Here is a 144179-nt window from a genome sequence, read left to right as displayed (position 1 = left end):
AAGGTGTGTAAACACACAAAGAAAAGCTGTGGAACCAGTTACTTAATAGTATTTAGTTGAAACAACAATTATTATTATTTTTTTTACAGAATATAGACAACCATATATTTGCATTGAGTTTTAGGTTTGGAAGAACTTACATCAACCATTCATCTGTACAAAATGGTGGTTTACAGCTAACTTAATTGGGGACAGTTAGAAATGTACTGGGGGTGGGGGTCTGGTCCAACTTGAGGTGTCATAGAAAGAAAAGAATCGCCCACCTCCGCAACATCTGAAATATTTTCACACAAACCTCCCCTTGTACTGTAAAATAAAATGCACACCCCCGGCACAGAATTAACAAAAAATGATGTTTACGACCAAAATCACAATATCTGTGATTATAAACGTGGATATCGACTTTGCCACTTCTGCATGCTTTTGTGGCACAGTCGGTGCCACGTAGGGCTAAGGGCCAGAATGTTGAGGGTTTGACGACCACCTTGGACAGCTAACTCTCCCTGCCTGTTCCATTAGACCTACACTACGATCAGAACCGGCTGCAGACAATGATCAGCTAGGGGGAAATCCGATTTTCAAGATTTTGATGCTATATGTATAATTCTATATATATATACATAAACATGTTTTTCACAAACAGGTTTTTGTACCAATGCACCACAACCAATAAGCAAAGTAGACCAACTTCTTGGTTTGCAATTTTAACACCACAATCTGCAGTTTGGATGCTGGAATTATATTTTGGCCGAAAGTAGCCTAAAGGAGGCTTTTTGAAGTAGCCTAACCGGATTAAAACATTGTGACTGGTTGTGTTTACGCCACACATAAAAGGTCATACATTTTAACAGCGAAATGACAAATACTTCGGCTATATTGAAGCGTTAGGTTCTAGGTGCGCGAGGAATAGTCGCTCAGATCGGAGAGAAGGCAGAGCCCTGTTAAAGAGACACATTGGGATTTTGGCAATGAGGCCCTTTATTTACTTCCCCAGAGTCAGAGGAACCATTTGTATGTCTCTGTGTCCAGTTTGAAGGAAGTTAAAGGTAGTTTTGCGAGCCAAAGCTAACTAGCGTTAGCACAATGACTGGAAGTCTATCCCGAATTATCCTTTTCAGCTTTCCTGAATAACTGGGCCTGCTGGGAGGATATGTGGCCCCAATATTATAAGATAACTTGGGAGAATGATGATATGCAACAGACAGCGCATCGAGAGTAAACCCACAAATGATCCAAATGGAATTAATGGAATGAAATGTTCAGATAACAAGGCTTTTTCAAGTTACATTTTCATTGCAGTTTAAAGCCTAGAGCATGGATTTTGTACTCACTTGAAATGGTGGTGTTGTAGGCTAGTTTAGGTAGGATAATTGTATTGTCCCTAAAAAAGATAAATGCGGGAGCTTTTAGAGTTGCGTGTCTCATGTCTTCACTGTTCTTTCATGCACTTGGCATCTCCGCTTATATTGAAAATTGGTGCCGATTTGAATGATTTTATGTGTGGTATGATTGCGACTTAGCATGTATCAGATCTGGATAAATGATCCGCAGGTTAACATTTTCTGTCATGAATCTTGTTCTGGACTTAGCTCTGCACTAGCAGAGCCTAACCTAAACCTAAACTTAACCCTAACCTTAACTACACTGCTAACCCTAATACCTAACTCTAACCTAAAATGAAGACCAAAAAGGATTTTCTTTTCATACATTTTTACAATATAGCCAATTTTGACTTTGCCAGCTGGCCAATCTAAGGGGACATCACTCACTTCTGCCTTCAGGACAAGACAATATACGTCAACCTGCAAACGATCCACCTACCACTATTGTCACTATGAATGGTGGATAGATAGCAGTATAGACAGTTAGACTGGTAGACTATATTGACCTGTGGTATAATTAACGTGCGGAAAAGTACAGTGGATCAGGGAAGTACCAAAACACATTGATAGGGGAAGCACAAGCAGATGATGACATTTGGCTAGGATGGAAGAAATCATATATTAATATCTGCAAAATGGCAAATGTAAACCAGGGAATAAACGCACTATACCCACCCCTGTGCCCAATAGAAAAACACCCCTCCCCTATTTTGGACCACCACCACAACCCAGTCAATTTCTAACTGTCCATTGAGTCAAACCTATGAGATAACGGTAGTGCTTTATAACATCGACTACATGTCAACAGTTAGTCGTGTGAAGGCAGGGCTATAGATGACCCGGTTTTGCATAGACCAACCAACGGGCCCAGTCTTTTCATCGTTTCAGCCTTCCAGACATGAATCAGCTCCACCATTTGCCCTCGGGCTGTTTCTCATGTCCGTTCTGTGTACTGTAACTACTCATGTCTCTATCGCTTGATCATCTGATCCTCTGTCTTCCCAACTCCATCCTTGCAAGAGAACACCCGCAACAGTCAACACTCTAGTCCACATTTCCTGTTTTTTTTTGTTGCCAGTATGGACAAATGTAATGTTGTGAGGGACAAGGTAGCCATTTTGCAGAGTGACATCATCAGAATTGCCACATTTTGTAACCTGAAACATTACAAAACATTCGAAATGAGTTGACATGGTTACCTGTCGCTCTGAGTATAGCAAGAGTAGATGTAACATTCTAGAACAATCTCTAGCTTTTCCCCAACTGCTGCTTGTCTTCTTCTTCTTAAATTACCGGGATCCCATGCAGTTGTTTTAGTCTAGAGATAACAAAATCCAACATTTGTCATTTTCAGGAAGCCTTGATTAAATAAATGAGTGCTCAGTTATCAATACCATCCATAGTATCTCACTATCTTTCATCTAATGTATCCTAAAAACACTTCCCGAGATGAAAGGCAGTGCAGATCCAGTCTCGGGAACTGTGGCGATTGGACACATGCTGTGCACACATTGGTTGTGCACCTCTTTGAACTGGCTATATTCCAGTCTTGTTTTCGTGCGATCCATTCTATTAATGGAAATGGCAGTCCATTGCAAAGGGAAGGGGTGTATTGCAGTCTTTCTCTGTTAAAAAAAAAAAAAAAAGGTTGATTATTACATTTCGGCATTTCTTCATTTGCAGACACTGACCCACTCTGTTATTCGACACTCTTCGCAGACCACGTAACAGCACCAGTGGAACTTGCAGTTGCATCGTTCACTGCGGGTCTGCTGTAAAATGTTACGGCCTCGCCCGCAGCAGAGGCTTTCACAGTTGTCCATTTCGTGACTCGTCTTGTTACAGATCCTCCCTTGCGTTCCGGCCGAGTCGGACCGCAGATCCCTCTCGCAGAAGTCCGGGGACTTCTCAAAGTAGACCAGCTCGTTGAGCCGTCTGTGTGTGGGGTGGTGGGCGTGCTCCAGCTGGCCCGTGTTCCTGTTGTGCGCTTTGATGAGGGTGGCTATGTGGAAACGCTCCTTGAGCAGCGAGCCTACCACCCTGAACTCCGGTGTGACTTGCCAGCAGGTCTTCAGCTGGCAGCTTCCTGATGTCCCGTGGCATTTGCATTTCCGTCTCATGTGGTTCATCACCACCTGCACAGAGGGGAACAGGGAACTGCACGTTAACATCCTCCTTCATCCCCATCCCTGCAGCAGGACACATGTTCAGTCAATCAAATTAGGCAAATGAACTAGACTGTGATTAGACTCCTCTTTCACTGTACAACTGGCAACACTTAGGATGTATAATTGTCACTAAAGTAATTGGCTTGACTTTTCTGCAATAATGTTCAACAGAAATAAACTTTATGTACACCATTTCTCACTCTAAGGTGGTGGAACTCCCTTCCACTTGATCCTGGCCCCCTCTCCCAAAATGAGGTGTGTGTGTGTGTTTCACATTGCTGAGTAACCAATTAGGCATCAACAAAAATGACAGGCATCACAAACATGTAGGTACAGTAGCACTAGCCTAATATTGAGCGGTTTTGCGTGGAATAACTGACTCGCCGACGCTGAACTGTAGTAACGTCAAGTTCACATCCCGACTGAGGATGTCCCTCCGACACTCCCAGACCTCCCATTCTCTCAACAACGCACTCATCTGTCAGCCTGAGTTATAAACTTTTAGATCCAATTACCAACAGGAAAAGGGGCCACCCTCAGCACTGACAGATGCTCCTTACACCCACCCCTATCAACAGCACAAGCACAAACACACACACCTTCAGCACTCACACATTCTACTCTCTCCTAGGCCTCTAACCAGCTGCCCTGGGACACACACACACATGAAGACGATTGGAAACAAGTTTAGTCTGCTGAAAGCCAAAGGATTTAGGTTTCTACTAGTACAGTATGTGAGTCACAGATGAAACGAGCTGGGGTGAAACTGTACTATTTAATGTGCTGGCTTCTCTTTCTTTGTTTTGAGATTCCGCTGAAGAGCGAGGAGATCCCGAAACGTGTTTTCCCCTTTGGTTAGAAACGAGTTGAAACCCAACTTTATTATTCAGCTGTGTTCTGATCCATTAAACAGAGCGTTCTGACGGTTTGAGCCGAGGACATGGTCGTAACCACTCTAAGACTAAAGGTCATTTTGAACAGTTGCCAAAAGCAGATTTACTTTGTGGAGAAGCAGGACAATCTTTTTTTGAAGACTTGGGTTTGTGTGCTGTGGGTTTCCATTTCAGGGCCTCTTGTAGGTGTTTCCATTGAATAGAGAGAAAGTGCTATTCTGTGTGAATGAGAGTTGGAGAGTGATAAATTGACCCACTTGAATCCTCCATTAGGAATGATAAGGAAAGAGAAACAACACCTGATCTCACTGGGGCCAAAGTTAACAACTATTAATCACAGCCCATTCAGACGAAATATCACAAACCTGGCTAAATACTTTTATGCTTAGTTTTTACATCAGCGCATTGAACTGCATCCTTCTGGCTTTACATACACCCTGTAATTACACAACAGTTACCCACTTAACCCTTTAGATACACACTGAACGGGCCAGTCTAATTGTATCCCTACTGTAGTTTTTTCCCCCAGGAATTCTCACAATCAATCTAGAAGATTTGTTAACTACAACAAACCAAAAAAACATCTGGATGAAGCGATATCTTGGAACCTGTAAGCGAAGGACGCAAACAAAAAAGGCACACTAAAACGAGAGACGACTGAAACCAAAACGGGTGTAAAACCCTCAGTGCTGTTCACAGTTTAGGGAATGGGACCTGCCAGCTTGTTCCCTTTACTCCACGCCGTGTCCAACCGTGCACCTGGGAGCGTGAGCTGAGTCCACGTGCCTGTGGCACCAGGAGGAAGCGTGTGTGAGGTGTCTGCCGAGCTCTCCGACAGGTGACTGACTGACGAGAGACGCTGACAGTGATTTAAGGAGCCCTTTTGGATTCGGAACTGACTGACTGGGTTTCAGAATCTCACTCATAGGACCAGCGGCTAGACAAGCCTGGAGGGGAGAACATAGATCAGAGTACAGGAACTGTCTGATGCTCATGCCTGTGTCTGCCATCCACTGATTAGCAACTCCTAATCTGAGTCCCAAATGGCGCCCTACTCCCTATATAGTGCGCTACTTTTGACCAAAGCAGTATGGCCTATGGCAGGTATACTAAAGTACAATTTGAAAAAGTGAGGTCACAAATATTTCCTAGACGGCAAAGGTCCGGATGGATATGGTCATTTATCGGCGTAGTAACAAACCCCCTCCTTGCGACCCTGCGATGCATGCGACCCCAAACTGTTCAAACTGTTCCCACACCCTCTTTTTGGCAGAGAGAACATTTTGCAGTTTTAAAGTACATTTTCTGCAATCCTCAACAGGCTCAGAGACAGTTTCTATCTACAAGCCATCGCAGTGCTGAACACTTGAACTGGACTGACCACCTGCACTGACCCACCACACTTTAGTACACATGCACTCACTCACGCACACACCCACACAGATATAGACTCATCCACACACACACACACACACATGCACCAGTAGAGGCTGCTGAAGGGAGGACGGTACAAAATAATGTCTGGAATGGAGCAAATGGAATGGCATCAAACACATGGAAACCATGTGTTTTATGTATTTGATACCACTAATTCTACTCCAGTCATTAACACGAGCCTGTCCTCCCTAATTAAGGTGCCACCAACCTCCTGTGACACACACACACACTCACACACATATATACATTCATGCTACACATCACAACTGTTCTTATCAGACTCCCCCTTCCCCAAAACAAGTGTAAATATTGGACTATAAATTGTGCATTCCTGTGGGGGTACCCGCGGTCCGTATTGAACCCATTCTGGGACCGGATCCGGACCGCGGTCCGTCAGTTGAGTATTGGTGGCCTACAGTGTATAGGGATGCCATTTGGAATGCAACCTAGCCTAACACTGGTCTCATTACTGACGCTCACTGCTAACACTGCCTGTCCTGTACAGGTCTCACTCTATAGCAGGGTTCCCCAAGAGATGGTCCGCAGGTGATTTTATTTAATTAAAACATATTGGACATAAAAGAGAGTAAAATAACGTTTTCCAAATGTTCTTGTGTTAGGCCCTGAATTTAAAATGGATTAAATGGAGATTTTATGGGTCACTGGCCTACCCACAATCCCCAAAAATATCAAAGTGGAATTTTTTGTATTTATTTTTTTGACAAATTAATAAAAAATGAAAAAACAAATTGGTTTAACAAGTCAAATAATAAGTTGCATGGACTCATGGATGTCTTCCAATGCCTCGCAAAGAAGTGCACCTATTGGTAGATGAGTAAAATAAAAAGCAGACATTGAAATTCCATTTAAGTTATTAATTACACTTTGGATGGTGTATCAATACACCCAGTCCCTACAAAGCTACAGGTGTCCATCCTAACTCAGTTGCCAGAGAGGAAGGAAACCGCTCAAGGATTTCATCATGAGCCAATGGTGACTTTAACAGTTACAGAGTTAAATGGCTGTGATGGAAAACTGGGGATGGATCGACAACATTGTAGTTACTCCACAATACTAGTCTAATTGACAGAATAAAAAGAAGGAATGCCTGTAAAGAATACAAATATTCCAAAACATGTTTGCAACAAGACACTCAAGTAGCACTGCAAAACATATGGTAATTTTAAAAACGTTTTTTTTTGTCCTGAATACAAAAAATGATGTTTGGGGCAAATCCAATACAACACATTACCATTCTCCATATTTTCAAGCATGGTGGTGGCTGCATCATGTTATGGGTATGCTTGTAATTATTAAGGACTTTGGAGTTTTTTCAGGCTAAAAACATTTACGGAATGGAGCTACATGTAAGCAGAGGCAAAATCCTAGAGGAAAACCTAGTTCAGTCTGCTTTTCACCAGACACTGGGAGATGAAGTCACCATCCAGCAGGATAATAACCTAAATGGCCAAATCTACACTAGAGTTTCTTGCCAAGATGACAGTGAATGTTCCTGAGTGGCCGGGTTCCAGTTTTGACTTAAATCTGCTTGACAATCAATGACAAGACCTGAAAAGATCTGCCGACAATGATTGACAATCAATTTGACAGAGCTTGAAGAATTTTGAAAATAATCATGTGCAAGTGTTGCACCATCCAGGTGTGGAAAGCTCTTAGCGACTTACCCAGAAAGGCTCACAGCTGTAATCGCTGCCAAAGGTGATTCTAACATGTACAGTATTGACTCGGGAGTTGAATACTTATCTATTCAATATATATTTGTGTTTTATTTTTCATAATTTCTTTTAATAAATGTCTGACGTTTTCTTCATCTTTGACATGATTTTATGAGTATTTTGTGTAGACCGTTGACAAAAGAAAATGACAACGAAATCCATTATAATTCAACTTTGTAACACAACAAAATGTGCAGAAAGTCAAGGGGTAAGAATATTTTGTGAAGGCACTGTATCTGTTTGGGATTCTTGCTGTCAATTTGCGGTGTACAAATGATTTATAACAATGTTCCGCCCCTCCGAACTCCGCTCAAGGAAAAATCGTCCCAAGGCTGAATTTAATTGGGGACCCCTGCTCTAAATTATATTCACACAATAATCCATCATGTTTGCAACACATACTATATTATACATGGTAATCACTGTCAGATGATATAAACAAACAATACATACAGTATTTACAGTAATACCAAAGGCTGCTACCTCTGTATTACAACGGTATCATCTTATCATCTGTATCATCTTATAAAACGATTCTTTGGCTGTCCCCATGGGAGAACCCTTTGAAGAAACCGTTTTGGGTTTAAGGTAGAACCTCTTTTTCGTTTCATGTAGAATCCTTTCCACATTAGGTTCTACCTTGAACCCAAAAGGGTTCTTCAAAGGGTCCTCCCATGGGGACAGCCAAATAAGATTTTTTCCCTTGTGTATTGCCTCGATTTGAATGCCCTCTTATATGAGGAAACATTAATGTCTAACTACACATGGTCATATCCTCCAAAGGCCTCTATCTCAGGCCTTTGACTGTCAGTCTCACTGAAGATTGTGTGTTACATATGTAGGTCTTATAAACTGTAGTTATGCAAAGAATAATAAAAAAAAAAATGTACTTTGAAGTAATTGCCCCCAAATTCATTGGCAGACCACCGTTAGAAACACACATCTGGGCTGTTTTAATTGGGGAAGAGTGCGACAGACTCCTCTATAAACCAGCCTCAGACGGAGATCAAATAAGACATATTGGTAGCAGAGTAGGACCACAGGCAAAACAAGGTATTACATGGTCTACAGAGGACTCAAACGCTTCACTATCTCTCTGTCCCAAATACAGCGCAGGGCCCCGGTCAAAAGTAGTGCACTTTATCGAGAAAAGGGTGCCATTTGTGACGCAAGCCTTGCTCCTTCCTTTATCAAATGCTGTGTCTGTTTAATATTGTCATCATTCTTAATTCCCTTACTCCTGTCATCCTTATTGTGTCATTAAAAATGGGGTTTAATTGTCTATTAAAATGTTATGACCTAAATGACTTCTGTTGACTGTCTTACTTGTGAATTGTTACTGGTATGTTGTCTGTCTCCAACGGTATTAACAGTACGATAACGACTCAATGTTTAGCAAATATGACATTCAATTATGAAGCTCGCTACAACCACTAAGATATTTGTGCTAAATATATCTGTCCTGGAATTGTAAACCGCCATTTTTTACGAACAAAAGTTCGCCCACTGCTTTATGTTGTTCCATTCGAAGACATGTAACAGCGACCATAAAGGGATGTGAAGCCACGATTTCAAAGAATATAAACAAACCCACGCCGCATTAAGCTTCAGCGTCACTGAAGTAAATCAAACACAAGTCATCAAAGGACGGTTAAGATGGAGACACGCAACAATTGACACTAAACGATCATTTCACCTCAAAGCAATAAGGAGACCAAATGAGAACCGTCCACTACACGCCAATCATGTGCAGGATTACTCTCTTGTTAATTGTACACAACATTCACCGATCCAATTTGGCCTTCCTAGTAAAAATGTTATCCGTAACAGTTTCCACCTGCCGTGCTTTAACAGTGGCGCACATTTGTTCTGGAGGCCAATGGAATGCCCCCTCTCCTCAGATGATGCATGCCTCTAATGGAGATCCAACAGGCAACCATAAAGGATTTAAAAAGGCCAGAACAAAAAGTCACAATGCACAGTCAAGGTGTAATAAGCTCTGCTACATAGTAGAGAGAGAGAGAGAAGAAAAAACAGCATCATTAATCTAAATATACAACATAAAAGCAGAAAGATAATTGTCACCCACAGCACCAGCCGCTCAAAGAAGCTATCCCGGAGGTATAAAGAAAAGCTCCGTTTGCGTTGTCATGAAATTACCTGCATTTACATGTAAATGTGTCCGTCTACAATCTTAGCACATTGCTCGGGCTCGTAGCTGTGAATACAGACATGCCATGTGAAATGATGTCAGCATGTGTGGCGGGTGTGCAGTTCCAATTGAGTGATTCCAATGAACATATTGTTGAACGGAATGTACTACCATTGCAAATGTCTCCATGTTGTCGACAGCCACTGTAAACATTTAGTCATGCAGCGGGAACCTCAAAACGATGTTCCGATCAGTCATGACATCATTATACACAAACATACTGCTGTGCAAGGGCGTAACTTTGTGTTGGATATTGGGGGGTAGGGGTCAGGTTCAAGGTCAATGGGTTCCCCCGCTAGGGGTGTCTGGGGGCAATGCACCCCGGGAGATTATTATATATATATATATATATATATATATATATAGTTGTGAAATTATTGTTTGAATTTTGAAAGTAAAATACATCCAAAAATGTCCGGATAATTTGGTCAATATACCCAAATCACAACTGAAATACCAATATGTTTCTGTTTTACGTTCAACTTTGTTGTTACTCTTAACAGTTCAGAAAATCCCTACCACACGCCTTCTTGGTTTAACTACATTTAAATGTCAAAACCCATTATTCTATTTGTGTACCCTTCACCACGGGTCAGATCTTCAGTCTCAATTCACTTAAATGTGCCAAGTACCTGTTTTAGCCTGTCACTGACAGAAATTCAATTCTGGCATATTGTTTTCCTATCTTTGGAATCCAGCTTTTCCTGGTGGATATGATAGACGACAACATGGTTCAGTCTGCTTTGTGTCATTGTTGAGCACAGCCACGTCTTCACAATCAAATGACAACCAAATGAAATCAGAATGCAGGCAACAGCATTTGTTATATCACTTGGGATACAGTCAGAAAAGATGAGGAGTTGAACCGATTGTTCCAATCTGTGTGCAATGTAATTGCTGTGCAATGTGCTTTACCAGACTGTCTTATAACTCAAATTCCAAATTCTCACCTAATGACCTGTTCGTCCTCACCCTGCCTCAACATGGGCAGTGCTCTCCTTCTCTCACTCTCTCTATTGACTGTCTTTGAACCCTGCAATAATCATATGACCAAATACCATTATCATATACACAAATAGCTAGCCTTAACAAGGATGGGGTTAGCTTATTAACATTAATTATATTCTGCTTTTATTAGCTAAATTATGTATTTACTGTCAGGCAATATGTATAGCTAGCTAGCTGACTACATAGTACCAGTCTATTATTAATGGTACAGTAGCTAGCTAGCTATGTAGCTATTCGTTAATTTACTTACAGTCCTCTGCACTGCCCCCCAAAATCGTATGTCCTGCACTTTTCTCTTCTTTGGCATTGGCACCTCCATTAAGGGCACCAACAATTTTTTCACTAGACTGAACATTGACTCACTGAGTGCTGCTAATCTAAAACTATAGTTGAAAAGGGAAAGATCCAGATACTGTGGTGCTAGCTTTGGTACTAGCTTAACTAGCTAGATAACGTTATCCTAGCTAAAATATAGCCAAACTAACATTGCATCACTCGGTATAAAACCATTTTTACACAAAATTATGTAATTACCAATAGTTTGCTAGTTACACAACAACGTAGGACTACATTTATGAAATGTTCATGAACTTTTACTCAATTGAAACTTTCTAAACATTCATACATTGGAGCACAAACACCACAAAGAGAAAGAGTGAGAGGGGAGCGTGCGGTGCTGAGCTGTTACTGCAGACCAAATAAATAAAATGCAGATGGATGAAAAGGGAAATTAAGAGTCTGTTTTTCTTACAAGCAGTACTCAACTCTTTTCCCTTTACCATGAACCGGCCAGCTGCCTATGGGGACCAACCAAATGGTATTTGGCAGTGTGGGGGGGTCCAATCATAAAACGAGGAAATTAGTCACTGTTGTGCCACATAAATCCAATAGCTGCCTGGCGCTTTACAGTAGGGGAGTGTTTTCCAATCAATTAAACTCATCATGGTATATTATCGGGGGGGGGTAAATTGACCTGTTACTAATATTGGTGGGGGTCACGACCCCCCTTACCCCGAAAGTTACACACCTGCAGCTGCGAAGTAAATTGTGCTAAACGTTTGTTTAAAATAAAGAAAAGAGAAATTAGTCCGAATGAGAGGGATGTGCGAGAGGGATTTTTTTTTAAAATAAAAAAACAACAAACTTTTCTCCCCTGATTAACTTCTCTGAAATCTGTATTTGTGGGGAAGGAAGGGCGAATCTCTTTACTTTCCACCCTGTTTGATGTCTAAAATCTTTTGCTGGGTTTAAACATCTGTTTCCAAACAGCCAGCAGCCACTAATTAGAGCTTTTAACAAGACTGAACGTCGTGAGAGCCAGAGGATGGGCATGAGGCGACATGTATACCCCACTTTGTTTTAGGGGAGGTGTTGGGGGAGGTGGTAGAGGGTATGAGGCATTATTTGAGACCTCACCTGTCAGTGTTTTCGTTTTGATTCGGGGGGGGGGGGGGGCTTTCTGCTCTGTTTGAAGTAATCAAGGCACTGCCCTGGTGGCATTCATCTAACGATGCACCACTCCCTGAGTCATACTGTACCTCTGCTGTCTCTGTACACTACTTCAGTATATTACATTGACACCTTCAATTGTTTTCTTCTCCCAGTGTAGAACTCATTAAAGCATTGATACTTTGAGGTGTGCTAAGAGAACTGCACTCCACACGCCCAGAGGATTGTGCAACCTGATCTGAGAGACGACTAGCAGATGCACAGACTCTGCAGCATTGAACGCTGGTCATATCTGTGTCAAAACACAGCTCGGGTACTCTACACTGAGTTCATTGACACTGCACACAATAAACTCAATTCCAAGTAGATGTAACAGAGCCTTACAGAAATACATTTGAAGACACAGCTCCTTTAAATTACACAGTGCAACTGCTGATTGACGTTCTTGTGAATCTACTTGTAATGGAAGTTTTTGTTTCAACTCATGCTATGTTAATAGTGCCGGTTTTCTTGGCTCCCCTCGTGATCCAAGAAGCTGTCTCCAAAAAGCGGTTTTGACAGTTTCAAAGCATTTCCCAGTAGCAGCAGGTAACGTTTCTAACACAATCAGCTACTGTTGCCAAATAGGCTTCTTGGCAAAAACAGAGCTTCAATGTGCCCAAACTATGAAATCTTCCCTGCAACATTTCACCCTGAGTGTCGAATATATCAAACGTTAGTAGCTAGCTATGTCTTTCTATCTTCCCTATATCGATAGATTTTTGTCATAACACTACAGCTTCCTAAAACCAAAGGGTGTAACATTGATCATATATCATTAATCTTGGGATCCAACTAAGAACAGCAGCCTCGTAATACGCAAACATAGAAACTCTGAAAATCTTAAGAAGAGGATTAAATTGACTATTGATTTGGAAATTATTTATTCGTTTTTTTTAATGTATGTCATCTGATTGTACAGTATATCACTGGCCTCTTGAACTTTTCCAAAAAACAAATGGTGTCATGGCCTATTGTGTCTCTGCTATGGACAAACTCATGGGTCACTGTGTAGGGCCGAGCATGGCTTTATCATGCTGCACATGAGAAGCATGACTATGATCTGAGGCTCTCTATCTATCTGTCTCTCACTGCTTCGCTAAGTAACTCCACAATTGTGTTTTGTCTGAATAATCAAGGAAACCAGAAGTAAACTGATGGAAAGATACAAGACCGAATTACTGAGGAGGAAGCGTAGAACAATGAGCAATTTACTACTCCTTTTGTTTATGGCTACAGTGCTGCCTGGGAGCATACAGAACTTATCGCTGTCATTTAAATATCAGTGTCCAGTGCATCAACAGTAACAATAGGTAGTAGAAGTAGCAGTATCACTAGTATTAGTTGTAGTAATAGCAGTAGTAGTACTACTAGTAGCTGCAGTAGTAGTAGTAGTTGTTGTTGTAATAGGGGCGGCAGCGTAGCCTAGTGGTTAGAGCGTTGGACTAGTAACCGGAAGGTTGCAAGTTCAAACCCCCGAGTTCAAACAAATCTGTCGTTCTGCCCCTGAAAAGGCAGTTAACCCACTGTTCCTAGGCCGTCATTGAAAATAAGAATTTGTTCTTAACTGACTTGCCTAGTTAAATAAAGTTCAAGTAGTAGTAGTAGTAGTAGTAGTAGTAGTAGTAAGTAATTGTTGTTGCAATAGTGTAGGAGCAGTAGTAGTAGTAGTGGTAGTAGTAGTTGTTGTTGTAATAGTGTAGACGGAGTAATAGTAGTAGTTGTAATAGTGTAGTCGTAGTAGTTGTTGTTGTAATAGTGTAGAAGGAGTAGTAGTAATAGTAGTTGTTTTTGTTGTAATGGTGTAGAAGGGGTAGTGGTTGGTAGTAGTAGTAGTAGTAGTTGTTGTTGTAATATTGTAGAAGGTAGTAGTAGTAGTGGTAGTTTTAGTTGTAGTAGCAGTCGTAGCTGCTGTTGTAATAGTGTAGTCGGAGGAGTAGGAGTAGTAGTAGTAGTGGTAGTAGTATTAGTATTAATAGTAGTAGTAGCAGTAGTAGTAGTAGTTGTTGTTGTAATGTTGTAGTATGAGTAGTAGTAGTAGTATTAGTAGTTGTTGTTGATGTTGTTACAGTGTAGAACGAGTAGTTGTAGTAGTAGTAGTAGTAGTAGTAGTTATTGTTGTTGTTTTAATAGTGTAGAAGGAGTAGTAGTAGTAGCAGTATCAGTAGTAGTAGTGGTAGTAGTTGTTGTAATAGTGTAGAAGGAGTAGTAGTAGTATCAGAAGTAGTAGTAGTTGTGGTTGTTGTTGTAATAGTGTAGTAGGAGTAGGATGAGTCGTAGTATTAGTAGTATTAGTAGTAGTAGTAGTAGTAGTAGTAGTAGTATTAGTAGTAGTAGTAGTAGCAGTAGTAGTAGTAGTAGTAGTAGTAGTAGTAGTAGTAGTAGTAGTATCAGTAGTTGTAGTAGTAGTTGTAGTAGTAGTTGTTGTTGTAATAGTGTAGTAGGAGGAGTTGGAGTAGTAGTAGAAGTAGTGGTAGTATTATTATTATTAGTAGTAGGCGTAGTATTAGTAGTAGGCGTAGTAGTAGTTGTTGTAATAGAGGAGTGGGAGTAGGGGGAGTAGTAGTGGTAGTATTAGAAGTAGTTGCTGTTGTTGTAATAGTATAGTAGGAGGAGTAGGAGTAGGAGGAGTAGTAGCAGTAGTAGTAGTAGTGGTAGTATCAGTAGTAGTTGTCGTAGGAGTGGTAGTATTAGTAGTAGTCGTAGTAGTAGTAGTGGTAGTATTAGTAGTAGTCGTAGTAGTAGTAGTGGTTGTAATAGTGTAGAAGGAGGAGTAGGAGTAGGAGTGGTAGTAATTGTTGTATATGATAATTTCTATTATAAACTCTGTAATGCATGGGCACTTTCTCTTCTTTGTTTCTTTCATAAAACATACTGAACTAACCCATAACCCAATCCCCTGATACTGCTACTTCCTGTCATCTCTGGAGCAACACAAATCTGACACAAATAATCCACTTAGTCCAACACCAGAACAATAATACCATTGTCAACACCAAGCATCTGTCCATGAAATCAACTACATTGTCTGGGAAAATCCCCATGGAACACCAAAATTATATTATTCGATTGATCACATATGGTATCATAACACCAATCAAAGAAAACTAGCGTTAAGTATAACCAATGTTTTGAAGGAAACTGTTCGCATTCCAGACCAATGCTATATGGCCATCATAACCAAGCTTCGTCATTAGCCACATGCTACACAGGGAAAGCCCATAGTAGAACGTTGATTAAATAGAGCATTCATAAATCACAAGATCCAAGTCACTTGAACAAGAGTTATGGCATAGACATCCACAACAAGAATAAGGGGGCACCTTGCTTTGAAACGTAAGAATGACAGGAAAATGTATGTATGCATGAAGGTGAGGTGTGGTGACGACACTGAATTTGTCAATAAATGTCAGCTATGATATTTATTTCATATCAATCAACCTATATAGATATCTTCAAAACCATACTACGACGATGAGCACTTTCGAACACAATACGCAGCTGCGTCCTTGGGTGTTATTGTAACAGCCAGATTACAAACATTACTAAGAATACAGTGGGATTGGAGGCCTGACTCAAAGAGACCACACTCGCAAGGCGGTTGCATCATGTGGAGAAAATCAGTGAGTCATCTGTATTGATAGGTTAACTACTGACTTCTGGGCCAATAAAATCAGACACTGTGTCTCAAAATGACTTGACCGTTAGGATTCAAGTCATAATCATCTCATTCTTTACCTGCTTTCATTGGTTAATGTGTCTTTGCAGGGCGGCCCAGCCCCTAAAGTGACTCTTATCAACAGTATGCAAGGTTTCCTCTGTGTTGTCTTAGGAAAGCTGCATTATCTCACCAACCCCCACTCTGTCACACCTCTGGGAAGCAGCGGTTCTGTTGTCCTGACATTCTGTAGGTCTGACGTCTGGTTGGACGTTAACTGAACAGTAATGCTATTAGTCCACAACTCAGATTTTGAAGTCAGATGCTTATAAAAGGGTCTTAGCTTTCCTTTCTTTGTTCTTGACCTGCGCCGGTGAGATACACTCTCTCTTTCTCTCTCCACCTCTGGGACTCTTGGGGCATGACCTTTCAGGCTGACTTCTCTCTCTCTCTCCCTCTCTGATCATGCCTAGAATAATGTCTTGTAATGCTTGTTAATGCTTTGTAACTTAAGCTAATGCCATCATTCATTTTTACAATGTAATTACATCTATTTGCCTTTGATAGACAATTCTTATTATTTTCTTGATGCTTTATTCCTGTAACTAAACTATAGTCTCTTGCATATTGCTGAATAGTCTTGATGGAGTCAGATTAACAATGGGCTTTGTTAACATACAAAGTGCATAGTCTTATCACAGGTCGCATGTGAAGTACAGTTGAAGTTGGAAGTTTACATACACTTAGCTTGGAGTCATTAAAACTTGTTTTTCAACCTCTCCAAAAATGTCTTGTTAACGATCTATAGTTTTGGCAAGTCTGTTAGGACATCTACTTTATGCATGACACAAGTCATTTTTCCAACAATTGTTTGCAGACAGATTATTTATCATATAATTCACTGTATCACAATTCCAGTGGGTCAGAAGTTTACATACACTAAGTTGATTGTGGCTTTTAGCAGCTTGGAAAATTCCAGAAAATGACGTCATGGCTTTAGAAGCTTCTGATAGGCTAATTGACATCATTTGAGTCAATTGGAGGTGTACCTGTTGATGTATTTCAAAGCATACCTTCAAACTCTGTGCCTCTTTGCTTGACATCATGGGAAAATCAAAAGAAATCGGCCAAAATTTTAGACCTCCACAAGTCTGGTTCATCCTTGGGAGCAATTTCAAAATGCCTAAATGTACCACGTTCATCTGTACAAACAATAGTACGCAAATATAAACACCACGGGACCACACAGCCATTATACCGCTCAGGAAGGAGACGCGTTCTGTCTCCCAGAGATTAAAGTTATTTGGTGTGAAAAGTGTAAATCAATCCCAGAACAACAGCAAAGAACCTTGTGAAGATGCTGGAGGAAACAGGTACAAAAGTATCTATATCAACATAACTTGAAAGGCCGCTCAGCAAGGAAGAAGCCACTGCTCCAAAACCGCCATAAAGAAAGCCAAACTATGGGTTGCAACTGCACATGGGGACAAAGATCATACTTTTTTGGTCAGATGAAACAAAAATAGAACTGTTTGGCCATAATGACCATCATTATGTTTGGAGGAAAAAGGGGGATGCTTGCAAGCCGAAGAACACTATCCCAACCATGAAGCACGGTGGTGGCAGCATCATGTTGTGGGGGTGCTTTGCTGCAGGAGGGACTGGTGCACTTCACAAAATAGTCTTCATCATGAAGCTGGAAAATTATGTGGATATATTGAAGCAACATATCAAGACATCAGTCAGGAAGTTAAAGCTTGGTCACAAATGGGTTTTCCAAATGGACAATGACCTCAAGCATACTTCCAAAGTTGTGGCAAAATGGCTTAAGGACAACAAAGTCAAGGTATTGGAGTGGCCATCACGATGCCCTGACCTCAACCCTGTACACAATTTGTGGGCAGACCTGAAAAATTGTGTGTAAGCAAGGAGGCCTACATACCTGACTCAGTAACACCAGCTCTGTCAGGAGAAATAGGCAAAAATTCACCCAACTTATTGTGGGAAGCTTGTGGAAGGCTACCCGAAACATTTGACCCAAGTTAAACAATTTACCAGATTCTAATTGAGTGTATGTAAACTTCTGACCAACTGGGAATGTGATGAAAGAAATAAAATCTGACAAATCATTCTCTCTATTATTATTCTGACATTTCACATTGTTAAAATAAAGTGGTGATCCTAACTGACCTAAGACAGGGAATTTTTACGAGGACTAAATGTCAGGAATTGTGAAAAACTGAGTTTAACTGTATTTGGCTGAGGTGTACATGTATGTAAACTTCCACTTCAACTGTATATATAAAATGCATATACCGTAAGTTCTGGACTATTAAGCGCACCTGAATATAAACCGCACCCACTGAATTTAAAAGAAATATGTATTTTGTACATAAATAAGCTGCACGTGTCTACAAGCCGCAGGTGCCTACCGGTACATTGAAACAATTGAACTTTACACAGCCTTTAAAGTCATTGGTCACTATCTTTCTCCTCCTGTGCACTGAAACCACTGAAGTCATCTCCTTCGGTGTCGGAGTTGAATAGCCTCAAAATTGCTTCATCCGATGTTGGAACGCTGCCTTCTTCAACACGCAGCAGTCCAGCCTTTCGAAACCCGTTGATGATAGTGGATTTTTTGATAATGCTCCACGCTGTCAGCAGCTCTAGTTCCTTTTCCAACAGCCAGATCAATCGCCTTCAACTTGAAAGCTGCATCATATGCATTTCTCCGTGTCTTTGCCATGATGAGGGTGACAAAATGACTACCGTAATCAGAATGATGGGAAGTTTGAGCGCGCTCGATTTACGTCACATTATGTGACGGTGCTCAGTTTTTTGGCGGCATGAATCTTGTTAAAGCGGGAAAAATCCATAAGTTTAGCCGCGTCAATGTATAAACCGCGAGGTTCAAAGCGTGGGAAAAAAGTAGCGGCTTATAGCCCGGAAATTACGGTATATCAAATATTACCCCAATACATCTTTTCCATTCAGAACTCCTCAATGATTTAAGAATATGTCCCAAATGACAATCTTTTTCCTATAAAGTGCACTACTTTTTACCATAGCAACCCTACCAACCACCCCCCCCAAACAGCCCTCGTCAGTAGCTGAAACGCCTCCTCTCACCTGCCTGCCAACTCTGTTGTTGTGGAGCCTCATCCTGGCATGGATGTCCTTGTATGTCTCGCGCGAGTCCAGGAAGTCCCTGGAGAACTTCTCCCCAAAGTCCACGTCCGGGCTGCAGCCTCCCCACTCCCAGGAGTCCTGAGGCCCGGGCAGGTCTGCAGGGAAGTGCTCCATGACTCCGTGCACCATGCCCTTCCCCCGGTGGATGGCCTCCAGCTGCAACCGGTTCAGTTTGATGCGGAAAGCCTCCTCATCGCCTCTCCGCTTCTCGTCGCAGCCGCACGCCTTCAGCTTCCCCATGGAGCAGGCATTGGACACGGCGTGGACCACGCCCGCTGCCGCGATGGCGTACGCAAAGGCGCTCTCTCGGAAACCTACAAGAGATGAAGAGAAAGAAAAGATGAACAATAGAGATACTATCCTGTTATAGTCCTTTTTGATTCCTACTGCACATACAAGTACAGCGCAGTAGATGACTATCTGTGGAGCTATACAGAAGTCCAATGAGCCCTGATGGGTTTTTGAGATACACTGCAGTACCAGTATAAATCCCCACCCTACCTCACAGCACAACAGAGGCAGAAACATCTGGGACAACAGCAATTAAACCCAAACACTTGCATGTCTCCAGGCCCAGGGGCTGAGAGTGAACAAACCCCCACCATCCTTTCAACATAAGGATCTGACGGTGATCATTAACAGGGCTGGAAGTGGCCGGTGGTGGTGCAGCAGATGTGAGCTCCGTATTGTTAATCCCCTTTAAAGCTCTCCCTTTATTGAGCTCTCCAGCATGTTTACAATTAACCTGGCTACTGTCGGAAACCCTTTGATCTGCCTGCCAAATCACACACAGCAGCCGCACGGCGTCTCAGCCCTAATCAGGCCAGTATGGGCTGCTCTGTCATGCCATGCATGTTATGGGTGATGCAGCAAGGCGGAACAAAAAGAAATAGCAGAAAGTTACCAGTACTAGGGTTTCAAAATGACGTTTTTTCCCCCAGAAATCCTAGGTTAGAGGATTTCGGATTTCCTGCTTATTGCTTTCTGATTCCGGGAATCTTCCAATGGGGATTTCTGGAAAACCTGGAAAGGTTGGGAAAGTTACCAGAATTTTGCAGCACTTGACAGCACATGCTGTAAGTAGGCCCACATAAATACATATTATTCTACACATCTCTGACAGAAGGTTCACATGCGTAAAGGCGATTTTGAGGACCTTACTCGTGTTGTTCGTGCAGAATCCTAACATTGTTACAGCAACTTAATGCGCCTAGAGTTTCTCTGTCCAGTACTGCCCATTCCAAGGGTTACAGGGTAACATACAGAGCATATTCACCAAAGGTGTCTGTCTATACTGTACTCTCCTTAGTGGTGATCAGAGCTAATAGCCTGTAACCATGACTCCCCGAGTTCCTGTAAAACCAGCCCTTCTCAGAATCACTTACAGAAGAGGGGGAAAAAAGTGTTATAAAATAAACATGTTTAGAACATACTCAAGACTTTAAAGGGGAGATCTGCAGTTGCTACATCCATTTTTAGGCTTATAAATGAATGATAATGTACTAATTGATTCTTGAATATGACTTATCAATGCAGCTTATCTCCAGCTCCAACCCTCAGCTTTCGACTGAAACGGGAGGGGGGTACGATTTGGGATTGATTCAACTGCTTTCAGTTTGAGGGGGAAATGATATTACTACAAACAGTCCAAATTTGTTACTATTGTAGAGATGCTCAGTGTTACTTATCCTGTGTTATTTCAACTTGTGATATTTGTAACAATGATCTTCTTACTTTTTGATGACAAAAAGAAGACATGATCAAGAAAGAATTTGATTGGTCACATTTGTATCATTTAAAAACTCCCAATTGTAACTGTTATTGTTAAATATGTATAGGTATACAGTATCAATTAGAAATGACATTTGGAGTCCAAAAAAAAGTGCAGAAGTTTGAACAAGTCCTAAACTGGCCATGATCCCAGTTCAATGCATATTGGGGCTTGTAAAGAAAGCCTTAAAGAAAAGCATCCCAAGTGTATAGAGGATAGATAAGATATAGTCGATGATGTTCCATTGATCATCCCCTATTCACTCACTCAAACACACGCACGTACACACGCACACACACACACACACAGTCGTTTTTCCGCCTCTCCAACTCCCCATGATTCCATGGGGGACGGAGGACCGCACTTAGATGCAGCCCAGAGACACAGACATGAAAATGCTGTTTTAGATTTCCTCCCTAGCAGACTGAGGCGAGAGACCTGGAACAAATCAATCTAACAAATAATTTAAAGTGAGAGGCACGCCCGGCTGAACTGATGGCTGAGGAAGTGGGAAAATGAATGAAAGATTGAAGAAAACTGTCACTTTGTGTTACAGAAACCAACTAAACAGGTTTATGTATTACCATTGAGAGTTGGGAAAGTGCTGTGAGCCAATTCACAGCACTTGCACTGACAGAGAGTAAAAGCATTAGCCGGGCCCCGAGAAGGCTCACTTTATGTGTCTCACTGGCTTTTTAGCCTAGTTTTAATTTAGACTAACGTAGAAATATGGCCCCATAAAGTATGTCAGAATAAATCAACAAGCAGATACATGTTTGAGGTAAAGCGGATATGTTTCCTGTAGTAGAATTAGATATCCAAACAAACAATTGGATAGGGCATGCATAATATGCTGCATTCGCAAAATCCACTCATAAAAGCTTCTAAACTAAAACTTGCATTATCTTTAATAGCGTCATACCTGTCGTTTCGCTACTGTATTTCCTACTGTATAACTTGCTGACGTAGTACAAGAAAATATATTTCATATAATGCAACCATGGCACGAAATATTCATTCAAAGTATGCATTTCTTAGCGGATGAATCAACTCATTTGAAAACGTTTGTTTTTGCCTCAGGCAAAACATACCCATCCATAACCAAACGCCAGAGATCTAACAACAAACGCTGTGTGTAAAGTGAATGAGTAAAAAGGGACATGTGGGATAGGTCCCAAATGGTATCCTATGCCCTTCATAGGGTAATACGTTTTTCAAGTAAGGGCACTGTAGGGAACAGTGCACTATAGGGAATAGGGTGCCATTTGGGATGCAGGTGTGGGAATCAGAAGCACAATTTTTTTTAAACTCAGGAGGGGTCCCTACCCCGTACTGTCTGTTAGGTGACTCACCTCGTTTGAAAACCACACTATCGTATGGGATCTTGTTCCTGGTCTCCAGGCTGGAGCAGTTCCACCTGTGTCCTCTGAACTGGTGCTGGCACTCATGGATGGCGATCTGTATGCCTTGGATGGCCGAGGCGGTGACGTCGGGGTTTCTCATGCACACCTCCAGTTGTCTGTGGTTCAGTCCAGGCAGGGTCAAGCACACGGTGTTAGCATTGAGAATGGGGTCGATATTGGGGATCTTCAGCCCAAGAATCTTGTTGGAATCTACCCTGGAACACAGAAGGTTTGATGTTAAGGTGTGTCTGTACTGTAGCACATGATTGATACTTCTGTGGCATGTAAATCATTTGTAACAACTGTCATTTACATGACAGGAGTCGGGTGTTTTACAGTATTACACTTCTGAGAGTTTATGGTTGTAAATTGTTTCTGACAGTATTGACTCATGAAGTAGTCGAAGGTCGAAAAGTGGCACGTTGTACATTGAGGAAATGAAAAATTCAGTTTGAATGATTTTATTGTTATGCATTCTAAAATATATTGCCTGTTGCACACACACACACACACACACACACGCACGTGCACACACACGCACACACACATACGCACATGGGGGCGCGAGCACACACACCAGTCAAGCTCAGGAAGTTCATTACATAAATATTCATTTGTGCAACCATTCATATTGCCAGAGTTGTTACTGTAATGCCAGGACTGATCAAAGAAACATGTTTCTGAAATGTCATTGATAAAATAACAGATTGCATTTCTTCAACTCATTGTGCCATGTCTCAAAGCACTCTGTGACATCAAACCTTAAGTCCCGCAGTCTGATATTGAATGAAGGGGCATTGTCACCAGAGAGGATGGACACCATGTTAACAGGAATGGAAAATAGACACTCGGTTCAAACGTGGTGGGATAACTTTTTAGAGTCATTGAAAAACCCTAAGAGCAAATTCACATCACTTTGATTCTGAGTAGAAAAGTACTTGGGAACATTTATGTAAATCATGAAAGAAATGTAGTCTGTCTGTGATACAGCATCCTCATCAGTAAAACAGTTACGCAGAAGTAAACATTTGATATCCCTTTAAATCAACTTTGGGTTATTACAATAGCCTAAGCAGGATACCTACACTGACCCAGTGTGGAACAAAGATCGTTTTTTTGTTGTCGTTGCTGACATCTCCTAAAAATCTCCATGTGCATTACATTATCATGCAAATAGTCTGATCTTTATGACAGTAAAGTTAGTCACCACGTCAATAATATGATACGTATTATTCAGTTGTGACAAACTCATATAATGCTAAATGAACATGATTTGTGAAGTTAAAAGTTATTCGGAGTTATTTATTGTACAGTACTTAATTGCACAATATGATTTGTGAACAAGAGCAATGCCTACAATGAACCTATAGTGATTGTGCCAACATAGACTAGAGTAGAGTGTAAACTGTAGCTAGGTGCTGCAAAATGTAAATACAATCACAGCCGAAAATAATGTAGCAACTGTAGGTTTTGTTGTGGTGCAAACTTTAGATAAACTCGGGAACATTCATTATTTCATTAACTTATATATCGAAGATGAATGACTACACCAGCAAAAGTAAAAGACGACTATTCAAAGAAATCTTCAGGTAAAAAAATATTGAAGTAAGCAAATGAAACTTCTCAACTCACCTTTGATTGAACATAGTGATTGCAATCACAAGACATATTAGGCGGCAGAACGAGAAATCCATTGTGTCGCTTGTTTTTGACAAAAGATAAGAAATGACATAGAGCGGTGTATAACAAGTTATATGTCCCTCTAATATCTGTCCACTCCAGAGTTCCGGGGGACGCGCTTTGAGGATGACAGGTCTTGAGCTCAAGTATGGATCTGATTTGAGAACTGATACAAGACTGACAAAGTGCTGGACGTACCTAACGACTGCAGGACAAGTCATTCAAAGAACGACACTCGTTTGACTGCACTATCTGTCAACTTATTGAATGAAGATAATAAGTTGGAAGAGAGACGACTAAACACTCTTTTATGCTATCGCACATCTGCACAATTGTACGACAGCTCCGCCAAGATATTTGCATTGGAATACATCCGAAAGTCGTGGGTGTACTAACAGCGCGCTATCTGGAGTCTCGTTGACTTGTGATGATTTGATTATACTGATAGCATTTCTAAACTACACCACTTAGCACTTTGCCAGCCCACCTCTACGTCACTCAGAGTAACTAATAGCGGCAGAGGAGGACAACCCACCGACTGGGCACACACTGGTTGAATCAATGTTGTTTCCACATCATTTTAACACAATGATGTTGAACCAACGTGGAATAGATGTTGAATGTATGTCTGTGCCCAGTAGGCACTGGGCATAAACTGGTTGAATCAACGTTGTTTCAACTTAATTTGTTAATGTATTGTGACATGGAAAATACATTGGATTTGCAAAACGTCATGCATTTAAAATGTTGTTTTGAGGGTGAAATTTCAACCACAGGGTTATGTCATCATGGTAACCAATTTTCAACATGTTGTTTTGATGGTAAATTTGAAACAATGTCAGATCTGGAACATTATATCCACTATCAGAAAAAAAACTATAGGCTGGGCAGCACCTCCTACTGGAGAGTTGATCTAAGAATTTATAAGTCCTGTATCAATTATTCTATTTAGGCCTATATTCATGGATTTTCACTGAGAAATGTGCTAGCTAATGACAGACACCATTGCCATTTGTCTGAAGTACATTTGACAACATGATGATAACAGCAAAGTTGTTTCCTGCTAAATATGTGCCTACTTCAGCAACGTCATTGTAGTCCCCGAGGTCCTAAAATGTAATTTAGAGAACACAGTCATTAGCCCACGTTCTACTTTTGAGCATCATATGTGCTTGAGGAATCTGCATGAATATTGATAACATTGGCAACTATGCGACCGAGTGATGGGGGTGCAACCCATGAATAGCATTTGCGAAGTCATCAACCGCTATCGCTTCAATTCAACTCAGGGTTCAACTAAAAATAGACAAAACATATAGGCCAAGGATTTCAAGCTTTGGTTGATTTCAAATGTAATCTTCAAGTTAACAATGAATGTGTTGGATTCACGTCTTCATCACAGCTAAAAAAAAATCTAAGTTAAAGAATAGGACTAAATCAAATCAAACTTTATTAAAAGTGCATTTAAAAGTTTGATTTAATTCGATTTGGTCCAATTCTTTAACTTTTGGCCGAGATGGAGACGTGAATTGAACGTCTCGATTGTTCATTTGTAGACAAACTGGATATTAAATTGTGAATTGTGTCAAAATCGAAAGTTGTTCAAAGCCATTGTGATATTACTCATCTTGGGCTTTTACGAGAGTGGGAAAAAATAATAATATGTATATATTTTTTTCCCACTCTCGTAAAAGCCCAAGATGAGTAATATCAAAATGGCTTTTTTATATAAATAATAACATTTAGCCACCAGTGTATTCTGGCAATTGAAGTCACAACATGAGTTCACATGGTCTGAACTAGGGGGGCTCTATAAGACTGGGGGTAGTTATACTCTATTGCAAAGGTATCCCACTATCTTCTTCATACTGCTGCAGTCAACCACCACTGTGAGCCATTACAACTGAGTCACTATTCTGCTATATTACTCATATATTGCTTTCCTCAGGTCAGATTCATTACAGTGGACACATTTCCTCTCTGAGAATGAATAGCAAGATGTTGCAAGCTCAAGAAAAACAAAAAAATACTGCTTCCATCTGGTGAGCTGGGGGTTTTCTGCCAAGCAGAACTGCTGTCAGGATTCTAACACACGGAGCCTAATTGTTTCCCATTGTTCACTGGGTAATACATTTCCTGTTCAATTAAATGTATCATAAGTGACATGGGGGGGAAAAATGGTTTTGTCCTAATTCAGCCAAGTGTACTTCTAACTTACAAAATGAGTTGCTTTACTCAAATGACTCGAGGCAACCGGTTTCCTGAAATCGTCAGTGTCCTGTCCTGACACACTGTATTCATATTGCAGGATAGGCCCTATATATTCACTCATTTGAATACTCCCCAATATTGTTTATTGCCAGTTCTAAAGACATGTCCCACCTCTTCTGTCCACCTATCAGTGTCTTGATGTTACAGTGACTTCAGAAAGTATTCACACCCCTTGACTTTCTCCACATTTTGTCGCGTTAAAGCCTGAATTTGAAATTGATTCAATTGAGATTCTGTGTCACTGATCAACACACAGTACCCCGTAATGTCAAAGTGGAATTTAGTTTTTTTTTTCTCTAATTTTTTACAGATGAATTGGGAATGAAAAGCTCAAATGTCTTGAGTTAATAAGTATTCAACCCCTTTGTTATGGCAAGCCTAAATGAGTACAGGAGTAAACATTTTCTTATCAAGTTACATAATAAGTAGCATGAACTCATACTCAACATGATTTTTGAATGACTATCCCATCTCTGTACCACGCACATACAATTATCTGTAAGGTCCCTCAGTCGAGAAGTGAATTTCAAACACAGATTCAACCACAAAGACCAGGAAGGTTTTCCAATGCCTCGTAAAGAAGGGCACCTATTGGTAGATGGGTAAAACTAAAAAAGCAGACAATAAATATCTCTTTGAAGATGGTGATAGGTAAACAGTGAGGATGGATCAACAACATTGTAGTTACTCCACAATACTAACCTAAATGACAGAGTGAAAGGAAGCATGCACAGAATATAAGGCACTAAAGTAATACTGCAACAAATGTGGCAAAGAAATTCACTTTTTGTCCTGAGTACAACACATTATGTTTGGGGAAAATCCAACACAACACATCTCTAAGTATCACTTTTCATATTTTCAAGCATGGTAGTGGCTGCATCATGTTTTGGGTATGCTTGTCATCAGCAAGGACTACAGAGTTTTTTTTAGGATAAAAATAAATGTAATAGAGCTAAGTGCAGGCAAAATCCTAGAGGAAAATCTGTTTCAGTCTGCTTTCCAACAGACACAGGGAGACAAATTCACCTTTCAGCAGGACAATAACCTGCAACAGAAGGCCAAATATACACTGGAAATGCTTACCAAGATGACATTGAATGTTCCTGAGTTGCCTAGTTACAGTTTTGACTTACAGTACCAGTCAAAAGTTTGGACACACCTACTCATTCAAGGATTTTTTTTTTTAAACGATTTTCTACATTGTAGAATAATAGTGAAGACATCTAGACTATTAAATAACACAAATGGAATAATTTTGTAACCAAAAAAGTGTAAAACTAATTATTTAAAGTTGCCACACTTTGCCTTGATGACAGATTTGCACACTCTTGGCATTCTCTCAAACAGCTTCATGAGGTAGTCACCTGGAAATGCATTTCATTTAACAGGTGTGCCTTGTTAAAAGTTAATATGTGGAATTTCTTTCCTTCTTAATGGTTATTTTTATTAGTATTTTTGTTGTTGTTGTATTTCTCATTTAAATATATATACGCAACCGTTCAAACGTTTGGTGTCACTTAGAAATGTCCTTGTTTTTGAAAGAAAAGCAAAAAAATGTGTCTATTAAAATAACATAAAATTGATCAGAGATAGTGTTGACATTGTTAATGTTTTAAATGACTATTGGAGCTGGAAATTGCAGATTTGTTATGGAATATCTACATAGGCGTACGGAGTCCCATTATCAGCAACCATCACTCCTGTGTTCCAATGGCACGTTGTGTTAGCTAATCCAAGTTAATCATTTTAAAAGGCTAGTTGATCATTAGAAAACCCTTTTCCAATTATGTTAGCACAGATGAAAACTGATGTTCTGATTAAAGAAGCAATACAACGGTCCTTCCTTAGACTAGTTGAGTATCTGGAGCATCAGTATTTGTGGGTTCGATTACAGGCTCAAAATGGCCAGAAACAAAGACCTTTCTTCTGAAACAGCGCAAACTGTCTCTAACCAGAATAGAAAGAGGAGTGGGAGGCCCCGGTGCACAACTGAGCAAGAGGACAAGTACATTAGAGTGTCTAGTTTGAGAGGGGGGGAATCTCCCATGAACTTTGAGTGGGAGATTTGAGTGCATTGTTGCTTAGATAGCAGAAAGGATGCTATGGTAACTCTCACTATCGAATGTCTCTTTTCTCAAAATCATCTCCCTCCCCATCTGAAAATTGGCAGATGTGAAAAAAGAAACATATTAGAATAGAATAACCTATTAGAATTGAATTGAATAGCTTTAACCCCAACCCTAACCCTTATTATGGTAATAGATTTACATTACGTTTGCACTACATGTACATTAACAATACTGTATTTACAGCATTAACAGTTTTAGTAGATATATACAGCACTATGTTGCTGAGAAAACTGTCCGCCGACAGCTCAAAAGCTCATGCCAAGTTCATGTTTCTTGGAGTGTTTTGTAAAGGAATGAGAAGAAGGTTAGCCAATTACAACAATTTCACAGACTAATAGGTAAATACTTGAGAGTACATCAAGAGAGGTGGAGAAACTACAAGACAAACTATGTCGAAAAGAACACAGAGAACACTCTCCACTTATAGGAGCATGCAGACAAATAATAGCTAAGAGTTGGAGGAATAATCAGTGTTTGGAATGGATCGGTATTATTACAATTTAATCAAAATAAGAGAGAGTCACGGTTCCTGAGATTGAAATGATGGGCTAATGCAGGACTATTAGAGGATTGAGGAATACACTTCTACAATAGGCCTACATCTCAGACAATTGCAGTGGGCTATAGATCCGGACCAGTACTTTGGTCAATACTTCTGCCTGCCTGTTTTTATTTCCATAGTAACAACCACCATAGAAATTTAGTGATTGTTGTACAGAAAGATTGTGCTGAATTTTTATTTAAAAAAAAAGAGACTTACAGTATACCAGGGCTCTGTAATGCCGGGAATGAACTTCTTTAAAGTCTTAAGCCAAGACCTTATAAAAAAAAATGTTTTAAACATGTTGATTATTGAAAGTTCACTGTTAAACTGATGCAAGGTGCAACAGAAAGGTTAGGCCGACCTTGTTATTCCTTTTTATCTGTGTTGCAATCTTCTGGGTGGAAGAACAGTATGGTTTTAATCAATTAACGAGTCATTGCGGTACAACAAAAAAATAGTTTGGGGATGAGTGAAACCTTATTTAGGACCGTCGTTAACGACTCACAGAAGGTACACTAATCTGTCGCCCAGGGGAGACTTTAAATTGAGCAAAACTTTTCGTGGGCTGTTGAAAAATGGGGCGGGCTTTGTTTCGATGTTAGCGAGAGAGTCGGGAAGGGTGGTGAAATGAGCCAGAGAGAGTGTGGTGTCTATGCACTACTCTACATGTTTATTTATCTGGAAAGGACATACTGGAGGTCAGGCTGAAATAGGGTGTGTCGTAAATGGCAGCCTATTCCTATGTAGTGCGCTAATTGTGAGTCCTAAAAATCGAATCAAAATCAATCAAAGTTTACTGGTCACGTACACAGATTTGAAGTGCAGTAACAGCTAGCAATAAAAAACAAAACAATACACACATAACATAACACACAAAATATAAAAATAAGTTGAGGATGAGCCATGACTAGAATACAGTATCTACATGTAAAAGTGGGTGAAACAGCATGTAAACATTATTAAAGTGACCCGTGTTAAATGACTATGTACATTGGGCAGCAGTTTATAAGGTGCAGGGTAGAGTACCGGGTGGTAGCCGGCTAGAACAGTGACTAAGGTTCAGGGCAGGGTACTGGGCGTAGGCCGGCTAGTGGTGACTGTTTAACAGTCTGATGGCCTGGAGATAGAAGCTGTTTTTCAGTCTCTCGGTCCCAGCTTTGATGCACCTTCACTGTCTCCGCCTGAGGTCCTATGGGCTCTATATAAGGAATCGGGTGGCATTTCGATGAAACTTGCCACTCTCAGCCTCTCTCTGATATCTGACATGCATTGGAGTACGAGAGGAAACAAATCAGTAGCGTAGTGAGAAATGCGTTGGTGGTGGTGGGGGGGGGGTGCAGAAACAGTTACATTTCTGTGCAATTCTACAGATTTTGCCATGGGGCAGAGATGAACATTTGCAGTTGTATAGCTAATCTTGCTATTCTACACATTTTGCCATGAGGCTGAGATAAAAACATTGCTGTGTTAAAGCTCATTTCCTGCAATTCTACACATTTTGCCATGGGACAGAGAGGAAAATGTGCAGTTGTATAGCTAATCTGGCTATTCTACACATTTTGCCATGAGGCTGGGAGAAAATGTTGCAGTTTTAAAGCTATTGGTTTGTTGACTGTGATAAAGGCACTGGTGAGACACTGGATTATGAGCTATCTTGTTTGTTAAATGAACAAATTAAGTACAGTAGGCAGTGGCATGCTGCATATACATGTAGCTGTAGAAACATATGCCTCAATGCGGTCATATTCATAGCTTATTGGGGGTGTGGGTTTCAGTTAGTTATTTTTGGCCACCCATCCCATGAGAGTGAAAGTCATTCCTGTTCATATGAATGTCATTCCAGTGCACTGCTTGCTATGAATTCTATCTGATGGTGTTTGCATGTTTAGGTAAAAAGATGAATAATGTCCCGTTTGCAGAGGTAGGTAAGTACTGAAAATCTATACTTAAACCTCTTAACCTGTTAAGTCTACCCCCTACTTTTTTGAACATTCTGTTAAAAATCGTGCAACATTTCAGCGTCCTGCTACTCATGCCAGGAATATAGTATATGCATATGATTAATATGTGTGGATAGAAAACACTCTGACGTTTCTAAAACTGGTTAAATCACGGCTGTGACTATAACAGAGCCTGCGTTTCATCGAAAAGCGCAAGAAAAACTGATCACTGAAAACTGGAAAAAGTATCAATGCGCCACTTGCATGTATTGTTTATGGGAAACCAAATTACATGGGGCTGAGATTGCAAGTCCTACAGCTTCCACACGATGTCGCCAGTGTTATCATTTGCCTGGCCTTTGTTTCTTGGTCAAACGAGTGAGAGAGAGTCCATTCCTTCCGGTCTCCGACAGGATGTTTTGGAGTAGAAATTTCTGAACATGATTTCAAGACGTGGAGCTATTGAATACACATCGCCCCGTGATCAATTTGATAGATTATTAACGTTTACTAATACCTAAAGTTGGATTACAAAAGTATTTTGAAGTGTTTTGTGAAAGTTTATCGTCAACTTTTTTAATTTAAAAAAATGACGTTGCGTTTTAAAACAGTGTTTTTTCCTTGATCACACAGTCTTCATAGATCGATATTTAGGGTATATATGGACCGATTTAATCGAAAAAAAAGACCCAATAGTGATGTTTATGGGACATCTAGGAGTGCCAACAAAGAAGATCGTCAAAGGTAATGAATGTTTTATATTTTATTTCTGCGTTTTGTGTAGCGCCGGCTATGCTAATTATTTTGTTTACGTCCCCTTCGGGTATTTCGGGGTGTTGCATGCTATCAGATAATAGCTTGTCATGTTTCACCGAAAAGCATTTTAAAAATCTGACTTGTTGGCTGGATTCACAATGAGTGTAGCTTTAATTCAGTACCCTGCATGTGTGTTTTAATGAACGTTTGAGTTTTAACGAGTGCTATTAGCATTTAGCGTAGTGCATTTGCATTTCCAGATGGCTAGATGGGACGCATGCGTGTCGGGTCGACTTAAGGGGTTTTAAGTTACAAATGTAGGTACTTTGTTACACCTAATGATAAACTGTGATAGCAAACAAAAAGAAAGACAACTTAGTGTAACTGATTTGACGTTAATGTATTATTTAAGCCTGTCAGCATCATCTTGTGGACCCCAAGAATAGTAGAGGCTGCGTTAGCCGCTGCTAATGGGGATCCTCAAGGGCGTCGTTAAGGGGGGTGGGGGGGGTGGGGGGGGACATTAATGATTCATGGTGCCCTAGCTTTGTATGGGCCCCTAAATGTTTAGAAAATGATTTGTTTATCACTTAAAAAATGTTAGACAAAGAAATCTGTGATGAAAATTAAAGTGAATAACCATAATCAGATCAGGCATCTCTACCCAACCATCTCAATAAAGCTATACAGTTGAAGTCAGATGTTTACATACACCTTAGCCAAATGCATTTAAAGTTAGTTTTTCACAATTCCTGACATTTAATCCTAGTAACAATTCCCTGTCGTAGGTCAGTTGGGATCACCACTTTATTTTAAGAATGTGAAATGTCAGAATAATAGTAGAAAGAATGATTTATTTCAGCTTTTATTTCTTTCATCACATTCCCAGTGGGTCAGAAGTTTACATACACTCAATTAGAATTTGGTAGCGTTGCCTTTAAATTGTTTAACTTGGGTCAAACGTTTCGGGTAGCCTTCCTCAAGCTTCCGACAATATGTTGGGTGAATTTTGGCTCATTCCTCCTGACTGAGTCAGGTTTGTAGGCCTCCTTGCTCGCACCAACTTTTTCAGTTCTGCCCAAAAATGTTCTATAGGATTGAGGTCAGGGCTTTGGGATGGCCACTCCAATACCTTGACTTTGTTGTCCTTAAGCCATTTTGCCACAACTTTGGAAGTATGCTTGGGGTCATTGTCCATTTGGAAAACCCATTTGCGACCAAGCTTTAACTGATGGCTTGTGATGTGGCTTCAATATATCCACATAATTTCCTGCCTCATGACGCCATCTATTTTGTGAAGTGCACCAGTTCCTCCTGCAGCAAAACACCCCCACAATTAATCTGTCTGTAAACAGTTTTTTCAAAAATGAATTGTGTCATGTACAAAGTAGATGTCCTAACCGACTTGCCAAAACTATAGTTTGTTAACAAGAAATTTGTGGAGTGGTTGAAAAACGAGTTTTAATGACTCCAACCTAAAGTGTATGTAAACTAGTTTTAATGACTCCAACCTAAGTGTATGTAAACGAGTTTTAATGACTCCAACTTAAGTATGTAAACTTCCGACTTCAACTGTAACTGTATTCCCCACTATTTGCGTGATATTTGTTCGCTAGCTAGACTTTAATTAAAACCTAACATGTAGACTACCTATCCATACTGTAGATGCTACTACTACTACTGCTGTAGACAAAGATCCCAACATGTGTCTACTACATGAAGTTGAAACAGCAGACCTTGGAGGTGAGGCAGTTGTTTTGTAGCAGCAGCAGCATAACTAGACCATTTTTAAATTGTAAACTTAGGCACATGATGACGTAGACAGACTTAAATACGTATTCTATTTGATATGTATACCATTAAAAAAATGTTTTTCTTCAGTAGTACATGTTTAGTATGGTAACCTTCATAGGAGCAAACATTAAACCTAAAAGTCCCTTTGTTAACTCACTTCCTAGTGCCTAGAGAGCCCCAGGTAGGCAGAATCTCAGCCGAAAGCTGTCAGACAGACTCTGATGCAGAGGAGAGCAGGGAGGAGGAAGATGAGTTGAGAGAGTAGCAGCAGTGCTGGTGAAGGGGTGACAGAAGAGATTTGAACAAGCAAGTAATAAGGGAAAAGAAGAGTATGGACAGATTCGAAGTTTCGAAGCTATTGTTCGCAGACTAGCCAACAGGTGTGGTGATGAGACAGAACTGTATAAAATCATGCCCCCAGACTCAGAAGCCAAGCCATTCCACAACTATTTACAGTACAGTAAGTCACCAAAACAGAAGAGAAAAGGTGCAGAGAGACTGGCTTATTTATAGTTAGAGTGTAAAGGCATTATATTGCATTCCATGTGTTCTTTTTTCTCATGAGCAAAGTAAACCATTACCCAGTTCATCACTGAAATGGTGGAGAATGTAGGACAATCCACCAGAGCACGGGGACGATGTGTCTCACAAGAACTGTTACTGGGAATGAACAAATCTGCAGCATACAGAAAACAACAGCTACAGGTATAGACAGTCAGCTGCAGAAGCAAACTCAGTCAGAAATGTATAAAAACAGAGCACTTGTAAGAAAGATTTTTGGATGGGACACTGTACCAGGACAGCGGAGTCAATCACCACCTTCCGGAGACACCTGAAACCCCACCTCTTTCAGGAATACCTAGGATAGGATAAAGTAATCCTTCTCACCCCCTTAAAATATTTAGATGCACTATTGTAAAGTGGCTGTTCCACTGGATGTCTTAAGGTGAACGCACCAATTTGTAAGTCGCTCTGGATAAGAGCGTCTGCTAAATGACTTAAATGTAAATGTACTTAGCATCTAGGCATCTGCCATTCTGGGAGAAATCACTTAATCTTGATGATGTGCATAATGGACATTACCTACTGTAGGCTTACTTGAATTGTTGTCAAATGATGACCCGCTATTAGGTGAGCACTTACAGAAAGTCAGGGACCAATAGAAATGAGCACGACTGACTCTTTACCTCAGCCCTGAGAGCCAAAACGTGTTCATAGGAATATGTGGTCAAAGGGTGTTGAAAACAATACTTTATGAAAGAGAAGATGCGATCTATTATTCGGTTATATTTGACGCAACTCCAGACATTTCCATTACTGAGGCAAATGTATTATTGGTGAGATACGTCCATAACGATAAAGTTCAGGGAACAGGTAAATGGGAAATAATTGAACGTTTTCTTGAATTGAAAGACTTTGCTAGGAAGACAGGCAGTGACATTTCTGAAATGATTTTGAGTGCATTGGGAGGGCCTGGCATTGCAGAGCAGATTGCCGTGGTGAAGGCTATGTTAATGGTGCAAGTATGTCAGGGAAAGGGAAGGGAGTTCAAGCACACATACTGGAAAATAATCCACTGGCCACATTTAATTTTTTAAATTTTATTTCATCTTTATTTAACCAGGTAAGCTAGTTGAGCACAAGTTCTCATTTGCAACTGCGACCTGGCCAAGAATAAAGCAAAGCAGTGCGACAGAAACAACAACACAGAGTTACACGTGGAATAAACAAGAGTACAGTCAATAACACAATAGAAAAAAATAAAGTCTATATACAGTGTGTGCAAATGGCATGAGGAGGTAAGGCAATAAATAGGCCATAGTAGCAAAGTAATTACAATTTAGCAGATTAACACTGGAGTGATAAATGAGCAGATGATGATGAGCAGATGATGGTGTGTAAGTAGTGATACTGGTGTGCAAAAGAGCAGCAACGTAAATAAAAAACAATATGGGGATGAGGTAGGTAGATTGGGTGGGCTATTTACAGATGGACTATGTACAGCTGCAGCGATCGGTTAGCTGCTCAGATAGCTGATGTTAAAAGTTAGTGAGGGAAATGTAAGTCTCCAGCTTCAGTGATTTTTGCAATTCGTTCCAGTTACTGGCAGTAGAGAACTGGAAGGAAAGGCGCTGTCCAGATTGTCTAGCCCAGCTGATTTGTACGAGTCCAGATTTTGCAGCTCTTTCAGAACATCTGCTGTCTGGATTTGGGTGAAGGAGAAGCTGGGGAGGCTTGGGCAAGTAGCTGTGGGGGGGGCAGAGCTGTTGGCCGGGTTGGGGTAGCCAGGAGGAAAGCATGTCCAGCTGTAGAGAAATGCTTATTGAAATGTTGGATTATCATGGATTTAACGGTGGTGAACGTGTTACCTAGCCTCAGTGCAGTGGGCAGCTGGGAGGAGGTGCTCTTGTTCTCCATGGACTTTACAGTCTCCCAAAACATTTTGGAGTTAGAGCTACAGGATGCAAATTTCTGTTTGAAAAAGCTAGCCTTTGCTGACTGTGTGTATTGGTTCCTGACTTCCCTGAACAGTTGCACATCGCGGGGATGCAGGCAATGAGGCAGTGATCGCTGAGATCCTGATTGAATACAGCAGAGGTGTATTTGGAGGGCAAGTTGGTCAGGATAATATCTATGAGGGTGCCCATGTTTACGGATTTAGGGTATCTGGTGGTTTCCTTGATCATTTGTGTGAGATTGAGGGCATCTAGCTTAGATTGTAGGACTGCTGGGGTGTTAAGCATATCCCAGTTTAGGTCACCTAACAGAACGAACTCTGAAGACAGATGGGGGGAAATCAATTCACATATGGTGTCCAGGGCACAGCTGGGAGCTGAGGGGGTCTATAACAGGCAGCAACAGTGAGAGACTTATTTCTAATTCTAATTTTTTTAAATTAGAAGCTTGAACTGTTTGGGCATACTCACCTTGTGCATCCCATACTCTTAATCTTGTGGGTGTACATGCAGCTCAGTCGTGCCCAGAAGTATCAACCTTTTTTTCACTGTGTGAATTGTCTTTACAATCTGTTCAGTGCCAGCCTAGAGCGATGGGCCATCCTCAAGTTTAAAAAAAAATGGCTGCTGTCTTAATCGCCTTTCAGACACGTGATGGAGTGTGTGTATTGCTGCGGTCCGACCGGTGGCAACTCATTTACCGTCTATCATCAAGGCCCTAGACATGCTTCTTGCTACCTGCAGCCTGCCAAACGAAGACAAATCTGAGACAAAGCATCTGAAAAGCTACTTCAATCAATCAATCAAATGTATTCATAAAGCCCTTCTTACATCAGCTGATGTCACAAAGTGTTGTACAGAAACCCAGCCTAAAACCCAAAACAGTGGCTAGGAAAAGCTCCCTGGAAAGGCCAGAACCTAGGAAGAAACCTAGAGAGGAACCAGGCTATGAGGGGTGGCCAGTCCTCTTCTGGCTGTGCCGGTTGGAGATTAGAACAGAACATGGCCAAGATGTTCAAATGTTCATAGATGACCAGCAGGGTCAAATAATAATAATCACCGTGGTTGTAGAGGGTGCAACAGGTCAGCACCTCAGGAGTAAATGTCAGTTGGCTTTTCATGGCCTATCATTCAGAGTATCTCTACCATTCCTGCTGTCTCTAGAGATTTGAAAACAGCAGGTCTGGGACAGGTAGCACGTCCGGTGAACAGGTCAGGGTTCCATAGCCGCAGGCAGAACAGTTGAAACTGGAGCAGCAGCACAACCAGGTGGACAAGGAGTCATCAGGCCAGGTAGTCCTGAGGCATGGTCCTAGGGCTCAGGTCCTCGAGAGAGAGAAAGAAAGAGAGAAAGAAAGAAAGAGAGAAAAAGAGAGAAAAAGAGACAATTAGAGAGAGCATATTTAAATTCACACAGTACACTGGATAAGACAGGAGAAATAATCCAGATGTAACAGACTAATCCTAGCCCACCGACACAAACTATTGCAGCATAAATACTGGAGACAAAGACAGGAGGGGTCGGGAGACACTGTGGCCCCGTCCAATACTACCCCTGGACAGGGCCAAACAGGCAGGATATAACCCCACCCACTTTGCCAAAGCACAGCCCCCATACCACTAGAGGGATATCTTCAACCACCAACTTACCATCCTGAGACAAGGCCGAGTATAGCCCACGAAGATCTCCCTCACAGCACAACCCAAGGGGGGGCGCCAACCCGGACAGGAAGATCACGTCAGTGACTCAACCCAGTCAAGTGACGACACCCCTCCCAGGGATGGCATGGAAGAGCACCAGTAAGCACCAGTGACTCAGCCCCTGTAATAGGGTTAGAGGCATAGCTTCCCAGTGGAGAAAGGGGAACCGGCCAGGCAGAGGCAGCAAGGGTGATTCGTTGCTCCAGTGCCTTTCCGTTCACCTTCACACTCCTGGGCCAGACTACACTCAATCACTACACTATACTACTGAAGAGATGAGTCTTCAGAAAAGACTTAAAGGTCGAGACCGAGTCTGCGTCTCTCACATGGGTAGGCAGACCATTCCATAAAAATGTAGCTCTATAGGAGAAGGCCCTGCCTCCAGATGTTTGCTTAGAAATTCTAGGGACAGTAAGGAGGCCTGTGTCTTGTGACCGTAGCGTACGTGTAGGTATGTATGGCAGGACCAAATTGGAAAGGTAGGTAGGAGAAAGCCCATGTAATGCTTTGTAGATTAGCAGTAAAACCTTCAAATCAGCCCTTGCCTTAACAGGAAGCCAGTGTAGAGAGGCTAGCACTGGAGTAATATGATCACATTTTTTGGTTCTAGTCAAGATTCTAGCAGCCGTGTTTAGTACTACTTCATGTCTTTCAAGGCAATCTTCCTGCTCACTTTCTGGGTAAAAGTTTTGCAGCGTTTTGAGAATAGAAGCCGAATTCTTCAGTCAGGAAATATTTATCTGGACACACAATAAGGCACTACAGGAAGAAATACAGGCTCTGCATAATCAATTTAACGCTCTTCTGGCAGAAGCCTCCACGGTGGCAAATGAAATGGGTGTAACTACTCAGTTTCACAGTGAACAGAGGAGCCGCCAGAGAAAAAAAGAAAACGTTTCCCTGACGAGACCGAAGATGACAGAGCAAATTAACCGTCAGACACTGGATTTCGCAACACAGTGTTTTATGTGGCTCTGCATAGTATAATCAGTCATTTGGATGTGCGGTTCCACACGATTACAGCTATACGCGGGGAGTTTTCACCAATACTTACATTTAGGAAATTGACTGAAAACAAAATTCGTGTATCTTGCCACAAATTGAGAAACAAGTACTCCAAAGATCTCACAGATGGATTTGAAAATGAAGTGTGGCGTCTAAAGACGATATATGGTGTCACTTTTTTCAGATGGTCTTTCTCCTGCAGAGATCCTAAATGCCATCCACAAGATGCAGCTACAGAGCATTTTTGGAGAGGTGTGCGTTGCACCGCAAATCTTCTGTACAATGACCTGTAACATTTGCTGGAGGTGAACGTGCCTTCAGTAAGCGGAAACTTACAATGAACTGTCTAAGATCTACGATGTGCCAAGACAGGTTGGACATCCTTGCTATCCTTTCAATTGAAAACCAGTTAGCTAGAAAATGTAACTTTAAAAGACATTATGAATGAGTTTGCTCACAAGAAGGCTCGACGCTGGGTTCTTGGTGCAGTGTAAGCTCTGAGTTTTGTTTACAGGGAACAAACGCAAGGACAAATGCCTTAACCTGTTCTACCGAAGCCTGCCCGGAGATGGGCAAAATACTGTTTCAGAGTATTATCTGCTATGGTTTATCTCCTGTTGAATTTACTCAGGAATGCCCACATAATGTCTTGACACTACAGTTGCAGTTTCACAGATGCTTGTTCTCTGTAGATACCACATTTATGCCTGCAGTCCACATAGTTCAGGACATTTATATTTATTTTGGGTATGTTATTTAGGCATATATTTAGGAATTATGCGTAGGGCAGAAGAGGGTTAGCCTTGTTTATAAGAATTGGTATTCAATTCTTTAATCTGAAACATGGATCATTGGTAATTTCTTCATTAAAACTGACTACAATACCATATATTTTTTTTAAAGTCACCAATTGTGTAGTTATTTATAATAAAGCATCATAAAAATGGCATGACCCAGACTGCTTTTGTTAACATTAGGAAACAAAAATGTTTGCAGTACTGTTAATATAGGCAAAGGACGAAGGTGGAAACTAGAATCTGCACAATTGTAGTATAGAGCAGCAGAAGCTTATAGTTAGTACATGTAATAACACATATTGTTCGGTACGTTATTTTAATCTGAAATGTTCTAATTTCTATGTTAGGGGCCCGGTAGTTTTTTTTCTTCAATTCTGGCAACGCCCCTGGGGATCCTAATAAAAATAATAAATTGCAGATGTCCTTCAGAACAGGTAGTCTTCAATAAAAGTCTGCTGGCTGCACAGTTTAAATGATTGTCTTATTCAAAGTTGACTTAATATCTATCAATGTGCTCTCTTTCATAAAAAAAAGGTAAATAGTACTCGAGACATTGGAATAATTTCCAAATTTCAATAGATTTAATGAAAATTAATTTCACAGTATCATTTCAATGTGATGGTGAAAGCGTAGTAAAAAGGTTCACGCCAAGTGTGATGTTGAATTTCTTTATTCAGAATTAAATTATAAGGAGGATCAGGTATCAGCCAAACAGCAATCAGCTAGCTTGTCTAACTACCTTAGCTGGCATACCTTCTGGCAAGGTTGGTAGACTTTAGAAAAGCAAGCAATTACTAAATGTACTGAATATGACTCACATTCCTTTCAATCTTTTACCCAGATTTTTAGCAGAGATGAAGAGAAGCATATTTCATTTCTTTAAAAAAAATAACTACTAGTCAGGAGGGTACAGACAGTTCGAGAGGTATGCTTAGATACGCCGAAAAATAAACATAGAATTAAGCATAATGATTATGGCTCTAGATTGTAGAAAAGAAAACGGTTTAACGGTCTTTGAAACATTCACAATTCTCCAACTTCCTGAAAGAGGGTGTAACGAGCGTCGTCGTAGGTGGAAGGAGGTGAGGACCAAGGTGCAGAGTGGTAAGTGTCCATATTCTTTAATAAAGTAATTGAACACTGAAACAATAAATAAAACGACAAACGAACAGTCCTGAATGGTGCTGGAAAAACACTGGACAGAAAATAAACACCCACGAAACCAGGTGGAAAAAAGCCAACCTAAGTATGATTCTCAATCAAAGACAACTAACAACACCTGCCTCTGATTGAGAACGATACTAGGCCGAACACAAAAAACAACATAGAAAAACATACATAGACTGCCCACCCCAACTCACGCCCTGACCATACTAAAACAAAGACAAAAACAAAGGAACTAAGGTCAGAACGTGACAGAGTGACCACGGGCCACCTCCAGCCATCCTCACGTACTGTGTGCCACTTCAGATATTAGCGTTGCATGACGCCCCCTGCTCCACTGTATCATTTCCTGTGTGGATTGGATTTTCATGCTGGTAAAGTAAAATTCTCTTAAAAACAAAAAAAGCTAAAATGTCTACTATTCTATTCCATCATATTATATTCTACCGCATTCTATTATATTCCGTTCTATTCTCTACTGTCTGGGTATCTTCAGTTATTCCCAGATATTCCGTGACCAGGTAGTTTATGGTTTGAACTAAGCATTGGATCTGTTATTAATTCCTGGAGGGCAATAAGCAGGGAATCTTCTGTGCTGGTGTTTACCTATCAGCTGGCTCTGGCTCTCCAGAGCTCATTGAGGAAAATCAGAACATCGCTTATTTTCGTTACCGCTTGAATTACTCCTGAGTATCCCTAATTGGGCATAATTACATGTTTGTTTGATATTGTTATTGTGTAGGAACATCTGTTTGTGCAATGCTGGAGATACGACCAGAGAAGTATGTAAGACAGAAAACATCTCAGCAAACATGACCCCATTGGCCCCATGTGGGTACTTGTTAGGCAAGGTGGCCACGGGCTAGCCCACACCAGGCCCACAGCAATCCTGCATCAGCCCAACAGATCTATCCCACACCAGCCCAACACAGGCTAGCCCACAACAGCCCAACACAGGCTAGCCCACACCAGTCCAACACAGGTCTAGCCCACACCAGCCCAACACAGGCTAGCCCACACCAGCCCAACACAGACTAGCCCACACCAGCCAAACAGGTCTACCCCACACCAAGCCCAACACAGGCTAACCCACAGAACGCCCACACCAGCCCAACACAGGCTAGCCCACACAAAGTCCAACACAGGCTAGCCCACACCAAGCCCACACCAGCCCAACACAGGCTAGCCCACACCAACCCCAACACAGGATAGCCCACACCAGCCCAACACATGCAAGCCCATACCAAGCCCAACACATGATAGCCCATACCAAGCCCAACACAGGATAGCCCATACCAAGCCCAACACAAGATAGCCCATACCAAGCCCAACACAGGATAGCCCATACCAAGCCCAACAAAGGATAGCCCATACCAAACCCCCCATACCAAGCCCAACAAAGGATAGCCCATACCAAGCCCCCCATACCAAGCCCAACACAGGATAGCCCATACCAAGCCCAACACAGGATAGCCCATACTAAGCCCAGCTAGAGAAGGGGGCTCATTCGATTATTGTGTGGTGTGCACACAATTACTTTTATGCAACCATTACTGACAGTGTCGTTCCAGTTTAAGCGTTATGTTGTGAGATGCCCAATTTTTGGGATCTCGTACACTGCCAATAATGAAGTCTTTAAAAAGACTTCAAAAAGTGCATGTGACATGAGAAACTTAAAAGTCGGTCCCTCTCCTTGTTCGGACGGCGTTCGGCGGTCGACGTCACCGGCCTTCTAGCCACCGCCGATCCACTTTTCATTTTCCTTTTGTTCTGTCTTTGTCTTTCACACCTGGCTTCACTCAACCAATTACTTGTTTATTATTTAACCCTCTGTTGCCCATGTTTTGTTTGTGAGTGATTGATCATTGTACATCGGTCCGTTTTTGTGGGCTCGCTATGTTGCTGTGTATTTTTGTATTTTGAGTAAAGTACGTTGATTACTCATATCTGCTGTTCTGCGCCTGACTCTCTACACCAGCTACACATAGGACTATTACAGATGTCTTTCTGATACAATAATGTATCACATTCCATAAAAACCTTTAACACTTGGAAATTATGCAATTTATGCATTGAATTAAATTCTTAATAAATGTCAAAGATGCATTGGTCCAATGTGGGCAGCCTACACGGGGACAATATTTTAGCCTGCATTGGGCCAATTTGGGAATATTTGCTAGTATTTTTTTTGTGCTTATTTCAGACAAAGTGAGGGCTGCCTTCATCAGATATGGGCTACTCCCACAAGGCCACACGTGGCAAATGCCTTGGGGGCTAATGTCCAGCCAATGAGCAAAGGTGCATTGGCCCAATGTTGGCAGCCGATATGGGGGCCAATACTTTTTCCTGCATTGGGCCCAAATCGTGCCAATGTGGTCATGTTTGCTGGGATAGAATACATATTTTGAAATATCTGCTGTTTGTTTGCTCTACTGTGGGAATATCGTAGTGGGATCTCTCTCTCTCTCTCTCTCTCTCATAGGCAGTGCTGACCCAATCATCTGGACTGTCTCTCTCCATGGCCTCCTGTGAATCATTCACCAATGTCTTGTTTATCAAGACAAAGGATCGCAACAATTTACGGAGCGGAACTTTTACAACTTTTACGTAAACTGCACATAAACCCCAGAAAGGAGGAGAAAGAAGTGGCTTGAGGCATTATCGATGAGCAATCTGAGGAGAGAAACGGGGTAAAGATAGAGATCTGAAGATATGCTGAGCCCGGGCATCTTTCAAAACCTTTAAGTGGAGTGATCTCAGGTGACAGAGATGAAGATAAGGATGAGAAAGCAGCGATTTCAGTCTGTTGAAGCACCTGGCCCACTAGGTCTGGTCAGCTCAGTGCACGAGTGTCTCCATCCCGAATGGCACCCTATTCCCTTTATAGTGCACTACATCTGACCAGGGCCCATAGGGCTCCTCTGTTCAATGTAGTGCACTATATAAGGAAATAGGGTGCCATTTGGGACGGAGACATTCGTGCACTGAGCTGACCAGGCTGACCAGGCGACAGATCACTTTGGCTGGCCAGTGGCCTTGAACAGAGAGTTATACTGAGTGGAGGATTTGAAAGCCACACAGTCAACAAAAAGCTCCAAACCCATAGGTATTGGTGTTGCAAAGTCATCCATCGCAATTAACCGGCTATTTCATGACGCAACATTTCGAGGAGTTGTCTTTGAAGCATGGCTCAGATGGGAGAGGGAAAAAAACACCCTGTTCAAACAGCGCCATCTTGTGTCAAAAGATCATACTGTCCTCTAAATTGGCCCTGAATCTCAGTGCCGATTTGAGGTGTTTTGCCTTTTCGATCACAATGAATAAGATTGCATAGACAGGGGGACCTGATCCTAGAACAGCACTACTGCTCTGAGACGCATGACACATACGGCCCCAGGACACCAGAGAAACTGAGCCATATACTGTATCATAAATACTCAACAAGAGGGATGTACTCAAACAGTGAAATCAACATTTGATTCCAGACAGAGACAACTACATTAGGGAATTCCCGTATGGAGTGTTCGCAAACAACATTGTTTATTGACACAGTCCTGGAGTGACTGTCCTGAAGCCTGTTTTCTTTTGAACAGGCATTGCCAAGTCAACCTAAAACAGCAGGTTCCTCAATCACCCCCCGACCAAGCAGCAATGTTTTTACTGCAAAGGATAACAAGGAGGTCTACTTTTACTAAACAAAGAGTGCTCAATTGCATGTTCATCCAGCCAAAGTAATGATACACTGTAGGTAATTGTGTTACTCACATAGTATAATGCCGTGGACCATGGTGGGCCCCTCTCAGTCAGTCCACCACGCAGACAACAGCTGAACTTCCAGCTCCAGCGGGACGTCTCGCTCGTGAGTATCATTGTTTCATCCAAACACAGTGCTCACACACTGCTAGAACGGAGGTTTACACTCTGTGGGTTATAATTAGATTGATTATGGATCGGATCAAATCTCACACAACGTTTGTGAGTAGATTTATAGTCGATAGCATCTCAGTGACAAGCAAAGAGAAATTCACAAAAGTTCACAGAACATTATGGTGTTATGTTGTAACAGTTACTCTCGCTCTCTCCTTTGTTCTTAGCAACGAGTCAAGCTACCTGACAACAGAGAAAGATTTCCTTGATTAAAGGAGCGAACAAGAAGAGATTCACATTTAAGTCAATTTAACTGGCTTTGAGAGGACTTCATATCGACAGCTACTCTCTGTGACAAACATGTTTCCCAAATGACACCCTATTCCCTATTTAGTGCACTCACTACTTTTGACCAGAGTCATATGGGTCTTGATCAAAAGTAGTACACTAGATAGGGAACATGGTGCCATTTGGGACATAGACAAAAGTACTAGTATCTAAAGACCTACAGTATGCACCTTTAATGATAACCTCTAAGCTCAGTGACTAGACCACCGGGAGTTCATTCATTGCCCTTACGATAACCAGACGCTACCCCAGGAGGACTCCTATTGGTCTGATTGATCCAAGGAAATGACTGTCTGCCTCATGACATATATCCACTTACAGTGGCAGGCCTTCATTAATGTCTCTGTGTGTTTTACAATCAGCGGGCAAAGACAGACAGATCTCCGAATACACCGCATTCCTCGGGGCACTGTTTGGAGGGGGACATATGGAAAAGTACAACCTTTTCATTGAAACACGGCAGGGAGAGCGAGAGAGGCAGCCACATTAATACCAGAGCTTCTATAAATCTATCCACTGTCTATGCAGTTTCTCTGACTTTACCATTGCTGAGCCGTGGCAGCTTGAGGAGAGAGCGCCCCAGGCGCTCTCCATGTCTGTGGCCTACCTCTGCCTTCAACACTGCTGGCTCCACTGCAGTGTGAATTCCTGGATAATATGAACTTGTGTCGACTTGCAAGGCTCAAACTAATACAGCGGGAGTTTTCCATCCCCCCCCCCAACACCATAAATAACTAAAAACAACACCTTTGTTGCTGAGTGGCAAAAGGATATAGTTGAAGCAGAAGTGTCGAAAATATCTTTTCGAGAATGGTCATTGGGAGTGAGGTGAAACCCTCAACCCTGACCCAGTATGAAGTCAACCAGTTAGAAATAACACTTACACGATGTGTTGAAGGTCAATGGAAGGAAAAAGTGACATACGTTTCTATAAATCTACCAGTTTATACAAGGGTAATGAATCTAAAGCTCTGCTTTATCTTGGTCTAAAAAAGTTAGTTGATGTAGTTCACATCAAATACAACAAAAATATTTTTTAAATGAAATACCCCAAAAATCAAGAGTAGAGAGAACAGTTGACTTTTTATTTGTATAGTAAATGCAGAAACTCACTTGTCAATTCATTCCAATTTCTACACATACTGTAACTGGAAAATAACAAAATGGATATGAAACTAACTTTGTAGAATACAAAAGTTTAATCAATGAACAAGCAATTATGGAAGTCAAAATCCTGTCTCTGAATCCAAACAAATGCTGACGAATTCTCTTTAGATCATTCAACATGCCCTGACAAAATGATGTTTTCAAAACTTGGAAATTGGGTCTTGCCTTGAATCAAACCGTCAAAGCAGCTGTCTTCCATTTTGACAAGGGCTGTTTAAACATACATGCAGTAACATCGAAGAACTACTGGCAGCCCAACAAGTCCTAAAGTTGTTCTATGGGGAAAATATAATGGCCAGTTTTTTTAGGTACACCCATCTAGTACTGGGTCAGACCCCCCCCCCCCCCTCTACAAGGTGTGGTGTTCAAACGTAGCTAGGAAAACATTTCACACACCATCACCAACATATACCGTTAACACCAGGCAGGATGGACCATGGACTCATAATGCTTATGGCAAATCCTGACGACTCAACAGGAAACGGGATTCGTCGGAACAGGCAATGTTTTTCCACCCTCATCTGTCCAGTGTTGGTGATCGCATGCACACTGGAGCCGCTTCTTGTAGTTTTTGACTGATAGGAGTGGAATCTACTGCAATAGCACATCCGTGACAAGTTGTACGCTGCATGATGCTGTTCTGCACACCACTGTTCTACTGCACCGGTATTTGTCTGTTTGTGGCCCCCCTGTTAGCTTGCGCGATTCTTGTCATTCTCCTTCGACCTTTCTCATCAACAAGCTATTTTCCCCTACAGGGCTGACACTGACTGGATGTTTGTTTTGTTTGTCACACCATTCTCAGTAAACTCTAGACACTGTTGTGGGTGAAAAACCCAGGAGGCCGGCAATTTCCGGCACACTCAACGTCGCTTGGGTCACTCGTCTTGCCCATTCTAACGTTCAATCGAACAGTAACTGAATGCCTCAATGCCCGTCTGCCTGCTTGATATAGCAAGCCATAGCCACGTGACTCACTCTCTGTAGGAGCGAACCATTTTCGTGAACGGGGCGTACCTACTAAACTGGCCACTGAGTGTGTCTCACATAGGAATAGCCACATTTGGTCTGATTTCCTGATTTGGTAGACTGCAACCCAAACGTAACATGGTAAAGTGGCCAATTCTACTGTTTATGTAAAGAATGCCTAGTATTGATGCAGAGCTCAGTCAGAATAGTTGACCACTTTACCATGTAAAGAATGCCTAATATTGTTGCAGAGCTCAGTCAGAATAGTTCCACTATACCAAGTTTTTATACCTTAACGTGATATGCTTTTGTACAAAAACTACATTTAGGTAAATGAAAAATCGAATGGTGCTGACTCCACAGACAGGACTAGTAGCTCAGAGGACAGAATAATCCTGTGCAGTGTGTATCCACTGTCATGGTAACAATATTAACGATGAACCCTCTGGCAAGGAATAATCTGGTCATAAACCATGGCATATTGGCAATAAATTGTAGCGATGTCATCCCTCATTGTACTCTCTCTCTCTCTCTCTCTCTGTCTCTCTCTCTGTCTCTCTCTCTCTCTCTCTCTCTCTGTCTCTCTCTCTCTCTCTCTCTCTCTCTCTCTCTGTCTCTCTCTCTCTCTCTGTCTCTCTCTCTGTCTCTCTCTCTCTCTCTCTGTCTCTCTCTCTCTCTCTCTCTCTCTCTCTCTCTCTCTCTCTCTCTCTCTCTCTCTCTCTCTCTCTCTCTCTCTGTCTCTCTCTCTCTCTCTCTCTCTTTTTTGCCCAACAAAAGATCTTACAGATCCCTGAAAGGTAAGTAGCAACACAATCATACTCTAAAGGAAGGGTAAGACACAGTACACTTGAATACCTTCGACCTATACACGTAAAAAGTGAAAATGTACAGCGCGTTTGGGTACAACACGCTTTGTAAGTAATTGTTATTATTAATGACGGTGAAGATAGATTTTGTCCCCCCCCCCAAATTAAAAAAATAAAAATAAGCAGAGATCTGATCTGCCTATTCCGAAGAACGTGGGCAGAGAGTCAAAAGAAATGGGCTTCCTGACGTCCAACTCACTTCAGCGAGTTGACTTATCAAAGAGACAAATGGATGGATTCATTGTCAGCATTGTATGTGATTGTGGAATGGCCATTCTGCACAACATGACTAGATGTAACAAATCTATACGCAGCAAATGCTTTAATTGAAAGTGCATTACAAAAGCCCTGTATATTAAACAGATAAACATAACATTATACTTTCTCGATACTGCACCTCGTACGAAAAAAAAAAGAAAGTTGTAACACGTTTCTCCATTTGCAAACTACCCAAACAACAACCAATGTAACATATGGTTCACAGAGATAGCTCCCATGTCCAAAGTGCTTTTCAGAGAGACGGTAGGCACGTTCCTCACCTTATCACTATGAGTAGTCTTGTCATAAAATGTCCATAAATAATAGTCTCGGGTGTCAGTTCAGCTCCTCACCATGAAACGTGATGGGGTTCGTCCTCCAAACAAATAATCCCCAGATTTCCCTTTTTCATACGTTTTGTGCTTGATACCTGTATTCCACGTTGTGCGTGTCCATTTTCCTTTCTTCCATAACATTCCAGTTACCGTGTGTAGAAACGTAGCATGCTGATGTGCTTGCTATCTTGTTACCAAGACCATAAGTCTTATTTTCCACACTCAAAAGGCATTATGCTTTTCTTACAATAGTCCTCACTTGTAGTTACATGGTTAACTGACTATGAAGAGTGTTTCCCTAATTGTGGGTTGTAAGCATGTTCCTAGAGGGCATTGGCATTGGGTTTGAGGCTAGAAACAGTTGTTATGCTATTTTCTGGTTCAATGGCTAAAGGCTTGAGGTGGGCAACTGCGCAAACACGTTTGGGAACCACTGCTTTAGAGGCAACGACCTCCGTACCGACGACTGAGAATGGTACCAAGCTGTCTGATGGTCTTCTATGAGATGGGACCGAACCGTTCAGTTCTACAGCGTTCTCGGAGCTGAATTTGAACTTTTAACCTTAGATGTGACCTTCAATATTCCACTCTGGAGAGCTGGAACAGTTGTTGGGTAAGTTCCTCCAGTGGGTTTCTAGAAAAAGAGCCTGAAAGAGCCTCCGTTTCTGGGTCATAGAGCTCTATGTGGTGAGCACTGGAGTAGCGGCCATTCTGGACTGTTCTACAGCTTGAGAGAAGAGTTACTGCAGCTGTCTGTCCAAGATGATCCTAGATAAGATACTAATCTCTCAGCGTGCTCCTGAATTGAACTGTGGGAGCATGATCTCAGTGCATCTTTCGTGTGAGGCAGGCCAGGCCTGGAGCCAACCCAGCTTCACTATGGTAATGCTAGTGACAGAGACTGAGTTCTTTCCTCACCGAGCACTTCTTACACTGCACCACGCAGCACCAGTGGAAGCGGCAGAGGCAGTTCTCCTCGAACACCACCGTCTCGTCTCGGTAGCCACGCTCACAGCACAGCAGGTCACAGCCACTCACGTCCATGGCTGTGCTGTTGCACATGCGGCCCCGCGTGCCCAGCGAGCCCGTCTTCCTATTGGGCGAGCAGAAGTCGGGCGACTCGGCCGAGTAGATCAGGTCCTGTTTGCTCGGAGGCTTGATGTTCTGGCCTACGGGAACCAGGGTCTTGCCATCATTGCCTCCCATCACCTTGGAAGCGCCATTGAACCGCTCTAGGAGGCGATCACCCACCTCGCGAAAGTGAGGCATCTTTTTCCAGCAGGTCCGGAGTGTGCAAGACCCGGACAGGCCATGACATTTACATTCAGTCCTCATATAATTCCTCACCGCCTGTAGTAAAGACACAGAGATAGATAGGTGAGATTAAAGCAGACACTATTCAGAAGGAATGTATCCCTTCCCCCATCCCCAACCGGCCTCTGGCCTTCCCAGAGCTCACAGGCCTTGACATCAGAACAGAGATCAATTGAGTTACAATTGAGGTAATTAAAACCCATTTTGCATGCAGAGTTCTACCCTCCTAAGTCTTTAGCCTCACGTTGTTGTTTTTCTACATGTGTGCAACCTTTTCTTCTTGTTGTTTAATTCAAAAACCAGTCTTCCTGAGACTATAATTGGCCCAACTACATAGCCACTCCTCCCCATTTACCTGTCTCTGACCCCTTGGGAAAGGTTTTGGCTTGTGTGCCCATGTAACATACTGTGATGAAGCAATACTGACAGGGGTGAGCAAAGTCCCAGGAAATTCAAAGCAATAACCTGTAATTGGCTTCTCAAAAGAGCAGACAACCTCCTAACTGAGTGCAATGCTCCTCTCTTCCTATCAACAAGGAGGCCATTGTGAATGCAATATTTGACATTTTTAACATACATGTACTGTATTGAGTCCTTAACAAAGACCTGAAAACGTTAAAGTTTTACAAGGAGAAAAAGTAGCAGCTACTTGTCTTAAAGCCTTGAAAACAAACTGAGGCTCACACTTGTTTTCCTTTATCCGAAATATGATTCTGGTTAAAATATCAGTTTACATTGTTACAGAACTACAGCTAGAGGCTGTCTTGGATGATGCATTGGATAAAAAGAGGAACATTCAGCTAAATAATGAATACTTTCAGCACTTAGGCCCAATTGTCAACTTTGTTTCTAAAAAAAAGCCATACAAATAAATGAAAGAATTTCACTTGATGACACTTGAAAACATTTCACACGTATGCTTGCTTCTACTTTTGCTTAAATCAGCACAGGTAAAATAAAAGATAGGAGATGAGTGTGTTTGGAGGGAATTATAAATACGTCATTCACAGCCTGGGATGGTCTAGTGTTTGTTCTAAGCTGCTGCCTCTGGAGCATGTGTACTGTACATTGTACCGCTGGCAGCAAGAGGCCCTTTCAGCTTCATTTCCTTTCTATCTCTACCCTTTGTAATAAAGGATTAAAAAGTACAAAAGGAGTGCCACAATTCTTATTAAAAAAAAGAAAAGTTCATTCACTACCAGTCGTCCTGCTTCGTTGTTGTGGAGATCGATCAACGTCCTGATGTCACTCTTGCCCTTTTTCCTCTTGGCATCCATGAACTGCTTGGACTTCTCGTAGCCAAACTCCACGTCGTCTCCGCAGCCGCCCCACTCCCACTTGACTCCCTCGCCAGAGGTGGTGGTGGAGGAGGAGGCAGGCCGGGGGGGAGCCCTGCTCCTGGTCGCCTCACAGCCACACTGCAGCAGCTCCCCCATACTGCAGGCCTGAGTCACCGTGTGGGTCACCCCAGCCGCTGTGATGGCGTACACGAACGCTGTCTCCCGGATGTCTGAAAGACACGAGCGCCCACGCACGCACGCACGCATGCACGCACGCACGCACGCACACACACACACACACACACACACACACACACACACACACAGGGGTATCATCAGAGGAGTGAACAGAACAGTGACCCAGGTCACATACCGTGCTGATACCACTGGTATCTGAGATAGGGGGGCTAGGACACAGCTGCAGGACTATTTGTGTAGTAGGGGAGTTTACCACTCTAGCCCAGAGGGATGTACGGCTGCAACTGCAGATTGATCCTCTGTCTTTATCTTAGGGACCACAACATCATTCTAATTTGTATTGTCCTTTGTTGCTTTGGAAAATACAACATGTCTATGCAGTGTTCCTAGCTGCTATGGGGGAGAAGAGGAGGTAGGCAGTTAGCAGTCCATTGTGTCGAAGCTGAAATGAATGACATTTATTTTCTGGAGCTGGAAGACATGAGCGTGTCGTCACCGCTTAGCCCTATGCCAATTCCATATCGCATGATTCAGTGAATGGGATTCATTAAATCTAGTGAAACGGAATCGGTGCCGTGCGAGGGCCCTTCAGACCAGCACCCGGTGATATTAATACCAGCTGTCCGTCTGCACACCCACTGATGGCTCCATACAGGCCGGTTCTGTGTGTGTGGCGTCTCCCTGCCAGCCCAGACCCAGCCTCAGCCCCAGCCCAGCTTGGACCAGCACCTGAACACACAGTTCTCCTCACATTCTGCTCCAATAAAGCCCTTCCCTGCTTGCCTGCCTGTCGTGTGCATTGTGAAGGCCATTCCCCATCCCACACCATCCCTGTTTCATCTCAGGTTTAGGCTGTAATAGATCTGGGGGGGACAAATGTTCTCCTCCCAGGATAATTGAGCGTACAGAAGGGACAGAGCTGACTAACTCAATAACTTCTGTTGAGACTTCTCTTAGACAGGCCAGTCATGTCTGCTTTTGCAGGAAGTTTCATATAGGTTGCGTCCTAAATAGCACAATATTCCCTTTATAGTGCACTACTTTCGACCAGGGTCCACTGAGTGCACGAAACATTAAGAACACCTTCCTAATGTTGAGTTGCGTTCACCCTCTGAATGGCACACACACACACACAATCCACGTCTCAATTGCCTCAAGGCTGAAAAATTCCTTCTTTAACATGTCTCCTCCCCTTCATCTGAGAAGTTTATTTAACTAGTGACATCAGTAAGGGATCATAGCTTTCACCTGGATTCACTGGGTCAGTATGTGTCATTAAAAGAGCAATTGTTCTTAATGTGTTGTATTCTCAGTGAATATGGGCCATTCTACAGAAGTGATGCAAATTGGGGGGTTAAATGTTTTTTTCTTTCTCACATTTGTATCCTATTTCTCCAAAACTTTAAGCACGTCTTACAACACACTGTATGTCAGATAGACATATCTACCAGTGGAGGCTGCTGAGGGGAGGACGGCTCATAACAATGGCTAAAACGGAGCCAATGGAATGGCATCAAACACACAAACCATGTGTTTGATGTATTTGATACCATTCCACTGATTCCGCTCCAGCCCTTGACACGAGCCCGTCCTCCGCAATTAAGGTGCCACCAACCTCCTGTGATATCTACTACTCACACACTTTGTTTGTATTGCATATTTGAAATAATGTACCGAACTCCAAGCCACTAAATTTGTCACTAGCGAAACAGTGATAGTTGCAGCAAAGCGAGAACCACGCACAGTAGTGATCATTTTGATTTAACCTTCTATTACAGATACATTTATTAAACGTTATTTGCAGACAACATTTACAAAATAGGAAAAAACATGATTTTTAACCAGATTTTCAAAATATTTCAATTTCATTTATAGAAATATAATCTCTAATATTCTCTATAAAAGGTTCAATGTTGATTTTATGAATCTGTAACGACTCTCGTGGGTTGAAGAAGGGGACCAAGGTTCAGCGTGGTAGGCGTTCATGATTTTTAATAAACTGAACACCGCAACAAAATAACAAAGTAGAAAAAACGAAAGCGCACAGTTCTGTCAGGCAACAAAACAGATCATTAGAAAATAACTCCCCAAAAACCCAAACGGAAAATCACAACTTACATATGATCCCCAATCAGAGACAACGATAGACAGCTTCCTCTGACTGGGAACCACACTCGGCAAAAACAACAAAGATATAGAAAACATAGATTCTCCCACCCGAGTCACACCCTGACCTAACCAAACATAGAGAATAAATAAGGATCTCTAAGGTCAGGGCGTGACAGAATCTGAAACCTATTGATTCATTGAATTACCTATGCATCTAATTAGTTATGTTCGTTAGATGTTTCAATTGTCACTTTGTCTCTGTGGCAAAATATCAGGCGTTTCGGTAGTGGCCAGGCGTCACATTAGGAACTTAATTAGGAACTTAATTGCTTACTTAATTGAAGCCATATCAAGCCATCCTGCCCTGCACAGTAAAAAATAAAAGTGTTAATATAACTCCAATAGAGTTGAATTCAACACTGTTTCAGATAACATTTGGTCCCAGTCTACAAAATTAATTTGACTCAAAATGGTGTTAAAATTCACACAAATGTGTAATAACACTGGTTTAACATATATAGGCTATTACTCTACAATTAAGTAAATGTCAAAGTGAAAACCTTGCTATTAGTTGTTGACCTTACTTACAATTGCGTCGACAAGTAAGTTGAAATAATGATCATCCACAACCACAGCAGAGGATTGGCACGTTTTTTCATTCCACTGAATTGAGTTGAATTACACTGCAATGGCTGCATAATTTTACACTCCGACACTATAGCTCATTGACTCCTCATAATGTTGAAAAAAACTCATCCCGGGTTCAAATAAGTCAACACTAATTCTTACACCCACTTTTTTACTGTGTAAGAATGTTGTTCATCGACTACAGCTCAGCCTTCAACACCATAATGCCCTCCAAGCTCATCACTAAGCTCGGGACCCTGGGTCTGAACCCCTCCCTGTGCAAAAGGGTCCTTGACTTCCTGGCGGGCCGACCCCAATTGGTGAAGGTTGGCAACAACACCTCCGCAACACTGATCCTCAAACACGGAAGCCCCACATGGGTGCGTGATCAGACCCCTCCTGTACTCCCTGTTCACCTATGACTGTGTGGCCACGCACGTCTCCAACTCAAATCATCAAGTTTGCTGACAACAACAGTGGTAGGCCTGATTACCAACAACAATGAAACAGCCTACAGGGAGGAGGTGAAAGCCCTGGCGGAGTGAAAATAATCTCTCCCTCAACGTCAACTAAATGAAGGAGCTAATCGTGGACTACAGGAGGCAGCAGAGGGCATGTTGGGCATGTTGTCCGGTCCTCTGGCAGTCTCTATGGGGGTGCCACAGGGTTCAATTCTCGGGCCGACTCTTTTCTCTGTATATATCAATGATGTTGCTCTTGCTGCGGGCGATTCCCTGATCCACCTCTACGCAGACGACACCATTCTGTATACTTCTGGCCCTTCCTTGGACACTATGCTATCTAACCTCCATCTAGCTTCAATGCCATACAACACTCCTTCCGTGGCCTCCAACTGCTCTTAAACGCTAGTAAAACCAAATGCATGCTTTTCAACCGTTCGCTGCCTGCACCCGCACGCCCGACTAGCATCACCACCCTGGATGGTTCTGACCTAGAATATGTGGACATCTATAAGTACCTAGGTGTCTGGCTAGACTGTAAACTCTCCTTCCAGACTCATATCAAACATCTCCAATCTAAAATCAAATCTAGAGTCGGCTTTCTATTCAGCAACAAAGCCTCCTTCACTCCTGCCGCCAAACTTACCCTAGTAAAACTGACTATCCTACCGATCCTCGACTACAAAATAGCTTCCAACACTCTACTCAGCAAACTGGATGCAGTTTATCACAGTGCCATCCGTTTTGTTGCTAAAGCGCCTTATACCACCCACCACTGCGACATGCATGCTCTAGTCGGCTGGCCCTCGCTACATATTCTTCCCCAGACCCACTGGCTCCAGGTCATCTACAAGTCCATGCTAGGTAAAGCTCCGCCTTATCTCAGTTCACTGGTCACGATGGCAACACCCGTAGCACGCACTCCAGCAGGTGTATCTCACTGATCATTCCTAAAGCCAACACCTCATTTGGCCATCCTTTCCTTCCAGTTCTCTGCTGCCTGTGACTGGAACGAATTGCAAAAATCGCTGAAGTTGGAGACTTTTATCTCCCTCACCAACTTTAAACATCTGCTATCTGAGCAGCTAACCGATCGCTGCAGCTGTACATAGTCCATCGGTAAATAGCCCACCAATTTACCTACCTCATCCCCATACTGTTTTTATTTATTTACGTTTCTGCTCTTTTTCACACCAGTATCTCTACCTGCACATGACCATCTGATCATTTATCACTCCAGTGTTAACCTGACATTTTTTAATTATTCGCCTACCTCCTACCGCCTTTTGCACACAATGTATATAGACTCTTTTCTATTTTTTTCTACTGTGTTATTGACTTGTTTATTGTTTACTCCATGTGTAACTCTGTGTTGTTGTCTGTTCACACTGCTATGCTTTATCTTGGCCAGGTCGCAGTTGTAAATGAGAACTTGTTCTCAACTAGCCTACCTGGTTAAATAAAGGTGAAATAAAAAAAATAAAAAAATAAAAAGAGAGGATCCAGATTGTCTAACCCAGCAACGCTTTCAGAATATCAGCTATCTGGATTTGGTTGAAGGAGAAATGGGGGAGGCTTGGGCAATTTGCTATGGGGGGTGCAGGGCTGCTGACCAGGGTAGGGGTAGCCAGGTGGAACGCATGGCCAGCCATGCTTATTGAAATTCTCAATTATCGTGGATTTATCGGTGGTGACAGTGTTTCCTATCCTCAGTGCAGTGGGCAGCTGGGAGGTGGTGCTCTTATTCTCCATGGACTTTACAGTGTCACAGAACTTTTTGGAGTTTGTGCTACAGGATGCACATTTCTGTTTAGAAAAGCTAGCCTTTGCTTTCCTAACTTCCCTGAAAAGTTGCATATCGCGGGGGCTATCCGATGCTAATGCAGAACGACACAGGATGTTTTTGTGCTGGTCAAAGGCAGTCAGGTCTGGAGTGAACCAAGGGCTATATATGTTCCTGGTTCAAATATTTTTGAATGGGGCATGCTTATTTAATGGTGAGGAAAGCACTTTTAAAGAATAACCAGGCATCCTCTACTGACGGAATGAGGACAATATCCTTCCAGGATACCCGGGCCAGATCGATTTGAAAGGCCTGCTCGCAGAAGTGTTTTAGGGAGCGTTTGACAGTGATGAGGGGTGGTCGTTTGACCGCAGACCTATTACGGACTAAAAATCAAGTGTCAATCATAGAGATAAATAGAGGACTCTTAATGGATATGACCCGTTTAAGTATGGACATTGCAATTGAGGGCTTCAACCATTTTAAAGAATTTCAAAGTTAGTTAAATACTGTGACTTACTAAAACATTTCGTAGAAAGAAATCCCATCTTCAACTAGGAATCGATTCTTAAGATTCAGTATTTTTTTTAAAAGGAGGAGACTGATCAGTTGCTGTACTTCCGAGAACACACGCATCTTTCATAGCGAGCTAGCGAGGGACGGAGAGAGAGAGGAGGGGCACAGTATAGGCAGGCATTTTTCTTAACGTTAAGGATCCCAATTTCATTTAACTTTTTAACATTTAAACACTCACACTCCTACCCAAAAACATACTTTACATATTTATTGAAATATTAGATGTTCGCTAGTGACATTTCTTAAAAATACATGAAAATGTACCAACTTTTCTCTAAATTGTTTGCACATAGACTACTCACCATGTGGCCATGCTGGAGAGAGGTGCGATCCATTCACCTGGTGATATTTGTAGGGGTGTGGCTTAAGGCACATTATACAACTGGTGGGTCTAATCCTGAATGCTGATTGGTTAAAACAGCATTCCAGCCGGTGTCTATTCCACAAGTTAGCACCGGCTAAATCTATGACGTTAAAATGCCTATTTACTCTGTTCTATCTGACTGCGCAATTCACTGTCTCATCAGCCCAGCCAAGCAATTTAATAAACTTGATCTTGACATTATCTCACATTTCTTTTAGACTAACATTTCGTTTTCAACAGCAGAGATTTGTATAAACCTTGCTGTCTGTCTCTCAGACATTTGTAACATTGTTTCAATATTCAAATTCGATCTCCAGCTGTCCTATAGTAATGAAAGTGGTTGGGACGATTGTGTTAGCTGTGTTGTTGGCTAGCTCCTCTGAACAACAGTGTCATGACTAAAGAGCAAATGTTCTATGCCAGGTGAAATCGTGCCTCGTTAGCTCATTGTTATGGATGTATCCAATTAAATGTCAATAGAAAACATCTTAAACAAATGCAAATGCAGCTAATTTCCTGTTATTCTGGCTGCACTTTTTGACGTGGCTGTAAATTAGCCGTCGTTGGCTAGATAGCAAGCAAGAGATAAGAACGTTGCCAGCCAGTATGGCAATGGAACATTTAGAATGAACTACTGGGTCACGTCCATAGATACAGAACAAAAAGACTGAATGACTGGGTTGTGTCTCTGGCAACCGAACCGATAGAACGAATGACCAGCCAGCTCGGGTAGCAACCCTAGATATGTGTCGGCACTATATATTGTGGACGGATGAAATAGTATGAAGAAATTAATCAAAATAATGTTTTTAATGAAAATATGTCAACCATTATTTGAATATGTTGGTAACCCGTTGTATAAAAGTGAGAGATTGCCCCTCGAAGCCAGTGTTTGGAGGATATATTGGCACTTTGTCTCGGGCCTAACAGCGCCCATGCCAATATCCTCCAAACACCGGCTTCTCGGGCATCATCACTTAATTAATTCTGCAGTCTTTTAATGTGTGTGTTTCGGAGGTGTCATCAAAAGGTGGGACAGCATTTTTTTGTGGGGGGGGTCTTTAAAAAACAAACAAAACTACTGATTAGAACAGTGTCTTTCAATGTAATTATAGAACAACTCAACATGTTCTATTGAAATAATAGGGGTAAAACAAAAAGATCATAAATCAAGATGTGCTTTAGGAGTCAGGGTGTGGGACAGCCACCTCTCAATAGAAATAGGTGTATAAACAATGAGTTTGTACTATATTAATGTAACAATATGTTTGTTATGGCCTTGGAATGAATTAAAGCATTCCAAGGCATCATTTTTAATTTTTTAATAGTTGTTTTTGGGGTGGGACAGCAATGTACCCCTCTTCTGTTGAATCACCCATATATGGAATAGGGATAGGGTGCCATTTGCAACGCGTCCATAGAGGGATTATGGGTAAATGTCTAACAGTCACGCCTGTTTACTGTTTCAGTTGGAGAGGCGGAGATTAATAGACTAATCAACCTCCACAGAATCTCCGAGGAGGTCGATGTCTAGACAAGCTACAGTCATAGGTGTTTCAGTAATGTCCCTCGGGCTCGCTCGTCTTTAGCCCCTGCTCGCTCGTCTTTATCCTGAGCAATGCAATCATCGTGTCTATATTGGAAAGAAGACATTTCAGTCATAGAAGTTAAATGAAACATTATAACACAATCAAAATGTACGTCTGTTCAGTTGTATCATGTGGCCCAGCCCCTTGACTAAGTAAATAAAAACACGCTTACATGACAAAGAGAGAAGAGGTTATGAAAAAATATTTTAAAAAATATCTTGATTTGAATGAACACCATTTTCCCCAGAGACAAATATTCCCCCAAAATCCTCCAGCAGCCTACGCCTAGGCCTGCCTGGGACATAACTTGGTGCCAGAAGGGGCTTCGCAAGGAATTAGACAATATAATACTCAATCTTTGAGTCAATGATGCATGCGTTCAGGTTCAAATGAATCGAGGAAACCCAGGGCCCCTCTATGCAGCAGTACATGTGACACAGCCTGATGAGTGTGAATAATTTTGGTTGATTGATTTTGCTGCCCTGTGCCACAGTCCAGGGGAAGTTCAAGTCTTGTACAGCACATATCTCATTGCATCTCCATTCTGTTACCTTGAGACTTACAGAACAGTGAGTACACCAAGCAATCCATAAACATGCATCAAGCACACGTACTCAAAACGACACGCATTCCACCTTAAAAATGATGCGTAGCCTTATATCGCACAGATTTGACTATAATCCGAAAATTGACGAAATGCAGCTGCTCTGTTGATCTCTCAATCAACACATACAGTATTTCTTTCATCATGCATTATAATATCGATCGATAAGACTATGACTTTTCAGATCACCCAGTCGTGCTTTCTGCAGAGTAAGCTTCAGGTAAATATTGCAATTCTTCCGACCATTCCTGGACCCTGGATTTCTAGTCCAAGGCCATATGACCCACTCAAACCCTCAACTTACAACCAGAGGAACGTTTAAGATTGTGGCTGAACACTGGTGTTCAACGGACGCACACTACTGTGAATAAAAAGATGACATTGAGGAACCACGAGAGACGATTTAGCTACAGTAGCTGAACTCCAGTGGACCCGTGAGAGTGTAATCTAAAGTGGCACGGTGTTACCTGATACAACAAAGCCATTACACCCTCTTTTATCTGAGTTTAGAACGGAGAGAAGAGGCAACATCTTCACTTTGATCGTATCAGTGTCAGGGCTTGACACAGGATCAGGATAAGCCCTGTGTAATTAACACTTCAGGGCTAATCGGTTCTAACACAACCGAGATTAAGGCAATTACGGTGGTAGATCATTACCGAGAACAGTAATTGCCTAAAAACAAGTGGATAGTACATGACTTTAATGTTCGCAGTGGTACGTAAACGTTTTGTATGTTCATTCATATTTGTCCACACCGTAAAAAATATAAAAATCTAGCTGTTTCAACTAATTATTATTAAGTAACTGGTTCCACAGCCTTAATTTCATTTACTCAACTTTTCGGTCCAAGTGTTATCTGAACTAAAACATTTATTTGGCCCAAACTTAGCTCCAACTTGAGAAATCTTTGGCAAAAATGGTGTTTGTTAAACTTGTTTTTGGAGGGAAGCTTAACTAAAAAAGGGTGCGCAGCTGTTTACACACACACACACACACACACACACACACACACACACACACACACACACACACACACACACACACACACACTGCTTTTAACATACAATGTTTCCAATGTACATAGTTGACACAGTTCAAATCAAATGTTATTTGTCACATGCGCCTGTATATAACGGTGGTAGACCTTACAGTGAAATGCTTACTTACAAGCCCTTAACCAACAACGCAGTTTTAAGAAAAATCCCCCCCCCCCCAAAAAAAATAAAAAAAATAATAAAATATCAGTAACAAATAATTAAAGAGCAGTAGTAAAATAGCAATAGTGAGGCTATATACAGGGGTACCGGTGCAGAGTCAATGGGCGGGGGCACCGGTTAGTCAAGGTAATTGAGGTAATATGTACATGTAGGTAGAGTTATTAAATTGACTATGCATAGTTAATAACAGACAGTAAAAGAGGGGGGCATTGCAAATAGTCTGGGTAGGCATTTGATTAGATGTTCAAGAGCCTTATGGCTTGGGGGTAGAAGCTGTTAAAAAGTATCTTGGACCTAGACTTGAAGATCCGGTACTGCTTGCCGTGCGGTAGCAGAGAGAACAGTCTATGACTAGACTTGGAGCTCCGGTACTGCTTGCCGTGCAATAGCAGAGAGAACAGTCTATGACTAGACTTGGAGCTCCGGTACTGCTTGCCGTGCGGTAGCAGAGAGAACAGTCTATGACTAGACTTGGAGCTCTAGTACTGCTTGCCGTGCGGTAGCAGAGAGAACAGTCTATGACTAGACTTGGAGCTCCGGTACTGCTTGCCGTGTGGTAGCAGAGAGAACAGTCTATGACTAGACTTGGAGCTCCGGTACTGCTTGCCATGCGGTAGCAGAGAGAACAGTCTATGACTAGACTTGGAGCTCCGGTACTGCTTGCCGTGTGGTAGCAGAGAGAACAATCTATGACTAGACTTGGAGCTCCGGTACTGCTTGCCGTGTGGTAGCAGAGAGAACAGTCTATGACTAGGGTGGCTGGAGGACCTTCCTCTGAAAAAATTGTCAAAGACTCCAGCTACCCTAGTTGAATGAACATATGAGATCATTTGAGCAAACCCATCACTTTAAGTTGACTGAATTCTTGCCTATGTTTTCTTATTGTTGGAGCCAAATTTGTTAAGTTCAGGTAACACTTTGACTAAAAAGTTGAGTAAACAAAAAGAAAGGCAGCGGAAAGTGTTACTTAATCACATTTAATTGAAACAACTTTCTTTTTTTTACAGTGCAATTTATCCCATGTCTAACTGGGATCATTTCATTGACATTATGACATTATGCCACAGTGTCTCACCTCATCCAAAGAGTTTGGCCAGAGTCCTATGGGTCCTGATCAAATGAGGTACACCATATAGGGATTTCTTTTTTTTTTTCTTCCACCTTTATTTAACCAGGTAGGCTAGTTGAGAACAAGTTCTCATTTGCAACTGTGACCTGGCCAAGATAAAGCGTAGCAATTCGACACATACAAAAACACAGAGTTAAACATGGAATAAACAAAACATAGTCAATAATACAGTAGAACAAAAGAAAACAAAAAGTCTACATACAGTGAGTGCAAATGAGGTAAGATAAGGGAGTAAAGGCAATAAATAGGCCATGGTGGGGAAGTAATTACAATATAACAATTAAACACTGGAATGGTAGATGTGCAGAAGATGAATGTGCAAGTAGAGATACTGGGGTGCAAAGGAGCAAGATAAATAAATAAATAAATACTGTATGGGGATGAGGTAGGTAGATAGATGGGCTATGTACAGGTGCAGTGATCTGTGAGCTGCTCTGACAGCTGGTGCTTAAAGCTAGTGAGGGAGATATGAGTCTCCATCTTCAGAGATGTTTGCAGTTCGTTCCAGTCATTGGCAGCAGAGAACTGGAAGGAAAGACAACCAAAGGAGGAATTGGCTTTGGGGGTGACCAGTGAGATATACCTGCTAGAGCGCGTGCTACGAGTGGGTGCTGCTATGGTGACCAGTGAGCTGAGATAAGGCAGGGCTTTACCTAGCAGAGACTTGTAGATAACCTGTAGCCAGTGGGTTTGGCGACGCGTATGAGGCGAGGGCCAACCAACAAGAGCATACAGGTCGCAATGGTGGGTAGTGTATGGGGCTTTGGTGACAAAACGGATGGCACTGTGATAGACTGCATCCAGTTTGTTGAGTAGAGTGTTGGAGGCTATTTTATAGATGACATCACCGAAGTCAAGGATCGGTAGGATGGTCAGTTTTACGAGGGTATGTTTGGCAGCATGAGTGAAGGATGCTTTGTTGAGATACAGGAAGCCAATTCTATATTTAATTTTGGATTGGAGATGCTTAATGTGAGTCTGGAAGGAGAGTTTACAGTCTAACCAGACACCAAGGTATTTGTAGTTGTCCACGTATTCTAAGTCAGAGCCGTCCAGAGTAGTGATGCTGAACAGGCGAGCAGGTGAGGGCAGTGATCGGTTGAATAGCATGCATTTAGTTTTCCCTGCGTTTAAGAGCAGTTGGAGGCCACGGAAGAAGTGTTGTGTGGCATTAAAGCTCGTCTAGAGGTTAGTTGACACAGTGTCCAAAGAGGGGCCAGAAGTATACAGAATGGTGTCGTCTGCGTAGAGGTGTACCAGAGAATCACCAGCAGCAAGAGCAACATCATTGATGTATACAAAGAAGAGAGTCGGCCCGAGGATTGAACCCTGTGGCACCTCCATAGAGACAGCCAGAGGTCCGGACAACAGACCCTCCGATTTGACACAATGAACTCTATCAGAGAAGTAGTTGGTAAACCAGGCAGGGCAATCATTTGAGAAACCAAGGCTGTCGAGTCTGCCAGGTCGATGAATACGGCTGCACAGTAATGACTCTTATCGATGGCGGTTATGATGTCATTTAGGACCTTGAGAGTGGCTGAGGTGCACCCAGGACCGCTTCTGAAACCAGATTGCATAGCGGAGAAGATACGGTGGAATTCGAAATGGTCGGTAACTTGGCTTTCGAAGATCTTAGAAAGACAGGGTAGGATAGATATAGGTCTGTAGAAGTTTGGGTCTAGAGTGTCACCCCCTTTGAAGAGGGGGATGACCGCGGCAGCTTTCCAATCTTTGGGAATCTCAGAGGATACAAAAGCGAGGTTGAACAAGCTAGTAATAAGAGTTGCAACAATTTCGGTAGATCATTTTAGAAAGAGAGGGTCCAGATTCTCTAGCCCAGCTGATTTGTTGGGGTCCAGATTTTGCAGCTCTTTCAAAACATCAGCTATCTGGATTTGGGTAAAGGAGAAATGGTGGGGGCTTTGGCGGGTTGCTGTGGAGGGTGCCGGGCAGTTGACCGGGGTAGGGGTAGCCAGGTGGAAAGCATGGCCAGCCGTAGAGAAATGCTTATTGAAATGTTCAATTATAGTGGATTTATCAGTGGTGACAGTGTTTCCTAGCCTCAGAGCAGTGGGCAGCTGGGAGGAGGTGCTCTTATTCTCCATGGACTTTATAGTGTCACAGAACTTTTTGGAGTTAGTACTACAGGATGCAAATTTGAAAAAGCTAGCCTTAGCTTTCCTAACTGCCTGTGTATATTTGTTCCTAACTTCCCTGAAAAGTTGCATATCACGGGAGCTATTCGATGCTATTGCAGAACGCCACAGCATGTTTTTGTGCTGGTCAAGGGCAGACAGGTCTGGTGTGAACCAAGGACTACATCTATTCCTAGTTCTACATTTTTTGAACGGGGCATGCTTATTTAAGACGGTGAGGAAGGCACTTTTAAAGAATAGCCAGGCATCGTCTACTGACGGGATGAGGTCAATGTCATTCCAGGATACCCCAGCCAGGTCAATTAGAAAGGCCTGCACAGAAGTGTTTTAAGGAGCGCTTGACAGTGATGAGTGGAGGCCGTTTGACCGCTGAATAAGGTGCTATTTGGGACATAGACTAAGTGTGTCACATTCATTAGAAAGGACAGATACTGAAAGACCTCAAATGTGTGGTGTTTGTTTTCTCTCCAGGAGTGTGGAGAAAACCTCTGCCCCCCGGCCAGACGATGCAAAGCTCCCAAATGATGATTGACAGAGAAGCAGACAGAAGCAGGAGCATTTTAACAGAGCTAATAATGAGCTGCATTCCTGAGGTGGCAGAAGAATTATGATTATTCTATCTTGTCACAACTGCATATTGTCTCTGAGCACGTCTAAATTACTTCATTTACAACCATGAGACAACATGTCGAAGCAGCCAGCATAGCTCACAGCAAACCCCTGGCATCGATAAGTCAACACAACAACATCTCTGGTTTATATGTTTGAATATAGGAAGAAAAAGCCTCCAGTTATTTTTGCAAAGGGAGAAAGATGTAAGCTACTTGGCGCAGCACCCCCAGCCCGCCGCGTGCATGTGAGGAAGTGAACCTGTCCTTGCAGATCTTCCTGCACTGACAAATGGTCATTAGAGCTACATCTTGGTAATTGTTCGGAATGCTTCAAAACATAGGAGCACTTAAGCCATACCTATAGACATGGAGGAATTTATGATTAATTGCCATTTTGGCAAGGAGTTTCACTGAGTTCTCCAGTTCTCAGTGAAAGGAGTAGCTAATGTTGTAATCCTTATACTGACAGCAAAAACTCTTCACTAAATTTACACTCAACGAAAGCTACAAAGATGCTATTTAGATCCGTCTGTCTGGGAACAAATCGGGCCCTGGGTTCCCAAAAGCATCTTAAAACCTCTTACATGTAAAGTTCCCTGTTTAGGGGTCTGCGTTGTTCTGGTACCGGTTCCGAGCAAATTTTTGGCTTACGAATTGATCTGTGGACACTGTCGATCAACATGGCTTGCATTGAGCGATCGCCCTGGTTCCTACAGACACAGTAGTATATTTTGTCTGCCTGTGTGACGTAGGGCGTATGTGAAATATGAAACCACTTGAAGCTGGGATGTCCCTCCTACCATTTAATTCGCTCTTCCGACTGTCCATCAACTCCTGGCTGAACCCTACGTCACAGCCACTGACACAGCACATGTCTGCAATCCTTATTGAATAGTGCAGCAGGAGAGAGTGATTTCGTCACAACTGCACATTTAGAGATAAAAAAAAGCCATTATTCTAAAATAATTAATAGATTTTAAACAAATAACACATTCTGTTTGTCTTAGATGAGATGAGCACCTAAGGAGTTCAGGAAGCCAAGCTAGAGCTCGGTGAGACATTCACAGCGGTGGAGGCAGATGTTTTGATCTCTTAACACTAAACATACAAATATGTATTTTACAGTTATTAGAAGGGTGAAATCTTATAGTTAGTAAATTTATAACTTCATTATACTATATTTAGAAAGCATATAAGTCATTTTGAGCCTTATTCATACAGTTTTGTTGAATACGAAATACATAGATATTTTTTTATCGTATTTGTACTGTGCTTGAGCTTGTGTCCTCAAAATTGGGTACACCTCGGCAATTTATAACAATTTTTTTTTGAGTATGCAGCATTACTAGTTATTGTTTATGGCTCTCTCGTGATAAATAATTACTTTTGGAGATGACGTAAATTACCCTTTCGATTACATACATCTAGTTACACTGGTTTTTGTTAGAACCTTCGTAGGAGCATCATTAAATATCCGAGTTGTTTCCCAAAACCATCATAAGTAAAGTTGCACTTGAAAACACTTGTTATCAACTGACCTTCTCAGACCACTCATATAGAACAGCTGAGGTAGTATTTTTTTGCCGTTCCGCATCGCTTTACACACAGAAGATCTCTGCTAAACATAGAATCAAGCTGTTTGCGATACAATTTTGTCTTCGCAATTTAACAAGCGAAGAATAAAAAGATGATTCTGAGATGACTGCATTAAAACAAAACAAAACACAGTACAATACAATACACATATATATTTATTGTTCAGTCAATTGAGTTCTATTTGTAGGCTACACTGTCTATAACGCCTCAGTATATTTCATGATGTGTAACAACGTGTGCAATGAAGTGGCAAATTAATCTGTGATTTAGTGCATTATTATGGAGTAAGCATTAGAATGAGCCACCTCAATACTTGCAGACATATGGTGATAGCTCTCTAGGAGCTGGTCTGTCATCGGTATTGTGGAATAATTCTAAAGCTACGGTAAGATTTGAATGGAGAAAGCTGATCAGGGAGCTGCGCTGCGCTGCCTTTCTTTCATTCCTCTCAGTATCGACAAATGGTCCAACGATGCACTTCGCGAACGTTCTTTCTGCGTGGTGTTTCGGGAAACTCACGTTACATCTTCGGGCGTTGTGGGAAAGATGCATCGTTAAAACACTTTTGTAAGCATCGTTTCCATCGCTATCGGGAAACCGGGCCCAGTCCAATAAGAGCGGTCACATAAAACCAGGTCAGATCAATGTTCTAGATGTTCCTTGGATCAACATCTGACAGTTGGATTCACATCTGACCAGAGGAGACTAACCGCACCACAGGCACTCTGCCCTCTGCTGACTCTCAGCAGCAAAACAGGAATGTTGCAAACCACAGTTTAAAGGAAGATGATGTATATAATCTAGCACTATAGAAGGTATCATCTTAATACCCACATATTCCTCACCGAGCGAACAAAATCACTTTGAAGCGCCTGCAGAATACTTAGCTTTGCCTCAAGAGATTAAAGGCTTCATCTGTAATGACTTAAATGGCAACGGCATGAGATATTTTTTTACTCAGAATTGAGTCTTTAGAACTAAGCGGCGGTTCATCGAGACAAAATCTTGAAGGGAAAGTTATAATGGACACTTCTTGTGTCAGATTAATGACGGTAAAGAGCAGGAATTCTGTCAACGCCAGCAGGCTGCTTGCAACGGTACTCTTGTTGTTTTGAATATGAAAGACCTGCTCAAAAGATTCTTCCAACAACTGAAGGCATGCATTAGCTAGATAGTAGAAGATAAAACCAATAATGGATACACTATACTGGAGCTAAACGGTGGTTTGTTGACAAAACACTTCCTTGTTGGTACACACAGAATGGTCTCTGTTAAGCAAGCAAAGAAAAGTGCAACGGGAGGAGACAACGTACAAAAAGCAAGACAATAATTGCATAGTAGCAGGGCCTACATTTGTTTTATTACTCAGTTCAAAGAGCACCGACAATGGTAGAGATCAGTGGTTATATGAGAAGCAATTTAGGGGGTAATTTGGAGTTTGCAATTTGATGCAAAAGAGGAGCAGTCAAGTGTAAATCAGTCTTGTTAACATACAACAGCTGGCCTTGTTCTCCACTGCACTTTGGATCAGAGTAAAGTTGAAGTGAGGCCATTGGCTGTGCACTCAAAGGTCAAGGGGTCACGTCTTAAGTGAGACACTGTTAAACCATTTGAAAGGCACTTAGATGATTATTTTCTATGTCAGGCAGGCAGTGTGTATGTGGAGCTATTGGAAAGATTAGGGGGATATTATCACAGGGTCCTATTTTCCATAATGACAAGTGCTCACTCACCTTGTTGGAGTATTTTGCCAAAGTACTTGTTCTGACTGGTGCAGTTCCAGCGGCGAAAGCGGAACTGGTACTGGCACTCCCGCACACCCAGCTTGGCACCCTTGGCGACCTCGTGGACGATCTCTGGCTGGTTCTGGCACAGCTCAGCCTGCTTGCCCGCTAGTCGCTTGGTCTTCCGACAGATACTATTGGGGTCCATGACCAGAGGGCTCCCCACTGCCCTACAGGGAAGCATACAACAGATAGACTGTGACTACAACTCACACTACGGCGGCATAGCATTATGATGTTTTGTTCGTGTCTTACTCTTACTCCATATAAGTATCACTAAAGCTAAATGTATGTGTTCTTCTATTAGGCCGTTTGATTACTTGACATCGGGTGTGGAGAGAAATAGTAAAGCTGCAGTGATGTGGAAACATAAAAAGGAGCAAGAGAGCTGCGTCTTAATTGCTGGGTTTCTTACCTAGCGTTGACAGATGTATGTTTACCCTTAGGAAAATTGTTTATTTCAATTCCTAACGGGAGTACGGGCCTCGGGTTCAACACTGTGAACTCTCGCCAGTCCTTCTCGTGACAGTTGCTATGACATAATGTGAGAACAGCCCTATCCTCCTGTTCCCTCGATTCAATAACTCTGCATCTGACTCCAGTTCAGCTGATGTGATCCGTAAAGCTCGGGTCCGTTTTTATCATTATGTGGGAGTAGGAGTGTGTGAGAATACCTCATTGCTTTTCACTCACCCGTGTCACAGCTAATCTTCCTGACTAATAACATTCATCTGCCTTGTGAGTTTGTTTTAAGAAGTCAAACAAGCACTCTTGCCAATCCCGAGCATTTGTGGTCTGATAAGAAGCCGATGAGACAGGACCGTTGCTCTTAAAATGTAATGCATCCCATCTCCAGTAAATCAATTACATTATTAAGTCGAAACCATTTATATATCAATGTCTGAAATGTCACTGTATACTGTATCTGTGGTTCAATCAAAATTCCAATTATTTGTAGTTAGATGCACCTTTTTTAGCCATAGCGTCATGGAAAACTAAAATGTAACTGCCAACATACTGTACACAAAATAGCATAATGGCTGCACAGATTAAGTATAGAAAAATGATTGAAAGCCTAATAATTCACACTGCCCTAAAAGCGGGGAGTGAACAGTAGCTTAATGCCCACAATGTGAGCTGTCTTCACTGAAGTGTGAGAACTTGACTCCGACAGTCCAGCGTCACCGGCTTCTGGGATCCTGACATCCTACTGCCAGTTACTGATGATGTATTGGCAACGTCTCTATGGAAACGGATCACAGGGGAACACATCTCCGGCGCGCTATAGTATACCTACACAGATCTGAGATCCAATGATTCCACACCCATGTGCAAGTGACATGGGCAGATCCAGAACTTAGCAGACACACCGAGTCTTAACAACCCCTGATTATCTGACGTGTCATGGATCGTCAAACCTGGGGGGGATCTGCGAGCCAGGATCATAGCTTTGAAATTGTCTCGGCAAGCTGCTCACAAAAAAGGGACCAGGTTTTACAGCAGGCTTGTAAAAAAAAAAGGAAAAAGAAAAAAAAAGCAGACCATGTTTGAGTTTCTTCTCCAAGTCCTGTGTCATTGTCAAAGTGAAAGGGCAAACCCTCCTCGCCCAATTCAAAAGCAAGGCTTTTATATCACACGAGCAGCCGAAGCAGCTAGAACACTGGCAAGGACGAATCATGCGGTCTGAATATGGCTCCGGCAATATGTATGATGAAGACATTTCTCTGTCTTGAACACCATGCTGTGTTCCAGTGTCAATACAAACCAGGACCGACCTGAACAAAGCACTCACTATGAGGAACACAATGTTATCAGTGCTGAATATGAAAGGATAGGGATCTCTATAAAAGCACACATATCGGAACTACAAAATCAGATAAGCAATCAATTTTCCACGTCCATGCAATGTGTTCATTATTCCGTCTCCTTTATCAGTCACGGTAATGCTCCTGGACACGATAATGCTGCAACAGAGTCTTATCACGAGAGAAAGGAGGATGCACTACCATCTACGCCATCAAGAGCCCTCCAAACAGTGCCTCGCATGAAATATCACAGAGATAACCAGAGACCAAAATAGAAATGGAAACACTGATAAAGGACATGTATCCAAATAATCTAGTCTCCATGTGGGCCATCATGATCGTTTGGAGATAAGCTGTTTGTCTAGCTGTGCGTGGACCTCAAGTGACATTATGAAGTGCATGGCCATAGATATATGGGCTTTTTTTTCTCACTTTGCAAAACAATACATTTCATCCTCCTTTCACCCTAGCTGGAGAGTGGCTTGTGTTCAGCTCTCTGGTCCGTGTCGCCGAGCCACGGCACAATCGTCTCTAAAAACTCAAATCCTGAACTCAAATCCTGCACAACACCGACGCACCGCCGCTCTCCGTCACATGTTTGTCTTGCAATAAGTGAGGACCACATGAGGTCCATGCGCGCACTGAGAAACCTCAATGTCTGGAAATTGGTGGAGGCCAATTGAAACAGTGTACATAGCAGCCCCAGGCCAAGCCCTGTCATTGAATGAGACCTCACGTTGTCCCTTATTGCAAGACAAACGTGTGACAGACAGCAGCGGTGCGTCAGTGTTGTGCACGATTGGATTTAGTGCTGTGATGGCGCCAGAGGGGAAGGCTGCCGTCTTATTGGATCTCAACCAACCCTGCTATTTTGTTTGTTTTGTACATAAGGTTGCTGATACAGTCTATTTTGACTGAAAAGAGCTTCTGGACATCAGAACTGGGATTGCTCAACTCAAACTGGACGAAGAGTTCTTCTCAAGGAGTCGAACGGGAGGGATATAATACAGACACCCGACCAGGCCCAGATCCCCGTTATTCGATGGAGAAGGAAACTGAGATTTCGCGGAAAGAGATGCCTTGTGAGGCTCAGGCGACGAAGGGCTAATCTGCCCATGCCTTCCGTCCTGCTAGCTAACGTTCAATCGCTGGAAAAATAAATGGGACGAACTGAAAGCACGTTTATCCTACCAACGGGATATTAAAAACTGTAATATCTGACGTTTCACCGAGTCATGGCTGAACGACGACATTAAGAACATAAAGATGGCGGGTTATACACTCTATCGGCAGGACAGAACAGCAGCCTCTGGCAAGACACGGGGCGAGGGCCTATGCATTCATGTAAGCTGGTGCACAATATCTAAGGAAGTCTCGAGGGTTTGCTCACCTGAGGTAGAGTATATCATGATAAGCACGTATCTATCAAGAGAGTTTTCATCTGTATTTTTTTTTATAGCTGTCAACATTCCACCACAGACCGATGCTGGCACTAAAACCGCACTCAATGAGCTGTATACCGCCATAAGCAAACAGAAAAACGCTCATCCAGAGGCTGCGCTCCTGGACTTTAATGCAGGGAAACTTAAATCAGTTTTACCTCATTTCTATCAGCATGTTAAATGTGTAACCAGTGTGAAAACAATTCTAGACCACATTTACTCCACACACAGAGATGCGTACAAAGCTATCCATCGCCCTCCATTTGGCAATTCTGACCATAATTCTATCCTTCTGATTCCTGCTTACAAGCAAAAATTCAAGCAGGAAGCACCAGTGACTCGGTTTATAAAAATGTGGTCAGATGAAACTGATGCTAAGCTACAGGACTGTTTTGCTAGCACAGAATGGAATATGTTCTGGGATTCTTTTGATGGAATTGAGGAGCACACCACATCAGTCACTGGCTTTATCAATAAGTGCATAGAGGACGTCGTCCCCACAGTGACCGTACGTACATACCCCTACCAGATGCCATGGACTACAGACAACATCTGCACTGAGCTAAAGGGTAGAGCTGCCGCTTTCAAAGAGCGGGACTCTAACCTAGAAGCTTATAAGAAATGCAGCTATTTAAACAGGTCAACATTCACAAGGCCACATGCCAGACGGATTACCAGGACGTGTACTCCAAGCATGCGCTGACCAACTGGCAAGTGTCTTCACTGACGTTTTCAACCTCTCCCTGTCTGAGTCTGTAATACCAACATGTTTCAAGCAGACCACCATAGTTCCTGTGCCCAAGAACACTAAGGCAACCTGCCTAAATGAATACCAACCCGTAGCACTCACGTCTGTAGCCATGAAATGCTTTGAAAGGCTGGTCATGGCTCACATCAACACCATTATCCAAGAAACCCTAGACCCACTCCAATTTGCATACCGCACCAACAGATCCACAGATGATGCAATCTCTATTGCACTCCACACTGCCCTTTCACACCTGGATAAAAGGAACACCTATGTGAGAATGCTATTCATTGACTACAGCTCAGCGTTCAACACCATAGTGCCCTCAAAGCTCATCAATAATCTAAGGACCCTGGGACTGAACACCTCCCTCCGCAACTGGATCCAGGACTTTCTGACGGCCACCCCTAGGTGGGAAGGGTAGGTAACAACACATCCGCCACGCTGATCCTCAACACGGGGGCCCCTCAGGGGTGCGTGCTCAGTCCCCTTCTGTACTCCCTGTTCACTCATGACTGCACGGCCAGGCACGACTCCAACACCATCATTAAGTTTGCTGATGACACAACAGTGGTAGGCTTGATCACCGACAACGATGAGACAGCCTATAGGGAGGAGGTCAAAGACCTGACCGTGTGGTTCAAGGACAACAACCTATCCCTCAACGTGATCAAGACAAAGGAGATGATTGTGGACTACAGGAAAAAGAGGACCGAGCACAACATTATTCTCATTGATGGGGCTGTAGTGGAGCAGCTTGAGAGCTTCAAGTATCTTGGATCCACATCACCAACAAACTAACATGGTCCAAGCACACCAAGACAGTCATAAAGAGGGTACGACAAAACCTATTAATGCTCACGAGACTGAAAAGATTTGGCATGGGTCCTCAGATCTTCAAAAGGTTTTACAGCTGCACCATTGAGAGCATTCCAACAGGTTGCATCACTGCCTGGTATGGCACCACAGAGGATAGTGCATACGGCCCATTACATCACTGGGGCAAAGCTTCCTGCCATCCAGGACCTCTATACCAGGCGGTATCAGAGGAAGGCCCTAAAAATTGTGAAAGACACCAGCCACCCTAGTCATTGACTGTTCTCTCTGCTATTGCACGGCAAGCGGTACCGGAGTGCCAAGTCTAGGTCCAAGAGGCTTCTAAACAGCATCTACCCCAAGCCATAAGACTCCTGAACAGCTATTCAAATGGCTACGCAGACTATTTGCATTGCACCCCCCCCCCCCTTCTACGCTGCTGCTACTCTCTGTTATCTATGCATAGTCACTTTAATAACTCTACCTACATGTACATATTACCTCAATTACCACGACACCAGTGCCCCCGCACATTGACTCTGTACCGGTACCCCCATGTATATAGCCCCGCTATTGTTATTTACTGCTGCTCTTTAATCATTTGTTATTCTTATCTCTTACTTTTGGGGGGGTATTTTCTTAAAACTGCATTGTTGGTTAAGGGCTTGTAAGTAAGCATTTCACTGTAAGGTCTACTACACCTGTTGTATTCGGGGCATTGTGACAAATCAAATGTGATGTTTGATTTGATTTGATAACGATCTGGTATAATGAAGTGCTTCTCTACAGATGATGCCGAGCTGACGCTTGGCCCAGAACCCATTCCAGGAGCGGATGAGTGGAAATGGCACACGCTATATGCACACCTGTGGGCCACACTCCTGTCTGCCTGCCAGACTATGACCCACACACAGCCAGGAGGACCGGGAGTTTTACTTGTCCTGAAACTTGCAAAGGCATTCCAAATTCTCTGGTCTTCACTGCTCTCTGCCAAAATGATTAGAGCCTAATCAAAGAAGCTCTGAAAGAAGAGGTTTATCTCAGAGACGTTTCATCTACCCCCACAAATGGCATCCTGTCTGTCTGGTCGTGCTGACAACCATTTGCTTTTAAAGACAAGGGGCAGAGAGACAGGAGTGAGATGGCATGCACAGCTCTCAACAGAAAGCATCTTTGTCCTGTCAAACTGCAGGACCTCCAGGTGTGCTCACCTGAGTACTCCAATTTTGTCTTTGGGGAGAGAGGTTCACAGTTTAGCAGTACTAATAGCTGGCCTTCAAACTTGAAAAGGTTTGATTTAGTTAAACATCCCTCTTCAGATGTGCGTGTCTGAAATTAATTGATTATACTTCAGAAAAAAAATCATCTGTCTTGTGTCTTTTTAAGTCTCATACATCTCAGAGTACTGAACAAATAATTGTTTTATGATGACATATCCACTGCCTCAAGGTCCACAGGAAAAAATTCCAACTCTGACCTCCCTAATATCTCTGTTTTTACAACAGGCAATCACAGACCTCCACAAGCTGAAGCTGAATCTTTTTTGGCTAGCTGAGTCATAACATTAGGGACTTTAGTTTTTTATTGTTGATTTCATTGAGTTACTTAACCACATTTTAGATATTAGTTTGTTACCAACAATAAAAAATGCTGTATTGAAAATAAATGTTGTGGTTCGTTAAGACATTTTAGAGATTGTCTGATCAGTCATTACAATTGTTTTGAGTGAGTTTGCAGTAGGGAGGTGGTGATAGATAAAGAAAACGAAAACGTTTAATTAGTATGTAATTGTAGGCTAAGTATTACGAAATGCTTCACAGTGCGGTCAAGGTCATCAAAAGTATTACCATGTTATTACACTTGTCAATACGAGGCTCTTTGAATAGTGGTTGTATCAATAAAGTCAAATTCAGAATTGCATGTATTTGAGTACATCCTGACATCATGCCAATCTTTAGCCAGATATCAACCACGGGCGCGTGCAAAACATAACTTTTACATAACATCAGATGACAAAAAAACACCGTATTCTAAGAAACCTTATTTACATTAGCAACTCAATTTGACGCACATGTTAATTGTTTGTAGCATGACTTACCACCATAACCCAATGATATTGACCGGACACAGGAGGATGAAAAACAGGGCTAGTTGAGTCCGAGATAATGGAATCGTCATGATGAGAGTGTCCTTAAAAAAACAACAACGTTAAATTAAAAAGTGAGAGGCGCCAATCCCCAATTCAATTAAGGTGTTGTTGTTTTCATTGGATGTCCTGCAGAGTTCGTAATCTGCAGGATTCAGCACACCCACTAAATGCTCAAAAAGTCATTTGAACCCCTCTTTGGATGCACCACTAAAGTTCGATTACACGGTCAGGAGGGAAGAGACATCGTGATGAAATGTGTTAAACCTCTTCATAGTCGTCTCTCTGGCAGATAGATTCAAGACTGAAACACCAGAGGCAGAGGTGACAAGCACGTCCTGACTAAAACACCCAAATTCCAATAGCACAGCGATTTTAATCTGGCAGCAAGGATACTACAGCCCGGGGGTGATGGAATGTAGCCAGACCTTGGGCAGAAAAGTAAACCCATGGACCAGCAGATTCCGTGAGGACAATCAATGCTAACGTTTTAGTGCAAAAGTAATACAATCTATTGGCCTTGGTAACAACTGTACATTTTTACTCGGCATCGAAGTGTCGGGTACTTTTCGATTCACAGGTAGGCGCAAAGCCCGCAAATTTATCCGGGTGTCTGCGCTCTAATGCACGTTTCAAGTGGGAATGTACTTCCTTTGCATAAAATATGCGCTCATCTCCCACCTGGTATGATGTCGCCTCGGGCCAAGTGAAGACCTATTTTGTCACTCAGAAAAACGGGATAATTAGTTGGAAGAACCTGACTGTGTGCAAAAAATATATATATTTTACATCAGAATGGCAGAGAAAGGGAAACATTTTCCCCTGTGTGTTTATAGTGAAGAAATTAGAGCTTTCAGGTGTTGCATACCTTTGTCACATTTGCCAATATCTGTTGATAATGTGAACATGCATACTTCTGGGGAAACGATGTAGACCAAAAGTTGTTTTTCCGAAATAAAGTAGACCAATAGACCAGTAAAGCCAACTTCCATTGCAACTGTAACAGTTGTGTAAAGGCAATAACTTTTTCATCAAAAATATTTATTGAGGGAGAGAGAGATAATATGTTTCTGCTCATCCATTCATCTATATTTGTATTTATTTATTCAGGACAAATAGCCTAAGGTAATCTTTGGGCTATTACCTCCGTCTGTGCCGAAATATATTTTATGATTTGTTTACATTATACTGTAAGGAAAAACCTTCTCAGTGCTTTTTCTTTGCTGAGCTCACATTCTATTTTTCCATATTAGTCGTTCATAAATTATTTACAATCTTTTCACGACAAAAGGACACTTTGTGCCCATGTGTCATACATATTTTTAGATAGGATTACCATCTACTTATCTCCTTTTAGAGTTGCCAAGGGCATCCCACTTGAAATTCAAGATCTATGTCTTCATGTAGCCCATCAAAGATTCACCCCTGCATTCCAATACAGTGATCCAATCAATCACAATATAAACACAAGCAAACAGGTCATTTCACTAGTCTCATTTGCATTTTTCATTTCTCTCTCTTATAGCCCTGAGCAGCTAAGAGGAAAGAAGAGGAGCCTTGTCTACTATCTCATGTCCAGGTCTCTTTGATTCATACCTTTTGTTTCCCCTCCAACTTCAAAGGTGAGATATGGAAGAGTTTTGTCTAAGCCGCAGGTGTGTCACTGTAATGATAGTTCAATTTATCATTAGATAAAATCAAATCAAATAAAGTGATATCTGGATTAATGTGTCATCAATGGGTCATGTGACAAAGCAGACATTGAATCTAAAATGTTGTTGTTGTTGTGTGACCTACAGTAAAATCAAGATCACATGTCGGACACAATTCAAAGTAGACTGAACTGTGTATTTTCTGTGCAATTTTGTATCAAGTTTGAAGTCTCTCTTTATTAATTAACCACATGCAGACAGTTCATGTCCCAGCTTTGAGTGCAATACATTACATTTGACCTAATCCAATAAATTGGCCTACGTAAATCTACCCTTACATTTTTGGAATTCCTGCAAAAAAAAATGCTCTGCTATTTATATGAATTGCACTCATAATCATATAATAAAGTTATGAAAATTGGGTTATCACTCCTCGTCTATATTTAACTGAGGCATAATTGCAAGCATGACTACTCCACTTGTAGTCCCCCCTCCCCTCTCTCTCTCTGTATGGGTGAGTGTTTTTGTTAGGGAAGACTGATTCTTCATACTTGGCTTAAACTTTATGGACAATAAAGATCCCATTTCAAAGTACAGCAGGGTGTTGAGCCTGGGGCCTTGGCTGAGTGTTCCTGGGAACAGCCCTAAGCAGAACTAGAGTATGTCTTTAGCTGACAGTGCTTCAACAATCCCTTGTACTGCTAGCATGTGCTTCATACTTCGCGCTTGCAACGTGGCTCAGCGTACTCACCTTTTCACACTGCCTTCGTCCAACCATGACCTACTGTCTGCCAGGGGATTGCACCTCCTATCTCTGGTTACCAGAGCCTCATCTTTCTACCACACATTAGCCCTTTGTTTCTCAAATCTTATAAAATCCCCTTAATCTGGCAACAAAAAAAAGTCTGTCAATGGATTCCCCTGCGATTGTCATCCAAAATGATTCGAAATCCCATCACACATCATATTTTATATGCCAAATTAAATTAAGGCTAAGTCAAACTCGCATGATGTGTATGTGCCTTGACCTTTTTAAACAAACCACAGTCATTTTTTTCACAACCGGTGAGGAAATGTTATTAGAAAACATCAATATTGCCACATGATACCACATATCTGTAAACACTACGTCTGTTTGGAAAAATAAATTGTGTTGTTGTCATATGTCATATGATATGATGTCCTGACTACAGCAAACGAGGGAGACGGATGCAATATTTTCATCAAAATTTGTAAATGTTTTTAGGAAAACAGTAAATTGCTCAGAGAAAAAAAAAAGGATTATCTCGTATTCTCACATAGGCAAGGCCCATTGGTGTTGACACCTACAAATCAATGTCACTTGTCTGCACTGTCACCTATGACCCTTTGCGGTGAGTCCAGACCGCGTGCTTCCTCGACACAATCCTAATTCCCATGCAGATTACGCATTCTGACTGTAAAAACGTGTTATATTTTTTACTGATCATGAGCTCACCCCCTCAGCAGCAAATTGTCCCCTTAGAATCGGGCCGGCCTATTGAAAACATAATTGATTCCAGCGGTTTTCGCATCTTCCAAGTGCGTCACTTTTAATACTCCATAATAGCATCACTGTTGAACTTTTGTTTATTAGATTAGGTTTGGTCCAATCAATTGCGTGAAAGTGAGACCCACTGTCTCTCGGATAGTGTCGATCTGATAGTGTGCCTATCACTTACACGCACAGCTGCTTTTATTTCACCAAGATCTGTCCTATTGGGCAGGGTCCTTTAACACGAAGCCATGGCACTACAGATGTGTTCTTATCTTGGGCATGTGTTGAAAAGACAAAAAAGAGACAAAAGGAGATAACATTTTGCTGCTTCTGAATTTTCGCTCACTCAACATGTGTCTCCGTGGTGCTGCCTTGCGTCAACAGTGCCGGTGTCTTACAAAGGAAATACAGTATTTATGTACTACTAGTGAATCTCTCCCGGGAGAGAATGCTCTCTCAGGGGTCTTTTGCTTGTGTTGCACGTTTGCAGGGAGGTGATCAGAAGTTAACAGGCCACACACGGATCACTGGAATGATAACTCCAGGTCATGCACAGTGCTCACAATGAGATGTACAGTAGTAAAACATAGTCGGGCCACAGTGTGCAACCATGGGAGAAATGCATTCCCTAGCATGTACAACAACATTGATGATAATAGTTTATTTACTTTTGGAAGAAAAAAAAACATTTCCTTTATTTACTTTTCTTTTCATTACATTCACTACATTATTGTTCATTATGATACCTCATGATGGTATGTACAGTGGGACACTACATAGTCAAGCCCTGCTACTTTGGAAATATTTGTTTTCTTCGTTTTGTCTGGAAAAACAATGATATGGTTTATTAGTATATAGCGCCACATTGTGGAAATATATGTCAAGGACGCTTCGGAGAGAAGAGAGGAAAGAATTCATGACTAGCCTCGGCTACACTGTAGTGTGAGCTTTGATGTCATCAATTATTTTATGAGATGTGCCATGAACGTAATAAACATAGAGAGAGATCTTATTAAAACACTATACGATTCCATGCAGTATTGCAGTATTCTACATTAAGGATAACGTGGATGCTACAATCATTTTCAATATGCTACATTTAATCTCTGAACGTTCTGCGCCCCCCTGAACCGGTCTCTGCTTTCACAGGTCTGAATCGGCATGAAAACCAGTAGTCTACTGCTGCGGCCGTCCAGGGGACCATAATTGATGTGATGATCGTTGCTTGCGAGTGTGACTTTGGTAATCAGCGGTTGAGTAGTTGAGTAGCCTCAGAGGCGAAGCGAAACCCCACTCCCGTCAAAATCTATCCACGCGGAGAATATAGCGATAATCAGACCATGTGGGGATTTTTTTGCATGGAGGTATTTGAGAGTGTCGGATTTGGTCAGCAAAAATATGTGATTGCTAATTTTCTAAGTGAGGCTTATTTGATCGAATACAAGTGCCATAATATATCTAGGTTGTTATGAATATTCTGATATAAGTGGACGCACGTGGCATTTTGGCAACTTTGAGAAAAACGACTTTATATTCGAGTTGTGTCTGTCGTTCATACACGAGTATCTGCCCTCTCATTGGCTACAATGTTCCCACCTGATCTCACCTCCTTTTCCTGTCTTTGCAACGACTCCCATTGTTAGAGCAGAAACAAGACCATCTCGTCATTATATATCATTTTATTTAACCTTTTTTTTTTAACTAGGCAAGTCTGTTATGATTTTTTTTGATTTTACAATGAAGGCCTGCCCCAGCCCAACCTTCCCCTAACCCGGACAAAGCTGGGCCAATTCTGTGCCTCCCTTTGGGACTCCAGATCACGGCTGGTTGTGATACAGCCCGGGATCAAACCAGGATCTGTAGATACACCTCCAGCACAGAGATGCAGTGCCTTAGACTGCTGTGCCACTCGGGAACCTAAACACATGATATAGAGTATCTCTGATAGCCTACTCAAAATATGTTAGTACCGGAAGACACATTTCAGTTGAAGGCATTCAGTTGTACAACTGATAAGGCATCCCCATTTCCCTTTCCCTATTCAGAATCCTACCCTAAACCCTTACCCTAACCTTAACCCTCACAATAACCTTAAAAGCCCATTGCAGTCAAAAACATGATTTTCTGAATTTTATATGTATTTCTACACTATGTGGTTGGAATAATACTATGACATTTTGAAATGTATGATGCCCTTTAAGTTTAAGAGATGTTTGAAAAGACTGCCTGAAATTTCTGCCTGTTTTGGAGGGATGGAGTTTTGGCCTGTCTGGTGACATCACTAGGCAGAAAATGTGTTAATAGACCAATAAGAAGGATAATTTCAAACCTCTCTGCCAATAACAGCTACTTTTCAGTTTTCATCTCCCCACTCAGACGACTCTCAGGCAGTCCTAGTAAAAAGCTATTTTTGTATATTTTTATTGAGAAAATTCACAGTAAGGTACTTAATTGTTACCCAGAAATATTGGTATTGAGATAAAAACGGCTGCATTGAGCCTTTAACCATAACCATAATCCTTACCTAACCCTAACCTTAACCCTTAACCATTGAAATTCAATTGGGTAAGGGCTTCCCAAGGATCCCGATAGCAAGGAACACTCAAAATAGGTTGACCTTCCGGTGATTTGGTGCACGTCTGCCTCGTGAAAATGTTCTTGATTTAATTTGCATACCGCATCGCAGATGCGTTTGGAAATGTTCATGAGCAATGCATGTATGCAAAGTAGCCAAGGTTACTACCAGTGCTATCTGTTGCTTCAACGGGGAGGTGAAGGGCAAAAAGTGAAAATATGTGTCAAATGACATGGTGCATGTTGGTTCTTGCCAAGAGGTGGACCATAAACAGCTATTGGGAGAGGGTGAAGCAGATCCTTTTGCACAACCCAAAACCCCTCATTTCTTATATACTAAAACAAATACACCAAGTGGTTAACCAGGTCCATTCACGTATAGGTCGGTGACTTATCAGCACCTCCCAAGCTCCTCACTTCTTCTCTGAGTGGACTTGTGGGATGGGGGTGCGTGCGGTCGTGAGTTGTTACTGTTATTGCAACTTGGTGTGTTTATTGTTACTGTTGGTTGTAGTTGCTGATTGATGCTTCCATATTTAGCTCTATTATACAGTCCTTTGCTATGAGTGATATTATTGCTCCAGTTGTGCTATTGCTGTTAGTAGTCCATTGCATTCTGTCTTATTCTAGATCCATGAGCTTATCCTGTGTCACAGAACCACATCCTTTCCACGCCCCTATCTGTTGTTTGTGTGTCTCTATGACAACGAAGTGATCTAACTTTGAAGTTGCCTTATTCCCCTCTGACCGGGGGAGGTACTAGTGGGCCACAGATCAGCCCAAACGGAGAGTCGCTCTCGTTCAGGTAGGTTAATGCTACCACAAGTTTTTTTTAAATGGGCCTATTACAATAATATTTTGGAAATATGGCCTATTTTGCAGTGTAACATCTACAAGTTTGTTTTGTAGTGTCAGATCTAACTGAGTGTCCACTATCATCCATTTAAGTACCCTAGTTCCCATAGCCTCTAGTAAGGTGTCGGGGCTTATAGGACAGTGACCTGGCCTGAGGGGCTGTGACCCCTACTGGCCTGACCTGGAGAAAGATATGCAGTGTCGTTTTAAACACGTAACAATTTCTTTCTAATCTAGGGCCTTTTTAGGGTCATTTTTGCAAGGTAAAAAAGTGACAATCAGAGAGCGTTATCCTCTAAAATTGCACATATCCTCATAGTCCTCTATTTAGTCTCTTAGGGAAGGTTTCTCAGACACATATTATGAAAAATACATACATAATCATTATTCTATTATTTAATTAGCATTTGTAGGCCTGTGACACCCCAGGCCCTTCATAAAACCAGGCCAAGGTTTCCAAGTCAAGAAGACAACGACAATGTGCTTTCTTGTAGGGCATGTTTGAACAGTCGTGCAGCTTAACATTTGTTTTATTTCACACACTAACCGTGTATCATAATTCATAGCAACCGTGAATCATTATTATTTTATTTTGCCTTAACCCGCAAATGGGCTTTGTGTTAGATTGAATGTGACTCTAGGATGCCCTCTAGTGTGACAGCGCACCCCTGTAAATAGGCTTTTCAGCTGAAGCAAGGATTGACTTAAAAACAGCTCATGTTTTATTAAAACCAACATTTATCTAGGCCACAGTATTGTGATCTATTTAGCCATGGGCGAGGTCGGCGGGTTTTATTTGACCAATTTTGTGATTCAGAGGGCTACAGAAAGAGTGCTGGAAACGCCTATGCTTATGTATTTCTGACGTTGGTGTGTTTTATTTGAGGCGGAGCTAGAGACCACTGACACGTAAGGATCCTGCATTAATTCCAAGGGAGAAGCTACATAGGCCTACATCTTTTTAGTCGAGAAGAATGTCCTTTTTAAATACAACCAGCTGCTAATGTTTTTTTATTCGGGTTGATGCATAAAATTACCCAACGAGTCGCACATTAGGGTGCGTGTAGGCTGGCGACGTAGTCTAAAGTCAACGTTGAAAATGAGATTTGCAATGTTTATTTCTCTGCTGAGGCCGATCGGCCCGGTTATTATCGGTGTTTCTTTGGGATTTACCTTGAGTTTACTTAGTGTGAATTGGGTAGAGGAAACTTGTGTCCTCGACGGGAAAGCGAGTGAAGAAATGCGTTTGGCCCAAGATGGGAATTCAAAAGGAGCGAGGAGACCCAATTCGATATCGACTGTGGATGCCGAGGAAGATTTTGAGCCAAGAATAGTGCCATATAAACCAGTCCAACAAAGCCAAACAAAGCAACTTTTTCGGTAAGCACTCAAAAGGGATGGTTAAAACCCGAAAAGGTCAAATGTGTTATTATAAACACGATTCAACAGTGTAGCCTACTTTAGATCTTGTTTTTTCAGTTGACTTCTGTCTGACGCTATTGCCCCACAACTTTTTTCAGAATGGATATTTTATTGCCCGTTTTCCCAGGAAAACAATGTAGCCAATTTGTCTTTCAGAGGTATATTACGAGTTTAGGTTAATTTAGGCATGTGGTTGTTTTTCACCTTTCTTCGGCAGTTGTTCATTTTTGACATTTTCAACTCATAGATGTCAAGCACACTTAAACAACATCAGATAGCAATTGATGAACAATATAACATTACATTGGAAATTAGTCCGTTTTGGAGTCTGCTTTTATTATGACCACTAAAACAGAAACATCTGTGAAAGGACAACATTCCTGAAACTATATCACTAATTTTTACAACCTTCGCCCTATCTGTGCCCTTCAGTCTCGGCTACCAGAGTACAGTATTTGGGCCATAACAAATTATTGTAAAGTATTGTATTGATGTAGTCTACCTACTGTATGTGAAAGAATATTTGGAGAATTGCATTTAATATGGTGCCATGTGCTTGCCTAACCCTGCGTAGGATGCACAGTCAAGTTTTGCATCATGGTGTAGTTGTGTATTAACCTGGATGTAGAAAATAGTCAAGTTAAACAAAAATCCTTGAACTATGAAATAACACATGGAATCATGTAGTAACCAAAAATAAGTGTTAAACAAATCAAAATATATTTGAGATTCTTCAAAGTAGCCACCCTTTTCCTTGACAGCTTTGCACACGCTTGGTATATATATACACACCAAGCGTGTGCAAAGCTGTCAAGGAAAAGGGTGGCTACTTTGAAGAATCTCAAATATATTTTGATTTGTTTAACACTTATTTTTGGTTACTACATGATTCCATGTGTTATTTCAAAGTTTTGATGTCTTTACTATTATTCTACAATGTAGAGAATAGTTAAAAAAAAAAAATACAAACCCTGGAATGAGTAGGTGTCCAAACTTTTGACTTGTACTACTATACATATAAACTCTTGGCATTCTCTCAACCAGCTTCACCTGGAATGCATTTCTAACAGTCCCAAACCATCTCAATTGTGTTGAGGTTGTGTGATTTGTGGAGGCCAGGTAATCTGATGCATCACGCTCCTTTAAACAGTTGATGTTGAGATGTCTGTTACTTGAACTCTGTGGCGCAATTATTTGGGCTGCAATCTGAGGTGCAGTAATGGATTTATCTTCTCCAGCAGAGGTAACTCTGGTTCTTCCTTTCCTGTGGCAGTCCTCGTGCGAGCCATTTTCATCGTAGCGCTTGATGGTTTTTTACAACTGCACTTGAATAAACTTTAAAAGTTCTTAATGTTCCGTATTGACTGACCTTCATGTCTTAAAGTAATGATGGACTGTTGTTTCTCTTTACTTAGTTGAGCTGTTCTTGCCAATTTATGGACTTTTACCAAATAGGTTTATCTTCTGTATACCACCCCTATTGATTGGCTCAAACACATTAAGAAGGAAATACATTCCACAAGTTAACTTTTTAAAAAGGCAGCTTTCCAGGTGACTACCCCATGAAGCTGGTTGAGAGAATGCCAAGAGTGTGCAAAGCTGTCAAGGCAAAGGGTGGCTGCTTTGAAGAATCTCAAATATAAAATATATTTAGCTTTGTTTAACACTTTTTAGGTTACTACATGTTTCCATATGTGTTATTTCATAGTGTTGATGTATTCACTATTCTACAATGTAGAAATACATAGAACCCTTGAATGAGTAGGTGTTCTAAAGCATTTGACTGGTACTCTATGTATATGTACAGTGCCTTGCAAAAGTATTCAGACCCCTTGGATTTCTTCACATTTTGTTACATAGTGGGATTAAAATGGATGTAATTGTCATTTTGATTTTAAAAATAAATAAGCGCTAAAATGTAGTTGTTACATAAGTATTCAGCCACTAGTTGTTACATAAGTATTCAGCCACTAACCTAAATTAGTTCAGGAGTCAAATTTGGAATGATAGCTGTTGAAATGATTTTTTAAATGATTAACCCTTCATCTGTGCCCCATACATACTACATCTGTATGGTCCCTCATTTCAAGCACCGATTTAACTACCAAGACCCGGGAGCTTTTGATAAGCCTCATAAAGAAGGGCAGTGATTGTTAGATGGGTAATAATAACAAATTAGACATTCAATATATTTTTAAGCATGGTCAAGTTAATAATTGTTTGGGGTTTATATATTAAACCACCCAGACACAAAGATAATCGTCCTTCTGCTCAGGGATGTTACCATGAGGCCATTGGTGATTTTTAGAACAACTATGTTGTTCAATGTCTGTGATGGTAGAAAACTGAGGATGACTCAACAACATTGTAGTGACTCCACAATAATGACCTAAATATTCCAAAACTTGCATCTTGTATGCAACGAGGCACTAAAGTAATCCTGTAAAGGAATACACTTTATTTTGCCAAAAAATGTTTGGTGCAAATCCGGCACATCAGAGGAACTGCCTCTTTATTTTCGAGCATGGTGGTTGCTGCATCATGGTATGGGTATGCTTGCCATTGGCAAATACTGAGGAGTTTTTTTTTAAAGGATAAAAATAAATGGGATGGAGCTAAGCACAGGCTAAATCCTAGAGGAAAACCTGCTTCTGTCTGCTTTACACCAGAGACTGGGAGAAGAATGTACCTTTCAGCAGGACAATCACCTACAACACAAGGCCAAATCTACACTGGAATTTCCAAGAAGATGGTGAATGTTCCTGAGTGGAACATAGTCATGTGAAAAAGTAGGCATACCCCCAGATTTTTTTATTTTGAAACATATTTGGACAGATGGATATGTGATCTTCACTTCAACACTATTGACAGATAAAGGTAACCTAATTTACAAAATACACCGAAAGATTATACTTTGCAATCATCTATTCATCAAAAATCAACAAATGTACACCCCTAGCTTCAATAGCTTGTGTTTCCCCCGTTGGCTGAAATAACTTAATGTAGCTGTTTCTTTTAACTGTCTATCAGTCTCTAACAATGACTGGGTGGAATTTTTGTCCACTCTACTTTACAGCACTGCTTCAACTGTCATGTTTGAGGGCTTTCTTGCATGCACGGCCCGCTTCAAGTCCCCCTACAAAATTTCGATAGGATTGAGATTTGGGTTTTGACTCTGCCATTCCATAACCCTCAATTTCTTCTTTTTGAGCTGTTCTGTTGTAGCTTTGCTTCTGGGTTTTGGATTATTGTCCTGTTGCAAGATCCATGTTCGGTTCAGCTTCAGCTTTTTGACAGATGGCCCAACATTCTCAAGAATTCTCTGGTACAATCCTAGAATTCATGGTTGACTCAATGATGGCAAGTTGGCCAGGCCCTGAGGCAGCAAAGCAGCCCCAAACCATAATGCCACCGCCTCCATGCTTTATGGTTGGTATGAGGTTCTTTCATTTTTTGCCAAACATGGTGTCTGGCATTGTGCTCTGGACAGATGAGGTGAAGTTGTTTGGCCACATTGTTCCAGTAGTTTTGGTCTTTACCCAGGTGTTGTTTGGCAAACGTCAGTCGTGTCTTGAGGCGTCTTCCTTCCTGACCTCCCATGTAGGCCAAGTTTGTGCAGTCTCTTTCTGACAGATGACTCCTGTACTTCAACATTGATTGTGGCAAGAGAGGCCTGTAAGATCCCTTGATGTTACCCTGGGGTTCTTAGAGACTTCTATTGCCAGGTAGATTGCCAGTGGCCTGGAGGTTTCTCCATTTGTAGATGAGCCATCGGACAGTGGAATGATGTACTTCAAACTTCTTGGAAATGGATTTGTAACCCCTCCCAGAATCATGGGCATTAATAATTATTATTTTAAGAGCCTCGGATAGGTATTTTGCTTTTGGCATGATGTGTTACCACACACCCATATGGTTATGACCAAACCAGACCAGGTTTCTAATCTTTATGGAAGGCTGGACCCGCCTACATTTCTCTCCAATGATTTTCTAATCACTTGCACCTGTTTTGGTGCACCTGGTTCTAATTTTAGCCATTTTATATGATGGTAAAGGTAGGGGTGTACTAACTTTTTCTTCATAAGTAAAATGCATTTGTTTATTTTAATTGTGTAACATTTTCAAAGTGAATTTTCTTGTGTGTGGTTTGTTAAATTGGGTTACCTTTCAACGAATGTGGTGGGAATTTAGCTCAAATATGCATGTCCAAATATGTTAAAAAATATCTACTATCTATACTTTCCAGGGGGTGTACTTACTTTTCACATGACTGTATATCTGCTTGAAAATATTTGAAAAGACTTGAAATTGACTGTCTAGCCATGATCCCCAAAATTCTGACAGCTTGAATAATTTTGAAAATAATAATGGGCAAATATTGTACAATCTAGGTGTGCAAAGCTCGTATAGTATAGACTTACCCAAGTTGACTCGCAGCTGTAATCGATGCCAAATGTGTTTCTAACATGTATTGACAGAGGGAGCTGGATGCTTATGCAACGACTATACAGTTGCTATTTAATTTCTATTCATCTATTAAATGTTCAAGTTTTTCCTTCCACTTGAACATTGGTATTTTGTATAAATTGTTGCCAAAAAATGACAAATCAATTGTAATCTCACTTTGTAACACAATGTGAAGAAATCCAAAGGTTCTGAATACTTTTGCGAGGAACTCTAAAAATATGTACAAAATCTCTGTTTAGTCTGTTTTTGTGTACTTGATTCTCTAGATTGAACTTTTCCCATTTGAAAATAGCAGCAATCGCTTAAAGTTCCGATCCATAGTTGCTACATACATTTTTGGATTGATAAGTACCCATCTGATTCTTGAAGAATATAACACAAATGCCTCATGAGCTTAGTACAACTGTCGTACACCAAAAAATAAACTCCAATGTTTTGTAAACCATGTAAATGACCACTGTTTTTAATACCATTTTGATATCACGGATGATCGGTCCTTACATCCATAGCCTAGGTTCCATTTCTCCAGCCTCATCCCTCAGCTTCTTACTGAAACTGTGTTTTGGGGATGAGACTTAATGTTTTCAATTTAAGGATTGCGTCTTTTTTTTAAAATGTTTTAATGAGAGTGTATGTTTTCCAGGGCTAAGTACATCAGTACAGAGCTGGGGATCCGGCAGCGCCTCTTCGTAGGGATCCTGACGTCCAAAAGCACCATCAACACATTGGGGGTGGCCGTGAACCGCACCATCAGCCACCACCTGGACACTGTGGTCTTCTTCACTGGCATGCGCAACCGCAAAGTGCCCCACGGCATGTTCGTGGTCACCCATGGGGACGAGAGGCTCATATGGAACATTTTCCAGACCATCAAGTACATCTTGGAGCACTACGTCCATGAGTATGACTGGTTCTACCTGGCCCAGGACGACACCTACACCGAGGCAGACCGGATCCAACAGCTGGTGGATCACCTGAGCATAGACCGGGAGCTTTACATGGGCAGACCTGAGGAGTTTATAGGTGGGGAGATGGAGGGGAGGTACTGCTACGGTGGGTTCGGATACCTCTTGTCCCGTACCCTGCTGCTCCGGCTCAAACCCTTCCTGGAGAACTGTAGGAATGACATCCTGAGCGCCAGGCCTGACGAGTGGCTGGGCAGATGCATCATTGATTATGCCAACACCAACTGTGTGGCTGAGCATGAGGTAGGCTATATATTGCTACTGTCTTGTACAGACGAGTTCCACTAAGAGTTCTGCTCCATGGGTTTATGATCCCTTTGACCAAGAGACTGTTTTCCGGAAATAGATTAGGCCTAGTCCTAGAATAAGAAGCATGTTTAAAGGAGATTCTCTATTCAGTAAGGAGATTCTCTATTCAGTTTTTTTTAAGGCCCTGACTAGGCTTAATCTGTGCCCGAAAAAGCATCCCCAAGTGTTTCTCAGTAAGTGAACGTTTCTTGTGTCAACAAAGCAGACCCGTGTTGAATACATAATGTCAAATACTTGCGCTGCGCTTGATTTAGTTCGTCCAGTACAATAGAACTAATGTATAGTCACAAAAGTGGACGCTCAAGAATTGAACATGTGTATTTGGCCTAGGTCTGCTCTGAATAGAAACTACAAGTCGATTGCCTTTCACTGGCATCTTCCCCCAAAAAGATGAAACTGGAGCCTGACTTTATGACGCCTCATAAACTTGACTCATTATCTGTCAGTGTAGTCGGCTGGTTCCTGCTCCGTAATCGCTTGAGACACACGCACACAATATTGTAAAAAAAATAAAATTGAAGGCCATATACTACAACATCAAAACATAAGAGCCATCTTTCAAGATCCACCAGCCTCACATTAGAATACTTTTCTTTCCAAACTACATCTGTAGTTAAAAAGTAGTCTCCTTAAAGTGTATATTAGTGACATCTATAGAATAAAGCATGTTGCACCATTATTAGTGCTAAAACATAGTTGTAACACCATCGGTGTTTTAGCACTGCATTCTCTGTAGAGACAGATTTGCCCGTCTTCACACTGGGGCCCCTGAGGGTACTTGTCCCCTCTGCTGTGACGGGGAGCTTTGCTTCTCCTGTTCTGCACTGACAGTCAGGGACCCAGTGGAGCCCTGTCACAGTCACACTGCTTGTCCAAGTGACAGTTTAAAGACTGTGCACCTTCGATAACTACATTGATTTCATCTGTTTGTATATGTTACCCGTTTTGGCCCATAGTGTGGCCGCATGCACATTACACCTGCATTTGTTCCAGCAATATCACCAGTTATACACCATTCTACCGCAATAATATTTAGAAGTTTATTTATTTTTTTACATAATGAGTAGTTAATGCAAGACAGTTTGCCTAAATTTTCTTCTTTGGCGTGTTACGTTCTATACCCTCTTTAATTGGGCTTCCATTTTTTTTTTTCTCCTATGGTCGCATTTGAGCAGGAAACCATCTTGTTTAAGACTGTGTATTGGAACAGAAACGGAGGGCCTGTTTCACTGCTGCGTGGTCATCTTGCCTCAGGGCCAGCACAACTCCAGGAGGGAGAAAGGAGAAGTAGGGGAAAAGTCAGATGAAAAAACATGGGAGAGTGTTACGTGGAAGTACAACTCCCATTCCACAACTGTATTTGTAACAGTTATCAGTTGTGTCGAAGTGACATTGATTCTTTAGACCTTTGCAATTAATTTCAGTCTGACGGTTGGTGACCTCTGTTCATGCGATTTCATTATTTGTTATTTTAATAGCTTGATCAGATTGGATAAATGCTTTCTTCTGAATTGGTTAACTTCTTAAGGTGCTTACTCTGTTTATTCTAAATGGTTGTCTCTTTAGATTAAAGCTGCAATACGTACCTTTTTGGGCAACCTGACCAAATTCACATAGAAATGTGAGTTATAGATCTGTCATGCTCATCGAAAGCAAGTCCAAGAGGCGGTGGATCTGTTCTATGTGCTTAAGTTTTTGCTTTTACTTTGTTTTGTAAATTAGTTGGGGGGAAAATAATAATAAGAAATATTTCACCAGCGGTTTAGATGGTACAATGATTATCTACTGTACACTATACTTGCTTGTTTTGTCACTGAAATTAGGCGAACATGCAGTAGACTTTTAGCAACCTGGAAATGGCGGAGCGATTTCCTCATAGTGCATCTTAAGTGGTCTTATTACTTATGGTAATGTAGGTGTTCGTACACTGATTCCTCTTCGGTTGTGACACCATACTTTCCAGTAGTGTTTTTCCTATGAAGCCATTTCTAAAAGCTTGTTAAACATGAATTGTTTGGACAGAAGTTGTTTCAAGTTTTATTAGCTATAAGTACGGGATAGGCAAGGTATACATCGTCCAACGAAAGGTTTACTTACAGGTTCCTTCTCGACAATGCAACAGCAATAAGAAATAGTAAAAGAATACAACAAAGTAAAATGGCAGAAGAATAGAAAACATTTTAGCATAAGTATAATACAGGAAGGAAATATTTTTAGTACAATAGAGCAGGTGGTCAGTCCAGTTCAAGTGTTCAGCAGTCTAAAGGCTTGTAGATAGTTTCTATCAGACCTCATGTTCCAATAGGTCTGTGTGGGGTCCCTTCCTTAGGTGTTGTTTTGAGTAGATGTCCTGGATGGGTGGAAGTATCGTCCCAGTGATGTACTGGGCCGTCTTCACCACCCGCTGGAGGGTCTTGCAGAGCATTTGAACCGGTGGGCTATGTGTATTTTTATTTCATTAATTGAAGAGAGAGAAAAAACTACAATCTAAAGTGCTTTACTCTTACATGTTGTTAGGATCTGTAATACAATGGTTGTCGGAACTCTTAGTACAGAAAGTTGTTGCTCAAAAAGAAGCCTTTCCTCTCCCTTTTGCTATGACCGATACGGGCTGTAAGGGTCAATGGGTTTGGAAACTGCTAGTGAAACAGCTGCTAAGAAAAGTTTTTCGAAAACACGTCACAGGACCAATGTTTGATAGTGGAGCATCATCAGGGCTAAATGTCTATCACTCTGAAATGCTGTTTTAGTGAGGAAAGATGACTAATTGCCTTAGTGAATCAGTTTTAGTCCGCCTGTCTGACACGTTCTCTTATTTTATTTTTTTCTTCATACCTTCTCTTTGAAAGCACCCCATATCTCCCCTGCATTCATTTACTCCATCCAAATAGATCGGAAAGCTTCCAAAACCATTTCCAAGTAAACAATTCTATCAGCTTTCAACCGTCACTAGTAAATAATACACAGGGCTCCATTTCCAGCTTTCACTGAGGCCGCAAGTGTCAAACGCACGTTAGTTGGCCATTTCGGCATGCGTGAGGTTCGGCAATTTATCTGTCTAACATCTGCTCTCTTGCACTGAGGTGGGAGGGGTAGCAATATTTGACTTGTGTCTTCAAAAATTAAAATTTCATGGAGCACAAAGAGTGAGATTTTAAGACCAACGAAAAAGCAGGTCTTCGCGGTAACATGGATGGTAAATGACATGGAATTTGAGGGCGGGAGCACAAACCTATTCAGCCGTGACGCACCATGCCCATACGCTCCTGTAACAAGAGGGGAAATTTGCATTTTGTGCTGGTAACCCTGGCATTTAGAAACCTAAAACCTTTTACATTTTTGAGTTGATTTTAAAAAAAAAAACAAGCATAGCCTCCCCTCCCCCTCAGAAGGCAGTTTGTTTTTGGTAGCAGACTATCAATAAAGGGTTTGACTAGCGAGACTGCTTTGAAATAAACCTTAATCACCCACAGCTTTACTTAAAGATGAAATTTGGAAGCAGCAAAACAGTGAGTGGATAAGTTATTTCAGCCAGCTCCCATTATTATTTTGGACATGTGTTAAACCTCCTATGTACATATGTCCATAAGAAATGTGCCGGTCGGTGGCCCTCGTATTTATTTATATATATTTTAAAATTAAAAACCAAACTTTTTATTAGGATGATTCAACGTCCTTGGCTTCATGGTGAGAATGTCCATGGCTCGCATGCAATGCAATTTAGGAGCTGTCTGCTATTTCTGGAGAAGTGCGAATGCTATCTGTAGAGTGGATGTGTAGCCTATAATGATGAGGGGACATTACCCCCTCTTTATATTGAATTTGGATCTTTGTTTGGATCTCCTATGAAAAGTTTTGTAAGTGCGTAAAACCCTCTGTCGTCTACATCGCCTCATTTATTATGTCCTCGCAGGGAGCCGTTATTGTGGCTGTAACTATATTTAGACGGCCTATTTAAAACCAAGTTGTTTTGATTTTATAATCGTTCACTCGCTTTTTAAGCCGTATCAGTAGTGACTTTAATCTTGCTTATTGACAATGTTTGGCATGTCCATCATTGAGACATGGCAGACGTAATGCTATTTTACAGTTGGCCTAGCCAATATATCAATGAAAAATGCTATGTTCAACAATACATTTCCATATTGAAGCCGTGCAATTACTTCTTCGAACAATGTGCCTTGCAAACATGTTCAACATATTTAGCAAATATGGGACAGGCCTACATATATTTTGTTTCTGTAGGCTATTTAACAAAGAAGGCTATAACAAACTAACATTCAAATCAGCTTTGATGACAACGCAATACATAAAAGTCTGTAAATGCACAACTTGAAGCAATCACCTATTTAGCCATGGAGCAGGTTCTGATTGGCCAGTGAGGGGTCAAGCCTCCACCTACAACTTATTTATTCATCAAAACCCAGCCCTTTCACACCACTGCGGCCATAATTCCAGCTGTGAAAATACCAAGAATATAGCACTATTGACAGCGCTAACATTTACCATTTGCCTTAGATTTGATGAAATGGAACCCAAAGACTTAACTCAGTCTTCTGTTTGTTTTCACCCAATTTCCCATGTTACCACTTTGCTAAATGTACAGTACCATTCAAACGTTTGAACACACCTACTCATTCCAGAGTTTCTTTATTTTTACTATATTCTACATTGTAGAATAATAGTGAAGACATCAGCTATGAAATAACACATGGAATCGTGTAGTAACCCCAAAAAGTCTTAAATTATTTGCCTTGCCTTAATGACCGCTTTGCACGCTCTTGGCATTCTCTCAACCCGAGGTAGTCACCTGGAATGCATTTCAATTAACAGGTGTGCCTTTAGTTAAGTTGTGGAATTTCATTCCTTAATGCGTTTGAACCAATCCGTTGTTGTGACGAGGTAGGGGTTGGTATGTAGAAGATAACCCCCCCCAAAAAAAATGTACTACATGATTCCACGTGTTATTTCATAGTTGTGATATCTTCACTATTATTCTACAATGTAGAAAAAGGTTAAAAAAATAAAAACCCTGGAATGTGTCGGTGTGTCCAAACCTTTGACTGGCACTGTACATACATTTTTGTTTTGTTTTCAGGGGCTGCAGTACTACCATTACGAGATGGGCAAGAACTCTGATCCGAATAAGGTGAAGAATGTGCAGTTTAATAATGCCTTGACTGTCCACCCGGTATCTGACCCTGAGCAGATGTACAGACTACACAAACACTTCACTGAAATCGAACTTCGGAGGACATACGATGAGATCGAGAAGTTGCAGGTAAACGATCTAATCCTGAACGCCACAAAACATCCTTTGTCCAGTGAACACCGATGCAGTCAGTCTCCCCTGTCTGTTTTCATTTAACATTGAGCGCTGAAGGCTTATTTCAGTTGAATATTTGTTTTGTGAATGACTGTTCTCTTGGTTGGACATAAGGGGCATTTAAAGATATGCTTGGGAACTTTGCCAACTAGTATTTTTTAAACCTCCTGCTTTGGGCTGGATGAGTTGTGTAGTTCATTCATGCATAATTCCCTAGTTTTGAAAGTTTTCTGGAAGCCTTGCGGTGCCATTTTCTCAAAAATGTTCCCCACGTGGGCCAGCTCCCTAGCAATTTGAGTTCATGCCAATGAGATTCAGCCCCTCGCCATTTGAGTGACAGCTAACAAGATGTACACACAGCAGAGAGAGAGAGAGGATGTTGTGCAAATATCTGCATGTGACCACTTTTGGCTCGGGAGCACTACTTTCAGAACTACTGGCTGAAACATACGAAAGTACTGGAGAATCTCTTCAATTGTAGCAGTACAGTATCACTGTCAGTTTGACATTAGAGTTTTTTTATTTTTATATCTGTACATCTCATGTGTCCACAGGCAGAGATAAAGAACGTGAGCAAAGTGGCTTTTGATGGCAACCGGAGCGCCCAGTGGCCCGTTGGGATCAATCCTACGTTTGAGCCGAAGTCCCGTTTTGAGGTCATCCGATGGGACTACTTCACAGAGGAGCAGGTCTATTCATGCATTGACGGCTCCCCCAAGTGTGAACTGCGTGGCATTGATCGGTTGGACGTGGCCGACGTCATTGAGAGAGCCATGGGGGAGCTGAACAAGAAGTACAAGCCTGTCCTCCACCTGAAGAAGCAGCAGCTGATCAACGGCTACCGCCGCTTCGACCCCACTCGGGGCATGGAGTACACCCTGGACCTGCAGCTGGAGGTGGTCAACCAGAAGGGCCGCAGTCGCTCCATCACCAAGAGGGTCCACCTGGTGCGTCCCCTGAGTCGCATCGAGATCATCCCCATGCCTTACGTCACAGAGGCCACCAGGGTTCACGTCATCTTGCCGTTGACTTTTCAGGAACGGGGTGCCGTCAACCATTTTCTAGAAGTGTTTGCCACAAATTTGTTTGAGACCAGTGACAACGCCATCTTGACTTTACTGTTTATCTACGACCCATTCGAGGCCCAGCAGGTCAACCAGAATGACATATTCACCAGTGTTAAAGCGCAGATCAATGCATACGAACGCAAGTATCCGGCAGTGAAGATCCTGTGGATAAGTGTCAAGACAGAAACCCCTTCTCAAATCAAATTCATGGACATCATTTCCAAGAAGCACCCAGTAGACACGCTGTTCTTCATCACCAACGTCAACACCAACGTCAACTCCGAGTTCCTCAACCGTTGCCGCATGAACTCCATCAACAACTGGCAGGTATTCTTCCCAATCCACTTCCAGGACTACAACCCAGACATTGCCTTCCACAACCAGGAGCCCCCACCCACAGTAGACCTGGTCAAGGACGCCGGACACTTTGACCGCAGTTCTTTCGAGGAGGCGTGCTTCTACAACTCCGACTACATGGTGACGCGCACGCGCATGGCCTCCGACGTGCAGGAGAACGAGGAGATCATGGAGACCTTGGATATCTACGACATGTTTGTCAGGTACTCCACCCTGCATGTGTTCAGGGCTGTGGAGCCGGCTCTGCACCAGAAGTACCACTACCAGGCCTGTAACCCGCAGCTCAGTGAGGACATCTACCACAGGTGTGTCCAGAGCAACCTGGATGGCCTGGGATCACGTTCCCAGCTCGCCATGCTGTTATTTGAACACGAGCAAGGAAATAGCACTTGATCACCAGCCCCCTTAGAAACTTGACCTAGTATGTGTGTGATTGTGTGTATGCGTGAGTGTGATGAGTGTGTGTTTGTTTTAAAACTAATGCAGTACATTCCTAAGCAGAAACCTTTTTAAAAAAAAAAAAAAATAAATTTTACTAAATGTTTACAATAAAAATGTGCTGTCCGTACAGAAAACGATGGTGGAACCAAATGTGGTTTAAACATTCGGATTTGGTGGTCATACTGGTCATCTCATTATTTTAACATGTTACAAAAGTTCTACATACCTTTGTGGCTCTTGAGGGTATGGCTTTAAACCTGCACAGCTTTTGATGCTTGGTCATTTGCAGTTTAGTAATCACTACTAAAGCACATCTGTGTGCCTTTAAAAAAAAAAAATGTAAACGTCCGTCAGTCCTCTTGTATTTTCATGTCCGTTATCATATCAAGCAAAATAAGTAGAGATTTTTTACATTGTATACATTTTATTAATATTTGAGTCCCTTCCTTTCACATTACACTTCTCACATTTGAATGAATGAGCTGGCATCTGCAATATAGATTCACTCTACTCGCATGTTAACGGGAAGGAAGCTTTACGGCACTGACGTCATCAGATGCAGAATGAGATTACTCGCTCTGGATAAGAGCGTCTGCTAAATGACGTAAATGTAAATGGTATGTGTTGGTTGGTACTGTAGGTTCCCATAGCGTGACATCACAAACAAGCCTGTAGATGTAGAGCTTCTTCAGGAGGTTACAGTAAAAAGAGAACGATATGATTGTCTCTTATTTAGAATAGGGAATTATGTCATCTTTATCCATTACATTTATATATGCAACGTTCTGAATGTTTTAACTCTGAATACACCCCTGGCCAGACGTTTGTCTGAAGATATTTTGTGAGAGTCCTTGTTGAGAGGCTAACGCACAGTTCAGACGCTGAACTTTTGGTTAATCGAATGGAATAGAAATTAAGAGGTTGAAAGGTTTTGCTTGACATACTGATTGGTTTCATGCTACAACCGCTTTCAACACTACAGACTTCCTTGTAGGCTTTGGGTCGAATTCAGGCACAACACCTCTTGTTTTAAAGAAGTGCATTGCACAAAAAGGACAAAGACAGACGATTCCCACACCTATGCAGCGCGGAAGATAATGTTTGAAACGGTGAATATGATCGGTTTAATGTGTATATTATAGGGATGGGCATTTTACAATTGTTGAATGTTCGTGGACCCCTTTTTTTTCTGAGTACTCAAATAACCCAAATCCTAATTGCCCTAATATATTAAAACAATAAAAATGCAAGTGCCATTTTAAAATTAATTTATTGAAGCCGTTCTATCAACTGATTGTGTTCCATGATATGATATAATCTTCAAAAAGGCAGTAACCTCCGCATTTGCGCTTGCTTGTAGAACCCTGTGGCTGTTCAATGGCTTAGCCTTTTGTTAATTTAGCAGACAATACGCTCTTATTTCCCGAGCCCTTATCACAGTCAAAACACATATTTCATAGTTTAAAATACATTTAAAAAACGATGTAATATAACAGAATATTTTTCCAACTGGAAAAAAAGTTGCCAGTGCAAAGTGATGCGCATTGCATGTGGAACAGTTATCACCAGTGATCATTTGACACGTTTCTTAATGGAAGAACACTCGCATTGAACACTGCATGGTGATGTGATGCATTGTGGCCACATCTGTTTGTCGAGTAGGCATATACTTTTTTATTCAGATGAAAATACGCTCTTTGTCGTCATCAAACTAATGTTTTGCAGATGTTAAGTGTGGAACCTGTATGTTTAGGGGGGTTATAGCCTAGACTAACAAATTCTAAATGGCACCAACAGTTCGCAAAGTAACTTAAGCGGAAATAGTCAGGACACAACTATTCCAAAACTGCAGCTCGTTCCTGGAACACATTTTCCAACTTCAATCAACCAGTCCATTTTGAATTTGTAACTGTGTTCATTTGGCGTGGAATGTAGCTTGTGTATCCAATCCGTTAGATACGTGTTTTATAGGCATTTTGTTTCTGTAGGCCCAACGGGAGCTTGTGTGGCGGGATCGGGAGGGGAAAGGGAATTTGGAGAAGAAATGTGTGACGCTTGGCTTGGTTTCTTTTTTTGTTGTACCCAGCAAATGCACATGTTCATATGGAACACAAGAGTCGAGGCAAATTTGAACGTTGTCTAAAGACAAAATGTCACTTGCCTTAGTTTTACAGTGGGCTATTTGGAGAGAAAAAAGTGATCTCTGGTTAAATATAGAGCTTTTACGTCCGTTGCAGTACTAATTTACTCATGCCTACTCTGTTAACGCAACGTGTCTTCAGATTTCCTGTCTCCCAGTCTCCTCAAACTTAATATAAACCATGATGTTAGCTATATTACTGTGCAACGTATGTTATATTTTTTTCCCCCGAGATTGCAAATAAATCTGTACGTTGTAGTGCCCATCGGTTATGAATGTTTCAACCTCTGTGTCGAGAAGGGGCACACTCTAAAGTGATTTTCGTACCAGGTTAGGAGAGCATTTTTGCTAACCCTTTTCCTCAGGCTCCTTACTTGCTACCTTAAATCTCCCACCCTGCTGTGTAAGTTATCCTAACCTGCTACGAAAAAGTGGCGTAAGAAGAATTGCCCGTGTTGAGAAGTTGTGTGTTTGCCGTCTGTTCCGGGTTTCAAAGATCACCAAAAACGACTAACCATGAGCCTTAGCGTTTCGGCCGCCACAGAAACATACCCTGGGTCTGTTCTAACGTGACCAACAACCTGGGTGCCCATTTCTCCCGACAGGGGAATAATTGCTCTTGCGCTCTATGTAACGGATACGCTCTTCACCCGTTCCGCGCCAAAAGAGCGTCAGAAAAGTCAGACGGAGTGGCAGGCAGCCTAGTGGTTAGAGCGTTGGGCCAGTAACCTAAAGGTTGCTTGATCGAATCCCCGAGCTGACAAGGTAAAAATCTGTCGTTCTGCCCCTGAACAAGGCAGTTAACCCACTGTGCCTAGGCTCTCATTGTTATTAAGAATTTATTCTACTTTGCCTACTTAAAAATAAATAAAAACACAATTTCAGATGGCACTCCATGCCCGCTCTTCCATAGAGAAAGTGATGTATTTTTTTTTGTAGGTATTTGAAATCAGTTGAACAAGACTGCAGTTATTAAAAATAAGAATTTGTTCTTACCTGACTTGCCTAGTTAATAAGGTCAAATAAATTAAATTGTGTTATGTACTGTAGAAGTTGGCATTCAACATTGTTACATTACATTTCTATTACATCTGAATATACACTACCAGTCAAAGTTTTTAGAACACTTACTCATTTGTACTATTTTCTACATTGTAGAATAATAGTGAACACAACTATGAAGTAACACATGGAATCATGTGTTAAACAAATCAAAATATATTTGAGATTCTTCAAATACCCACCCTTTGCCTTGACAGTTTTGCACACTTGACTCTCTCAACCAGCTTCACGAGGTAGTCACCTGGAATGCATTTCAATTAACAGGTGTGCCTTTGTTAATTTGCGGAATTTCTTTCCTAAATGTATTTGAGCCAATCAGTTGTGTTGGGGGGTATACAGAAGGTGGCCCTATTTGGTAAAAGAGCATTCCATGTTATGGCAAGAACAGCTCAAATAAGCAAAGATAAATAAACAGTCCATCATTGACTGACCTTCGTGTCTGAAAGTAATCTGGAAAATGTCAAGAACTTTCAAAGCTTCTTCAAGTCCAGTTGCAATAACCATCATGCACTATGATGAAACTGGCTCATGAGGACTGGCAAAGGAATGTAAGACCCAGAGTTGGCTCTGCTGCAGAGGATAAGTTCATTAGTTACTAGCCTCAGAAATTGCAGCCCAAATAAATGCTTCTGAGTTCAAGTAACAGACACATCTCATCTCACATCTCAACATCAGCTGTGAATCAGGCCTTTCATGGTCGAATTAAACACCAATAAGAAGAGACTTGCTTGGGCCAAGAAACACAAGCAATGGACATTAGACCGGTGGAAATTGGTCCTTTGGTCTGGAGCCCAAATTGTTCCAACCGCCTTGTCTTTGTGAGACATGGTGTGGGTGAACGAATGATCTCAGCATGTGTATTTCAGACCATAAAGCATGATGGAGGAGGTGTTATGGTGTGAGAGTAGTTTGCAGGTGACACTGATATATTTAGAATTCAAGGTACACTTAACCAGCATGGCTCCCACAGCATTCTGCAGTGATACACCATCCCATCTGGTTTGCGCTTCGTGGGACTATAATTTCGTTTTTCAACAGGACAATGACCCAACAAACCTCCAGGCTGTGTAAGGGCTATTTGACCAAGAAGGAGAGTGATGGAGTGCTGCATCAGATGACCTGGCTTCCACAATCCCCCAACCTCAAACAAATTGGGATGAGTTGCACTGCAGAGTGAAGGAAAAGCAGCCAACAAATGCTCAGCATATGTGGGAACTCCTTCAAGACTGTTAAAATCATTCCAGGTGAAGCTGGTTGAGAGAATGCCAAGAGTGCAAAGCTGTCATCAAGGCAATGGTTGGCTACTTTGAAGAATCTCGTATTTTTTAACACTTTTTTTGGGGGGGGTTACTAAGTGATTCCATATGTGTTATTTCATAGTTGTGATGTCTTCACTATTCTACAATGTAGAAAATAGTCAAAATTAAGAAAAACCCTTGAATGATTAGATGTTCTAAAAATGTTGACCGGTATTGTAGGTAGTTTGAAATTACATTTGATATTTCCCTGCAACATTTATGGAAGTAAAAAAATATATATATTTCATGTTGATAAGTATTATTATATGTATTTAAATGCTATCACATTGTAGCCCTCAATATCTAATGGTTTGCTATCAAGCACACCCCAATTCCCACTCAGTATTGTGCAACCAGAGGCCTTTTGAGTGGATGCAGCAGGTACTAGAAACCTGAGTTTGAAATGTGAGTTTAAGTAAAATATGTGCAATACTGTATAGATTACAACAAAAAAATTGACTGTCCAATCAAGAACAAGGATTACATTTTTGTGACGTGTTGCAAGTTGAATACATGCTCTAAATTATATTTATTTAAAACTTATACCAAGGAAATATCCTGTGTAACAACACTGAAGGTGACATGAACTACATTGACTTAACTTGCATTACTGTTTTGTGTGTTAATACACCACATTAGATTTATATTGTATTATACTGACAAACAAAATGGACACAGTCTATCATGACATGAAAACCTACTTAAAATAAATAACGTAATTCCCTTAAGTCTTGCTTTTTTTTTTTCTTCCCCAAGTGGTTTTGTAATTGCATCCACAATGCTTAATGCGTGTCTACTTCACCAGAGACTTGAGGTTACATTATGCAAATTCAGAAGGCTTTGAAGCTCAAATAGAGATCTCAATTTGTTTGCTTTGTATCTCTCTGTGTGTGTGTGTGTGTGTGATATCATTTGTTCTGTTATTAGCTTTGTTTACACATGGTAATAGTGTGCGTGATAGACGTTTCCTATTTTTGTATTTTACACAATGTATTTTCTTTTCGCTGCCACTGTAATTCCAAGTATTGGATTGAGAGTTTGATCAATCCTTTTATTTACCAGTAATATGAAGTGTCCAGTGCACTGTAGTATGTTTCTAATGGTAGTGTTAACCAAAGCCATTACTCATTGACTTGAGAAACTGTGGCAGGTTAGACATTCAATCCATATCCTCCCTTTTTAAAGCAGCTGGCCCAATGCTATCCAGATATAATATCAAAGGGTCCTGTGTACAGTACAAACTGTGATGTTTTGCTCCCCATCTTAGGACATTTGTTACACAAATGCAGAACAGTTCTTCCCTACCAACAGAAAACCAAAATACTCATTGGTGAGTCTTCTGTTACAAAGATTTAGCATGGCCTATTAATCCAAATGAGTCATTATGTAGATAAAACACTCTATGGTATACTGAAATCTTCAATGAACTGTGAATTATTGTAATTTTGAAATAAACTATTTCAGTATGAGCATTTAGTCTTATTTCCTTTTTTTAAATGTGTAGTTTGGTGATGACCTAGCGTGGATAAATAGTGAGCGGAACATCAGATTGAGGCAGTGGAGCCAACAAAGCCAAAGTTGTCCTTTAGGTGTCAGCAAAAGAGCACATAATCATTCAGCCATGGCCAAACGTTGACTGTTTGTCAGTATTGCCAAAAGTGTGTGCTACGACCCAATTTCTTCTGTTTTAAATGTTTAAAACCACACTTTCAAACTTTCAAAAGTAGTACACTATATTATATTTGGTATATTCTCAATCTTATTTTTACTTTGTCTTGTATCAAATGTTCTTTTAAAATGTGTTTGGGGAAAAATGTGAAACGCTAAATTATATTTATAGCGGGTGTATTTCAAGGGCCCAATGCATACCACCCCCAGGCATGCTGTGGAACCACATAACTATATGGCAGCTGGGATCAAATTGTATGTCATTATTGTTGCACTCCATTTGGGACTTTCTCCTCCCACAAGGAAGGGTTCATCTGAAGAATTCAGACTTGAGGGTTGTGTCCCAAATGGCAACCTATTACCTATATAGTTAATTACTTTTGACCAGAGCCTTATGGGTAGTGCAATACACGGGGAATAGGTTGGCCATTTGGGATGCACCCTTTTTAGGTGAGCTGTTCAACTTTCACATTAGTTACACCAACTTGTTATCGAAAACGGTCTTGTTTGTTTCACGTTGATGCTTTGCAGAAAACGGTTGAGTCACACTCAACCTGTTGTAAATGTCTGAGCAACGTAAGTTGTCTTCTCCTTTCTCTCTGAAATGATTTTGACAACAGTCGCAGTGAGTATTAATACAAATACCTGACGGCTAAAGCTCCTTAAAGCTCAAGAACAAAGTGACGAAGGCAAAGAAAAAGTGCATTTACAATAGATCATATGAGGCATTTTAATGTACCAATCTAAACTTTAATATTTGTACTTAACCATAACATTTATAAAATGTGTTCTAACAGAATAAACAGTTACAATAGCAGACTTCTGAACAAAACGTCTTCAGCATTCTCCTGTAAATCTTAGTGAATTTCCATTGGTGTCATACTGTTTGATAGAATTGCTCTGATCCGTTCTTCATCTTGAGCTGTCGACAGTGTAACGGTGCATGCCGCAATGCCATTTCACTCAATGAAACCCCTATTGCTGTCATGTGGAACATTCAGACCAAAATGAGACATTTCGCAATACACAAATTTGTTATTACAGAGAATTGATTTTGATTGTGTGAATATACAACATGTCAACAGTATTGCGAACCTGAACAAGCAGAGAAGAGCGAAATTCAGTGAACGAACGAGCAGAGTGGCAAATTTAGTAATGGTAATGTACAAAATGTCGTCAATTGGGGAAATCAAGCAAGGTCAACTCCAGCTACACAGCCACCATTTAGTTCCACTGTAATATGCACAGATGTCATTTGCAACTACTATTTGTAATATTACGTACCAAATTATTTCAGAATTCTATGGACACATTCTCAGACGAGCCAAACATGTATGCTATACACACAGCCAATCACAGACCGACTCTGAGGCTTTCCTGTATCTATACATGCATGACCGCCTACACGTGACTGCAACAAGCGAAGTCAAGCTTTACATTGATCATTTGACCCCACATTCACCTTAGTACAGCATCTCCTCAGTGTGCGACCTGTCCTTCAGTGTTGTTGATGACAGAGGAGAAACTTGGTATAGGGTGCCATCAGGGACCATGATTGGGAACTTTTGAAAATGTCATAGTAACACATGATTATGAATATTTAAAAGCCATATTTGGCCCCGTGATTACTTGACATGGGGCAGAAGTAGATTTTATTTACGCTGATGAATGGGTAATTTCATTGTGGACTTGTCAAACAAAGCACAGCTCAGAGCACTCAGCAGGGTTACAGATATTAAAGGCCCAGTGGGGTCAAAAATGATAGTTTACTGTGTTTTATATTTCCACACGGAGGCTGGAATAATACTGTGAAATTGTGAAAATGATGATGGTGCCCTTTTAGTGTAATGGCTGTTTGAAAAGTCCGCCTGAAATGTCAGCCTGTTTTGGTGGGATGGAGTTTTGCCCTGCCTGGTGACATCACCTACTTCATAGACTAATAAGAAAGAACCAAACCTCTCTGCCAATAACCGCTAGTTTCCCCCTCTCCACTCCCAGACAGTCCTAGCTAAATTCTTGATTGAGAAATGTCTCTTTGCTAAGATCCTTTTTTCTTCATTTTTGACCATTTTAATTTAAAACAATCACAGGAAGGTACTTCATTGTTATCCAAATGATTTGATATTGAGATAAAAAGGTCCATTGCGGCCGTTTCTAAGATCACAAGCAAAATAAAAATAAAAATAAATAGTTATTCAAACATCTTTATCTATTTATGTGATTGTGTGCTGTAATGTGAGGTATAAATGAATAACCCAGCAAAATACAAAATCGTATACCTACAGTCGATTTTCAGACAGTAGTCAAAGTGATAGGTCTTTCACTGAGGCTGTTCTACACTGGAGTGGACAGCAGTTTTAGTCCAGGATAAACTTTTACTGTAACAAATTCACTATCAAAGCCAAGAGATTGTGCAGGAGACATAAAGCAATTATTTTGGAAGCAAACTTTGCTTCCAACAGGGATTTATGGGAAAGGACTCTTCTGGCCCTTTCTTTAAATAGAGGCGCTCAGCTACTACAGACTGTGGAATGTGCTCAATTGTGTGTATTCTGATTCAACCATGTCAAGGGGATTCACAGCACAGCTTGTTGCTTGCTATTCATTGCCTTTTTGAATGATGACCCAATATGGACACCGTAATTGTTGTAAGAACTTCACCCATGCCCAAGTCAGTAAATAAAATTAAAATAATGACAGTAATATTAACCATATCTATGTGCATTTTGTTGCTTGGAGCAAGGCAATTCCAATCATCTTTCTGACTGGTTTTGCTAATAAACAAAAATATGTCAGTGTGATTACTACAATCATAACAGCTATATATATATATATTTTTTTTTAAATAATCTTCTCTAAAATATATAAATCAATTACAAAAATTAGTATTAGTGTTGAATTAAATTAATCATTATCCATTTAAAACAGTGCTTTCTCTCTGTGTTCATGTTGAACCTATGTAAATGTATAATGCTACTCTCTAAAACACCTTTCCCATAAACCAGACATGTCAATCTCTCCTGGCTCAAAGTAGAGGAGAGATTGACCTCCTCACTGCTTGCCTCTGTGAGAGGTATTGACTTGTTGAAAGCACCGAACTGTCTGTTCAAACATCTAATACACAGCTCAGACACCCATACATACCCCACAAGAAATGCCACCAGGGGTCTCTTCACAGTCCCGAAGTCCAGAACAGACTCTGGGAAACTCAGTACTACATAGAGCCATAACTACATGGAACTCTCTTCCACACCAAATAACTCAAGCGAGCACTAAAATCAGATAAAACAACACCTCATGGCACAACGAGGACTGTGAAGAGACCCAAACACGTACACACAATCTAACACACTCACACACACATTTGTAATGTGGTATTGTGGATTTTATATTGTACATTTGTAATAAAAGAGCAATAATGTAATATATTGTATGATGCATTGTTTTATTTATGATTTTGGCTGTTGTGTTTGGTTGTGATGTAATTGTTTTAACCCTGCTTGGACCACAGGAAGAGTAGCTGCTACCTTGGCAGCAGCTAATGAGGATCATAATAAATACTAAATAGTGTATAGCTGGTACGCAGTATGGGCCCTATCATCAAAGCGAGGATAGTATGGTTTTAACACGCCAAAAGATCAATGTAATTCCTCTGATTTTGTTTGATATCTCTGTATAATGGTTCGATTGAATATGACCACCTGTCTTATACTCATCTTGTATACAATATAAAGGGGAAATTATATCTCATCAAATAATGACATATTTTACAATGATTCAAAAACAGTGAGCTGAGTGAGAACTTATTGAGAATAATAATAACAAATTAAGAAAGGTACACAAATCAAGATACTGGAGTTGAGTAGAAATGAATCAAGATGGCTCAAAATGACATGCAGTCCTTGTCTTGTTCCCATGTGGTGACCATGTACCAAAATAACCAGTATAGAAATCGCAGAGTGGCCAGCTGTCAATTGTAGGAAGATTGAAGGTGGGCGTCTCCAGCTGGACAGTAATGTGGGGTCCAATCTGTGCTTACATACAAGTGGTCTGTTTGCAGCACAGGTTTGGTGTTCAACTTTGGCTGTAGCTTTTTCACTGGTGACAGCAAGAAAGGTATAGAACTGAGGTCCCAGGGTCTGTTTTGATGCCCGATCCAGCCCAGAGAGGACACAACTTTTGTTGTCATCAGGATGGAAAGATGGCCGCCGGCTCTAGCAGGCAAAGTCCTCAAACACTCCATGTGGCTGTCCTTGGTGGTGGGGGAGATGGTGGTTCGGTAGAATCGTATTGGCGTAAGCTCCTTCAGGATGACTTCTGGTCATGGTCATATCACTGGACTCCTGGTGGCCACAAAGACCACAACACAATAAGATATACAAAATGGGCCAGTTTCCCAGACACAGATAAAGATTAGTCTTGGACTAAGGGCTCTATTCAATTCGTATCGCCGAAGTATCGAGTAAGATCCATGTATACATTTTAAGGTCATTTCCAATTGAGCCGAAATATGCAGCGCTTACTGTGAATGCAGTCTCAGCGACCACAGGTACATTGAGCATCTCTACTGATCGGTGTCCCACCCACGGGACAGTTGAGCTAATGTGCGCTAATGTGATTAGCATGAGGTTGTAAGTAAACAAGAACATTTCCCAGGACATAGACATATCTGATATTGGCAGAAAGCTTCAATTCTTGTTAATCTCACTGAACTGTTCAATTTACAGTAGCTATTACAGTGAAATAATACCATGATATTGTTTGAGGAGAGTGCACAGTTATAAACTCAAAGTTATTAATATTCCAATTAGGTACATTTGAGCAGTCTAGATACAAAATTTTGAACAGGACTGGATCAGTCTAAAGCTTTGCACATACACTGCTGCTAACAAGTGGCCAAAAACTAAATTGTGCTTGGGCTGGAATAATACATTATAGCCTTTCTCTTGCATTTAAAAAATGATGGTACAAAAAAATACAAAATAGATATTGTTTTTTTCTTTGTTATTATCTTTTACCAGATCTAATGTGTTATATTCTCCTAGATTATTTTCACATTTCCACAAACTTCAGTGTTTCCTTCCAAATGGTGTCAAGAATATGCATAACTTTGCTTCAGGTCCTGAGCTACAGGCAGGTAGATTCGGGTATGTCATTTTAGGCAAAAATTGAAAAAAGGGGAGGATCCTTAAGAGGATCAATCGCGCTACAAAGCAGATCTTCAGCGCTCAGGATTGAATAGAGCCCTAAGAATGTTCAATGGAGGCTTAGTCTGTGTCCTGGAAACTGGCCCTAACTGATGTACAGTTTAACGTTGGCTCAATAAACCAAAATTACAATGCCTTTGAATAAACCAAAATGATAATACCTTTGATGTAATGGTAGATATTTCATGTAGATGATTTTGCTACATCTAGGGAAAATGGATGATTTTGGATGATTTTATATGAACTCGAGAAGTAATTTTGTTCCTCATGAGAGAGGGACCTGGGAATTGGAGTTGCCTCTGGGGGGATGTAATCCTGTACAGTGGGATAAAACAATATTTTTAACAAGATGTCCTTGAGAAAGACATGCAGTGATATAACTTGTAGTGATATATACAGATGTATAGTGATATAACTTGTAGTGATATATAAAGATGTTTAGTGATATAGCTTATAGTGATATATAAAGATGTATAGTGATATAGCTTATAGTGATATATAAAGATGTATAGTGATATATAAAGATGTATAGTGATATAGCTTATAGTGATATATAAAGATGTATAGTGATATATAAAGATGATACATAAAGATTTGTTGTGACACAAAGATTTATAGTGATATATAAAGATTTATAGGGATAGAGCTTATAGTGATATATAAAGATGTATAGTGATATAGCTTGTAGTGATATATAAAGATGCATAGTGATATAGCTTATCGTGATATATATATATTTATAGTGATATATAAAGATTTATAATGATATTTCTTGTAGTGATACATATTTATAGTGATTTATAAATATTTACATTGATACATAAAGATTTATAGTGATATATAAAGATGTATAGTGATATGTAAAGATTTATAGGGATAGAGCTTATAATGATAAATAAAGATGTATAGTGATATATAAAGATGTATAGTGATATAGCTTGTAGTAATGTATAAAGATTTATAATGATATAGCTTGTAGTGATATTTAGATTGACAACCGTTGTGCCCAAATGGTTGTACATCACGGCTAGAGTGAACTGAACATCCCCATTTCTAGGAGGTTCATTCTCCCTTCATGCACATACTGTGGATGTGTAGGCCCGCAACATGCCTGATGCAACATGCCTGCCCTCCCCAAGCAACACGCTCACCTTACTGGCTTTCATATCTTGCAGATCCACAGTTGCAACCGTGGTCGTCTGTTGTTTCTTCTCATCCTTCTGTGGCCTCAGCAGACGCTGCAGCCTGTGCTTGATCACCTGCATGAAGAGAGGGAAGAGAGAACGTCAGGAGCCCACTCCATCAGCACATCTGACATATGCCAGTGCTCAGCGAGCGGGGGCTATCCATATCATTAGCCTCGTATAACACGAGTGAAATCATTCACGCTCATAATTGACACCTAAGCAGTGATCGTAGTCCTCACGTAACAGTTGAAAAGGTCAAAGTCCCACTGACACTGATTAAGGCTGTCATTTTAGAATGTTGTCCTTGGGGTTTACAGATTATGAACAGCTGAAATGTGTGTAGGGTTGTAAAATTCCAGTAACTTTCCCGAAATGTACAGGTATTCCAGAAATCCCGGTTGGAATCAGGTGGGTATAAGCAGGAAATCCGGGAATCCGCCAACCAGAATTTCTGAGGAAAACTAACAGAATTTTGCAACCCCGAATGTGTCCCCTTTTGTGAGCTTCATGCACATACACATATGAGACAATGTACCTCGTAAACATAATCCAAAATTTCTAAGATTGTCAAAATACTGGCTCCAATGAACAAGCCCATCTGGCCTCCAATGTCACCTGAAAAGGAAGACATCATATTAAGATTCCTCCTGGTATGGTTCCAGGTGATGCCAATGATTACTCATTAAACTCATAGTTCAAACCCATTATCTTGAGTCCAAATTCCATTTATTACCATTTATTACTAATTTATTACAAAGAACCACTGTCAGGCAGTTTCTATATCATCTTTAAACCACATGAAACACCAATTATTGAAAACGTTGAATTTAAATTTTAAAAATGGCGAGAGAGAAAGGGGTCAGGGCCGTAAAAGAGAAACACTCACCTAGTAAACCTGCAACATCGTACGCTTTTTTTTGTTCAATTGTTTCGTAGTTAAGAGCCTCGAAGAAGATGTCCAGCACCAGAAAGTTGTCTCTGGAGACGGAGGAAAATGTGAACATGAATAAAAGATAACTGCATATGTTTATGATACGTTTGTTATAACCAATAGTGAAGTGTTACAAAGAAAACAATACAACTTGCACTTTCCTTTTAAACTCAAACACAGCACTGCAATATTAACAGGATAAGACGTCAACACATATACTGTACCATGTCCTTTTTATGGTCATCATAAATTGTCATGGTGGCACATTCATGCCTTAAAAGCAATTAAAAGTAATCAAGTTAATGACTGTCAGATTATGCGGCCTTTAAGATCTTAACAGCATTGAGCAGTGGACTTGAAAAGCACAGGCCGCATCTGAAAACGCAACCTAGTACCCTACTTTTGACCAGGGTCCATAGGTCTCTGGTCAAAAAGTAGTGCACTATATATGAATAGGGTGACATTTTCTCATGATGTGTAGCCAACCCCTGAGGGTGTCTCCATTTTCCAGCGCTGATCTTTTCCAGGTCATAGTAATATAAGTCGTCGAGTTAGATCTACCTGATATACTCCTCAGACTTGTCGTACTTCCTGGACAGGTAGCGAGCGGAGCCCTTGCTGGGGATCTTGACCATGGAGAGTTCCTTGCCGTAGCGGGTCAGGTTGCATGGTGTCTCACAGGGACAGGTGTCCCCAGTGCTCTTCTGGAGAAGGGCTGGGAACACAGAGCAGATTGTTACATCCTGGGTTTGCGACATAGCCTGGAACACAGAGCAGAGTGTTATAGCCTGGGCCTGGAAGATAGCCTCGAACACAGAGCAGTGTTGTTTGCCTGGCTCTAGGACATAGCTTGGGTCAGTAGGCCAGTCTAAAGCCAGGTGATCCTAAATGAGCTATAGACTCCAGTGACGATGGAACAGCTGCCATGCACAAAGTGAGGCCCTTGTTCTCCTGCATGGGCACCATCAAATAGGATGCTGGTGTGTTTGGGTTCCATCTTCGCCTCCCTAATAACCACTGTTGATGGATTTCAGTTAGCAAGTTAAAGGGGAATTATGTTACTTTTTTTATCCCCATATTGGTGGGATTTCCCTTTCTTATAATTCAATGTTTACTAGTTTCTAAGTTTTTATTGTCACGTGCACTGTACTAGTACCGTGAAATGCCTTTCACGCTCTCTCTGTCCCAACGATGCATTAGTTCTATAAAAATAAAAATAAAATTAAAAAATGAAGTAGACCAAAAAAAGAAGAACACAAAAAAAAGTAACTCATCTATATACAGGGTTAGTTCCAGGGTCAGTGCTAATATCCTATTTACAATGGGCAGGGATACTGGAGTGATACGATTAGATATGTATAGGGGTAAGGTGTGCGTATGTAGAGTCAGTATGAATATATGTGTGTGAGTGTGTAGAATGTGCATAGAGACCGTGCAAAAAATAAAAGAGTCCATGCAGATAGTCCACGTAGCCATTTTGTTAGCTGTTTAGCAGTCTCATGGCTTGGGGATAGAAAGATGTTCACGAGCCTATTGGTGTCATACTTGATGTTCGGATACTGCTTGTCGTGCGGAAGCAGAGAGAACAGTATATGGTTGGGGTGGCTGGAGTCTTTAACAATTTTCCCGGGACTTCCTTTCAACACTGCCTGATATAGAGGTCCTCGATGTCAGCGAGGTCAGCCCCAGTGATGTACTGCCTGTCCGCACCACCCCTTGTAGCGCCATGCGATTGAGGGAAAGGTGCCGTTGCCATACCAAGCAGCGATACAGCCAGTCAAGACGCTCTCAATGGTGCAGCTGTAGAACTTTTAAAGTATTTGATGGCCATTGCCAAATCTTTTCAAACTACTGAGGTGAAAGAGGCGCTGTCGCGTCTTCTTCACGACTGTTTGTATGTGGTATGTGGACCATTTTAAGTCCTTTGTAATTTGGACACAGAGGAACTTGAAGCGCTTGACCCGCTCCACTGCAGCCCTGTCGATGTGAATGGGGGTGTGCTCGCCCCACTTCCGTTTCCTGTAGTACACGATCAGCTCCTTGCTCTTACTGACGTTGAGGTAGAGGTTGTTTTCCTGGCACCACACCGCCTGGTCACTGACTTCCACACTGCCAGGTCACTGACTCATTGTCGCTGGGGATCAGGCCTACCCCCGTTGTGTCAACACTTGATGGTGTTGGAGTCGTGCCTGGCCATGCAGTCATGGGTGAACAGGGAGTACAGGAGGAGACTAAGCACACATTCCTGTGGGGCCCCCGTGCTGAGGGTCAGTGTGGCAGAGGTAATGTTACTACATGCTTAATATACTTACTGAAATCATGGCTATTTCTTTGGGTGCACACACTAACACATACAGTGCATTGACTTTTTCCACATTTTGTTACATTACAGCCTTATTCTAAAATGGATTAAATTGTTCCCCCCATCAATCTACACACAATACCCCATAATGATGAAGCAAAAACAGTTTTTTAGACATTTTCGTATATTGATTAAAAATGGACATATCATATATACATATGTATTCAGACACTTTACTCAGTACTTTGTTGAAGCACTCTTGGTGATTACAGCCTCAAGTCTTCTTGCGTGGCACACCTGTATTTGGGGAGTTTCTCCCATTCTTCTCTGCAGATCCTCTCAAGTTCTGTCGGGTTGGATGGGGAGCGTCGCTGCATAGCTGTTTTCAGGTCTCTCCAGAGATGTTTGATCGGGTTGAAATCTGGGCTCTGGCTGGGCCACTCAAGGACATTCAGAGACTTGTCTTGAAGCCACTCCTTCATTGTCTTGGCTGTGTGCTTAGGGGTTGTTGTCCTGTTGGAAGGTGAACCTTCACCACAGTCTGAGTTCCTGAGCACTCTGGAGCAGATTTTCATCAAGGAACTCTGTACTTTGCTCCATTCATCTTTCCCTCGATCCCTGCCGCTAAAAAACATCCCCACAGCATGATGCGGCCACCATCACGCTTCACCGTAGGGATGGTGCCAGGTTTCCTCCATATGTGATGCTTGGCATTCAGGTCAAAGAGTTCAATCTTGGTTTCATCAGACCAGAGAATCTTGTTTCTCATGGTCTGAGAGTCATTTAGGTGCCTTTTGGCAAACTCCAAGCGGGCTGTCATGCGCCTTTTACTGAGGAGTGGCTTCCGTCTGACCACTCTACCAAAAAGGCTTGATTGGTGGAGTGCTGCAGAGATGATTGTCCTTCTGGATGGTTCTCTCATCTCCACAGAGGAACTCTGGAGCCCTGTCAGTGACCATCAGGTTCTTGGTCACCTCCCTGACCAAGGCCCTTCTCCCCCGATTGCTTAGTTTGGCCGGGCGGCCAGCTCTAGGAAGAGTCTTGGTGGTTCCAAATATTTTCAATGTAAGAATGGCTATTGTGTTCTTGGGGACTTTTTTTTGGTACCCTTCTCCAGGTCCTGTATCGGAGCTCTACGGACCATTCCTTTGACCTCATGTCTTGGTTTTTGCTCTGACATTTACTGTCAACTGTGGGACCCTATATAGACAGGTTCGTGCCTTTCCAAATCATGTCCAATCAATTGAATTTACCACAGATGATGATCAATGGAAATAGGATACACCTGAGCTCAATTTCGAGTCTCATAGCAAAAGGTCTGAATAGTTATGTAAAACATTTTTTTGCAAAAAACAAAAAACAACCAGTGTTTGCTTTGTCCTTATGGGGTATTATGTGTAGATTGATGAGAAAAAATAATAATTTAAACCATTTTAGAATAAGGCTGTAATGTAACAAAATGTGGAAAAAGTCAAGGGGCCTGAATACTTTCCGAATGCACTCTACATGCATAAACAATTTCTCATTCACAGCGATAAAAGCAAATATATGCACAATCAGAAAAAAAAAACTCACATACTACATAAACATAGACCACAATACATAGCTTACTCAATCATCCCTCTTTTCAAGACAAAATTCAATTCAGTTGGACAAAATGGCCAGTGTCTATGACCTGATAACAGTCATTCCAATTTTATAACTCTTATAATGAGGTTATTTGTATGCAGGGGCAACACATAATCTATTCTTGGACTGAGGCACACAAAAAAAAAAAAACTATATAATACAAATATATAAATAATGTTTTAAGTTATTACCTTTCACAATGGGTGAATTTATTCTGATTATTTGAGTGGAGAATGTAACCGATATAAATATGAACAGTTCTTGTAAGATATATCTACATTTAGCTCACCCACCCATTAAATGGGCTTGGATTTTTTTGTGAAGGAGATAATTAAATGTCTGGCTTATTAGGCTTGAAAATCCTAATTGTACTAATATATCTCTCATCACATAATAAAGCGTTTCTTTTATGACCGTCATAGTATCTTTGAGACAAATCACCTCTGCATAGAGATAACCCGAACCAGACAGTGGGGAGTCGGCCGCACCGTATGGAGTTGGTTTGGTCAAGGAATATCAATGTGCTGTGAAAGCTCCAACGTGAAGTCGAGTAAGGAGTTGGGTAACATCGTTGTCACTCACAGCGTGCGCATTTCCTTCTCCTACAATTGACATATCAACATGGAGGCAATTTCATTTTGAAATCTTTACCCAGGCTATCTCCACCCATACACTGAAACCCAATATCTCCTTATAAAGTGAGTCAACATTCTGAGTTACTGATTTCACTGTCGTTTTACTCTATTATAATAGTAAATAAAAATGTTTCTTACCAAGCGCCTTGTCAACACACTTGATGTTACTGGGAGTGCAGATATCGGCAGTTCCTGCAGTACAAAACATGAAATGAGTTTGATCAATCAAAAACAAAATGGTCGCCGCCTGTATCTCTGCCAACATGAGAACAGAACACTAGCTTATCATTCATCTACGAACGCAGACATGGGAAGATGAGTTCCAGGGATAGGGTGTCCGCCTCTGATTGCATCGAGAAATGGAGCACCGGGGCCCCACCCCAAAGGCATATTTAGAAAGTCTAAAAACCAATCAACGATTTACCTTCTCACCATGACAAACACAGAGCAGGGGGCACTAACGATAGGAATTCATCAGGAGCACAATTAATCGCGGGAAATATGTGTGGCAACGCAGACAACAAAATGTTCTTTGAGTTAATGTTTTGAGAACAGTCGCCTTTCCAATTTGCATTAGGGAAGATTGATTTGGGGACATTAAAGTCGGGGGCACAGAGGAGCAGAGTCGTCATTATGATCAGGGTAGCAGGAATGCACAGGAAATCTTTCACCATATTTTCAACGGAGAGAGGTCAGGTGTGTCTGTACAGGGGATTTTCATCAAGGAATGAAAAGAAGAAGATTGATATACCACATAGGACTCCAGCCGTGCCGAGACGTACATATTGACACAGTGTGTGAACATGAAATGGTTGAAACAGGGACAAATTATCTAATATCAGTGACCCACTGGTTGAATCAACGTTGTTTCCACGTCATTTCAAGGAAATCAGGTTGAACACACGTGGAATAGATGTCGGATGGATGTCTGTGCCATGTAGGGAGTGTTTACAGTAGACTACTTACCGGGCATGTGCACCATCCTGCAGTTGCACTCCCGGAGCACCTCCCTGGTCTCGCAGCGCAGGCGGCAGGCACTGATGCTGTAGGTGTCGTATCCTGGGATCATCTGGTCGCTGGTGGAGCGGCAGTTCCCCCAGGGCTGGGGCAGGTAGGTCAGCTAAGCACAGAGTGATTGATTAGAGCCGTGTCTGAGCTACAGGGAGGAGAAGTGGGAAAAGTACTGAGGGGGTGGTAATCTGGGAGAAAGCAGTGCCGGGGCCTACCCTTTGTTCCTGACATGAAACAAAGGTCTGGAATCCCGGGGAGACTCCGAAGCCCAGCTGGTGGATGTAGGGAGGCTCATCCTGGCTGTGGATCTGCACGCGGATCCCTGCCTCTAACGACGTCTCATCTTCCGGGATAAAAGAGGCACGCGCAGGCAGTACAAAGACACACATACAGAGTGGATTCATTCAGCCTTTTATTCATCAATCCTAGGGGAGGGCTAATTTTCACTACGCCTATCTCAGTCATGAGAAAAATGAGACACTGACAGTGTGTGTGTGTGTGTGTGTGTGTGTGTAGTATATGACTAACAGTGCTGTCAACAGATGTATCCCTTCCAGTAATCATTTTACAAAAACATTATTCAGGATGGTGATGCCATTGCAAAAATGTATCGCTAGGGTCCCGCACAAACAAGATTCAGAGATTTATGACAACAGACACAGGAGCCCGCAACATCACGTAAGATTTATGGCTTACTTGTCTCTTTCCAGATGGGGAGATACTCGTCCTGTTGAATATCCAACATAATCTCCAGGCCATTTCCCATTCCACCTTGCTTGGTCTTCCTGGACGTCGACTTGTTCCCGTTGAAAGTGTAACATTTTCCGTATCTGGTGTAGACCTACAGGAGAATATGTTCGTATCAGAAATGTCATAATAAACATGACAATATCCATCTCCACTATGACAGACGTACTCGTGAGGTGTTGTAATGAAGTTGAAGATAAGGCCTGGAAAATGAACAAGATTGTCTACGTGGTTTCACATTCTCTGTCTGTAATAAACATAGGAGATGTGTTTTGAGGGGAGAGTTATATACCAACAGTCTTGATCTTTACTGATAAAAACATATCAAAAACACAACTTGTAACGTATACCTTTATTTTACATACTTACTGTATGACTACGATAAAATTATCCATTCAGGATTCCACAGAAATCCACCAAGATCTTTTTAATCTACGTTAATAAGAAAATATTTTTAAAAATAGAAACATTTGAAACTGATGTACAATATCATTCGAAAGCTTGACAGCAGCCTTTTAAGGAAGTGAATTTTCTTTGTTTATGGGCCTCATCTCACTACAGTACAAGCCAAAGTGACACATGTCTATTATTTTGACTTGACACCATGAACCTTGTGAAATGAAAGAATGAAAGATGAGAAAATCACATGAAAAAACAAGATGAGCAGATGAGACAGCGGGGTTGACAGTAAAATTACAACGGTGTCAAATCCAGAATGTTTCTGTAAAAAACAAGCCTGTTTTTACTTCAATATCACCCCACTTAGAGTTGCATAATTCCAGTAACTTTCTCAAAATGGCCTGGTCTTCCAGAAATCGCAGATGGAAGATTCCCGGAACAGTAGGGAATAAGCAGGAAATCCAGAAATCCTGGGAATTATCAGAATTTTGCAACCCTAAGCACAAGCCTTATAATGACTGGTGTGACGATTAAATTAGGTACAAAAATGAGACAACACTGATAGTTACACACAAATTAAAGCCACGGTTGAGCTATAAAACCCGTACACTGTCATCTGGCTCTGCTGGCTGTTGTACACCGTCCATAAAAGTCATTAAGACCAGTTTTGTTGTTGTTTGATTCCCAGATTGCCCCTTTAAGCCCAAAATCAATGTGTTTTGGTCGCCTACACAGATTTGCAGATGTTATCGCAGGTGCAGCGAAATGCTTAAACAGACGCTTACAGTTGAAGTCGGAGGTTTACATACACTTAGGTTGGAGTCATTAAAGCGAATTTTTCAACCACTCCACAAATTTCTTGTTAACAAACTATTGTTTTGGCAAGTCGGTTAGGACATCTACTTTGTGCATGACACAAGTAATTTTTCCAGCAATTGTTAACAGACAGATTATTTAACTAATAATTACACTTATAATTCACTGTATCACAATTCCAGTGTGTCAAAAGTATACATACACTAAGTTGACTGTGCCTTTAAACAGCTTGGAAAATTCCAGAAAATTATGTCATGGCTTTAGAAGCTTCTGATAGGCTAATTGACATTATTTGAGTCAATTGGAGGTGGACCTGTTGATGTATTTCAAGGCCTACCTTCAAACTCAGTGCCTCTTTGCTTGACATCATGGGAAAATCAAAAGAAATCTCAGAAAAATAATTGGAGACCTCCACATGTCTGGTTCATCCTTGGGAGCAATTTCCAAATGCCTGAAAGGTACCACATTCATCTGTACAAACAATAATACGCAAGTATAAACACCATGGGACCACGCAGCCGTCATACCGCTCTGAAAGGAGACACGTTCTGTCTCCTAGAGATTAACATACTTTGGTGCGAAAAGTGAAAATCAATCCCAGAACAACAGCAAATTACCTTGTGAAGATGCTGGAGGAAACAGGTACAAAAGTACCTAAATCCACAGTAAAAATGAGTCCTATATCGACATAACCTGAAAGGACTCTCAGCAAGGAAGAAGTCACTGCTCCAAAACTGCCATAAAAAGCCAGACTACAGTTTGCAACTGCACATGGGGACAAAGATTGTACTTTTTGGAGAAATGTCCTCTGGTCTGATTGTTACGGATACAGTTATCCTGTGTGTGTGTATCCTGTGTGTGTTTCTTTTCTCTCCTTCTCCCCTCACAGGTGAAAACCATCACTCCCCAATCAGTCAACAATCAATCATCAATCAGAAGACACCTCCTCCTATTTCCTACCCTATCACAGTTCCTTCCCCATGGTTTAAAAACCCCATCATTTGTTTGCTCTGGAGCAATCTCTAGCTCAATCGCTCTGTAAATGCCATGTCTGTAGGTCTCTGTGTTTCACTCTCGCTTTGTGTCTTAACCTCTCTTTTGTTTGAGCACCTCCATAGCACTTTGTCATCACCTGTGAGTATTGTTTTTGGTTATGGTGTTTGTTTGTTTGTGGGAAAAGGGGGAAACCAAGACAAGTCGCCCATGGGCATATACTACCCGTAGGTGAACTTTGTTAAATACACTAGTTAGAACTGGGCGGACCACCCACTGTATTTTTGGTTAGTTAGCTGTTGTTAAAGTAGGCTAGTCTAGCTTAGGGGTGTTTTTGAATACTTATTGTTTCTTTCCTTGGGTCCAGCTCAGCCCCTTTTCCTGCTCCCCCCATTACCGTGTGTTTATAAATAAACCTAGAGTTTGACGGTAGATTTCTGTTGTCGTGGTTATTTCGTGCACACTTTTACTTTGTCACAATAATAATTTGCATGAGTTATGTTACGGGTCTCATTACCATCCCCCCTAGACTGTCGGGCCAAAAGGGATTCGTAACACTGATGAAACAAAAATAGAACTGTTTGGCCATAATGACTATCGTTATGTTTGGACAAAAAAGGGGGAGTCTTGCAAGCCGAAGAACACCATCCCAACCGTGAAGCACTGGGGTGGCAGCATCATGTTGTGGGGGTGCTTTGCTGCAGGAGGGACTGGTGCACTTCACAAAATAGATGACATCATGATGCTTGAAAATGATGTGGATATATTGAAGTAAAATCTCAAGACATCAGTCAGGAAGTTAAAGCTTGGTCGTAAATGGGTCTTCCAAATGGACAATGACCCCAAGCATACTTCCAAAGTTGTGGCAAAATAGCTAAAGGACAACAAAGTCAAGGTATTGGAGTGGCCATCACAAAGCCCTGACCTCAATCCTATTGAAAATGTGTGGACAGAACTGAAAAAGCGTGTGCTAGCAAGGAGGCCTTCAACCCTGACTCAGTTACACCAGCTCTGTCAGGAGGAATGGGCCAAAATTCACCCAACTTATTGTGGGAAGCTTGTGGAAGGCTACCCGAAACGTTTGACCCCAGTTAAACAATTTAAAGTCAATGCTACCAAATACTAATTGAGTGTATGTAAACGTCTTCCCCACTGTGAATGTGATGAAAGAAATCAAATCTGAAATAAATCATTCTCTCTACTATTATTCTGACATTTCACATTCTTAAAATAAAGTGGGGATCCTAACTGACCTAAAACAGGGAATTTTTACTAGGATTAAATGTCAGGAATTATGAAAAACTGAGTTTAAATGTATTTGGATAAGGTGTATGTAAACTTCCAACTTCAACTGTATTACCAAACTGGGATGTTTACTAAAACATCGTACACACCTACTACCATAGGGTTCCTTTAACAGAAAGAAAATAAACATTTCAAATCGACTGTATGATCGTTCAGTAAATGGGTACACATATAGAATATGTAGGAACAAAACAATGTTGTCAAATGATTCAAAGGCATACAGTATAATTGTGGCTAAACCAATAGTGTATGAAGAGGACAATGGTGTGCAAGCCGCCCTCTTTGACTGACATGTGCTGTTAGTGTAAATTGGTTTAATCTGTGGAAGGCTGGCACAGAGCAAGCAGAGAAGGTAAGCTGTACCTATCATTGATTTAGCCTGCTTCATTGACATACTTAATCCTCCACCGCTGCACTCAAATCTGATCCAGCAGGCTACAGCGGTTAGAGGGATTCAAGTTTAGAAATGGAGGGGGAAAAAAGAAGGAAAGAATAACTCTCTTTCAGAGAGTCCCCGAGTTCTGCTCTAAAAGTTTGGCTGTTTTGAGAATGCCGGGGTGTTCACAAATGATGTCCCCAGAGAGCAGGGGAAGTTTTCCCATCATCTCAGCCTGGAAATCGTTGCTGGCAGAGCCTCCACTGATTCATTTCTCAGCTTTAGAGCCTCTCTCTCTCGTCGCTCCAGGAGTCTGTGTGATTGATGGTGCATTTTCTCCGCGTTTCATCTCGCACCAAATTTAGCAAAAGTAACAGCTCTGACTTTGTCAATTCCAAGGAGGAACAAAGTATCCTCAAATCACACTAAGGGAGTTCTAGAAGAATCCCTCAAAGGCATCTATAGCTATACACCTTTCAGGTAAACCATGCTGTGGACTAGTGTTCTTTGGTAACTTTTAATGAATGTAATAGATAGGTACATTCATGACAAAACTTCTACGATGTTCTCTGTCAAGGTATTGGTTATATTTAACAGATATCCCGGTAAGCCAGATGTCCAGTGACACAAATTTCCTAGGTGGCAAAGGTCCGGGTGGATATCGTCCTTTATTGGCGTTGTGGTACAGCGTAGGAACAAACACAGTCGTCTACGACTTAGGAAAGATGTTGTTGTATAAAATGTACACTTAAAAACATGAAATCAGACAAGACACATTTGAATTAATTACAACTTTTTTCTTCAGAATGTTAACATGTGCATCATTGCGTCAAATTGGCTGAAGAACAAAAGTGATAATTGAAAACGTGGCATAATTGTCTATGCAAAAAAAAGTGTACTGTGAACCATTGTAGATGGGCCTTGAATAAAAAACAAAACAAATTTAAATCAAATAAAATGCATGCTTTCTGGAGAACAAAGGAGAGCTTAACACAAATAACAATTTGAATGTCTCTGTGGGCCGTGCAAACTTAATGTAGAAGTCACTCTGGGCCTTGCCCTTGCATCAATGAGAGAAATTACACTTTCGGTCTCCTGCCAATGCTTTGAACTTTGGGACAAATGGTGTGAGAGCAACTCTGGGACACTGTTCATTGGTGAGCCTGGAGCGCTATTTGTTTTTAATAAAGATTCACAGCTGTATGTGGAGCCAAACATGGTCAGGATGTATAGTGCCAGTTTCTTGAGAACAGGGACATCAGCTGCAGGCACCATCTTTCCCCAGAAAGTAACAGGGTCACAGTCACCAGTCTGCTCCTTCAAAGACACATTTTCTTGCAGCTCAATCAACTCCATTTGCAGTGAGGCAACATCTACCAATCTGAAGATTTGTTTTGCTTCTTCTGACAACTTTGTCACATTTGTGACCAAGAAGGGGTTCTGAATGAGCAGCAGCAGTTCTCTCCCAACAGTGAAGTCATCAAAGCGAGCCTTGAAGTTATCCATCGGCTTCTGGATGACTGCTGTTATCATATCACACACTGTGTTGTGCCATCCCTTCAGCTTAACATTCAGTTGATTAAGGTGTGATGTAATGTCTGTCAAAAATTCAACTTTTCACATTTTCTTCTTTATCTTCCAAAAACTCCAAAAACTGAGTTACCTTGTCACTCTTTTGCTCTGATAACAAAAGCTTTGATTTCTTCCTGAATGGCCCAAAATTGTTCCAAAACCCTGCCTTTGCTGAGAAATCTTACATTGTTGTGCAGTAGTAAGTCAGCAAAATTGGCATTGGCCTCTGTCAGAAAGCCTCGTAGCAGGCAGTGTTGTAGGGATGATGTTGCTCTCCAAAAAATTGATAAGTTTCATTGTCATTGTCATGACCTCAGGATACTCTTTCCCCAGACTGGCACACAGAACAGATTGATGGATGATGCAGTGGTATGATGTCAGGTCAGGGTGGTCCTCTTTTAAACGTGCAACCAGTCCCCTCCCTCTTCCTACTATGGCTGGATCTGTGATGATGGAGACCACAGACTTCAGATCTCTCCTGCTTTTTGTCAGCATCTCTTTGATGACCTCATGGGATATCCTCTCCCCGTGTGTGTGTGTGTGCTTCTAGATTTGTTAAGCCCAACAGCTCCCCACAGAATTCCTTCCTTGTTTCATTGTAAAATATAAGAAACACCAGAAGCTGGGCATTATCAGTGTCTTCTATTGATTCATCAGCAGCTAATGAAATGCGTGGTGAATTCTGAATGGCCTCATCGAGTTGTGAAGTTACTAAATCTTCAGCTAATATTTCAGATTGCTGTGGAACCTGACAGTGAGCTCGGTTTGATATTTCCCCTGAGCCCATGTTTATGTTAACCTTCAAGCAGAGTGTCAGCGACTTCACACATGCCTTCTTTAACTATCTCAGCATCAGATATTTTTTTTTGGGGGGGGGGGTTCTCCCAAAACCCAAGATATTCCTCAGTGAACACTCCATTGCATGTTGTTGGGCTGTCAGGCAATTGACAAGGACTTTGGTGGGCCTCTCATATTGGGATTTGAGTTGATTAATCTTGTTAGTTCTCACCGTCGTGTTCAGGGGATGCGTCTCATCCAAATTTCTTGGGGACATAATCTCGCTTAACATTGGCACTTTTCACGAGGGCTATGGACTCGCTGCATATCAGGCACATTGGTTTTGTGCTAGTTGCGGTGAGAGTTAACGTATACTTTTCCATCCACTCATCTTTGAATATACAGTTTTCAGCGTCAACTATTTGATTATTTATTTAAAAAAGATACTGGTAACTAAGCTCCCGCCATCTGTGACATTAACAGTTGAACCGCGGTCAAATCTTTCTGTTTCTTTCTGCCTGTTTGTCCCAAGTTTCTGCAGAGGATATTTGGATTGAAGTTTATTGGCGTCTTTGTATTAGCATTTAACCATGCGATTGGATTAGACGGGGTTGTGAGTTAGAGAGGCCGGTTGATTTGTAAAAGCTGTCTAAAAATGATTTATTTACTTTTATAACCAAATGAAATGTTGTCCAGTCCGTATTGACCTGTCTCTGGGTCTGGACGAAGACCGCGGTCCGCCAGTTGAGTTTGGCTGCTGTTAGCCAATCATAGACAAGTACATAAACAGATGTAAGGGACATACTGCACGTGTAAACCAGAAGGTGTTGAATACTGACCTATGCAGCTGCTGCTGTGCTATGCATGATGTGACATGTCTATTTTCTCAATGAACAAGTGAACCTTATCCCGGACGTTTGACATGCTGTCAGAAGCAGTCCGGTAAAATGGGAAGAAGCTGGACAAAATAACAGAATCCGGAGTTTAATCTGCTTTAAAAAGTTGACTTTGAGCGTCCGGCGGACTGGCCCACGTGGCGCCGGCAATTTCACGTGTTACAGAATAGCTACCAAGCTAAGTGAAGAAAACAGTGACATTTAAGTGAGCAGACTCACATACTCTATGCGCCCAGAGGCCAAAAATATTTGGAAGACATTCACATTTGATGAAAATGAAAAAGAGGACTGGAATACAAATGCTAGCTAGGTTTGAAGAGTACTTAGTGGCTACGAAAAATGTCATCCATGAGAAGGCATGCTTCTACTAGCAAGTCCAGCAACTGGGGGAAAAGCTGAAATGTTCATCAGGAGCACTCTACAATTTCACAAAGAACTGTGACTTCGGTGAGCGGGGAACATACAGCCTTGCAGGAGGTGTTCCACCGACGAGGAATGACAGACTTCTGTAAAGAAAGAGACACGACAGAGGCAATGGGAGAGAGAATGCCTAGTCAAAGCACACGAGCAGCAGATGCGTAAAATGTGGTAAAGCTCAGCACAAGGTGGCATCTAGGTGCCCAATGGCAGTTTCGATGTGCAGGAGATGCAACAACAAGGGACACTGGGAGCCACTGGGATGTTGCAAACGATTACGAGAGTGAGAATGCATACTACCTAGGTGCCGTTGATACAGAAAATAATGGAAGGAAACAACATAATTGAGAAAGTGACACAACCCACAGACTTGTTCGCACCAATGGTGACAGTGATGAAACCGAACGGTAAAGTACACATTGGTCTGCAGAAACCTAAATGAGAATGTGAAAAGAGGGCGATTCATAATACCTACTACTGAGGAAACACTAGCCAAACGAACAGGTGCCATTGTGTTCTCATGAAAACCATGCAGCAGGTGTTTTTTTTGGCAAATACCATTACACAGCGAGATGCTACAGCTCAATGGCGACAGCTGGAAACCTGTTGCATACTGTTTGGAGTTTGGGGCATGTGAACATTTCCAAAAGTTGGCATTGACACATTCATTCTAATAACAGGTCGTAAACCCCCCAATTCCATTGATAGATAGCGACGACTTAAATGCAGTGCCGATAAGATGTCAGAGACTTTTACTGAGATTGATGCGATTCGGGGCAACAGCAGAATATGCACCCGGTAAAACATTGGTAGTGGCAGACACACTATCACGCAGCCCACTGTGCAGGGAGCAGAGCACAACTGATGTCACTGGACACGACGAAACACTGTGATTGACAGCCTAACCTGTACAGAGACGAATAAGTCAAGGCTGTCCAGAACATTCTAAAAGTATACCAGCAACCGTGTTAGACTACTATCCGATGAAAGATGCTTTATCAGTCATAACTGAGGCACTGAGACTACTAGATTCTGTTCATGTTAGTCATGAGGGACTAAATGCAGAGAAAGAGCAAGAACCTCAGTGTGGTGGCCAGGTTTATCATCGGAGATATCAAAAGCAGAGTACTGTCATGCAAGTTTTGTTGTGAGACACGCAAAACACAACAGAAAGAGACACTCAGTCCGACCCCCACTCCCAGAGCAGCGTATAGGCACAGACTTGTGTGAGTATAAAGGTCCAAACTACCTCCTAGTGTCAGACTAATATTCTCGCTACTTAGAGATACGACTTCTTGTCTACCACAACAACAGGGCGAAACTGAAAGTGACATTCAGAAGGTTCGAGGTTCCGACCCAAAGAGTCGGTGATAATGGACCCTGGTATACCAGTGAAGCCTGGAGAGTTTATTAAACAGTAAAAACTCACAACCTGCATTGGAATGGACATGGTGAACTTGCAGTCTAGACAGCAAAACAGATCTTACAGCAATATGACCCACTGTTGGCTCTCGTGTGCTACAGAGCGACACCAGCTACATCTACAGGTGCGAGCCCTGCAAGAGCTGCTGATGGGACGGAAAATCCACACAACACTACCTACACTGGAAAAATAACCTACATCCGAAATGGCAAAACAGAGCTGTTATCGGGCAATGAGATGCGGCAGCAGAACAACGCGCTTTCTATTCTAACAGACGTCATGGAGTACGAGACCTATCCACTTTGAGACCGGGGAATACGTACTGGTCAAGCTGGAAGGGGGAAAAGATATGGAAAGGCCCAGCGTTGGTAGTGAGAGAGAATGTGACCCAACGTTCTTACCTCCTGAGGTTGTGGGAGAGAAGAGGACAAATCGCCGGCATCTTCAAGCACTGCATGTGTCGGGCTCCAATGAAATGGAACAGAGACTAGCTAGCCCTGAGCTAGGTTCGCAAGAGACGGTGGTGCGGTCAGCCCAACGCTTCACCGGGTGGTAGGGGGGGGGCACACTGCCTAGCCTCCAGGACATCTACAGCACCAGGTGTCACATATTGGCCAAAAAGATCATTAAGGACCTCAGCCACCTGAGCCACGGCCTGTTCACCCATCTAGAAGGCGAAGACTGTACATGTGCATCAAAGCTGGGACCGAGAGACTGAAAAACAGCTTCTATTTCAGGACATCAGACTGTTAAATAGTCACCACTTGCCGGCCTCCATGCAGTACCCTGCCTTGAACTTTAGTCACTGTTACTAGCTGTCTACCACCCGGTACTCTGCCCTGCACTTTGGAGACTGCTGCCCTATGTACAGTGCCTTCGGAAATTATTCAGACCCCTTAACTTTTTCCACATACATTATATATTTGTTTTCCCTCATCAATCTACACACAATACCCCATAATGTCAAAGCAAAAAGGTTATTTAAAAAAAAAAACATTTTCGCTCATTTGTAACAAACAAATCAACTTAAATATTACATTTACATAAGCAGTCCATTTACTCAGTACTTTGTTGAAGCACATTTTGGTAGTGATTACAGCCTCGAGTTTTCTTGGGTTTGATGCTACAAGCTTGGCACACTTGTATTTGGAGAGTTTCTCCCATTCTTCTCTGCAGATCCTCTCATGCTCTGTCAGGTTGGATGGTGTCGCTGCACAGCTATTTTCAGGTCTCTCCAGAGATGTTCGATCGAGTTCAAGTTTGTGCTCTGGCTGAGCCACTCAAGAACATTCAGAGACTTGTCTCGAAGCCACTCCTGCGTTGTCTTGGCTGTGTGCTTAGGGTTGTTTTCCTGTTAACAATTATTTGGTTACTACATGATTCCATATGTGTTATTTCATAGTTTTGATATCTTCACTATTATTCTACAGTGTAGAAAATAGTAAAAGTAAAGAAAAACCCTGGAATGAGTAGGTTTGTCCAAACGTTTGACTGGTACTGTATATAATGGTCTGCATAGACAGTATGGACAGTATATATATATATATAGAAAAGGTGAGTACAGCAGTAGTTATATGGGATATGTCATGACTAGAATACAGTATATATATATATACAAAGTGGGTAAAACAGTATGTAAACATTATTAGAGTGACCATTGTTCAATTACTTTATGTACATAGGGAAAAGCAGCCTAACAGGGTAGAGGGTAGGGTGCAGGGTAGAGTACCGGGTGGTAGCCAGCTAGTAACAGTGACTAAGGTTCAGGGCAGGGTACAGGGCGGAGGTTGGCTAGTGGGGACTGTTCAACAGTCTGAATAATAGTCTGAGAAATTGTGGAGCTACAAGCAGGCAATACAAACAAACAATGTACAAAACTGTTTATTGTGTTACAGTAGTTCAAGTTGATTTCAATGAATGATCAGCAGAGTATGGAGAGGTCAGTTAAACGAATAGAAAATATGTCTCATGCTGACAGGCTTGCTTATTTTGGAAGTTACTATAAGCGACTTGAAGTTCGAGTTGAGGTGATACCTTACTGTTGACATTACAGATTGCATAGTATGGTTGACAAAGCAGGAAAAGGGTAATTATCTTCAAGGAGGAGGTGTCAAGGTATTAGCCAAATCTATTAACAGACAACCCTGTAAGCCAATCATAGACAAGTATATGAACCGATGTAAGGGACACATTGCACGTGTAAACCAGAAGGTGCTGAATACTGACCTATGCAGCTGCTGCTGTGCTATGCATGACGTGACATGATCTATATTCTTAATAAACAAGTGAACCTTATCTCAAGATGGCATAGCAGTTCAGACGTCTTTTGTCCTCGTCTTGTCGTGTCGTGTATATATATATATTTACAACTTTTTTCACATACATTTTATTTTTATTTTCCATCAACTCATCTTCAATACACTCTCCTGCAACCTGCCTCACCAATTGATATGTATAAATACGTATTATTTACCTCAAATCTGCAATCCTCCAAGAAGCTAGCCAGAAACTCCAAGAAGCTAGCCAGGAGCTAGCCAGAAGCTAATCAGAAGCTAGTTAGCTTCTTTACTGGCAACTCGTTAGTATTCAGCTAACCACGGTTTGTGGTCATCAGCTATCCTTTAACTCGAAAATCTATCGCCAGTTTTGTACGGCGCAGCGCGGCTCGGAACGGAACATACCGGACCGATTTTTCTCTCCATGTCCCTGGATTTCAACTGCTCTCTGGACATTCACTCCCCGGATCTCACAGCTAGCTGGCTGCTATCCGTGTGTCTATCTGCTTTCGTCGATTCCGGAGCAAACATCAATTACTCCGGAGCTTGCCAGCTCCGTCAATCACTCCTGAGCTCCGTCAATCACTCCTGGGCTGCAGTCACCTATCCGGACCCGTTTTACTGCCTACGCGAGCCCCACCGGGCCTTCACAACTGGACTGCCGACGTTATCTACCCGAAGGAGATCCGGCTGGCTCCTCCGTCGCGACGTTACCTGAACGCCCATCTGCGGCCTGCTAACCGTTAGCTGTCTTACCGGCTGCTCTCAGAATAGACAATCGGACAATTTATTTATTTTTATTATTATTATGTTTCTTCTTGGGCCTCTATAACTATATCTATTGTTTTTATTTTTTTGTTGTTGTGTGATTTGGACTAATCCCCTCTACAACACGGAACTCCACTAATCTACTGACGGAACGCAAGAGGTGGCTAACAACAGACCTCCATCCTATGCTAGCTTGCTACCGATGTCCTGGCTAGCTGTCTAAATCGCCGTGACCCCCAAACCAACCTCTCCACTCCCTGGACCCTTTTGATCACTCGACTAAGGATGCCTCTCCTTAATGTCAATATGTCTTGTCCATTGCTGTTCTGGTTAGTGTTTATTGGCTTATTTCACTGTAGAGCCTCTAGTCCTGCTCACTATACCTTATCCAACTTATTAGTTCCACCACCCACACATGCAATGACATCTCCTGGTTTCAATGATGTTTCTAGAGACAATATCTCTCTCTTCATCACTCAATACCTAGGTTTACCTCCACTGTATTCACATCCTACAATACCTTTGTCTGTACATTATACCTTGATGCTATTTTATCGCCCTCAGAAACCTCCTTTTACTCTCTGTTCCAGACGTTCTAGACGACCAATTCTTATTGCTTTTAGCCGTACCCTTATTCTTCTCCTCCTATGTTCCTCTGGCGATGTAGAGGTGAATCCAGGCCCTGCAGTGCCTAGCTCCACTCCTATTCCCCAGGCGCTCTCTTTTGATGACTTCTGTAACCGTAATAGCCTTGGTTTCATGCATGTTAACATTAGAAGCCTCCTCCCTAAGTTTGTTATTTTCACTGCTTTAGCACACTCTGCCAACCCGGATGTTCTAGCTGTGTCTGAATCCTGGCTTAGGAAGACCACCAAAAATTCAGAAATTTTAATTCCAAACTACAACATTTTCAGACAAGATAGAACTGCCAAAGGGGCGGTGTTGCAATCTACTGCAAAGATAGCCTGCAGAGTTCTGTCCTACTATCCAGGTCTGTACCCAAACAATTTGAACTTCTACTTTTAAAAATCCACCTCTCTAAAAACAAGTCTCTCACCGTTGCCGCCTGCTATAGACCACCCTCTGCCCCCAGCTGTGCTCTGGACACCATATGTGAACTGATTGCCCCCATCTATCTTCAGAGCTCGTGCTGCTAGGCGACCTAAACTGGAACATGCTTAACACCCCAGCCATCCTACAATCTAAACTTGATGCCCTCAATCTCACACAAATTATCAATGAACCTACCAGGTACCCCCCCAAAGCCTTAAACACGGGCACCCTCATAGATATCATCCTAACCAACTTCCCCTCTAAATACACCTCTGCTGTCTTCAACCAAGATCTCAGCGATCACTGCCTCATCGCCTGCATCCGTAATGGGTCAGCGGTCAAACGACCTCCACTCATCACTGTAAAACGCTCCCTGAAACACTTCAGCGAGCAGGCCTTTCTAATCGACCTGGCCGGGGTGTCCTGGAAGGATATTGATCTCATCCCGTCAGTAGAGGATGCCTGGATATTTTTTAAAAATGCCTTCCTAACAATCTTAAATAAACATGCCCCATTCAAGAAAATTAGAACCAGGAACAGATATAGCCCTTGGTTCTCCCCAGACCTGACTGCCCTTAACCAACACAAAAACATCCTATGGCGTTCTGCATTAGCATCGAACAGCCCCCGTGATATGCAGCTGTTCAGGGAAGCTAGAAACCGTTATACACAGGCAGTTAGAAAAGCCAAGGCTAGCTTTTTCAAGCAGAAATTTGCTTCCTGCAACACTAACTCTAAAAAGTTCTGGGACACTGTAAAGTCCATGGAGAATAAGAACACCTCCTCCCAGCTGCCCACTGCACTGAAGATAGGAAACACTGTCACCACTGATAAATCCACCATAATTGGGAATTTCAATAAGCATTTTTCTACGGCTGGCCATGCTTTCCACCTGGCAACTCCTACCCCGGTCAACAGCACTGCACCCCCAACAGCAACTCGCCCAAGCCTTCCCCATTTCTCCTTCTCCCAAATCCATTCAGCTGAAGTTCTGAAAGAGCTGAAAAATCTGGACCCCTACAAATCAGCCGGGCTAGACAATCTGGACCCTTTCTTTCTAAAATTATCTGCCAAAATTGTTGCCACCCCTATTACTAGCCTGTTCAACCTCTCTTCGTGTCATCTGAGATTCCCAAAGATTGGAAAGCAGCTGCGGTCATCCCCCTCTTCAAAGGGGGACACTCTTGACCCAAACTGCTACAGACCTATATCTATCCTACCATGCCTTTCTAAGGTCTTCGAAAGCCAAGTCAACAAACAGATTACCGACCATTTCGAATCTCACCATACCTTCTCTGCTATGCAATCTGGTTTCAGAGCTGGTCATGGGTGCACCTCAGCCACGCTCAAGGTCCTAAACGATATCTTAACCACCATCGATAAGAAACATTACTGTGCAGCCGTATTCATTGATCTGGCCAAGGCTTTTGACTCTGTCAACCACCACATCCTCATCGGCAGACTCGACAGCCTTGGTTTCTCAAATGATTGCCTCGCCTGGTTCACCAACTACTTCTCTGATAGAGTTCAGTGTGTCAAATCGGAGGGTCTGCTGTCCGGACCTCTGGCAGTCTCTATGGGGTGCCACAGGGTTCAATTCTTGGACCGACTCTCTTCTCTGTATACATCAATGAGGTCGCTCTTGCTGCTGGTGAGTCTCTGATCCACCTCTACGCAGACGACACCATTCTGTATACTTCCGGCCCTTCTTTGGACACTGTGTTAACAACCCTCCAGGCAAGCTTCAATGCCATACAACTCTCCTTCCGTGGCCTCCAATTGCTCTTAAATACAAGTAAAACTAAATGCATGCTCTTCAACCGATCGCTACCTGCACCTACCCGCCTGTCCAACATCACTACTCTGGACGGCTCTGACTTAGAATACGTGGACAACTACAAATACTTAGGTGTCTGGTTAGACTGTAAACTCTCCTTCCAGACCCATATCAAACATCTCCAATCCAAAGTTAAATCTAGAATTGGCTTCCTATTTCGCAACAAAGCATCCTTCACTCATGCTGCCAAACATACCCTTGTAAAATTGACCATCCTACCAATCCTCGACTTTGGCGATGTCATTTACAAAATAGCCTCCAATACCCTACTCAACAAATTGGATGCAGTCTATCACAGTGCAATCCGTTTTGTCACCAAAGCCCCATATACTACCCACCATTGCGACCTGTACGCTCTCGTTGGCTGGCCCTCGCTTCATACTCGTCGCCAAACCCACTGGCTCCATGTCATCTACAAGACCCTGCTAGGTAAAGTCCCCCCTTATCTCAGCTCGCTGGTCACCATAGCATCTCCCACCTGTAGCACACGCTCCAGCAGGTATATCTCTCTAGTCACCCCCAAAACCAATTCTTTCTTTGGCCGCCTCTCCTTCCAGTTCTCTGCTGCCAATGACTGGAACGAACTACAAAAATCTCTTAAATTGGAAACACTTATCTCCCTCACTAGCTTTAAGCACCAACTGTCAGAGCATCTTACAGATTACTGCACCTGTACATAGCCCACCTATAATTTAGCCCAAACTACCTCTTTCCCAACTGTATTTAATTTATTTATTTATTTTGCTCCTTTGCACCCCATTATTTTTATTTCTACTTTGCACATTCTTCCATTGCAAAACTACCATTCCAGTGTTTTACTTGCTATATTGTATTTACTTTGCCACCATGGCCTTTTTTGCCTTTACCTCCCTTCCCACCTAATTTGCTCACATTGTATATAGACTTGTTTTTTTTACTGTATTATTGACTGTATGTGTGTTTTACTCCATGTGTAACTCTGTGTCGTTGTATGTGTCGAACTGCTTTGCTTTATCTTGGCCAGGTCGCAATTGTAAATGAGAACTTGTTCTCAACTTGCTTACCTGGTTAAATAAAGGTGAAATAAATAAAAAATTTAAATTTAAAAAAATCTCGGGTCGTTAGTTCATTTGACATTCTCATCCTCTGCTGAGGGACAGAGGTTAGAAAGTAAAAAAGGATACAAATTCATAGGGCAACACCCGCATGAACAGCTGGATAGTTACATGTTATCCACATTAAAATGCAACCCAAGTCCGTAGCAGTATCTTTGCTTTGGAAAGATGCCTAGCTACGTCTCATTTGCATAAATCTATCCTGTTCTAGCACCCAACTTAATTGGGCTTAATGTCAGGCCATTAACAGTGTTTTGGCATTGTTTTATCCTTAAATTGCTTTCTTTCTCCCCTTGTCTCTCCATTTTAAACACATTAAGAGGCTCACCACTTGCTTTATGACAGTCATCGGACACTTCCCGGGCGCTTTCCTTTTAAATAACCCAAAAAGAATCACTTGCTTCTCCAGAGGACATCCATTTCCTAGCATGTGGCCGTGTGTCAGCGGCCTCTTTTCGTGTATGGATGAGGAGGAGGATTGGAATTAATTTCAGAGGGTAGTGGAACATGCTGCATGGCTGATTGGCAGTTGAGTCCCATTAAGGGCAGCTCACGCAGGTTTAAGGGTGAGACGGAACGTTTTCTCGTTTAATGGCTTCATTACAGACCTCTGGCAAAGTGCTAGGGATCACACAGTGGCATACATTTATGGAATACTTACATGAGAGCTGCACAACCCTCGGATACATATCTTGTCTTTTGGTTGGTTGCTCTTGTGTTAAGTTGCAAATAGGGTTGGAAAACACTGGTAACCTCCCAAAACTTTCCCCGGTTTTCCAGAAATCCCGCTCGGAAGATTCATGGAATCAGGAGGGAATAAGCAGGAAATCTGGAATCCTCCAACCAGGATTTCTGCGTAGTCTGGGAATTTTGGGATAAGATTGTGGAATTCTGCAACCCTGTTTGGAGACGTGTCTTGGTTGGTAGCTTTTGTGTTGAGTTGCAAGGCAGGGAGGATTAAGTAAGGACTATCTACGAAGTCTCACAACCGCCTGAATAGCACATACAGTAGCTAGGTGCCAGAGGAATTTAAGGAACTAAGGGAGACGGTTCTACCTCACTGCTCAAGGTGCAGTGGCTGCAGTTTAATCACTTAATTCTCAAATAATCCCGAATCAAAGTATGCTATTAGAGTCTATCAGAGGCAACATGAAACATATGAGATTTGTCATGGGTCAGACACCCAGACACTGGTTAAAAAGGAGGAGACTTCGAAACATGAAGTCTAAACAGTGTGGATAGGAATGTGAGGCACGCAAGGTTCTGCACCATTAGCTCCTGTCTCAGGGGTAAGCCACTCCACTCGGCGTCTAGGGCACCACTTTGGCACACTATCAAACACATTACATTTATTGTATATCAATTCCTAACTTCATTAAACAACTGACTGGCAGCATCTCTTGAGTGGTGGCCTATCCCTCTCGCATACACCGCAGTAAGTAAGATCTGTCATCAAGGACTTGTTTGCACCACTTTCAAATCAGAGTGGATTATGACGGTATTATGAATCGTTATTTGAATTGGATATTTGTAGTATATTATGTAGTTTAAGGACAGACGCCACAGCGGTGAGATGATCCTTTATCAAACTATCGAGTCTATAATCACTGTTGAAGAGAACCAAGAGGAAAAAAACATCTATATTTTCAAATGTTTCGTTATATTTTCTTTTCACAGTTTGGTTACTCATCAATATCCTGGTAAATATACAGTATATTGTGGGGGGGAGGTTGGAGGTGGGTAATTACAAATATTTATATGTACTGAAATATCAATTACTGTATTGTTCAACAACAACAAAAATTCTAGGACTTTTATTTTTCTTCTTATCTCCCTCACTCAATCCCAAAAATAAGAATGAAGGGGGAAAAAAATGCACTATACTCCTTAGAATACACATATTGTTAAAGGGCTACTTCAGGATTTCAGCAATATCAGGCCCTTTACCTACTTCCCCAGAGTCAGATAAACTTGTGTATACAATATTTATGTCTCTCTGTCCAGAATGAACAAATTTAGAGTTAGTTTCGCGAGCCAATGCTAACTAGCGTTTAGAGCAATGACTGGAAGTCTATGGGTATCTGCTAGCATGTTAGCAGATACACATAGACCTCAGTTAGCAACTGCACTAGCGCTAGTTAGCAACTTCCTTCAAACTGCACGCGGAGACAATAACATGGTATCCACAACTTCATCAGAAACTAGCAGGCTGTATAGCCCTCCTTCCTCTCCTCATGTTGGATTATAACAGGCTAATGGAGCAGCACATGAGCACTTGACAAAGTCTGCGTCCCAAATGGCACCATAATGCTCTGATCAAAAGTAGTGCACTACGTTGGGAACAGGAGGTCATTTGGGACGCAAGCAGCAGCTCAGACAGATGGGGGGAAATCTACCTTGACAGTGTTGACAGAGTGTGCCAACATCCAACAGCGTACACGGGCACACAAATGAGCCATTTGGAAATGTGATTAGATACCACTAATATAACGGAGATCTATTAATTTCTATCACCAGAGGCATACAATTCTCTAAGCAGTCTTTGCCGATAATGGAAATGAGTCCTCCCTTGCTTGTAAAGCTTTGTTAAATGTCTTGGAGGACTGAAACAACTGATTGGGCACAGAAACGATGCCCCCTGATCTCCTCTATAAATCAAATGATTAAATCTTCCCACTTTTAAAAACACCCAAAGGCTTCTATGAATGTATCATCGGGAAGCATTTGATGCGGTATGTGCTTCCTTTCTACGTACTTCTGTAGTCACATCGTTCTTTCAGATCTGTATTTAAATGAGCACGTTTGTTTACTGGATTATGCATCACGTGTCTAAACGACACTAACCGTTTGTGACAGTTGACTTGTGTGCCTTTTCTTGCCCACGGCATTATAGCTACAATCTCTGCCCCCCCCCCCCACACACACACTTGGAGGGTCAGGATCATAGAGTGGATGAAAGGACTGGGAAAGATTAGTACAACAGCACTGCTGACTGCATGTTATCATAGGTCACAAGGGTCCTCACCAATATATAGAATCCACGGTTATCAAATATGTGCCCGGGCTATTCCCTTCGGGTCAATTTGCTCTTTGTTCTTATCAGTGATTCTGTTTGGTAATATTTGATAGAGCTTGAAGGGGAGAGGAGGAATCGGCCCTGGGCATAGTGCGCCGAAACAGCCCTGCCTGAGGCATTAGTCTAACTGTCGACTTTGTTTTCTTGCTGCGGTTTAGATTTTTCCATTTTAATTAAGGCACCTCTCTCGTTAACATAGACCTTCATTCCCCCAGCTCTCAATCTTCCACCTCTCTCTCCTCCAGACTCCTCCACCTCCCTGGTGCAAACGCTAGAAAACTACTCCCGCCGCTGTCACTTTTTGCATGGCAAACGTTCTATTTGGTGTTCATCAGGTGTGAGACACTGTCGCGTTTGTTTTCATTTCTCTGGGAAGGAAGTCTGGGAAAAACAATATTTGTTATTAAGGACGGACAATTCCACGTTGGAAGAACGGCAACTATCAAATAACCACCACATAACTCATCAGTATAAAACATATGGTTTTATATGGGTTTAGAACGTGTTTTTTCCCACTCATCAGTCAATGGTCATTTTAGAGTCTACACCTAGACTGAACACATTGTGGTCATTTGGGAAAATGACCTCACCCAGCATTATTACACATCTATTGCAAATGTTGTTAAATAAGTTCTACGTAGAATACTTTTAGATCACCATAGCCCATGTTGTGATATTCCAAATGAGACATGCAACACTACCTTTATTCACAAGGTGGTGCAATAAGCGCAACATATCAGGCTTACCCAAACCTCTTGTTTTGGTGGGCTTAACACGAACAAGTAAACAATGTTCACCTTGTAATATTGATGATCCTGGGGACCCGTGTGGTACATGGTCTGTGAGTCAGCAGACTGTGCCTCCGAGCGGCATCTTTACTCGGGCCTACACACTTGTTCTTAGAACGTGTGGAAGTTAGTGGAAGACACATTTTGCACACTTGAATTACTTTCTTTGGTTAGCATGATGGTGGGGATCAAGTGCTAGCCACCACTGTGATCTTTGTGAACACCATAGAGTTAGATGGAGGGCGCACTTTCCACAAAGCCTGGCCCAATCCCAAATGGACCCCTAGACCCTAAGAGGATTTGATTGGTATAAGCAATATGGTGGAACTTCAACCTATCAGAGGACAAGTTGGAGCTATTACCATATTAATTGCACCGGTCATATCATCTCAGATCTCCACAAGTGCATAGGGCGAAAGGTCTAGGGGTATATTGGGATTGGGTTCCTGTTTTAGCATGGCAAGCGCCATTGATTACTTTCATCATTTTGAAGTAGACTGCTGGGTGGGACTTCCTCTGGGTTTAGCCACAATGTGAAAGATGCAAAGACATGCCCTCTATCCAACTCTATGGGCAACATATCAAAGAGTGGTGGAAGAGCTGTCCAATCCAACCAGGTCCAGATATATGATGGGCTATTAGCAGCAGCACTGGGTGCCATTCTCACAGATGTTTGGCATGTGGACTCTTGAGCTGCCAAATTGGGTCATGAGACACAAGGATATTTTCCAAGAGGCCTGTGATGCTCCCAAGATGCTCCCATCAAGGGCGAGTCTATGGTCAGTCAATAACACCCCAAGGCGGCTAACATTCTGGGAAAAAAGATACTACTTCTTACTGGTCAAGTCTCAGAAAGCTCACCCCTAAAGCTGTTGGACTCAAATATAACCAATGCTGTTTGGTTTTCTGTGCCAGACTTCTCTGAAAGGATTAGTAAGGTAAATATGTGTGAACTCTGTATATTTTGTTGTAATGGCAAACCCATACTGGTACGAATGTTGCCACAAGTGAGTAGACTACTAATGTCAGGTGAAGGACTCGTTTGGTATACACAGGTCTACACATATTAGAAAGGCTCCTGCGGTTACAGCGCTACCTGTCAATGTGGATTTGATCTCGCTGGTGTTGAGCAATGATGACACACATTTGCTTTTATTTACAGCCAAACTCAAGAGCTAGCGCTGATGTTATTCTGCTCTTGGGGGAAGATGAGTTAGAGGTCAACCTGATGCCAATGCATGGGTCAAGTGAGGGGAAATGACTTCTGAGTGAAAAGGATCCACTGTGTTGTACCAACACCAGAGATGATGATCAGTGACGATGATACAAACGCACAAGCAGTGAGACACTGCATATAAGCAACAATTCTTTTTACATTTCTTTTTCTCCCCGTCGTTGGATAGTTCCCTCAAGGTAAATGGGTGTAACATTTTCCGTCAAATCCATTTTAAACTGGATATTAGGGTCGAACATTTTTGGTGAGCAGTGGAGATGCTATCAAATCCCATACAGGGAATAAAACAAAATAGCCTTGTCAGAATAAGCATTCAAAACAAAAATGGTCAATGATTTTGTATTATTTACAGTATAATGTCATTGGCAAACCCATTTGTAAGCGGTTAGCCTCTGACTTAGACTACGTCCTGTGGATTCAGGCGGCTGAAGTTACATGAATTCCCTAGGAAATGCGAGTTGTCTAAATCCCTGAAATGTATTTTTCTATAATAGACACCAAGGCGAGAAGGACATTACTAAACAGCACTAGCGCAATTGCTAACCAGCGTTAGTGCAATGATTGAAAGTCTATGAGTATGTGTTGCTAGCTCTACCTTTCTTTCGTACTGGACACAGAGACATACAAATGGTATCCACAAGTTCATCTGACTCTGGGGAAGTAGATAAAGGGCCTCATTGCCAAATTCCCAAAGTATCCCATTAAGAGGGTTCATGTCACATTTGACTTTCTCCCTCTCCCTCCCTCTCTTCCCTCTCTATTAATCACATTGCTAGTCACCATAGGTTGAAAAGCCAAGTCAAACATTGTTGTTGTTGCTAACATAGACCTACTGTATGACCAATTTGGGTCCTGTCAGCCACCTCGAAAATGTCCCAAACACCTTCCTTTAGTCTGAGGAAATGTACAATCACTCATCTACAAATCAAGATCATTTTAAAAGATGGAATGAAGGAGCCTGAACAAAGACAAACTTATTTTGGCCTTGACGCCTTGATGCCCAGCAAGGCTTCATACGAGGATGGAATGTCTTCAGCTGAACTTGTCTGAATAGCAGACATCTGATATTGAGGTTTGAAGGGTGTCGGGTATTAAGAAAGACCCTTAGAAATGCAATGGTAATGGATTACGTAAGCGACCATGCCCCTCTGCTCAGTGAAACAGTTCGGCTTCCTCTTTTGGTCTTGTTTAAACAAGGGTAAACAACAGTAAACATGCCGTCCCCCAAGGCGCATCATTCACCCAAGTCTCGTAAAAAATTGGGCCAGTGGTGTCTGAGATATCGTGTATGACTGCCATACGTACAGTTGATTACTATAGCGCACCCTTGGGCCAATCCGTGTAATTTTGTAAATGCCAGATCTCTATGGCAGGATGCATCATTCAGCCAAGTTTCGTCAGAATCTGGCCAGTGGTGGCTGTGATATAGCATGGGTAAGTTAGACTTATCCCTGAGTCAAACAGATCAAGCGATATAAACATGTGCCCGTTATAGCGCCACCATAAGGTTGATATGAATGTTCTTGCATATGTTGAGTCTTGACAGTGTTTGCCAGATGTGTACCACATGTTGTTACAATATGAATATCCTTGACCGACTTATATGCATCTATGTGCCAGACCACGCCCACGTGAATGTTTATTGGTCAATAGCGTCTATGCTGTTTTAGGGACTAGTCTGGCAAGACACGTCATTCACCCAAGTTTCGTCAAAATCGGGCCAGCGCTGTCTAAGATATCATGTGACTAACAAAAAAACGTACTAACGGACAGAGGCAGATCCACAGTCCACATCGTCGGGGACAACAAAGCAAGGGATGGACAAACAAACGGAGGGGCTGTCAATGACCATTCATTAAACTCAAACTTTGTTACCAGGCCCTCTATTTACTGGAAAGCAGTGTGAGCTACACGTAGGGTATCTTAACTGTGTGTGATCAAGCAAAAAAAAAAAAACTATTACAATTGAAGGAAAAAAAAGAGCCACAACTTCACAATGCAGATATAGGAACCGATTTTCAAAATGGCCACCGTACATTCAACTGATTTGCTGCACTTCAAGGCACGTTTTTGAATGTTGCCTTATTTCCACTATTAAATGAGAATAAGTGCTGTCTAATGGCTGATGAACAGGTGTCAGGTTAATAAAGTAATATTAATGCTTAGCGTAGGGTAAAGGCAGACGTTCATTATTTAGAGGTCAAAATGCTTAATAAATCAATTAATCAACATGAGACAGACCACGACGGCCGTGTGCAGTAGATCACCTGCTGGGTGTCAACGAACGTGTAGAATCGTCAGGAAATTAAGATACAATGAGGGCCGATGTTCTGTGGTTACAGGCGATATAGGACATGCCTGCTGTGTATGGCTGATGTTTGTGCTGGTCCTTCTTGACCCCAAAATCAACCCTGAACGTATGCTTCACAGCAAACATACTGTAGAGATCAAGAGGATAATTATGAGTACCTGATTAAACAGTATGTAATTATTCCACACACACTTTCATCCCACTACCATTCGAGTATTATCCTGAATGTTTCCCCACTTTTTGTGCTACGTTTTTTTTTTAACTACCCACAAGCTTATTGTCTAACTTCTGCTCCAAATGTTTAAACTTTGCATAGGAATGAAGAGGTACCTGTGAAATGAGATGATGAAATCCAACGTCGATGTCCCACGGACCAAAATATTAAATTAGCTGGGAATCCTTTGTGATGCAAGATATCAAAGAGAAAGGACAATGTACCCCCCCCCAAAAAAAAAAAAATAATATTTGTCCGAACCTTTGTATGCTTTATTTTTTACTGTACCATCTTTCTTCATCTTATCACCTGAAGTTATTGCAACACACAAATCACTTATTGCACAACCCATGGGGGGTGACCAGTCCCCAAAGTGGTGATCCTAAAAGTCTGAACATGCTTTAGGAGTTCTAACAAAGAACATAAACAGTTAGATATGAGAGCTTGACCCGTCCAAATTCCCAGTTTAATTAAAGACAAGTCCCCTGTTCAGTCATTTGAAGTCTCCTTTATTAGAAAATGTAAAAAGTCTCCTCCCCAGAGAGTCTCCAAGTCATAGGGAAACTGTGCACAATATGATTTTAATTTCCCAGGAGACCACAGCACGGTAACTATTTAACGATGGGAGGTGCGGCTCTACTGAACGAAACAAAAAGGGGGCGCTTTCTTTTCTTTGTCATCAAATGTGTCCTCCTCTTCACTAAATGTTTGACTGATTTAGCTGACATTAAATTGCCCTTTAACTATCATTCAACTCCAACCTGGGCCTCATTGCATTCATCACCTAACTCAGATATAGTACAGTGTTGGGTGGGGGTGGGCACTGGGTTTGGCACTGTAGGCCTATTACTGGAAGATCAAATGGACACCATAAACGTTTGTCTAAAAAAAATATAATTTGCCATTCCTCCAGAAATAATCCATGAAGTACTCTTCTTGCGGGACTAAAATGTCTATTGAAGGGTAGCATGTAGGGGAAAATGCTGGAGGGTGGAGGCATAGAAGACCAGCAGTCTGCCAGTGGTACCAGGGATTCATTTTCCTATAAGAAAAGTTGTGGGACTGATAAAGTAATCACCAGCATAGTACATCTAACTGTTAAGCACCTGGAGAACCCCAAGCCTGTGCTAGACTGTTATTTATTGATTTCAGTTCAGCATTTAACTCGCTACAGCCACATGTCCTACTCAGTCAGTTAAAGCAAATGGGTGTTAAGCCGTACACCATTAGGTGGTACCACTCATTCCTGATTAGCCAAACTCAGCAGGTTAGAGTTAACGGTACACTTGCTGAGTGTAGAGACATTAGCACTGGTGGCCCCGCAGGGTTCTGTGAGTTATCCCATCTTATTCATACATTTTACACAAATGAATGCACCAGCAGTAATCCTGATAACTATATTGTCAAGTTTTCAGATGATTCCGCCACTCTTGGTCTGCTGTATAATGATGCTGATACTATCGTGTACAGGTCAGAGATCCAGGTCAGAGATCCAGAGAAAATGACAACGCGCCTGTGGTTGTCCACTATTCCAACATAGCACAGGTTTGTCCAACACCGCCTCTATTTCCTACGTAAACTCAGGGTTTTTGGAGATGGCCAGAAAAGTATGCTACTGTTCAACCATGTGGTCATAGAGAGATATGGCATCCCCGTCTGGTTTGGTAATGTATCCGTCCAACTAAAATCTCAAATTGCCCACCTGACACAAACTGCCATGAAGGTTATGGGTGTCAGGCAGGAGTGGAGGATCCTCAGAGGAGGAAGTGGAGGACCAGCCACCCCAGTGAATTTCAAGAAAAAATGCAATACGTGAAAAATGAAAAATGTTATCCTTTTTAAATAAAACTATACTAATTATATTCACTTAACTACACAATTGATTAAAACAGATTATTTTGCAACAAAGGTCTGTAGTGGCTTCAGCAGCACTCTGAAGGGTAGCTGGAGGACAGCTAACTTCTGTCCTCCTCTGGGCACATTGACTTCAATACAAAACCTAGGAGGCTCATGGTTCTCACTGCTTTCCTTAGACTTACACATTAATTATGACGTTCTCCAATTTATCAGAGCTCTTGCAGCATGAACTGACATGTTGTCCACCCAGCACTGCAGAGCATAAAATGTGCTGAGTAGTTGAATCAAAGAGAGAGATAGAAAATAGTTAATGCCAGAGAGAGAGAGAGACATCTAGCTATATTTCGTAGTAAATATACTTTCATGTGCTTAGCTAGCGTCTAATGCAGCTAGCTAGTTCAGCCTACTCAAACACCCGACTCAAATAGAGAGGAAGCCTATGTTAGCTAGCTGGCTATAGCTATCCAACACTGGAACTCTTCCAAGTCAAGGTAAGCTTTTTATTGCCATTGGGGCCCTCCGGTGTAACTGCTAAACTGCTTGCTGCTGACTGTACACTGTATGGCATTATTGTAGCGGGATTGCTAAAGCGTTAGTTCTAGTATCTACACTACATGGCCAAAGGTATGTGGACACGCCTTCAAATTAGTGAATTCGGCTATTTCAGCCACACCCTTTGCTGACAGGTGTATAAAATTGACTACACAGCCATGCAATCTCCACAGACAAACATTGGCAGCAGAATGGCCCGTACTGACTTTCAACGTGGCACCGTCATAGGATGCCACTTTTCCAACAACTCAGTTCGTCAATTTTCTGCCCTGCTGCCCTGGTCAACTGTAAGTGCTGTTGTTGTGAAGTGGAAAAGTCTCGGAGCAACAACAGCTCAGCCGCGAGGTGGTATGCCACACAAGCTCACAGAACGGGACCTCTGAGTGCTGATGTGAATAGAGCTTAAAAATCATCTGTCCTCAGTTGCAACAATTACATCCAATCAAATTGTATTAGTCACATGCGCCGAATACTAAAGGTGTAGACCTTACTGTGAAATGCTTACTTACAAGCCCCAACCAACAATGCCGTTTTAAATATGGATAAGAATAAGAAATAAAAGTAGCAAGTAATTAAAGAGCAGCAGTAATATAACAATAGCGAGACTGTATACAGGGGGGTACCAGGACAGAGTCAACGTGCATGGGCACCGGTTATTTGAGGTAATATGTACATGTACTGTAGGTAGAGTTCGTGACTATGCATAGATGATAACAACAGAGAGTGGCAGCGGTGTAAAAGAGGGGGAACGGGGCAATGCAAATAGTCTGGGTAACCATTTGATTAGGTGTTCAGACGGAACAGTCTATGAACAGGGTGGCTGGAGTCTTTGACCATTTTTAGGGCCTTCCTCTGACACCGCCTGGTATAGAGGTCCTGGATGGCAGGAAGCTTGGCCCCAGTGATGTACTGGGCCGTTCGCACTACCCTCTGTAGTGCCTTGCGGTCGGAGGCCGAGCAGCTGCCATGCCAGGCAGTGATGCAACCAGTCAGGGTGCTCTCGATGGTGCAGCTGTAGAACCTTTTGAGGATCTGAGGACCCATGGCAAATCTTTTCAGTCTTGTTAGTTTTTGGTGATGTGGACACCAAGGTACTTGAAGCTCTCAACCTGCTTCACTGCAGCCCCATCTATGAGAATGCAGGGATGCTCGGTCCTCTTTCTCCTGTTGTCCACAATCATCTCCTTTGTCTTGATCATATTGAGGGAGAGGTTGTTGTCATGGCACCACACGGCCAGGTCTCTGACCTCCTCCCTAAAGGCTGTCTCATCGTTGTCGGTGATCAGGCCTACCTCTGTTGTGTCATCTGCAAACTTAATGATGGTGTTCGAGTCGTGCCTGGCCGTGCAGTCATGAGTGGACAGGGAGTACAGGACGGGACTGAGCACCCATTCCTGAGGGGCACCCACCCCTGAGGGGCCCCTGTGTTGAGGATCAGCATGGCGGATATGTTGTTACGTGCTGCTCCCACCTGGGGGCGGCCCGCCATGAAGTCCAGGATCCAGTTGCAGAAGGAGGTGTTTAGTCCCAGCATCCTTAGCTTAGTGATGAGCTTTGAGGGCACTATGGTGTAGAACACTGAGCTGTAGTCAATGAATAGCATTCTCACATAGGTGTTCCTTTTGTCCAGGTGGGAAAGGGCAGTGTGGAGTGCAATAGAGATTGCATCATCTGTGGATCTGATGGGGCGGTATGCAAATTTGAGAGGGTCTAGGGTTTCTGGGATAACGGTATGAGGAATGACCAGCCTTTCAAAGCACTTTCATGGCTACAGATGTGAGTGCTATGGATCGGTAGTCATTTAGGCAGGTTGCCTTAAGGTTCTCGGGCAGAGGCACTATGGTGGTCTGCTTAAAACATGTTAGTATTACAGACTTGGACAGGGAGAGGTTGAAAAACTCAGTGAAGACAATTGCCAGTTGGTCAGCGCATGCTCGCAGTACACGTCCTGGTAATCTGTCTGTCCCTGCGGCCTTGTGAATGTTGACCTTTTTAAAGGTCTTACTCACATCGGCTGGGAAAAGCGTGATCACACAGTCTTCCAGAACAGCTGGTGCTCTCATGCATGTTTCAGTGTTATTTGCCTCGAAGCGAGCATAGAAGTAGTTTAGCCCATCTGGTAGGCTCATGTCACTGGGCAGCTCTCGGCTGTGCTTCCCTTTGTAGTCTGTAATGGTTTGCAAGCGATGAGCGTTAGAGCCGGTGTAGTATGATTTGATCTTAGTCCTGTATTGATGCTTTGCCTGTTTGATGGTTTGTTAGAGGGCAGAGCGGGATTACTTATACGCTTCAGGGTTAGAGTCACGCTCCTTGAAAATGGCAGCTCTAGCCTTTAGCCTGTAATCCATGGCTTCTGGTTGTGGTATCTACGTACGGTCACTGTGGGGACGACGTCATCGATGCACTTATTGATGAAGCCAATGGTTGATATGGTGTACTCCTCAATGCCATCGGAGGAATCCCGGGAACATATTCCAGTCTGTGCTAGCAAAACAGTCCTGTAGCTTAGCATCTGCTTCATCTGACCACTTTTTTATTGATCTAGTCACTGCTGCTCCCTGCTTGAAGTTTTGCTTGTCAGCAGGAATCAGGAGGATAGAATTATGGTCAGATTTGCCAAA

The 144179-nt window shown here is 41.9% G+C and overlaps 4 protein-coding genes across 4 annotated transcripts in view; 1 reads left to right on the top strand and 3 right to left on the bottom strand.

The window, feature by feature from the left end:
* LOC115115279 (protein Wnt-10a-like) overlaps positions 1-24436 on the bottom strand; it is a 25857-nt gene extending 1421 nt beyond the window's left edge. Inside the window, exons 1-4 of the mRNA XM_029643788.2 lie at positions 23978-24436; positions 22295-22560; positions 19112-19485; positions 1-3517 (exon numbers count right to left, since the gene is read on the bottom strand). The exon at positions 1-3517 is cut by the window's left edge and continues 1421 nt beyond it. Of these exons, the coding sequence (XP_029499648.1) occupies positions 3056-3517; positions 19112-19485; positions 22295-22560; positions 23978-24246 (1371 nt within the window). The 5' untranslated portion in view covers positions 24247-24436 and the 3' untranslated portion in view covers positions 1-3055. The remainder of the gene's footprint in view (positions 3518-19111; positions 19486-22294; positions 22561-23977) is intronic.
* Positions 24437-48109: 23673 nt separating this feature from the next.
* On the bottom strand, positions 48110-75259 carry LOC115115270 (protein Wnt-6-like). Its single transcript, XM_029643778.2, has 4 exons — positions 74709-75259; positions 67749-67969; positions 50909-51219; positions 48110-49745 (listed from the first exon to the last, which is right to left on the bottom strand). Exons 1-4 carry the CDS (start codon positions 74786-74788, stop codon positions 49284-49286), a joined length of 1074 nt encoding a protein of 357 aa, XP_029499638.1. The 5' UTR covers positions 74789-75259; the 3' UTR covers positions 48110-49283.
* A 6873-nt stretch (positions 75260-82132) lies between these two features.
* LOC115108170 (chondroitin sulfate synthase 2-like) lies at positions 82133-101676 on the top strand. Its single transcript, XM_029632219.2, has 4 exons — positions 82133-82733; positions 87886-88450; positions 93615-93797; positions 94397-101676. Exons 1-4 carry the CDS (start codon positions 82453-82455, stop codon positions 95657-95659), a joined length of 2292 nt encoding a protein of 763 aa, XP_029488079.2. The 5' UTR covers positions 82133-82452; the 3' UTR covers positions 95660-101676.
* A 2110-nt stretch (positions 101677-103786) lies between these two features.
* asic4a (acid-sensing (proton-gated) ion channel family member 4a) lies at positions 103787-115617 on the bottom strand. The gene is made up of 10 exons (XM_029632196.2): positions 115474-115617; positions 114993-115120; positions 114733-114886; positions 113905-113958; positions 109762-109915; positions 109156-109247; positions 108805-108884; positions 108234-108341; positions 107244-107397; positions 103787-106218 (listed from the first exon to the last, which is right to left on the bottom strand). Exons 1-9 carry the CDS (start codon positions 115541-115543, stop codon positions 107266-107268), a joined length of 972 nt encoding a protein of 323 aa, XP_029488056.2. The 5' UTR covers positions 115544-115617; the 3' UTR covers positions 103787-106218; positions 107244-107265.
* Between the last annotated feature and the right edge of the window lie 28562 nt (positions 115618-144179).

This window comes from Oncorhynchus nerka, linkage group LG3, assembly GCF_034236695.1.
Source record: "Oncorhynchus nerka isolate Pitt River linkage group LG3, Oner_Uvic_2.0, whole genome shotgun sequence".
Lineage (NCBI taxonomy): Eukaryota > Metazoa > Chordata > Actinopteri > Salmoniformes > Salmonidae > Oncorhynchus > Oncorhynchus nerka.
Note: the sequence above shows the minus strand (reverse complement) of the source record. Positions and strands in the feature narration are given on the sequence as shown.

Excerpts from the sequence above, each read along its gene's own strand:
- LOC115115270 (XM_029643778.2), bottom strand. The coding sequence starts at position 74,788 with ATGACGATTCCATTATCTCGGACTCAACTAGCCCTGTTTTTCATCCTC. Across the intron at positions 51,220-67,748 it reads TGGCAAAATACTCCAACAAG|ACATCCGGGAGACAGCGTTC; the intron begins GTGAGTGAGCAC and ends CGTGTCTTTCAG. Across the intron at positions 49,746-50,908 it reads ACAACGAAGCAGGACGACTG|GCGGTGAGGAATTATATGAG; the intron begins GTAGTGAATGAA and ends TCTTTACTACAG.
- LOC115108170 (XM_029632219.2), top strand. The coding sequence starts at position 82,453 with ATGAGATTTGCAATGTTTATTTCTCTGCTGAGGCCGATCGGCCCGGTT. Across the intron at positions 88,451-93,614 it reads ACTGTGTGGCTGAGCATGAG|GGGCTGCAGTACTACCATTA; the intron begins GTAGGCTATATA and ends TTTTGTTTTCAG. Across the intron at positions 93,798-94,396 it reads ATGAGATCGAGAAGTTGCAG|GCAGAGATAAAGAACGTGAG; the intron begins GTAAACGATCTA and ends ATGTGTCCACAG.
- asic4a (XM_029632196.2), bottom strand. The coding sequence starts at position 115,543 with ATGGGAAATGGCCTGGAGATTATGTTGGATATTCAACAGGACGAGTAT. Across the intron at positions 114,887-114,992 it reads TTTCATGTCAGGAACAAAGG|CTGACCTACCTGCCCCAGCC; the intron begins GTAGGCCCCGGC and ends CTCTGTGCTTAG. Across the intron at positions 109,248-109,761 it reads AAGTCTGAGGAGTATATCAG|AGACAACTTTCTGGTGCTGG; the intron begins GTAGATCTAACT and ends CTCCGTCTCCAG.